Below are 126,336 nucleotides of genomic sequence, written 5' to 3'. Positions count from 1 at the left end.
CTTCTATCAGCCTCTAAAGTCAGAGGTGGCCTATATGTGACACAGCATTTCCTCCACAGTACTATTTACCATGAATGGATGAAGAAATAAATGAAAAGAAAATGAATGTGCAGGAATAATCTACAAGATCTGGCAAGTCTTTGGAGTTCAGATATGTATTTAACCGGTGAAGAAATCTTCAAATCTGTAAATATATATTAAGAGAACTGGCAAGCACACGTGAAGAAGAAATGTGGAGAGAACATGAGTTGGATGAAAGAACACACATTTAAGAGTAAAAAAAGAAGTCTGCTTTCCACTAGTGGCATTGCCACTTAGCCATGTGACTTGAAGAAGCTATTTTCCCCTGAGCCTCAGCTTCACATCTTAAATGAGGATAATGATATGTGTTCATGAAAAATTAAACTGGACTCAATAAAACAATGTGAGTGATTCACTTTTTATCTTTCCCTGATCTACAGTCCTGAATAGATAGTGGCAATTATTGCTGAAGTCCTTTTGGTGGTATTTCAAAAAGTATCTCAGGTAATTTGTTTGCAAGTGCAGACTTAAAGGAAGGAGTTTAGGCTGGAGACAAATTCAAAGTAATTCATTCCTTCATTGGTTGGACTAGATGGGACACTCCATCTAATATGGCCAAGGAGGAGACTATGGGTAGTGAAAAAAAGAATGACTGAAATTTCAGAAGGTAAGAGAGTTTGAGAAAATCAGAGCTGGTGAAGAAAAAAAAACTAGCCAAAGACAAACACAACTATCCTCACTCAGAAGTCCACCAGGTCCTACTGCTAGATGAGCATGGAATGTCATCTACAGCACCACCCTCTAATGTTGGGTCCCTCTAACTGTAGGGGTAAAATGGAAGTCTTGTTGATACATGTGGAGAATTCCTTAGACACTGGTGTTTCTCTTCTGAGAGAAACATTAATCCAGAAAACAGTACTCTGAAGAGAGGTGGATTTGTCATTTCCTGTTAACCTAAATCCTGAAGCCAACGAGGGTGCATGTCTTTCCTGACAGAATGGAGATTCAAAGACAAAATATCTTGAAGTGACTCAACATGACATTCCCCCCCTTTTTTTTGCATATAAAAATAAAATAATGTATGTAACAATAATCATTAGTAAGAAAAATTCATGAAGAAGGAGAAACCTGAATTTTTAACAAAACCTAAGGTTTCTTTCTTTTTCTTTTTGCAGGGGAAGAAAACTGGGAGTTCAACCAGAAGCAGCACTCAAAGAATGGCAGGAAGTGAAGACTATTTTTTTTCCGCTGAATCATCCACCCAAGACAGTAAAGTCTTTGAGGGTCTCCCATAACAACAGGGGAGAATATTACTTCATCCATTTATTCAGAGATATACTGTGTGCCAGGCACTGTTCTAGAAGCTGGGGCATATAATAATGATCAAAGTAGACTAAAACAGAGAAATTCAGCTCTCAGTTGACTTACATTCTGGTGAAGAGGACGGTATGGTGAAGATAATAAGCAAAAAATAAGTAAAGTATAGATGGGGAAACAGTGGAAACAATGGCTGACTTATTTTTCTGAGCTCCAAAATTACTGCAGATGGAGATTGCAGCCATGAAATTAAAAGATGCTTACTCCTTGGAAGGAAAGTTATAACCAATCTAGACAGAATATTAAAAAGCAGAGATATCACTTTGCCAACAAAGGTCCGTCTAGTCAAGGCTATGGTTTTTCCAGTGGTCATGTATGGACATGAGAGTTGGACTATAAAGAAAGCTGAGTGCGGAAGAATTGATGCTTTTGAACTGTAGTGTTGGAGAAGACTCTTGAGAGTCCCTTGAACTGCAAGGAGATCCAACCAGTCCATCCTAAAGGAGATGAGTCCTGGGTGTTCATTGGAAGGACTGATGTTGAAGCTGAAACTCCAATACTTCGGCCACCTGATGCAAAGAGCTGACTCATTGGAAAAGACCCTGATTCTGGGAAAGATTGAGGGCAGGAGGAGAAGGGGACGACAGAGGATGAGATGGTTGGATGGCATCACCGACTCGATGGACATGGGTTTGGGTAGACTCCGGGAGTTGATAATGGACAGGGAAGCCATGTGGTTCATGGGGTCGCAAAAAGTCGGACACGACTGAGCGACTGAACTGAACTGAACTGTCAGCATGTCAGATCTTGATACATATTATGAAGAATGGTGAGTAGGAATTGGAAATTTGCTTGGGGTGGCTCAGATAGAAAGATGACATTCAAAGAATGCCTCATCAACAGGACAAATACCTGTGTTAAGACTTCAATATCCCTTCCTTACAAAGCACAGTGGTCCCATTCCAGGAAGGGAACACGAATTCAGCTACTCCACAACTCTCCTGACCAGGTTCAGCTCCTGAGCAGCTTGTCACGAGACCCATGCTTCCTCTCAAATGAGCATCAGGCTTATTTTCAGGGAAGGTGCAGCCAGTGTAATAACTGCTTTGGCCTCTGATTACCCTTTCAGGTCACTGGTTCAAGTGCACCTGCTGAGAAGTCCTAGCTACTCTACTTACTAATAGGAAAGAATTCCAAGCTAGATAATGAGAAAAGCAAGGGGTAGAACTTGAGAGGGATATAGCCATTGGCCATGAGTTAAAGGGGACACAGAGAATCCACATTTATATATTTGTGTTTGTATAAAGAAATTCCAGACACATAAGAAACTAATAACGTGGTTCTTTGTTATTGATGAGAGAACTTGATCAGATGAGAATTGTGTTTGAAGTAATATTGTTTCTTGTATTTTTACATATATAGTTATTAAAGTCTAGCAATGGATTGCCTAACAGAAACCTCAGAACAAAATATTAACTGTATTATCTTAAAGGGCCACAAGATGGCGAAAGCGTTTCTTGATTGTCGAGCCTGTGCGCTGGAAGAAGGGGGCCACCGCTGCTATGAATTCCCCTGTGCAAATCGCCTCTCTCCTGGTTTCCTTAGTTCAATCCCCAGAATTTCTCTTCGTCAACAATTGATTCCTCTCATTATCACCCCTTATTGACTGGAAGAGAATTATGTTCGCTAATTGGTCCAGCTTTTTAAAGAAAACTCTTTTCGGGGAAAGGGGAAGGGAGGCAGGGAAGGGACACATTAAAATATACACAAAAGTACACAAAAGAGAATAAGGTACTTCCAAGTGCCCATCAGGCAAAGTTTCAACAGTTAACCAGCATCTCTTGTGCTGTTTCTTTATCCACCCACCGGGTACACTGTGGGGGAGGGTTACAGTGTAAAGAAATCATAAACATGTTTCAATCATGAATATTCCAAACATTCCAACAGATACAGAATTAAACAAAATACAAGATTTTCTCACCTAAGAAAAATTTTAAATCATCCAATAACTAGTACTAGAAAAAAAAAAAACTTCAGTTGCCTCAAATATTTTATTTTTTTACAATGATTTTTCTGATTTGCATTCTTTTAGATGCTGAAGTAAAGAGATAAGATGATCACTTGGAGGTTAAGGAGACCTCCCTGCACATAAACACACCTTGGGGGTGGGGGTGGGGTCAAAAGGGAGGGAGTGCCATCCCATAACAGCTGATGCCAAACTTCCCGCAGGCCTCAGTGGTGGAATTCATCTTGAAGAAAAGATGAAGAAAATACTCTCATGTTGAGGCGTGTCCTAGAACAGGTCAGATGTGGGATTAGAATCAAGATAATTGGTCAAAGGTAAACACAGACCTGAAAGAACTGCCCTGTATAAATTAACTGCCTCTTTACTATACTCCTCATTAGAAAGGATACCCACACCCTTTCTCTCTGGGTGGGTGTTTCTATCTTGTTTTTGTCTTAAAAAAAAAAAAAAAGACAAACTTTCTCATGTGCTCTCCCACTTATGTCTCTAAATGATAAATTTTGTACCGGTTTTTTTTAAATAGAGGAAGAGCCAGAGGAACTTTGCTTCTAGCCTCTAGCCCCTGGTGGGTTCCTGGTTTTCATCCAAGCTACCTAGGTCTGGATTAAAGATTTACTGAGCATGGCCCCACCCATCAGAACAAGACCCAGTTTCCCTCACAGTCAGTCTCTCCCATTAGGAAGCTTCCATAAGCCTCTTATCCTTATCCCTCACAGGGCAGACAGAATGAAAACCACAATCACAGAAAACTAATCAAACTGATCACACGGACCACAGCCTTGTCTAACTCAATGAAACTATGAGCCATGCCATGTAGGGTCACCCAAGACAGACAGGTCATGGAGAGTTCTGGAGTGGACGTGGTCCACTGTTGAAGGGAATGGCAAACCACTTCAGTATTCTTGCCTTGAGAACCCCACGAACAGTATGAAAAGGCAAAAAGATATACTGAAAGATGAATTCCCCAGGTTGGTAAATGCCCAATACGCTACTGGAGAAGAGTAGAGAATTAACTCCAGAAAGAATGAAGAGACGGAGCCAAAGTAAAAACAGCACCCAGTTGTGGATATGACTGGTGATGGAAGTAAAGCCTGATGCTGTAAATAACAATATTGTATAGGGACCTGGAATGTTAGGTCCATGAATCAAGATAAATTGGAAGTGGTCAAACAGGAGATGGCGAGTGAACATCAACATTTTAGGAATCAGTGAAATAAAATGGACTGGAATGAGCAAATTTAACTCAGATGACCATTATATCGACTACTGTGGGCAAGAATCCCTTAGAAGAAATGGAGTAACCCTCATAGTCAACAAGAGTCTGTAATGCAGTTTTTGGGTGCAATCTCAAAAATGACAAAATTATCTCTGCTCGTTTCCAAGGCAAACCATTCAATATCACAGTAATCCAAGTCTATGCCCCAACCACTAATGCAGAAGAAGCTGAAGCTGAATGGTTCTGTGAAGACCTACAAGACCTTCTAGAACTAACTTCCAAAAAAGATGTCCTTTTCATCATAGTGGACTGGAATACAAAAGTAGGAAGTCAAGAGATACCTGGGGTAACAGGCAAATTTGGCCTTGGAGTACAAAGTGAAGCAGGGCAAAGTCTAACAGTTTTGCCAAGAGAATGCCCTGATTTTAGCAAACACTCTCTCCCAACAACACAAGATATGACTCTACACATGGACATCACCAGATGGTCAATACCGATATCAGATTGATTATATTCTTTGCAGCCAAAGAAGGAAACGCTCCATAGTCAGCAAAAACAAGATTGGGAGCTGACTGTGGCTCATATCATGAACTCCTTGTTGCAAAATTCAGACTTAAATTGAAGAAAGTAGGGAAAACCACTAGACCATTCAGGTATGACCTAAATCAAATCCCTTATGATTATACAGTGAAAGTGAGAAATAGATTCAAGGGATTACATCTAATAGACAGAGTGCCTGAAGAACTATGGACAAAGGTTTGTGACATTGGACAGGAGGCAGTGATCAAGATCATCCCCAAGAAAAATAAATGGCTGTCTGAGGAGGCCTTACAAATAGCTGAGAAAAGAAGAGAAGCAAAAGGCAAAGGAGAAAAGGAAAGATATAAGCATCTGAATGCAGAGTTCCAAAGAATAGCAAGGAGAGATAAGAAAGCCTTCCTCAGTGATCAATGCAAAGAAATAGAAGAAAACAATAGAATGGGAAAGACTAGATATCTCTTCAAGAAAATGAGAGATACCAAGGGAACATTTCATGCAAAGATGGGCACAATAAAAGATAGAAATGGTATGGACCTAACAGAAGCAGAAGATATTAAGAAGAGATGGCAAGAATACACACAACTATACAAAAAAGATCTTCATGATCTAGATAACCATGATGGTGTGATCACTGAACTAGAGCTAGACATCCTGGAATGCGAAGTCAAGTGGGCATTAGGAAGCATCACTATGAACAAAGCTAGTGGAGGTGATGGAGTCCCAGTTGAGCTATTTCAAATCCTAAAAGATGATGCTGTGAAAGTGCTGCACTCAGTGTACCAGCAAATTTGGAAATCTCAGCAGTGGCCACAGGACTGGAAAAGTCAGTTTTCATTCCAATCCCAAAGAAAGGCAATGCCAAAGAATGCTCCAATTATGGCACAGTTGCACTCATCTCACATGCTATTGAGACAAACGGCCTCAAGTTTCTCTGCGTTCATGTTTCGTCTCTTGTTTCCTATTTTATGAATATAAGGCAAAAAGAAAGCAGTATCCTAATTAGAAACAAGGGCTTCCCTCGTGGCTGAGGTTAAAAGCTTCTGCTTCCAATGCGGGAGACCTGGATTCGATCCCTGGGTCGGGAAGACCCCCTGGAGAAGGAAATGGCAACCCACTCCAGTATTCTTGCCTGGAGAACCCCATGGACGGAGGAGCCTGGTAGACCCCAGTCCATGGGTCGCAAAGAGTCGGACACGACTGAGCGACTTCACTATCTATATATCTAATTAGAAACAAAGCGATAGTATTTCTCAGTGTGAAAATATTCATCTGGTTCCTTACTCTCCAACGAACTAGCCGAAAATGTTTATTCAAGGAGCTTGTGAGTGCTGGGCTGGGCGGCAGTTAGCCGGCTTGCCCCGCGCACGGAAACTAGCGGTTCCTTCCCCGATGCCGGCAACCAATCAGGACCTGGCAGGAAGGGCTGGCGCTCACCCGCCAAATTTAAACTTCCCGCCTAACCTCTGCACGCAGGCAGGACTCAAAACTCCTTCTCCCAGACCGGCGACTAGGAAGTATTTGTGTTACGAAAGTTCTCTTACTTAATCCTAATGGCTATCAGAACGAGTAGCAGAGCTCTTTTTACATGCACGAAATTCCTGAGTAACAGCAAAGATCAGAACCAAAATTACACAAGGAACTTCAGAGCTTTGCCAGTCAGGTAACGTTGTATTTGTCATTAGTGGATCGCGAGCTTACTGTGCCAAAAACAAGATTGTTCAGGAACTGCTCTACCTCCCAAGACCCAGGGCAGAAAGAAAATAAGCATCAGCTCTTTCTCTGAGAACATGGGTGGCTCTTAAAAGAGCCGTTAAAATCGTTTGCAACCGACTCAGTTTACTTGGCACTAGTATACTTGGTGACGGCCTTGGTGCCCTCGGACACCGCGTGTTTGGCCAGCTCCCCGGGCAGCAGCAGGCGCACGGCCGTCTGGATCTCCCTGGATGTGATGGTCGAGCGCTTGTTGTAATGCGCCAGGCGCGATGCCTCGCCCGCGATGCGCTCGAAAATGTCGTTCACAAACGAGTTCATGATGCCCATGGCCTTGGACGAGATGCCGGTGTCCGGGTGGACCTGCTTCAGCACCTTGTACACGTAGATAGAGTAGCTCTCCTTGCGGCTGCGCTTGCGCTTCTTGCCGTCCTTCTTCTGCGCCTTGGTCACTGCCTTCTTGGAGCCCTTTTTCGGGGCCGGAGCGGACTTAGCCGGTTCGGGCATGACGAAATACAAGCTAAAGATCAGGGGAAGAACACAGAAGATACGTTGGGTCCTTTTTATATAGAACCTCTTATGCAAATAAGGTGATACGTTAACATCTCACTCTTATTGATGGCTGTTCCAGAAGACGTCAGAAATTAGTTCTGCCCAATTAGATCGCAAGAATACCAATTCGCATTCCCATTGGCTAAAATGAAGCCACAATCCCAGCCAATGATATGTCTTTTTTTTCGCGCCTAATAAGGGTTATAAAGAAAGGCCACCCGTAAGATTTTATTACTTCGGTAGCCGTTTGGGGTGAAGTTTAGCTTACTATGTCTGGGCGAGGCAAACAAGGCGGCAAGGCTCGTGCCAAAGCCAAGACCCGCTCCTCGCGAGCCGGGCTCCAGTTTCCCGTGGGCCGTGTTCACCGGCTGCTCCGCAAGGGTAACTATGCGGAACGGGTCGGTGCCGGGGCCCCGGTGTACCTGGCGGCGGTGCTGGAGTACCTGACGGCCGAGATCCTGGAGCTGGCGGGCAACGCGGCCCGGGACAACAAGAAGACGCGCATCATCCCGCGCCACCTGCAGCTGGCCATCCGCAACGACGAGGAGCTCAACAAGCTGCTGGGCAAAGTCACCATCGCTCAGGGCGGCGTCCTGCCCAACATCCAGGCGGTGCTGCTGCCCAAGAAGACTGAGAGCCATCACAAGGCCAAGGGCAAGTAAGCTGCCTGAATTATAGCAACTCCGATGAATCCAAACCAAAGGCTCTTTTCAGGGCCACCCATATTTTCTGTAAAAGAGCTTGACATTTGTTAATAATGTTGGATGGCAGAAAAATGCAAAACTTGGTAGGAAAATTTTTAGCTTCATATAGTGGCATCTATGGATTCCAGGTCAAAAGCCCACATTTGGTCAATTTAGCTCATTCTTTTTCAACTAATTTTTTTCACTGAAATTGCTTATGTGGGATTTTTTAGCATTTAGTCTACTAATATCTGACTCATCCGATTGTATGTTTAAAATTCTGGCATTGGTATAAGTAAGACTTGTTGGAATAAATGTTGACAATATCTAGCAATCCAAGACACTGAAATGGCCTATCAAAAATAAAATATTTGACTTAGACTGTTTAGAAGGTATGTAACCCAAGTGATTTTATTCATTATTCAATTGTGCTTAAATATGTCTTCCAATTATAGGGGGGAGGGAGTTACTTTTTCCCACTAGTGAGTTTTTGACTGAGCCTGTAAGCAGATGGGCTAGGGGTTCCCCAGAAAGAACCAGGAATGGCTCTGTCTCTTTTTTTTGGCGGTGTCCTACAGTTTGTGGGATCTTAATTCTCTGATCAGAAATTGAACTCTGGACCACTGGATCACCAGACCTCCCCAGGAATGGTTTTGTGACATAAGCCATTTTGGCCAAAATCTTTCTATATAAGCCTAGTGGCAATAGTTGTCCTTTAACAGTCTCAGTAGTCAATGATCTGAAGAGAAGTAAGAATGCAGGAATAAAGGAAAAGCAGTCAAAAGATAACAGTTCAGCCATAAAACAAAGTTCTAGTTCCTCAAGGCGTATAGATAATCTGACACAATCTTTGAGTTCTGCAGGAAGGACCCCACCTAGGTGGAGGATGGAATAATTTTGCCCCTGGTGACTTGAATCAACTAAAGCTTGGACTCTGTCAACCTTTGCCCCAATTCTATGCTGTTTTCTCCTCTACTCCAGACCCTACATGAATATGCATATCCCTTCGCTTAAAACCCCCAATTTTGCTGTTCAGGGAGAAACTGCTTTGGGAATATCCCCGGTGTTCTCTTTAGTTGCTGCTTGTAATAACAAATCCTTTCTTCCTTCTGATCTTTTGCTTGGTTGTACCTTTTGGTTTGATACCCACCAAGGGGCAAAACCCAGTTTTCAGATAACAAGTCTTGTAATAAAAGACAAATTCTAAAGAGAAAAACAAATTTCTTAACATGTGTACATCATGTACACATGGAAGAAACCCAGAGGAAAAAACCCACCACCCAAGGTGCCTTTGAAGACCAGGAGTTCTCTGGAGGCTTTCACTGCTGAGACTGAGAATTCATTTCCTATTGGGGGAACTAAGATCCCTCAAACTGAGGTATAGACAAAAAAAAAAAAAAAAAAAAAAAAGAACTTGCTGGGTCCAGCCTCGGCAGGATCCAGGGGGTACCCTCAGGATGAACGGCGTCGGCGAGAGAGAGAGAGAGAGACACGTGAGACTAGCCTTGATAGGGCCAAGTCTGTGTTTTACTTTTTGACAACCGGTTTTATACCCTTTCACAGAACGTTTTCAAGGTACAAGATGCTTACTTATGATTACACAGGATTAGCATTACATCATTTTGATTTTTAGGAAGAGCAGGATTTTTTTGCTTTCTAATTCTATAGTAATTTTTAGCACATGATCTTCTGGCCTTGAGGCTATTAACATTTCATGCAGGTCAGGTGACTGTAAACCTATTTTCCGTTTTTATGGTGACCTTAACTGAAAGGTAACAGGGTCATAGGGAAATAGTACAGAGTAGAATTATATTCTTGTTAATACAAAAATTAACCTTTCTGCAAAAGTTGTCAGTTGCGTTTATCTAAGAAGTTTACCCCATACAGACTCTGCGGCTTCAGTGAGGCAGCCTCTGCCTAGCACTCCTGGCTGACAATTAACAACCATCTCATTGTTACCACACTAGGGCTAAGTCCTTATTTCTCTAGATCTTAAACTATATTAACAATGGTTTCTATAACACAACCTTAGCACATTAAAAGCAAAAACACAGCAAGAAAAACACAGCAAGCAAATCACAACCCAATAACCACCTATAGAATAATTTTTCTTATGTTTTCTAATAGGACTCCTTTACCCCTTAAAAGGGCTCTATATCTATTAGGGCTTTTATATAATCAGGTTCTTTATGCTATTTTATGATTAGGATATTATAAGCAATCATGCATATTAGTACCAAGGGCATAAATGCATTTGGCTAACAAACTGCTAGCAAAGGAGTTTAAATTAAAACACTCCTATCACCCTGGATAATCTCATAAAATACCACCACCTGGGAAACTTATTGATTAAAGTTCTAAATTGATTCTTATTTGGGAAGAGATCGGGGAAGGCCTTCCTGCCTGTGTCAGAGAAATTAGGGAGTAGTCCATTGAGGCAGGCATCAGAAAGACAGATATCGTCTTTAAGGTGAGAGCCGGGGGCAGCTTTTTGAAATCCCTGAAAACCTGATCTGCCTTGCCTGTCAGGCTTTCTCCTCGTGACCTTGTCATGGGTGGGATCTCGTGAGCTGGCCTTTCCGAAAACCCCTGAAAACCTGATTCGCCTTGCCCGTCAGGTTTTCTCCCTTACGGCCTTGTTAGGGGTAGGGTTTTGTGAGCTGACTTTTTCGAAACCCCTGAAAACCTGATTCGCCTTGCCCATCAGGTTTTCTCCCCTATGGCCTTTTTAGGGGTAGGGTCTCTGTGTTGGCTCCTGGCAAGAACTCCACCATAAATACTGTCTTCTGTTGAAGATGTGAGGAGGTCAGTTATGAAGAGATTACCAGGGAAACAAGAGTAGATTCTTTTAGGCATATTTAAATTGATACCTTCTCCATTGTCTATTGGGATTAAAATTGTCCTTCCTGGTAGAGAGGAGGGACGTCTCTGTCAATTTGTGTCCAACTTTTAGGAAAATCGAAGACAAGAAGACTTTCTTGTATCTGCTTCATCTCAAATGCTTCAATTGGGCAAATCAATCCTTGTGCTAAATGGAGTATCTTGGGGTGGCCTATTCTATCCTTCAATACCAACTACTAATATTTTGTTGATTTATACTGTTGTAAAAATAAAAAATCTATATTAATAAAAAATCTGAACTCAGCCTTATAAATGATGCACAGAGAATATTTCTAAACAAAAGTTTTAAAGCAAATTAAAGTTCTTTCATTACAATACAGGCTGCACCAATGGCTCAGGGGTAAAGAATCTGCCTGCAGGGTAGGACACGCAGGAGACTCAGGTTTGATCCCTGGGTGGGTCCGGAAGATCCCCTGAAGAGGAGCCTGGCAGACCACGGTCCATGAGGACCTCCACCATTGCAGTAACTTTAAAGTTGTGTTTTTTTTTTTTTTCATTTCACATCCAAAGTTCTGGGTTAATAATGTAGTTAAACATTTTTTTCTTATATTTTAAAGTATTTATGCTCCATTACAGACAGTTTGGGCATCTATTCATTTGGAGATAAGAAGATAAAGATCAAGTTTAAGATCAAGAATATTTAAGGAAGATCAAGAGCAGAGAAAACAAGGGTAGAAAGAGAGTTCACAGAGACAGGAAGAGATCAGATCATGTAGGGCTTTATGATCATGTAGGTTTTATATGCTATGTTATGTTTTTGCAAATCATTCTAAGGGTTTCAAATGAAGGGATGGCATAACCTAATTTACATTTCTTTGAAAGTTCACTAAGGCAACTATATGGTGAATACAAAGTTTAGAAGTAATGATATAAATTAGGAAGCTATTGCAATGGTCTTTTTGAGAGATAATGGTGGTTTGGCCTAAACTGGGGGCAATAGATGATGGTTTGGTATAGATATATTTCACAAGTGTAACCGATAGTTTGCTGCGGGATTTGATTCATACTGTGTAGGAGAGGGGAAAAAATATTTTTCCCTTTGAATTCTTGGCTGAGACTTCCTATAAGACAAGTTCAAAATCACCAAATTTTTATTAACATGTATACCTCATGTGTATATGAGAGACACTTGGGAAAAATGAATAAGCTCCTCAAGATGACCCAAGCCACCACCTTACATATGATCTTTGTTGCTGTTCAACCGCTAAGTCAAATGTGAATCTTTGCCACCCCATGGACTGCAGCACACCAGGTTCCTCTGACCTCTGCTATCTCCCTCAGTTTTCTCAAATTCATATCCATTGAGTCGGTGATACTGTCTAACCATCTTATTCTTGGTCTCCGCCTTCTCCTTTTGCCTTCAGTCTTTCCCAACGTCAGGATTTTTTTCCAATGAGTCAGCTCTTCACATCAGGTGGCCAAAGTATTGGAGCTTCAGCTTCCGCATCAGCCTTCCAATGAATGTTCAGGGTTAATTTCCTTTAGGATTGACTGATTTGATCTCCTTGCAGTCCAAGGGACTCTCAAGGATCTCCAGGATGACAGTTTTAAAAGCATCAATTCTTTGGTACTAAGTGTTCTTTATGGTCCAACTCTCACATCCATACATGACTACTGGAAAAACCACAGCTTGACTATGCAGACTTTAGTTGGCAAAGTGATGTCTCTGCTTTTTAATATACTGTCTAGGTTTATCATAGCTCTTTTTCCAAGGAGTAAGTGTCTTTTAATTTCATGGCTCCAGTTACCATCCTCGGTGATTTTGGAGCCCAAGAGAATAAAATCTGTCAATGATGGTACCAGATGCTTAGTGTTTTGAATGTTGAGTTTTAAGCCATCTTTTTCACTATACTCTTTCACCCTCTTCACAAGGTTCTTTAGTTCTCCACTTTCTGTTAGAGTTGTATAATCTTCGTATCTGAGGTTGTTGATATTTCTCCTGGCAATCTTGATTCCAGTTTGTCATTCATCCAGCCTGGTATTTCACATCATGTACTCTGCACAGAAGTTAAATAAGCAGGGTGACAATATACAGCCTTGTCATATTTCTTTCCCAGTTTTGAACCAGTCTGTTGTTTCATGTTTAGTTCCAACTGTTGCCTCTTGACCTGCATACAGGTTTCTTGGAGACAGGTAAGGTGGTCTGGTTTTCCCCTCTCCTGAAGAATTCTCCACAGTTTGTTGTGATCCACACAAAGACTTTAGTGTAGTCAATGAAACAAAAGTAGATGTTTTTCTGGAACTCTCTTGCTTTCTCCATGATCCAACGAATGTTTGCAATTTGATTTCTGGTTCCTCTGCCTCTTTGAAAGCCAGTGTGTACATCTGGAAGTTCTTGGTTCACGTACTGCTGAAGCCTAGCTTGAAGGATTTTGAGCATAACCTTTCTAACATGAAATGAGCTCAATTGTACAGTAGATTGAACACATTTGGGGACTGAAATGAAAGACAAAACAAAGTTGTATGAGGGAAGGGGTTTGGGGCATGGTTGCCATTAGAAGTTTCCCCCCAAAATGCATAGTAAACAAAGGTAAGGGACCTCCCCAGTGGCTCACAGGTAAAGAATCCACCTGCAATGCAGGAGATGCAGGTTTGATGCCTGCGGTCTGGAGGATCCCCTGGAGAAGGGCATAGCAACCCACTCCAGTATTCTTGTGGGGAAAATCTCATGGACAGAGGCTGGTGGGCTATGGTCCATGGGGTCACAAAGAGTCAGGCATGACTGAAACCACTGAACACAATGCAGATTAAAGTAGGTGCTTTGTCTCACGGTTTTTTTTTTTACAATTTAGAATCGTCCTCCTCTGCTTAGTATGGAAAGGGAGACATAAATGGAGCTTTCCTCTATAAGTGTCTCTTACAAAAGTATAATTTTTGTTTTCAGAAATTCTCCTGTCTGCTATTTCTCAAAAATAATTAGTTCAAAATAATCCTTAGGACAAGAGAGGTGGCATAGTTTGGGTTGGCATGTTCAGCTACACTTCAACTGTGAAAGAACATAAAGATATAAAGAAAATACTTGATTTAAACTAAAGTTTATCTTGACCTATTAAGTCAGTTACTATGTATTTTTAAACATAGTATTGTATAAAATACTATACAAAAGGAAGAGCATTGTATTTTTATAATACATTGCATCTTAATAGAAAAATAAACCTTTGCCTCTCAATTTCAGAAATGATAAAGAATCTGACAAACTTTTCACATATACATACATTACTAGTCTCACAATCACTAGCTGTTATGCAAAAACTCATGAAATCAGATAGGGAGGGAGGCTAGTAGTTGGTGGGAATTTTACTGATTTTTTTTTTAAAGTAGAGAAGGGTTTGTAAAATATATTCCAGTTAACTAATGTTGGGAAAATATAATTTAAAACAAGAGAAAACTTATTATCGACTAAGCTTCATGCTTATTCAAACCATTGTGCCCAACACAGGCAATGTTTTATTAAAGAGATTTCAAAAAGAGAGGAAAAAACCTGTTACGTAGGTAAGAGGATACATTCATTACATTAGTAGGCTTTGCAATCTGGAGTCGGAAAACTGGGAAACAGAGCACTTTCCCTTGAACACATTTCAAAAAGAGGACTCTCAGGTCCTTGAGGAAACATTCTTGAGATAGGAAGCTAGCCAAAGGGTGTTTTTAGCCATTAAGAAAATTTACATACCTTTGAAAAGGACCAAGAAAAAATTTTTGAAAGAGAAAAAGAAAAGGGAAGGGACCCTCAGGGTAAATTAAGTTGAATTAACCTATACTAGCTATCTACCCCCTCTATAAAATATACTGAATTTTGTTCTTGTTATTTGAATCAGTTTTTTTTTCCAAAACTTTTTATTAATTTCATAAAATTGATAGTTTATAGGAGTCCTTTGAAAATTCTATAATGCAAGCTTGCTAAAAGTAACTCACTGAAATAAAAGCATTGAATAACAATAGGATTACATTCTAATGCTGAAAGGGATTAAAATTTCTCAGAATTTAAGCAATAGTTAAATTATAAATACATTTTAAATTAAGCATGTATAAACAGGAATGTTTAAAATACATCATCTTTTTTTATAAAGACTTTCTTAGAAAGACAAAGGTAGATTTTTTCTCTATATTTGAATTTTGTACTATTCACTAATGAAAAATTAACTGATCTTCTAATTAATGAAAGTAAATTTTTAAAAAATTATATGTTACCTAGGAAAACATCTACAAGACAAAGACTCAGATTCAGTATTTTTCAGATTAGGAGGACAAACTATTTCAAAAATAACAAATTTACCCTAATAAATGTATAGATTTAATACAGTTAAGAGTACTAAAAGAATTTCGCTCTTGCAGCTAGATAGAATGATTTTTTGAAGAATAGTATAATAGTAAAAATTAATTTGAAATAAACAATTGTGAGACATGAGTTCACTGGCAAATACTTATATTTCAACATTACCAAAATCTAAAACTCTAGAGCACTAAAATAGATCAGAACAAGAAAAACTCTAGAAACAATTTAAAGTGAAATAATAAATGATCAATTAAGTTCCTCCAATCAGTGGAGAAAGCATTTATTACGTTATACTTATTAGCCAGCTAGTTAATTTTTAAAAAGTTAATTATGTACACAGAAACCAAATCTAGATCATTATAGAGTTCGCTTTTTTAACGGTTCCACACAATATCAGCAAAATAATAGGAACTTATTAAAAATGAAAATTGACACAATACAAGAGAATTTAGCAATATACCTGGAAGGTCTTAAAATTCTCTATTTTATTAGAACATCTTGTTCTATTTCTGGAAGTTAGTATATTTCCTTCATATATTAGGAGAAAATCAGGATATAACATTATGCAAATACTATTAGAGAAAGTAAAGATAAAAGCACAATTTTTATTCTGTGCTGTTTTATGTGTCATCTACAAGGTTAAGATTTTGGTACTTAACGAGGATGAGGAGAGAAACACATTAAATGAGAAAAAGGGGAGATATACAGCCTAGGCCTTGAGGAATCAAAATTCACTCAAAGAACAGACAGGGAGTAATGGCTGACTTGCTTCTTTAAGAACCCTCCCCCAACCCAGAGGGCTTCCCGCCAAAGCACTTTGGGTTTTCATTCTGGTCCGCAGACTCTGCGCATTAAAGGGGCTGCGACAAACTGAAGGTACTTTATGAGGAGACCCGCGGGGTGCTGAAGGTGTTCCTGGACAATGTGATCCGGGATGCAGTCACCTACACCGAGCACGCCAAGCGCAAAACTGTCACTGCCATGGACGTGGTCTAAGCGCTGAAGCGCCAGGGACGCACCCTCTGGCTTCGGCGGCTGAAAGAAAAAGCTTGATCTTACTTGCTTACTCAAAGGCCCGCAAGTTTTCGTTCAAAGGGCTGAAAAACAGTTCACAGAACACACATTTAGCAAGAGCGGCCAATATTTTCCCCCAGAACGCTGCGGGGTTATACTGAGGCATTGTTTTGCTAATAATACATCAAATCAAAGATGAGCTACGCAGGTCCCTAACGAAGTTGGAATACGTGTTTACAGTTCTTTTATATTGACAACTTAGTGGCTCTTAAAAGAGCCTTTGTGGTGGGTCTAAGAGCGACTGATGGACAACTTTACTTTGCGCTGGTGTACTTGGTGACGGCCTTGGTGCCCTCGGACACCGCGTGTTTGGCCAGCTCCCCGGGCAGCAGCAGGCGCACGGCCGTCTGGATCTCCCTGGATGTGATGGTCGAGCGCTTGTTGTAATGCGCCAGGCGCGATGCCTCGCCCGCGATACGCTCGAAAATGTCGTTCACAAACGAGTTCATGATGCCCATGGCCTTGGACGAGATGCCGGTGTCCGGGTGGACCTGCTTCAGCACCTTGTACACGTACACGGAGTAGCTCTCCTTGCGGCTGCGCTTGCGCTTCTTGCCGTCCTTCTTCTGCGCCTTGGTCACCGCCTTCTTGGAGCCCTTCTTCGGGGCTGGAGCGGACTTCGCTGGTTCAGGCATAGTTGGAAAGACTTACACTGTAGTCTAAAACACAAACCAAAAAAGAGTGACAGAATCGCAAAATGCCTCTTTTATATAGAACCACCTATGCAAATAAGGTCATAGGTTAAAGTCTTAGTCGATTGGTGGCGGTTGAAGAAGACGTCAGAAATTAGTTATGCCCAATCACAACGGAAGAATTCTAATTTCTCGTTCCCATTGGTTAAAATGAAGCCCACTAACCTAACCAATCACACGTCTTCTTTTTCGCGCCCAATTAGGCTTACAAAAGTCGCTGCACTTGTAGTTACATTGCTAAATTTAGCTGCGCTGAACTTGTGGAATACGAAATGTCTGGACGTGGTAAGCAAGGTGGCAAGGCTCGTGCTAAAGCCAAGACCCGTTCCTCGCGGGCTGGGCTCCAGTTCCCCGTAGGTAGGGTACATCGGTTGCTCCGCAAAGGCAACTATGCTGAGCGAGTAGGTGCCGGGGCCCCGGTGTATCTGGCGGCGGTGCTGGAGTACCTGACGGCTGAGATCTTGGAGCTGGCGGGCAATGCGGCCCGCGACAACAAGAAAACGCGAATCATCCCGCGTCACTTGCAGCTGGCTATCCGCAATGATGAAGAACTGAACAAACTGCTGGGAAAGGTCACCATTGCTCAGGGTGGTGTCTTACCCAACATCCAGGCCGTGCTACTACCTAAGAAAACCGAGAGCCACCACAAGGCCAAATAAAGAGTTTAGGAAAAGTGAAGAAAACAAAGGCTCTTTTCAGAGCCAACCTACACTGTCAAAGAAAAAGCTGTGATTACCGTCTATTTTGAGTGGTAAGGTTACAAGATGCTTACACTGAGTGTGAAGTAGTTTTGGCCGATCAAAATACGGTCTGAATTGACGTTAACGTGGACTAGTGTGTTCATGAGAGGCTTACTTAGAAGCCGGGAGATGAATCGACAGGTAATTTCTTGAAGCCAGATAACCCTAATGTTGCCTAGTAGTGTCTTAAATAGGCAACACGGGAGGCACTGGTTACTTTTAGGAAACATTTAGCAGTGTTGAGTATAGTTGAAAAATCCTTTGGGGAACATTTTGAGTAAGTGACCTGACGAAAGGATAGTTTTTATCACGTAAAATAATTGAGTTCTGCTTGCTTTCATTTTCTTGAGGATTTATCCTAATGGGAAATTAGCTTGTCGATTAAAATTAAACAGTAATTTCCTAATCTCATGTAAATCCTTGAACCTATTTCTTTAGGCTACACATATTCATTGAATGCACTCCTGTGTAGACAGTCAATGTAACTCAAAATCTGCCTCCCTGGAAGTTATCTGTTTAGTGCGTGCGTGCTATCGCTTCAGTCGTCTAGGACTGCGACCCCATGAATTTAGCCTGCAAGTCTCTGTCCATGAGATTCGCCAGGCAAGAATACTGGAGTGGGTTGCCATGCCGTCCTCCAGGGCGTCTTTCCCACCCAGTGATCGAACCCAGTGATTTTTCTTAGGTCCCCTGCATTGGCAGGCAAGTTCTTTACCACTGGTCGACCACTAGGTGAGGGAGCCATAAATAAACACATAAATATGTAATACAATATTCCTGTGAAGAACATAGGAGTTAAGTAATAGAGCATAATGGGGACTCATTTTATAAGATAACCTCTTTTAAAGGAGTTACTTGATCAGAGACCTACATAAATTGAAAAAGAAACAAGACAGATATTAGAAAAAGAAAATTTCAAGTAGAAGTAATAAAGTGCAAAAGTCTTAAGACAGAAAATATGTTTTTCTTGGGAATAGCCAGAAGGCCCATGAAGTTGTGAACTTGAAGGGGGAGGGCCACTATAATATAGGACTTTGGCTGTGCAACTTAATGTGTATAAGTAATCAAAAACAATAGCAACCCTGATCTCTTGAGATAATAAATTTGATAATACAGATTAGCTAAACAGAAAAAGTATGAAATCCAACCCACTTAAAAAAAAAAGATACCATAGAATAGTATTGTCCTCACCTTATTATGTGGTTCAAAAACTGAAAGATTTTGGAGAACATTCTTTATAATTCAGTACAGGATTTATTTGCTATTCCTAGTCTTTGTTTGTAGAAGTCTTTTTGAATGAAATGACAGTAAAATGCAAGAGGCCAAGGAAAAAAACTATGATGATATAGTGGTGCAGGTTGGGTTCTCTAGAAGCAGATGCTTGAGATAGATTGGTGCCGGGAGCCGTACGGGGGGGTCCCGCCCGTGACGAGGTCATGAAGAAAATACCGGGCAGGCAAGGCCGTCCGGGACCCCATCCATGACGAGGTCACGAGGAAAATACCTGACAGGCAAGGCCGTCTAGGATAAGGGACCCTCCAGGTTGGCCTCGGCCTCTACCCTACCCTTTATCCTCCCCCCTTTTCTGCTGTTCTTATTTGCCCTGCTGCGGATTCTTGTGTTGCCTGCCGAGAGCTCTCCTGCTCCTCTTTCACTGAATGAAGACCAACTTAAAACCCTAATTAATAAATCTCCTGGACGCTGGTACCCTATGAAGGGGCCAGGGATGAAGGAAATGCTTCAGTTCAAACCCTTTAGCTGGCATTCTGGCTTGTTTGATAAATGTGTGCTCTCATTGCACAAAATGCTCATGATTGTTCTAAACATCCCAAACATAGTACGCTAACAAAACAATTAAGCATAGGCCCCTTCGCGGGGTGAGAAAAGCTCCACAAATATTATAGCCACAAATGTGCCTAATAGAAAATAGTTTAGATAGAGATTAGCTGGCGACTTCTTGCAGGTAATTAACTTTTAGACTAAGAGACTGTTTTGTGCCATATCTGTTGTTTTTGCAATCCTTTGCATTTCTGTTCTGTAAAAATGTAATCCTATCTAGTTCCCTTGGAGATGACACCTAATGGAAAGAAAATAGATTGACCACAAAAAAGACAGGGTCGGCTACTGAAGTTGCTTAAAGTTGCACCAGGTGCAAACCATAAATTGTCAACAGGCCTGAAAGCCAAAAGATATTATACATAGAGATTAACCATAAAAAAGGCCCTAATAGGCACTCCTTGCGGGGTGAGGAAGCCCTATTAGAGAATACAAAAAATATTGTTTTAAAAGTGGTTATTAGATCAACGTTTGATTGATGTTAATGTGCTGAGGTTGTGCAGTGAAAACTATTGTTAATATAGTTAAAGATATAGTAAAATAAGAGTTTAGCCCTAGTGTAAAAACAATAAGATAATTGTTAATTTTAACCAAGAGTGCTAAACAGGGGCTGCCTCTCCGGAGCCACAGTCTTTGTGTGTTAAACTTTTTAGATAAATTTAGCTGAGAATTTCTGCAAAAAGACTGACTTTTATGTTAACAAGATTTTATGTCTATTATGTTACAACTTGCTGTACCATGAGACTGCCAATTATCTATTTTCTGCTAACCTCAAGGCCAGAAGATAATGTACAAAAAAATCTATGGGAAAAGACTCTCGTAAACAAAAAATATACAGAGCACACTTGGTTTCGTGAAGGACAAGCTGATATAATGTTAAACTAAGTCTGTATGCTTATCTGCCCCTTGGAAATGTACCAACTTAGGGTATAAAGGCTATGGTGAAAAATAAAGCAACGGCCAGACTCTGCTGCATATTCCTGGTCTGGTCTCTTTCTTTCTTTCTCTCTCCCTAGCAGACTTGGCCCTATCAAGGCCGGTCCTACGTGTCTCTCTCTCGCCGACGCCGTTCATCCTGAGGGTTCCCCTGGATCCTGCTGGGGCTGGACCCCGGCAGTTTGGGGTGCAAGATGTTTATTAGGGACCAACATTGGTAGAGGAAGAAATAGGATTGGACAGAGGATGTCAAACTGTAATACAGGCCAGACAAACGTGGGGAGCAATGGAGCCTATATTACCTTTCAGAGTTGCCCCACGTTGCGTGAAAATGTCCCCGGATCAGGTTTTACTTCCCCACCTTGCTTTGCCACTGATGTGGACTGTACTAGGAAAGGGCATGACTTGAGTTGGGTGGAACTTTGAAACTCTAGGAACACTGGAGACGAGAACTGGTGCCTACCTACTAAGTGCGCTCTGCAGTTGGGCCGCAAGTCTTTCCTTGGTGGCGATCAGGCTACTGCATTTGCTTGTCTATGACATACATTAACATGAATATAAATATCAATGTTCAGTTCAGTCGCTCAGTCATGTCCTACTCTTTGCGACCCCATGAACCACAGCACACCAGGCCTCCCTGTCCATTACCAACTTCCGGAGTCCACTCAAACCCATGTCCATTGAGTCAGTGATGCCATCCAACCAGCTCATCCTCTGTTGTCCCCTTCTCCTCCTGCCCTCAATCTTTCCCAGCATCAGGGTCTTTTCAAATGAGTCAGCTCTTCGAATCAGGTGGCCAAAGTATTGGAGTTTCAGCTTCAACATCAATCCTTCCAATGAACACCAAGGACTGATCTCCTTTAGGGTGGACTGGTTGGATCTCCTTGCAGTCCAAGGGACTCTCAAGGGTCTTCTCCAAAAACTGAACTGAACTAAACTGAAATATCAATGTTGAGTCATGTCTATGATAGTATTTGTAAAACTGACTTTAGCATGCATAGCTAGTATTGTTTCTTTTTTATTGGGGGAACTTAAAAGAGATGTTTTCTTTTGAGAAAAGTGAGAAAACTTTCTATAAATCTTTACTAATTCCAGGTACTCCAATAAGATTTTAGATGCCTTAATCATTGCAAATGGAAGGTGATATAAAACAATTATAAGAAATATGAGAGGGTCATTGGAATGGACCCTAATGCTGGGAAAGATTAAAAGCAGAAGGGGATGACAGAGGATGAGATGGTTGGATGGCATCACCGACTTGATGGACGTGAGTTCAAGCAGGCTCCAGGAGTTGGGGATGGACAGGGAAGCCTAACGTGCTGCAGTTCATGGGGTTGCAAAGAAAGAGACTGAGCGACTGAACTGAACTGATGAGAGGATCTTCCACTGGGCTTCTCTCCCTTCTCCAGGTCCTTGGAAGGAAGAGCATAGGGCACAGCCTTTAAAAGAATGATATAGCCATAGGACATGACAAAGACTGGTTAGAACCAACGGGATCCAAGGATGGCAGATGATTCAACTTCCAGTAGACTCTGAGCCTCATATGCTCATTGTAATATTTTAACAGTTAAATGACACACCCACTAGCGCCATGACAGTTCTGAAGTGAAAGTCACTCAGTCGTGCCCGACTCTTTGTGACCCTATGGACTACACAGTCTGTGAAATTCTCCAGGCTAGAATACTGGAGTGGATAGCCTTTCCCTTCCCCTGGGGATCTTCCCAACCCAGGGACTGAACCAGGGTCTCCTGCACTACAGGAAGATTCTTTACTAACTGAGCCACAAGGACAGTTCTGAGACTAACTGAAAAAGGTCAAAAAGTGGGTGGTGGCCCAATTCCTGGAAATCTCTGCTCCTTTCCCAAAATAATTGGAATAATCCACTCATTAGCCTATGAAATTACCCTGCCCATAAACTAACCATGCCATATTTATGGGCTCACTGTCCCTCTCTCCCTTTCCCCTCAAGGCCTCCTAAGTTGGAGGTAAAGTTGCAGTACACAGCCATCCAGTTCTACTAGTGCAAAATGCTCTACAAAGTCAATCAAAACAGGCCCAGGATTGGTAACCCTTTGTTAACTGGTCATAGGGACTTTATCAAGACGTTATAAAAAAGAACTGGTTGAAGGAGAGGCAGCAACACAGAGTTCTCATTGAGTAATACATGACTGTGATCCATGTGATCATTTTGGTTAGTTTTCTCTCATTGTGGTTTTCACTCTACCTTCCCTCTGATGGGTGAGGATAAGAAGTTCGTATAATCTTCCTGATGGGAGAGGCTGGCTGTGGGGAAAACTGGGTCTTGCTCTGGTAGGCAGGGCCATGCTCAGTAAATCTTCAATCCAATTTTCCCCTGATGGCTGGGACTGCTGCCTCCCTGTAGTTTGGCCTGAGGCGGCCCAGTCCTAGACTTTGCAGTCACTCTAGTAGACTACACGCTCTATGGTACAGGTAATGGCAACCGCCTCCCAGGACTGCTGCTGCCAGAGCCCCTGGCCCGCGACAAGCCACTGTCAACCCACACCTCCGGAGACTCCCAAACACTCACAGGCAAGTCTGGCTCAGTCTCTTGTGGGGTGACTGTTCCTTTCTCCTGGGTCTTGCTGCGCACAGGGTTTTGCTTGTGCCTTCCTGGAGTCTCTGTTTCCCAATCCTGTGAAAGTTCTGTAATCAAATCCCACTCAAAATCCTTCAAGCTAGGCTTCAATAGTACGAGAACCGAGAACTTCCAGATGTACAAGCTAGATTTAGAAAGGGCAGAGGAACCTAACTACTGGACCACCAGGAAACGCCCCCTACAGAGATTTTTTTTTTAATAATATAGGAAAGGGAGATGGTAGGGTTCCTGGAGCTATGCCCCTGAGTAAGAGAGAAAGTTTTTAGTTTACTTTTTTTATAGAAAACTTATGAAAATCAGAAGTAGAAAAGTTTATGGCATTGATAAGCATAGAGCTAGGTAGTTGCATAGGCAACCTTCTTTATCCTATTCAGAATCACTGTTGTAAATGTGTCAGACAGAACCCTCAGAAAGGCTTTCAGAAATAAAAAGCACAAGAAAAGAGGCCATTTTCTAGGTTTTGTGCCACACCACGGACTAGCAACAGGATTAGCTTTTCTCTCTCTGTATAGGGAACCACATGCAAACCAATCCCATTGCTAAAAACACCACAGCGGAAAATATGGAAAAGCACTTGTGTCCGTAAATAGGGTGCTTTCTAATAGGGTGAAAGTCCCTGAGGAAAGGAAGGAAGGAGAGGTCCAACTCACACAAGCCTGAGGCAGAAGCAGCCTGCATTCCCTGGAGAGCAGCATTTTCTTTCCTTCAGCTTAACTGAACTCATTGCCTTGAGACTGAGAAAATCCCTAGCTCTCTTCCCAGATCAAATTAATACTGGGAATTCTTCAGCAAACCTGCCAGTAATTAGGATGGCTTTGTGTGATCTAGAAGGGAGGAGACAAAGAAAATCTCAGAAAATTAAGGACATCATTTTGGCTCTGCTGAGAAGCATTTTATGGACAGCTGCTGTTATATGAACTTTTTGCTTTCATTTTCTGTTAATTCCTCCCTCCCCACAGCCCTACCTGATAACGTCCTCCACACACAATAAAGTCATGTGCTTGGCCACATGCTGTTGGGAGACTGCTCTCATAAAGCACTGGATTGAAATCTCTGCATATTCATGCATTCATTGTGGGGCCAAACAACATTCATAAAGAACTTAACATGGAGCCCTGTGATAAACTATTGAACAAGACAGTTATATCTTCTTGGAACACAGTGGGGGAGGGGAGGGAAGAAGGGAGGAGATTGACATTAATTTAGAATAACTCTGGTAACTAATTAATCATAAGAAACTGATATAGGGACATTGATGGAAGAGAAAAAAAAAAAAAAAAAGGATCATGGAACAGAGAAAATAAAATTTGACTTAGACCGAGAAGAATATATAGTATGGAGACAACAGGTCAGGAAAGGCTTCCCCAATGAATTCAGTGAAAAGCTGAATGAAACAGGAATGAAATTTAACCAGGTATAGAGAAGAAGGGAACTCATTTCCTACCAAGGAAGGAGCACTGCAGGACTCTGACTCTAGGGTAAATGTTCGCAGAGCCATCTGTGAGGGGGTGGGGGTGGACCATAGATCTTCCAGGCCACACAAGAAGCACTTTCCCCTCTGGCAACCTAAACCTAGGTAAATGGAGAAAATAGTTTCAGTGAGATGTGAGCACCCTAGACACCACATTTTCTGACAGTTTCAATTGGGCGGGATGAGTCCTGGTGGGCTGAACTCACAGATGTATGGGCAGGATCGATCCATATTTATTGCCTTGAACTGACTTCTGGCACCTGATATGAGGCCAGATTACACAGCAAGCACCCGAAGATTCTGACCAGTTTGGCCAAAAATGGGAATCAGTAAGATTCACTTCGAAGCCACCACCCTCCCTGTTCCATAGCTGGAGGTCTGAGGACCACGCTTTGTAAAACTAAGCAAGAAACGTGCATGGATTAGAAGTGGAAGTGAGAGTAGTGATTCCACAAGTGTTAGCAACCTAGAGAGGAGCCATCATGTTTGAAAAATTGCACAGAGTGAAACAATTTTTGTTCCTTTTGGTTTGTTTGCCAGGAGCAAGATGTTGGAAAGTGAAGGAGAGGATAAGGCAATTAACTGGGATGGCATTTCTAAATAAAGACAGGAAACAAAGTGCCTGTTTCTATGGATGACGGGAATGGATGTTCCTGAGAAAAGAGCAGAGGTACAGCTCAGATGCAGGTGTTTCTTCATGGCTTGCCGTGATCGTATAGTGGTTAGTACTCTGCGTTGTGGCCGCAGCAACCTCGGTTCGAATCCGAGTCACGGCAGGAGCTGCATTGCTCATAAGCACTTCACTGTTTTTGCAACATTGCCATGGAGACAGCCTCGGAAATGCCTTTGTGAGATAGAAGACACATGTTCTGCATCCTGCCCTCACTGGCCAATAATGACTGTCTTTTACACTCATACTTTATGGATTCTTAGGTTTCATATAGGATTCTACGGTGGATTTCATTTTCTTCCAGATTTATCTCTAGTCATTATAAAAGTCAAGGAGAAATAGGGACAACCTGATGCTCCACACTGCCTCACAGAGCTACGCAGTATATGAAAGTTGAGCTTTCAAAGAGAGGTCAGAGGAAAATCAGATATTCTGTTTCATAAATATCTATTAGAAGCCTAAGCTACAGGACACGGAAACTTCATTGTTTGCTTTGGAGGTGGAGAGGAGAAAAAAAAGACACCTTCTCAGCTGGTTCCACTGGGGATCGAACCCAGGACCTTCTGCGTGTAAAGCAGATGTGCTAACCACTACACTATGGAACCATGAGCTGGTAGGCCTTCTGTCCCCAGATACAAAAGTTTCTGGCAAAATATATCAGTAAATATAATTATTGATTCAAAGATAGGTAGCTTTGAACACAGAAACTTTTGGTGCTTAATTACATTTCTAGTACATTTCGCTCTCACACATAAAATATCTTCAAGTTGCATCATTTGTAAACACACCATTCTTGATTTGTGCCCCTTTGAACACTTCTAATCTATCTGTGAACACATGATTCTTGATTTGTGCCCCTTTGAACTTCTAGACAAATCTATATTTATCCATTCACTCAAAGAGTATGTATGTTGAACATGTGGGCCAAGCACTTGTCAAAGTGCTGAGGATAGAGCAGTGCAACAATCAAAACCCCTGTGTATACACACCTCATCACCTTATCTGACCACGCTGTAGTTCCTAGCAAATAACAGGTGCTGAATAAATGTATCTATTTCAAACGAATTATAAACAAAATTAGCAGCACTCTCATGACCTCTCTTTTTTGCAGCTGAGTTACAGCTAGACAATTAGGGGACTGCTCACTAAGTTAAACTTAGGATATCTGTGCATTAATGCAGATGGAAGGCAAAAAAAAAAGTTTTCAATTGTAGGGGTTCAGAGCATGCCGTTTCAAAATATTCTCCTCTGATATGTTGATTTTTCAATAGTTAACCACACTTGAAAAACAGCAAATGCAAAAAGAGCACTCTTACCTTCCTTTTGATTCTGAAAGCAGGAGATGAAACACAATATGCCCTCCCTGTACCAGGAAGAAGGAAGCATTCTTATTACCAGAGACTGGGGAGTCCAAGCAGAGAGAAATCTTCCCCAAAAAGAAAAACTTCCTTAAACTAACCCTTATCTTCCAAGTCACTTTTCCACAACTAACTGCCCTAGTCCAAACCCTTTAGTTTTGTCACATTTTCATGTTTGTCCAACCTAATACATAAGTGTTGGACTCTAATTGCTTCTTTAAGTCTTCATTTTTCTTGTGAGGGCTCCCATGTACAACTTGTTTAATAAAATTTGTATGGGTTTCTCCTATCAATCTGTTTTATGCTAGTTTAATTCTTAGGCCCAATCAGAAGCCCTAAGAGTAGAGGAGAAATTTTACCTCTCCTACACAATCTCTCTCTCCTCTCCCTCCTTTCTTGTAATATATTAGTGGTCTAACAAATCTTCAAATTCTGGGCCCTAATTTCCAGAGCCTTAGTGAAGAGTTGGGAGCCTTTTAGAAGTCAAGTCACTGGTGAGAAGGTTGTTTGAGGGTCACATAATCTTAGTTGTTCAAGGTCTTCTCAGTTTTCATTTCTATTTACAATTAATTTACAGTGGGCATAAAAATTGATGGACTTGGGCTGGTTATACCAAATTAGTGGTGGGCAAGGACCATGGTGGAAAGATGTACCTAGTAAACACTGCTTGCTAGGATTTTTTTTTCCTAGGCTTTGCAGGTAAGATATAGAATTATAGGAGAGCAAAAAATAACCAAAGAGCCTAAGCACAAGACAGAAACTCATAGGGTTTCTGGAACAAACATAAGGAGTTTCCAGTTCTTAATGAAAAGGATCAATCAAAAAAAAAGCTCATGCACCAGAGCAAGGATTAAACCCAAGTAGATACACAGCTTACAAACTTTAATTTAAAAACCTTCCCACTCACCAATGACAGCAATAGGATTTTGTTCTCATATCTTTTCTGATAAGAAACCAAAAAGTATTTGTTTACAGTTTGGAAAGTCTAGGATTGACTTCATAGGCTCATGAAACATTGGCCCAAGCTTACAAGAATATAAACAAAAAACAAAACTTTGGAAGGCTCTTTGATGGGAAATTCATAAAATATAATTCAAAAAAGTATTTTCATAAAGTTTACTATTTATGTGCTATGACTTGTGATGGGTTGTTAGAACTCTCCCTGACCTTTCAGATATATATTCTAACAAAAAAAACACATAATTTTACTAAATACCTAATTTCATGAAAATACAAAGAGGCTAAGTTAAAGGAAGTATAGGATGCTACATGACCATCAATACATTCTGAAGACCCTTACTAAACCAAAACTTTAAGCACTAGAAGACACACCTCCACAGACTGTCATATAAAAAACCAGTAGACTTCCCTATATGGCTAGACAGATCATGTCTCAAATTTAAAAGAAGAAAATCTATACTTTTTTAGGAGAGAATGTTTTTTAACCTAGTAGTGAGAAAAATCCTTTAAGCATAACCTCAAAAGTACAAACCATTTGGGGGAAAAAGGACAAAAGTAGGAAATACGATACACATTATGGAATTTTACACAGAAATTAGAAGCAATGATTTAAGTGTACACAGGGCAACTTTGATGGATCTTAAAGTCAAAATGTTTTTTAAAGGCATAAGTATATAATATATGATGCATATAAATTTATATGTGCAAAAAACAAAAATGTCAATTTTGATATATGTGTATATATACGTATGATCAAAATAATACACAAAATGAGCAAATTAGAAAACTTGTTTCTGTAAGGACAGGAATGGCAGCAGGACATAAGGACAAAGGGAATGAATAAATCTTGTTGCAAGAAAGGCTGAGAAGGCTACAGTGGCAGAGAAGAGCTGGTGGGTGCCCAGAGGAAATCAGGTAGATTTGTCACAGGATCTCAGTGATTTCTCTGTTCTCCAGGGTCTTTCATTTTGTGGGTGCTCAGTGAATGCATAAGCCTTCAATGCTTCTCCATAAAGCACAAAACACAAGGAAGTTATTTAAACATTTCCAAAAGATAGTCTCATCTGTTCCTTCCCCACCTTAAGCTGTATTTGGCCAACATGCCACAGATGCTTCTGCAATCATCAACCTGACACCGAAAATGGGAAGAGAGGTCATGCAACTCTGCTAAGACACCCTGCACCTTGCCTCCTGCCTCCCGTGGGAAGTATCTACCACATTGCACCCTAATTTTTCTTACTTCTCTGAATCCTTCACCCACTTTTACAGTCAATGAAGACAGAGATCAAGTCAGTTTTAACTCACTGGTGCCATGACAGAATCTCCTCTGCATCAGTGTGTCCTTATCTTTGCTCGCTTTCTTGTGCCAGGTCAGATAAAATAGAAGGAAGCATGGTAGTCTTGCTCTTGTGCAGTGAATTAGCTCAGAAAGTAGCATCATAGAGTCTGTAACCTGGAGATTGGGGAACTGGTGCTTATGTCTCATTTGTCTGGAGGGGGAAGTTTTTAAAACTTGCTTTATTTATTTGTTCCTAGAATATAAATCTTAAAGATGAAGAAGTTTTTGTTTTGTTCATTGTTCTATCTTCAGTACGTAGTAAATTACCAGAAGTACAATAGTGACCACATTTGTGAACAAAATAGATAAAATTTTTTAATATGTGGCAATATCCAATATTTCCTCTAGAGGGCGAAAGTCACCATGAAATAGGAATTTCACTCCAATGTAAAATAATTTTTAAAACCTCGCACTGAAGAATGCATTCTTTTTTAGGTTGAAGTTTCTGTTTTCGTTTAGAAACATGGCTTAGAAATATAGATTCGTTCTCTTTGTCACCAAATCATGTACATTTCTGTCAAAATGCTGCATTTCACAGAAAATATTACAAATACAATATAACTGAAACATAGAAAAGTGGCCCTGTGGCTTAGCTGGTCAAAGCGCCTGTCTAGTAAACAGGAGATCCTGGGTTCGAATCCCAGCGGGGCCTTTCTCATTTGGCTTTTATATTTCAACAGAGTTGTTGCCACCAAACAACTTGCAGATGCATTGAACAATTTATATTACTGGTAAATCCTGTATTAAATTCTTATTCCGATGCAGACAGTCTTTTTCCAGCATCACAATATGAAGAGCTGTGGTGAAGGGAAAAGTGAGTAAGTTTCCTGAGTGTGTAAGTTTTCCTCCAAGGATAGAAAGTGATGGATGTGCTAATGATTGGTGTGTGGATTGAGCACAAATTATCTTGCAGTACCTGATAGAGAGCAAAATTTCAAATTCTGTCTTGGAAGTTCAGTTTCAGCTCTCTTAACCTGTGACATCCAATATTTTCAGCTAAATGATGGAGTTTGTTTATCGGCATCAGGTAAAGAATTAAGACATTTTTAGAATCAGACTCACTTTTATTTCTGAGAACAAGTAAGAGAGGAATGTCAAATTTAGACTCTCATCATTTTGGTTTTGTACAGCCCTCAAAACTGTATTTGTTTGTGCATTAGTAGAACCTTCTGGGAGTGGAAATTGGGAGCTTAATGATATTTTTAGGAAATAAATCATAAATAGATTATCAGTTTCTTGAATGTTAAATGATGTCAGAGTTTATTAGCTAAAATGTCACTGCATGGCACTGGCCTACACATTGGGTATTAAAAAGAAAATTTCAAACATTATAATTGGAGTTTTACCAGAGTCATTGTCTTTTCACTTTCATAGAAGTAGTTCTGCATTATGCCTGAAACCCTGTTTATACTTCATTGGAAACCCGGTTTCATTTTCACTAGTTTATCCGTAGCAGTTCTTACCCACGTACTTCCCAAGGAATGTGAGCAAAAATGGTAGTCACTAGGAGTAGCAGATTATGCCATCCCAGTAAGTCTGGAGTAGGTCCTACACATTTATATATTCATAAGGCTTCATATGTAAGTAATGTAAATCCTCAGTTGAAAGCCAATTGCCTAGAAGATGTTAGATTCAAAGTGCAACCAAGTTAACATTTCGAAAAGTAACTGAAATTATGTCTCACTGTACTCTGCTGCTGTTGTCCAATATCAGGCAAAACGACACTAGAACTCAAACATATTATGAACAGAGAGGGCACTAATACATCTCTAGGAATTTCTCATTCCCTGAAGGCTGTCAGCTAAGTTATTCTGTTTCTAGTGAATGTCCACATTTCATGGCCTGTGGCCTCCTTCATCTTCAAAGATAGCAATGACCTGTTGAGTCTTTCTTGTACTTCAAATCTATATTATTTAATATGCATGCAATGGAGTAATAGATGTCCTTTATTAATTAAAAAAAAAAAGTTTTTCAGGTGCTGGCTTTGATACCAAGGATGCAGTACTGAGCAAAACAGAGGAAGGCCTTGCCATCTTGGGCTTGTTAAGCACCCACTATGTCCCTGGAACTGTGCTTGAGACATTACTTCGGTTATTACTTAATCAGTATCATACATGTTTTCATAGTAACCCCGGACTTTTAAACAAGAGAAAAAGTAAAAATATGCTGGGAGTCTGAAGGACAGTGCAAGGGTCGAGGGGAGAAAAAGGAGGAGGCTCGTGCTGGGCGCACAGAAAGCCAGGAGCCAGGCTTCAAGAAAAGGGACCGACAGGGAGAGTGAGGAGCCTCCACTGAGAGCGGCCCAGGGGCTCTTGCTCGCCTATCCCCCACTGCACACCCCGTTTTCGTCGTTCACATCTGAAGTCCAGAGATTTTGTGATAAACGTTCACAACAAAAAATTTTAGACGAGTTTTAAATGACTTGGTAAGTGGCAGCACAGAAGTAACGGTCAGATACAACCCAAAGGCTGACCAGTGCACCATTCTACCCCAGAGCATTCGCGGTTGCTGGTCTGAGGCTACGCGAACAAGCCTGAGATATTCCCACAGTGAGAAAAAGGAAACCGAAATACCACCAGGCATATATCCCCGAGGGGATCGAATCAGCGATCTTAACATCATAAAAACAATACCCTAAGCAACTGAGCAGCTCACCATGCAGAGGAATGGTGTTTTTACATTTCAGAATTATAAACCATATCAAAACATTATTGCCTTAAGTTTTTTCCAGGATGATGCAAAAAATTCTCTAACTCTCCCTATCTCCTCTTCCCTAAATACAGCCACCTTACCTCGTTCAAGCCTCTTTGAAAGCTCTTCATCCTGACTCTGGTACGTTATTTCTTATAAAGAAAAAATACAGACACACAACCAAATCGTTCAGTGCTGGTGATATTAGGACTATCTGTAACTGGATACATTAAAGCACTTTCCACCTGAGATGTGGTTTAAAAAGGAGGGGGAGAAAAAACTCCAACTGTGGCCCGTACGGGGATCGAACCCGCGACCTTGGCGTTATTAGCACCACGCTCTAACCAACTGAGCTAACCGGCCACCCTTGCGCAAATACTTTACTTACCTCTTTTAAAGTCTGATCTAATTAAAGTAGGCCGTCTTTCCGAAAGGTTTAAAAATGCTCTTTTTTTCTACCATAAAAGGAAAAGATAAATCCCAGCTGCCGGCACAGACAAACCTTGCTTCTCCCCAGGAAAACAAATTATTTCTCAAATCGACCAAGAAGACGCAGATCAATGTCCGGAAACAATTACTTCCTTGCAACTATTCCCAGAAGGCCTATGGTAAACGCAAAGCTCCTGCAAGCCTGAGATGGCGGCGGGCGGATCACGGAAGTCATCACAGAGCCCCAGCAGGGCAGGGCTCAGAGAACCTGGCTTCCGCGCGCGGGGTACGGATTCTGTGCTCCGGGAGACCTTTCCCGGCGGGTCTCCTCTTCCCAGAGACCTCTAGCCGCTTAGCCTCAGGGTGGGTTGCTTGGTTGCCCTAAAGTTAAGTCTGTAGTTAGCGGTTCGTCCCGAGCGGAGTGAGACCGTGACCTGACGCTGCAGTACCGAACATCGGACACTTGGTGGCGACAGAGGGCGGGGTTGAGGTCTCCGGAGGCAAAAGGACTGACTTCTCCATCCTAAAACCTGCAATTCTTTGACGAGAGAAATCGAGACCAGGGCGAGGCCGGGCCAGGGTCCGCGATCCGGACCAGGAAGAAACAACGGAATCTGAAAGGGGCAAGGGAACTAAAGCCAAGATCAGGCAACACACAGGAAGGAGTTAGGAAATCTTTGCCCTTCTGAGTCTGGCCTGATCACCTGCAAGCCGTGTCAACTCTGGCAGGGACCACCGGTGCAGCAAATTTCTACTTGCTTTCTTTTCTCTGTTGGACCCTACAACCCTCTCTCTCTCTCTCTCTTTTTTTTCCCCCTGCTTTTTTGCATTTGAAGTTAATTGACTCATTTTATGTATGTATATAGTATATCGAGTAAGATCTGAAAGACTATTTCTAAAGAGAGCTATTTCTTTTGAGGCAAGTTAACTATTCATTTACTTGTTTTATATTATGCAATTTATACATTTTCTTTTTAATTGTTTAAAAAGCTGTAAGATGATATTTCTAATCTTTAGTATTGATACACTGATAAAAAAGTATATATCTTTAACTTTGTATCAGCATCCAGCTTATGAATGAGTAGCTGTCTTCATTTTCTTTGTCCTCTAGTAAAAATTTGGTGAGAGGTGAGCAGGGAAAACCAATTTTTTAATTTTAATTGTATGTGTTTATTTATTTTCATTAAAAAAATTTACTACAGTTCTTGATCTGTAGTCTTTTCTCCTCTCTTTGAGCTTTACTGCCACTGTCCCAGATTTCCAAACCCTGAGAAACCTCCCTCTGCTTAAAGGCCAGAAGGTCAGTTGTTTAGGTGACTGGGTCATCTCTTGCTCTGCTTCCCTCTCCCAGGCTGTTTTTGGCTGGGAGCTCTCTCCACTCATTAAGTCTTGGAGAGGTTTCTTTCAGCTCTCTAGTCTTGGCTGTTGGCAGCTAAAATACAAAGTACCTTGTACTGGTTGCTCTTTGTTTTTCTGCCCTGCTCCCCAACTTCAGAAGGTTTTGAACTAGAGAGCTGCCTCAGTGGGTATTTCCACTTTCTGGCCTTTTCCCTCACCCACTTTTGACCTACTCACCCCTAGCAGAAATAACCAGAACTGGTTTGGCTACTTGGAATTCTGTTTGGGTCAAGCAAGCCCACAGCTTGCCTTTAAAATTTCTTAGTTTCTTCTGGTTTCTCTTAATCTGGTCTTCACAGGCTTTTTCTTCTTTGTGACTGCCCATCTGCCAGAGATAAAGACAGCCAGAGACTTCTTTTCTTCAGTGAGGGCCTCTTTCTAGAATTTAGTTTACTTTGATTCTTTTGTATCCTCAACTCCTGATGGGTTCAGAAAATCTACTCCTCTTAAGCTTATCATTAGTTATTTATTAGGTTGAGAGGACAACCTGGTTAGTAGGTTGAGAGGACAACACTCTTGCAACTTCCTACAACTTAACCAAAAATGGAACTCAGTGCTTTATATTTTTAAAATATTTCCAGATTTCTGTGCCAAAACTGCTGTGTCATTCCTCAAAACTATTTCCTTTAGAATATATAGAACAGAGTAGTTAGCCTCTCTCAGTAAGGAAATTAACCATTCAAGGGCCTAATGTTGCCAAGTGCTTTGCATATTGTTTCAGGTTATCCTTATATCACATATCATTTATTCAACTGATATTTTAAAATAGCCAGCTTTGTTCTTATACTCAATTAGAAGTGAGATGTAATATCCACATGACACCATGAAAACTTCAAGAAGGAAAATGGCTGACCACGTGAAGATGCGTTGCCAGATTTTACTTAGACTTCCAGGTGAGATTGCTGGGCATTTGCCTGGCAAAAGAATGTCACATGAAATTTGGATACATTTCAGAAAGTTACCTCTAATATTGTCCCCTGATTTGACAAATGTTTATTGAGAATCTACCATGATCAAGTCTAGTTTTCGTTACCAACATGATGGTCCCAAAGCCACACATGGTCCTTCCCACACCCTTCCAGAGCTTAAAATCCAACACCACCATGACTTCTGATCAGCTGGAAAACAATGGAGATGGTTTTCTCCACATAGGCATTATTTTCATTTTACCTTTAAAAAGATCTTCTTCAGTCTTTTGTGTCTGATACTGGTGTATTTCCTGCACAAATGATCAGGACAGATGAGCAACATTATCCAATGAAAGCACTTGTACTATGTGCCATGGAAAACTTCTGTATATGGGTACATAGCTTCCATTATCTTGGCATATCTACTTAAACATAATATCCGTTTGGAATCCTTATCTCTTGCTTTTTGCAATTTGGGGGAATAACATCACCAAAAATTCTTAGAAGTTAACTAGTGAAGGAAATTCTGAACCTTGTTGTCACCTAGGAAATGAGAATTTTGAGGTCAGGAGATGACAGTGTGTTATTTTGTATAGAAATGCTGAAGTGGAAAACTTCATTTATACCAAAGACTGCATGAAAAATCACTCCCATTGGGGCCTCAAAAGAGTAACTTAAATTCTGTCTTGGAAACTGTAGCTTGCAGAATTCTCATTCCACAACACCAGCAAATTATGGAGACCAGTGGAATCTGAATCCAAGCATCAGAGCTTTAAAAAACAAACAGCAACAACAAAACTAATATCCTTCAGTTCAGTTAAGTTCAGCCGCTCAGTCGTGTCGGCTCTTTGCGACCCCATGGACTGCAGCATAGCAGGCTTCCCTGTCCATCACCAAGTCCTGGAGCTTACTCAAACTCATGTGCTTTGAGTCAGGGATGCCATCCAACCATCTCATCCTCTGTCATCCCCTTCTCCTCCTGCCTTCAATCTTGCCCAGCATCAGGGTCTTTTCCAGTGAGTCAGTTCTTCACATCAGGTGGCCAAAGTATTGGAGTTTCAGCTTCAGCATCAGTTCTTCCAATGAATATTCAGGATGGATTTCCTTTAGGAATGACTGGTTGGATCTCCTTGCAGTCCAAGGGACTCGCAAGAGTCTTCTCCAACACCACAGTTAGAAAGCATAAATTCTTCCACATCCAGCTTTCTTTATAGTTCAACTCTCACATCCATACATGACTACTAGAAAAACCATAGCTTTGACTAGATGGACCTTTGTTGGCAAAGTAATGTCTCTGCTTTTTAATATGCTGTCTTGGTTGGTCATAGCTTTTCTTCCAAGGAGCAAGAATCTTATAATTTCATGGCTGCAGTCACCAACCCATCTGCAGTGATTTGGGGGCCCCAAAAAATAAAGTCTGTCACTGTTTCCCCTGTTCCCCATCTATTTGCCATGAAGTGATGGGAGCAGATGCCATGATCTTCATATTTTGAATGTTGAGTTTTGAGCCAATTTTTCCACTCTCCTCTTTCATTTTCATCAAGAGGCTTTTTGGTTCTTCTTCACTTTCTGCCATAAGGGTGGTGTCATCTGCATATCTGAGGTTATTGATAGTTCTCCTGGCAATCTTGATTTCAGCTTGTGCTTCATCCAGCCTGGCATTTCAAATGATGTACTCTGCATATAAGCTAAATAAGCAGGGTGACAATATTCAGCCTTGACATATTCCTTTCCTGATTTGGAACCAGTTTATTGTTCCATGCCAGTTCTAACTGTTGCCTCCTGACCTGCATACAGATTTCTCAAAAGGCAGGTCAGCTGGTCTGGTATTTCCATCTCTTGAAGAATTTTCTACAGTTTGTTGTGATCCACACAGTCAAAGGCTTTGGCGTAGTCCGTAAAGCAGAAGTAGATGTTTTTCTGGAACTCTCTTGCTTTCTCGATGATCCAGTGGATGTTTGCAATTTGATCTCTGGTTCCTCCGCCTTTTCTAAAGCCAGCTTGAACATCTGGAAGTTCTCTTCACGTACTGTTGAAGCCTGGCTTGGAGTATTTTTAGCATTACTTTGCTAGAGTATGAGATGACTGCAGTTGTGTGGTAGTTTGAACGGATATCCTCAATACACAAAAAAAGAAGAAAGAAAAATCTGCAGGATGTTGCCTTAGCTTTCGACTCCTGGAATTTATTTAAGAACTGGGGATATGAGAGGAGTTGGGTTTTGTTTGTTTGTTTTCATAATCAGAGAAAAAAGGAAAGAAATGCCCTGTAACCGTAAACATCACTTCACAGGCATAAACAAACCTGGACTCTACAGGCAGCCAACTCAGTTATGTAAGGGCTGGAGAAGCAGCTATCGGCTGTTTCCGTAGTGTAGTGGTTATCACGTTCGCCTCACAGGCGGAAGGTCCCCGGTTCGAAACCGGGCGGAAACACGTCTTTCTTCCTTAAACTGTTAGACGTCGCTACTTGATTTAAGAGATTTCAATTTCCCTAATGTGCAAAAAATAACACAGCCCGCAAGTATTCGCACTTGCTGTTTGATTGAAAGAAATTATCCTGAGAGTCCCGCGGTGATGCCTGGTTTCTCTCTGCACACGCTGCAGCGTTCCCCCTTCTCTCTTGGGCTGGACTCCCACCCGGCCTGCGAGCTCGCGTCCCCGAGACAAAATCAGCGCGGAAATGAGCCCGCGCCACGGCGACAGTTGCTCTTTTTGCAGCTGGGATTTCTACGAAAAGAGGCTTCACCAGGAACTGACTCTGAAGGCACCTTGATCTTAGACCTGATCTGTAGCAGCAAAGTCTCCCAACTTAAACCAGTTCTAACGGAAGAGAAATCCAGTTTCCCTTGACAAAGACCATTGGCACGCTGCCAAATGTTTATATTGTTATTCATCCTCCCAGCCTTTCCCAAAGGGATCTGTGCTCGTGTACCAAAGCGACTGTGCATTAGAGAAGGGGAAATAGACTTTTCGGGAGTTACTAGACATTGACTCTGAACTTGCATCAACTGCTAGAGATATCATTGCTGTCCATCGCCCAAAGTACATATTCATGAAGATCAGACAACCTATGAAGGGTTGTTGTTGTTGTTGTTGTTGTTTGCCTCCGATCCATTTCACTGTGAGCATAGTGGGTCTCTGAGTCCACCCTGTGATTACTTTCCCAATTCCAAGCAGAACCTCTATGTCATTTCCATGACTGATGGAGTGAAGGCTATTATGGCATAAAAGGCCAAGACGCCACCAGAATTTTCTCTATGAAAATAATTAAACCAAACACAAAACTGATATTCCTGGAGGGATAGCTGAGATTAGTGCCAACATCAAGAGCCTGAAAGGTACAGGGTCACAGATTCACCAAATTTCTATTCAATCACTCAAGTATAGAAGGTAAATCTGTTGTAGGGAATGACAGTTATTGTAAATCTGGTTAAGTGATTATGTCGGTTGCATCTGTTAGCCCAGACGTCCTTTCACTAGCGGAGAGAATGAACACATACCCTGGCACCTGGTATGCAGCCACTAACGTGTTTAGTGCCATTTTCTCTATATTCAGTCAGAAAGACCATCAGAAGCAACTGAGCTTTCAGCTGGCTGAGTTAACTGTACAGCTTACCTGCCCTACCTCAGGGGTATATCAACTCTTCAATCATATGCTATAAATTAGTCTACAGAGACCGTCACCACCTTACCATGTGTTCTAAAGTTGATAGCTGATTATTGTTGTTTTACATGAATATTCTAGGCAAATTTATGTTGTGCAAACTGATCATGAGTGAATGGGTTTACCTTTCTAGAACTGGCTCAGTCTTGTGAGCCTCACTTGTGTCTTTCTCCCAGTTTTAGTCCATACGGATTATGTAACAAAAATACCATAGACCAAATGGCTTAAAAGACAAGCATTTATTTCTCACAGTTATGGAGGGCAGTGTTGATTCTCACTCGTGAAACTTTGCTTCCTGGCTGCCTGTCTCACAGACAGCTGTCTTCTCACCATATCCTCAGATGCAGGAAAGGTTGAAGAAGTTCTCTACTATCTCTTTTAGAAGGACCTAATTCTACTCATGAATGACTTAAGGACCTAAAGCACCTGCCTCCAAAAACCATCACATTGGGGATTAGGTCTCAACATATCAGGGGCAGTGGGGGGAAGCACATTCAGACTACAGCAATCCCCAAAGCATCCTTTTCTACCCTCAACTATGTTTAGTTAAGGATAATATTGACCATCTGTGTGGGGAGGCCAGTGGCCAATAGGTGATGCTGAAACCACTTGTTAAGACATTTTCAATGAAAATTATCCTGAACTGATTTTTCACATCTAGAAGTGCTGCCCCGTCATACAATCCTGTCAGTTGAGTCTGAGTCTTCAGAGCCATCAAAGGAATCATTTTCTAAGATTTTTTACCTCCCACTTCTTCCTGAAATTGAGAGAGTTGAATGAGAAAGAAGATTGGACATATTTTAAAATCAAAGAAGCTTTAAAACATGATAATAAGTTACCAGCATTTTCTCCATCAACTTTTTTTCCCCACTGGATAGTACCCATCCACACTCATTAGGCCTTTTACAGCTCCAAACCCACAGGTGTCCATCCAGGAGGAAAGAAAAAGAACATCTCCTAGGGGAATGTTTATGTATAGGAGAGTGTGGAAGCCTCACAGTGGTACAGAGAGTCTGAGAAACCATTTAGAACTCTGATGAAAGTTAAACTCCCAAGGAGGAGACAGGGAGGAAGGGATGAACAGTGATTGCTTTTGTTGTTGTTAGGTCGCTCAGTCATGTCCAGCTCTTTGCGACCCCATGGACTGCAGCATGCCAGGCTTCCCTGTCCTTCCCTATCTCCCAGAGTTTGCTCAAACTCATGCCCATTGAATTGGTGATGCCATGCAACCATCTCATCCTCTGAATGTTGGAACCCACCAAAAAATGTTACTCCACATCCAAGAGCAAAGGAGAAGCTGCAGCAAGATGGTAGGAGGGGCACGGTCATGTTTAAAATCAAACCTCATACTCGCCAGTGATGCACAAGCCAAACCTTGTGTGCCCCAGGACCCAGGGAAGGGAGCAGTGACCCCCAACAAGAGACAACCAGACCTGCCTGGGTGACTGCTTTGGGATGGGGTTATTTCAAACAGCTTCCTTTTCCTGTTCTCCCTCCCTCTTTGGGTCTCCCAAATTGGTTATAGTAGAGTAGAAGTACTAGGAAGAAGATCAAAATCTAGGTGAGGAAAAAAAAACCAAACACATTTCAAAAGAACTTCTTAACTTGTGAGTGGATTTTACATCTTCATCCCAAGGTTATTCAATTCTCCAAAGTGCTCTGTTGGAAGTTCTATGAAACCACCACAACTGTGAACTGGCTAGGTGGCTAAACTGGGGACAGGAAACTGGAAAGGATTTCTCATGAAAACAACTGCTGGGAAACTGTCCACTGTAAACAGAACTACACTCTGGCCAAGACAGATAATAAAAAGAAAGATATGCTACTTTCTCTGCAAAAACAAAGCAAAAAACAAAACAAAGACAACCATTAAAAATTGTATTCCTAGACCCAAAGGAGGAAGTTTTAGCTATTTAAATTCTGCAATTTTGGACAAAATAGTCCACTGAGATTACACTGTGGAAAGAACATCCTAGAACAAATCAAGGACTTTGAAGTCAGGGTGAATCTGACCTACTGAACTGGTCCTAGTTGCTCACAAACAGAAGATTCAATTCAGTGTCCGAAGAATATTCCAGAACCATCTGTTCTTGGATCAGGTGATTCTTCCAGAGACTCCCATGTCTCCTGTGGCCTGTGTGTCAAGGTCTAAGCTTGGACAGCATTCCAAAACCTTTTTGCCTTTCTGCCTCAGGCTTCCTGAGTGATTTCAAATCTCATCTGTGTGATTTGCTTCTTCTGAGGCTCCAAGGGAGGCCTCCTTCAGAGTGCTGACTATTGCTGAGTTCCAGAAAGGAAGCTCCATTCATCATTCCAGAGGAGAATTCTGGTTAGAAAATTTTTTCTCCCCTACTTCCTCATTTATAATGTTTTCTTGAACCTTTATTTGATTTTTTAATAGATAACATCTAAAGTCTAAAGGGATATGCAGTAAATTTCTCCCTCCTGCTTTCAAAGTTTCACTTCCTTAGTCTCCAGCCCCTCAACTGGGAACTGTTGCCACGAGTTTACTGATTATCCTTAAGAGTTTTGTTTTGTTTTTTTTTTTTGTAAAATATGTATTTAACCTAACATCAATATATCTCCAATAGTAGAATTCTACAGAGATTGCTCCGAACCTTTCTTTTATTTTATAATATATGTATGTATATAGTAGTCTTTATCAGTCTGTCTTAAATATGCATTGCATTCCACTGTGTAGTTGTGCCATTATTTATCTAATTAAATAATTCTGACTAATTAGGTTTTTTTTCAATCCTACTCTTTCAATGAATGCTTCAGAGAGTAAGTTTGAGCACAATATAATTCTCATGTGTTTAAGTCTATCTCTTACATTTGTGGAAATGCTATATCAAAGAGTATATGTGTTTGAATTATTGGTAGATCCTGCCCAATTGTCCTTGCAGCCTCAAAGTATAGTGTATTTGTTTGTGGAATACAGAAATGAATAGGATCGTAGGTACCCTTAATACGACTTACTTCATTTAGTGCCAAGTATGAAGCAAAACCAGGCAATCCATGAAAACTGTAGAAAATTTTAGAAAATCAAGGATTCTTGTGATGCTGGAATATTGACTTCTCTCAGAGGTGAGACTTCGCAGCATGGAGCCTGGCAGGATGGGGACAAGTTGGACGACGCTGAGCAGACCGATCTGATGAATACTTAAAGTAAACATACCAAATAAGCAAGAGCAGCCAAAATTGGTAGGCAGGATTGTAAATCAGGGCCCTAACAATGTGTATTTTAATGTCCAAATAAACGATTAAAGGAGAGCTGTGATGGCCGAGTGGTTAAGGCGTTGGACTCGAAATCCAATGGGGTCTCCCCGCGCAGGTTCAAATCCTGCTCACAGCGCTACCCAAAAGCTTCCTGCTCAAGTCGCGAGGCGATTTGTTTCTCGCTGTGAGTCTCTGCTTCAAACTTTGTTTTTAAAAACCTGTAATAAAATTCCACGCTCTGATAACAGAAATGCAGGTAGCTTCGTTAAAGAGTTCTCTGGTATTTAAAAGCAACCAGCCAACCATGGAACGGGCTGGCAGGAACTTTAAGATCATAAATATATCCGTATGGTGTGTGTATGTGCGCGCGCGCTCTTTAAAACTATTGAAATGAGGAAGCTGAGGCAAAGAGAAGATACACAGCTTGGGCCAAGGCAATAATCTAACGAAGGAAGAGTATGGATAAAAGCTGTGGGCACCGTGGCTGCACTCAGACCCAAACTATTGCACTTCTGCTCAAAGGACTGCCTCTCGCTTCTGTATTTCCACGTGCCTGTTTCGCCTACTTTGAGCCCTTAAACATTGCTAGCCAATTTATGTAATGATGACTGGCATTTTTTAATTTTAGAATTGTATTAACTTTGAATGTCCAAGTTCCTATGTGAACTTAGTTCTTAAAGAGTTTACCTTTATTGAGTTATTACCTTCATTTCGCCTAATTTGAGAAGGTGGGTATTTCAGAATGTCTTCTCTGATGCAGTGTCTGAAATTACTTCCTCTGGAAAGAGTCTTGGCTATTTGGAGAGTGAGATTGAAAACATATGATTAATACCTCAAGAATGTGTTTTATTCCACTTTCACTATATCAAAATTGAAAATTCAACGGGTCATTAATAATTGATCCGTACACAGCATCAGTATCTAAGTGCTAAAGAAAAATGAAATGATTTGACGAATGAACAGATGAACGACTGCAGAAATTAATGAAGCGTTCACAAGTAGAAACAATAGAAACAAGCATGCACGTAAATGGGGGGGTGGGGGGGGAGATGCTAACCACAGTCGTTCTGTCACGTACATGATGCTCCAAAGCCGATAATTCTTTCATAATTATAAATATTTTAAGTGAATGTAACATGCAAAATGACCCCTAAGATAACCCATCAGCTTTACCAGAATCCACAGCTCCTTCCTGTCTAACTGATTTCAGTCTTCATCGTCAAACAACTATTTTCTCAGCCATTCCAGTGAGCAAAGACTAATATAAAACCCTGAAACAAGGGGGGCCAGTGGCGCAATGGATAACGCGTCTGACTACGGATCAGAAGATTCTAGGTTCGACTCCTGGCTGGCTCGACACCCCCTTTTTTTTCAGGAGGAAGGAAAAAAACTTTCTTTGTACATTTTTTCAAATTGATAACAAAAAAATTATTAAAAAAAATTCATAAAATTCTTCGAAGTAAATCATCTGATCTGGTTTTTAACCATCCGTGGTACCTGCCACACAGAGCAATTTCGCTTTTCTTTAAGTCAATGGATGCTGAAAGTCTGGATGGATGCTTTAAGTATCTGTCTTCTAAAATGTCCCCTTTATCTCGTTTCTTTCAATGATACTGAGAAGGGGAGTTGACAGAAAGGTCTTTGGAAAGAACTTCAAAAATTAAATGTGGAATGTTATTTGACCATAAAAAGAAATGAACTTCTGATACATGCTACACATGAACGAACCTTGAAGATACATGTTAAGTGAAGAAGCCAGACACAAAAAGCCATATGCTGTATGATTCCATTTATATGAGATGTCCAGAATAGGCAAATCCAGAGACAGTAGTTGCCAAGAACTGGGGAAAGCGTACAGAGTTGATTTTCGTGTGATGGAAATGTTTTGAAACTCGATAATGGTGAAGGTTTCTCACCTCTGGGAATATACTCAAAAACACTGAATTGTGCACTTTTGTGTGAATCTCACAGTATATATATATATATATACATATATATGTATATATATATATGAAGTATATCTTAATTTTTTTAAATCAAAGAAGCAAGAAAGAAAAGAAAAATATGACCAACATTTTCTTCATTAATTGTCCCCCTTTGGGCAGGGTTCTCCCTCTTTAAGCTCTTCCCTGCACAATTTCTGTCTGGGAGCATGGGTCGTAGAGGGAAAACGAAGGACATCGACTGGAGAAATTGAATCTGGAAAGATGCTTCTGTGGACAGATGAAATCATAGCGTCCCCCTCAATTCAGCGATCTTGGCAAAGATCCGCCCTGACACCTGAGAAAGCTGTCATTCAGACTCATCTCCCCGCCCAGCCCCGGATCTCAAAGAGAAGAGCGCCGCAGCCTCACCACCAAACTAAGAGACTATTCAGAGTTGTAAGGAATCCGAGGCAGAAATTAAACCGACAGGAAGAGAGCAAGGGTGTCAAACGAGTCAAGGAAAGTAGCAGTTTGGGGATAGTGTCTCTTTCAACAGCTTGATCTTTCCAGGTGTTCCTGGGCGTGACTTCAGACGCTTGGGGCAAGGTGGAGGTGTCTGGGCAGGAAATCGAGGCGAAGATGGGAAAGAACAAAAACATGCAAAGGAGACTTTCATTTGGTAGTATTTATATCTTTTGGTTCAGACGGTAAAGAATCTGCCTGCAATGTGAGAGATCCACGTTCAATTCCTGGGTCAAGAAGATTCCTTGGATGAAGGGGAAGGCTGCCCACTCCAGTATTCTTGCCTGGGAAATCCCATGGAGAGAGGAGCCTGGCTGGATACAGTCCATGGGGCCTCAAAGGATCGGATACAACTGAGCTACTAACACTTTTCTTCACATATTTGTTTTAGGGAAGTTGATTGGCTCAGTACGATGTGCGTTCTAAGCGATGCTGGCAATTAAAAGAATGAACCTGCCACGCGTCTAGTCCTCGTTTGATATATGATCTGTTGGGCTGTTACCCAATTAAAAGGCTGGAGTGGGGGCAGAGTGGGGAGGATAGAATGGCCCAGAGGATCCGGAACTTCCTGATGTAAACGCGTCTCAAAACTTGGCGCTGAGGAGACTCGCTAGGAAGGAGTATTAAGCCCAGTTTTCTAGATTTCAACCCTCGGAGATTCTATAGTGATTCTAGGATGCAGCTCATGAGTATTTAGCAAACTGATATTGTATTTTATTACCCTCTTTTTCCAACTAGTAACGACAGGGAACTTCCACGGTAGAAGGGAAAAATAGAGCGTCTATTTGGAGACACTTCCAATTTTAATATTATTCCACGAGGCTTTAACCAACCAAGGTAACCAACTTTTCTATTCTCAAGATTTTTGGACTTTTTTTTTCTCGTTGTGGTGGAAGCTTGTTTTAAAAGGAAGTCCGTTTCAACTTTCCTTTCAAATAAACAAAAACACATTTGATATATTCATCAAGTCACTTTTGGACCTAAAGGAGATAGCAGGTTTTTTCAAAAATTGCTGGGAAGTTCTTCCCTTCCTCAAAACAAACAAACAAACAAACAAAAAACTACAGAGATAATACTGTGAAGTATTATTTCCTTTTCCCCAGAATGTTGGGTTAGGGTTAAGATGCCCTGTCCAAAACAATAGACATTAACACATGCTTCTAAATTCAGGTGTTTTTTTTTTTAAAGAAACATCATGCAATATCTCACTAATTTTTATTGATTGCATGTCAAAATGATAATATTTGGAGTTAAAATATTAAAATTAATTCCATTTATTTCTGCTTCTTAAAATATGACTACTAGAAAAATTAACCTTATTATGTGATATTATTTGTTACCTCTCACATCTTCCTGTGGTTACTGATGTAGTAACATCAGTAAAGTGTGATCAATTTGCCAGGGAAGTGGTTCTTTTGAGCAGGCTCCACAGCAGTGTCATATTTGAAAGAATTTCCATTTGATTTTCACTTCAAAAAAATGTGTATTTTTCTCTAAAAGCAATTCCTAGTGTGTGAAAATGAAAACTCTCTCACAATATATTTCTTTATCTGTTTTTCTTTTTCTCTATTGAAGAGGGCTCTGTGGGTTGGCTAGTTAAAGAGCTTGTTTCATAAATAAAAGATCCTGAATTGAAATCTGGCAGAGCTCTCTCCATAGGCTTTACCCTTCTGAAAAGTGTTAGCCTTCATTTTGTTGAACACAGTTTGGGGAATTAACCTTGATCAAACCTATGTTGTCCAATTGTTGAATGATATGGGAAACTAAGAGTCTAATGTTTACTTCATCGATGTGGTTTCTGAAGATGGCAGGCACTGGAAGTTTTATAAGAAGAGAAGTAAAGACTGAGTGAACTATGTAAAAAGTTGCATGAAAAATCGTTCCACACAAGGTATGACTGAAGCACTATAAATTACTATTTGGACACCAAACAATTCAGATTCTCATTGGATGACAATGCCCCTCTCATATGCAATGAGATTATCAGTGATTTGCTTTGCAATCTTCAGATATTTTGGCTTTCATCTATGAGGTTACCATGTGAGACTTTACAATGAGAACTCCAGCAGTCACTAGAAACCACTGCTTTTTCTTTTTCTTTCTTTCTTTTTTTGTGTGTGTATAATCCCCACAACCAGTCTTAATTCTTTCTGGCATCCTAGGATATTTACTACACATGATGGTCAATTAATATTTGTGAATGGATCAGTGAATACCTAATTTGTTTTCTCTACAACTGCGGAGGTCAGTAGAATGGAGCTGTACACTGAAGATACTGATGGCTGCAGGAATTCCTAGAACCAGAAAGCTAAACTCTTTCCTCCTATTGTGTCTCTCCTGACCCTCTACTGATAAAATTTCAGTGCCACCTGGCACAAGAAAATAAATGTTTAAAAGGCCCAGATCCCTTTGCAAAAAAAAAAAAAAAAAATCTAAAAGGGTGAATTTGGAGCTGACAAGTGCATTAGAAAAACAAAAACACAAAAAAACAAATAGCATTGTTTTTCTTCCTGTGTGTCTTCTTCACTACTCACTTCAGACACTTCTAGCCAGTAAATATGTGGAAGTTCCTCCCCAGCCAAGCAATTTTGCAACACTGAGTGTCTTACAGTTTAACTCAATGCTGACATTATTTTTCTGGAAATAGCATCAGATCCCAAAGCTTATGAGATGAGTCCCTTGAGACCGCTCCTATTTCAGATGCCAAAGGAACACAGTAGGTTCCCACATTATCCCAACACATAAACAGGTGGCATATTTCAGTAGATTTTTGGAAACTAAGAGTCAAATAAATATGCTAAATTCAAGCACATACACACACACAGACCAAGAGACATAGGATGTCTTTAATAGACTAACTAGTAGACTCTATAGGGATGAGAAAAGAAATGATCAACCTGAAGGCCTAAAAACTACCCAAGCTGAAACATCAAGGAAAAAAAATAAAAATAAGAAGCACTTAAGAGTTACTGATTAATACATTTGTGATGAGAATCCCAGAAGGTGAGAAGAGAGGAAAGAGTAGAAAAAATGTTGGGAAAGTTAATGATCAAGTATTTTCCCAAGATAATGAAATACAGGTATCTCTCAGTTTTCAAAAGTTCACTCTGCTGCCACTTCATTTTTAGGAAAGACCTGCTTTAGTACTTGTTTTGCTAGACAGCTTATTAAAAAACAGAGACACTACTTTGCCCACAAAAGTCCTTATAGTCAAAGCTATGGTTTTTCCAGTAGTCATGTATAGATGTGAGAGTTGGACCATAAAGAAACCTGAGTGCGGAAGAATTGATGCTTCTGAACTGTGGTGTTAGAAAAGACTCGAGAGTCCCTTGGACTGCAAGGAGATCCAACCAGTCCATCTAAAAGAAATCAGTCCTGAATATTCATTGGAAGGACTGATGCTGAGGCTGAAGCTCCAATACTTTGGTCATCTGATGAGAAGAGTTGACTCATTAGAAAAAACCCTGATGCTGGAAAAGATTGAAGGCGGGAGGTGAAGGGGACGACAGAAGATGAGATGGTTGGATGGCCTCACCGACTCAATGGACATGAGTTTGAGCAAGCTCCTGGAGATGGTAAAGGACCGGGAAGCCTGGTGTGCTGCAGTTCATGGGGTCGCAAAGAGTCGGACACGACTGAGCTAGGAACAGCAGCTAGTTTTGCAGAGAGCCATTGTAGAGGCTGAGCGCAACCGGAGCAGCAAGGGTGGGGCCGCCAAGCTCCTCCCCCAGGAATTAGACTCTGCATCTCAACCTCAGGCCGCCACAGCTTTGGACTGTGTCTGTGAGCATCTGTGCTTTATCTCCACTAACTTTGTGCATTCATATGTATGAAGTGTCCTAAGATAATTGTTTCTTCACTTCACGCCAATTCAGCTTGTGAAATGTTTTATAGAAATGTTCTGCTTTCTGATAGTGGCGGAAACCTGTACATCAAACCTCAGCTCCAAGGTCAGAGAATTCCAAGCTATCTAATTCTCTATCTCTGAAACGGTAGACTTTTCATCAGAAATTAGGTATGCCACAAGATAATGAAATAGCTTTTGAAAGTGATGAGAGGCTACTTTTAAAAAAAATCTGTAAACCCAGAATTCTCTACCAAGCAAAAAATATTTTCCAAAGCTGAATAGGAAATAAAAGTCCTTCCTGACAAACAAAAACTGAAGTGCATTAATCAGACCTGCAAAACAGGAGATGTTATAAGCTGGTCTCAGGAAGAAAGACTACAAAGCAATGAATATACACAGAAATGAATACAATAGAGGTACATATAAGGAATATTTTCCCCAATTTTAAACACTCTAAAAATGACTGACTGCATTAAGCAAAAATAGTAGTGGAATATTGTACAATTATAGCATACCTGAAAACAAAATCTGTGGCAGCAATGATGCAATATAGGAGGAAGTATATTATTGCAAGCTTCTTACATTGTAAAGGAAACAGCATAGTACAATTTGAAGGTAGATTTGGAATGATTGTAGCTGTATATAGAAAACCCTAGGTTTATTTTTTTTAAGACATACAAATGATAAGGCAACACTCTAGATATAATCAAATCATATAAGATATTCATATATTTTAAAGACAGGAAGAAAGAGATAAAAGAAAGGACAACATAGAAAGCGACTAATAAGACAGTGTATTTTAAAATACAAGTATATCATTTACATTATATCTAAATTCCCTAAATTCCCCAATTATAGGCAGAGCCTGTCAGATTGGATAAAAAGAGTTCAGAGTCAACTATATGCTGGACTATTACCCAACTTTGCACAAGAAACTATCATTTCCAGATAAGATAGTTGCTAAAGTAACTGGATCCCTGAGTCAGGAAGATCCCCTACAGAAGGAATGGCTACTCACACCAGAACTCTCGATTGGAAAAATCCCATAGACAGAGGAGCCTGGCAGGCAACAGTCCCCGGAGTCGCAAAAGAGTTGGACATGACTTGGCATCAACAAAACCAATTCTACCGGGAGTGGGGTTCGAACCCACGCAGACAAATGTCTATTGGATCTTAAGTCCAACGCCTTAACCACTCGGCCATCCCGATCATGAGCACTGACATCTACAAGTCAAATATTACTGGGTTAAAATTAATTAGGCTTTCTAAATTCCATATATATGCGTTAATATACTGTACTGGTGTTTTTCTTTATGACTTACTTCACTCTATATAATAGGCTCCAGTTTCATCCACATCATTAGAACTGATTCAAACTCCTTCTTTTCCATTGTGTATATGTACCCCAGCTTTCTTATCCATTCATCTGCCAATGGTCATCTAGGTTGCTTCCATGTCCTGGCTATTGTAAACAGTGCTGTGATGAACATTGGGGTACATGTGTCTCTTTCAGATCTAGTTTCCTCAGTGTGTATGCCCAGCAGTATATATGGAATTTAGAAAGATAGTAATGATGGCCCTATATGTGAGACAGCAAAAGAGACACAGATAAAAAGAACAGACTTTTGGACTCTGTGGGAGAAGCAAGGGTGGGATGATTTGAGAGAATAGCATTGAAGCATGTATATTACCATATGTGAAGTAGATCATCAGTCCAAGTTTAAAACATGAAACAGGGCACTGGGACAACCCTGAGGGATGGGATGGGGAGGGAGGTGGGAGGGGAGTTCAGGATGGGGGACACATGTACACCCAAGGCTGATTCATGTCAATGTATGGCAAAACCACTACAATACTGTAAAGTAATTAGCCTCCAATTAAAATAAATGAATTAATTTAAAAAATTGATTAGGCTTCCCTGGTGGCTCAGATGGTAAAGAATCCTCCTGCACCACTCTGACCACTCTGACCACCACTCCTGCACCATATTGCTGACCTGAGTGGTTGGCATCAGTCCTTTCTGGCAGCAGGAGAAATATGACTGGTCACTAATGAAAGATGAAGCTTTGAAGCCAAGCCTCAAGTGGTGAAACAACTTTCTATGAAATGGAAAATGCATTTCTTTGCTGCTTTGTGAACAGATTTTACAGTCATTAAATTTACCTAAAGTAGTTAAAAAAAAAAAAAAAAAAAGAATCCTCTTGAAATGTAGGAGACCTGGAAATTAATTAGACTTGCTAGTCCCTGGAACATTATGAATAATTTTACACCCTTGAGATCGGAGACAAAGCTTTAAAGAGAAAAAGCAAATTCTTATAATGCTTCTTGGAAAAAACTAATGAAACACAGTAGGTCTAGTTAACATCCATTTTATATACATCTTATATATTTTTTTTCTTGCGATGAAAACTTTTAGGGTCTACTCTCCTAACGACTTCCAAATATTCAATATAGTATTATTATTAATAACTATACTACCATGGTGTACCTTACATCTCCATAACATTTCTTTTATAACTGGAAATTTGTACGTTCTGACCCCTTTCATTCTTTTAACCCATCCTCCATTCCCCTCTCAATCATCAATCTGCTCTCTGTGTCTAAGAACTCGATTTTGATTTATTTTGTTTTTTGGATTCCAAATGTAAGTAAGAGCATACAGGATTTGTCTTTTTCTGTCTCATTATTTCACTTAGTATAATTCCCTCAAGGCCTAAATCAATGAAAGGTCATCAATAATAAAATCAGTATTTTTATTATACATTACTTGGATGTTTAAACAAACAAATAATGTTTGCCTTATGCCAAAGTAAAATGTTGAGAACACATACTAATCACAAACTTAGGAAAAGACTGTTCTGTAGCAGTGGTAACAAGTAGCCACCAGACCTGAATTTAAACCAATTGATCTATCCATGATAATCATTTTGTGAACATTTGCACAACCAATCACTGTCAAACCCTGCTTTCTGAAATGAGCCAGCCAGGGATGCACCCACTTCAGTAAACATCCCTTTGGGTGCCATCCAAACAAGAGTCTCTCCAGAAGAACCATGCTTCCACAGAATATGTCAACCCACTGACCCTCTGAAAGTCTACCCTAAGCCCCCTCTCAGAAAATACCAGTCATCAGCTCTTTCAAAGGCATGGTGCCTTACCAGCACTACCCACTCCTTAAATGAATGTAGGCTTTGGATTTCAAGCAGTGAGTGGTGAAAATGCCCCTTTGCCAAATCTGAAATGCTGAAATTTCATTTTTTGCTGGGACTGTGTTTGCTGGGGGCAGGGGTGGAGGGGAAGGAAGGTAATGTCACTGCTGAAGAACAAATGAAGTCAACATTCATTCCCAATTTGATGTCTGTGAGGCTATCTCCAATTTGTTAGGTGACTGCAGCAAAATTATTCTGCACTTATTCTTCCAAACACATTTTACAAGACAAGCATTGCCCTGATACCTAACAAGGAAAAGGATGTCACCTCACATACTGAGGAATGGTATGCTGACTTATACATGACTTTGTGTGAACTTTATGTTAACTAGAACAGCCTGTCTTGTGGCTGATCAAAAATATCTGGTATACTTTGCTTTAATCACTAAAGAAAAGAGTGAATTGTCCAGAAGTAAAATATGTCTGCTTTGAAAATAGAAGTAAAGCTAAGTGACTTCTGTGATAGTCCAAGTCAGAGATGCTGGTGGCTAGAAGAAGGTGATAGCACTGGAGGTGGAGAGAAGTAGTTGGATTGTAGATAATTTTTTAGAGCAGAACCCCATCAACATTGGTTGATGGATTTTTCATTCACTTAACAAACATTTATTGATTGCCCACTGTGTACACTCTTGTAAGAACCAGGCATTGAGCAATGGACAAAGGAGATGAAAAATCCCTGGCCCTGTGGAGCTTACTATTCTCATCTGGGAGACAGATGAAGAACTATATAAAGAAAATATTTATACTTCTGATAATGATCCATTGCTATGAAGAAGAGTAAAGAATAGAGGAGATTTAGTGGTTTGACCTTTTTTTTCCCCCCATTTGAACCATTTTATTAACACCTTCTTAACATTTTAAGATATTCCAACTCATGAACACAGGATAACTTTCCATTTACTTAAATCTTCTTTAATTTCAATGTTCTGTTGTTTTCAGGGCACATGTCCTAAACGTCCTTGGTTGATTTATTCTTGAGGTTTTTTTTTTTTTTTTTTTTTTTTCTTTTCCATACTCATGTACATGGAAGTGTTTTCTTCATTTCAGCTTTGGATTAGGGCAGTGCTTTGAGCCAAAGACATGAGTAGGAAAAAGCAGAGAATGGCGGTTGGCACCATGTAGAAACAGCCTTTAAAAGGTGACAAAACCTCCTCAGGGTCACTGAACTAGAAAGTGGCAGGTCCAGGATACTTCCCCAGGGCCTTCCACTGACTTCGGAGCTCGAAGCTGTCCTGCCTCCCTGCTATAGCCTCTGTGGATGTAGATGCTTCAACTAAGCGCCTCCCACTTCTTTGTTTTTCTGTCTCTCTTTGGCCAAGATGTTCAGAGGAGGATTTTTAAACCTGCTTCCTCGTTATTGCCAAAGACGGCTGTTTCATCTTCACCTCTATTTTCTTATGGGGACCCTACTGTTGCCCTGGGCTTCCTGCCCGATTCCTGATCCTGTTTGCCAGAAAATTACTACAAGCAAACTTTGTAGGCATGCAGCATCCTCAGCTCCTACCCAGGCGCACTGGATCAGAATCTCTGGAGTAGGGCCAGGAAGCTGCATGTGTAACAGGCTCCCTAGGTAACTGTGATGTTCCTTGGGGCTGGCGAGCTCAGGTTTGACAATTTTTAAAGAGATGACCATGGAAGATCCTTTCTGGACTCTGAATAGCAGTCTGACTGAGGTGAGGGAGGAAGCCATGAAGATTTATGGAGAAATAGGAATCCAGAGAGTGAGAGGAGCAGGGGCAAGCATTCTGAGGCAGGAGTAATATTCTGCTGCTGCAGAAATATTCAAAGTGCTATAAGGGATCTAAGGAAAATGGTGAGATTGTGGGTCAGAGGGTGGGGGTGAGATTGATGGGGAGCAGGAAAAAAAGGGGAGACTGGAAAATAGACATGCCGAGACTGAAAGAGAGAGAGAGAGGAAAGAGAGAGACTGAAGTAGAGAGAAGATGGAAAGAGAATTGAGGAACAAAGAGAAGAATAGACTGAGTATTGGGGCAAATGAGGGGGACTGAAAGTATGCTGGAGGGCAGAGAGAGGGGAGGGGAAAGACGGGCTCCTGAGGTAGAAAGAGATGGCCCCTGAAGGAGAGGGGAGAGTGAGACACAGGCATGGAGACTGAGGGCCAGAGGGAAGGGAGATCAAGGGACAAGAGAGGAGAAAATCAAGAGCAGAGAGAGAATTGGATATCCAGGGGCCACAGCTGCAGGTCTCTATATACAGACTCTGGCGTTGCTGCCTTGCTTGAATGGTTCCAACAGAAGCTTGACCTGTTCCAGGACAAGAGTCTGTAAACATACCTGAGCTCCTGATCAAAGACTATAAATTGAAAGGCCAGCCCTGGGGACAACAGAGGAAGTCTTGCGTGAGTGGAGGGAACACAGCCCCTAGAGCCCTCCCGCAAAGGACTGGACAGCATGGCCATCGGGCCTGTGCCATGGCTGGGCCCTCTGCTCCTGGTTTCCCTCTGGGCATCCTCAGCTCCAGGTAGGAGGATCCTGAGAGTCAGGCAGGGCCTCCCCAAGGGGCCCTGGCCTGACTCTTTCCCCTCCACGTCCCACAGCTTCCCTCCTTCGGCGCCTTGGTGAGCACATCCTGAGGTTTCAGGAGAGCTCAGCCCTGGGCCTGGGGCTGGGCCCAGATTCTGTGACCCTCCCAAAAGAGGGGTGGTTGGAGCAGCCACTGGACCCTTTCAATGCCTCTGACAGACGCTCCTTCCTGCAGGTAAGGCCAGGAGAGTGGAGATCCGCTGTCCACCCTACTCCCTTCTCAGTCCCTACTGAGCCCACCCTACTCCACCCCTCACTCTCTGCTTTCTATTCCTATCTCTACACCTCTGTCACCTCATCCCTCTCCCCATCAGCCTCACCTGATATCTGCTGTCAGTATCCCTATGGCCCTTTAGTCTAGCTCCTCTGTTTCTTAAATTTGCCCTCTATCCCCTAGTCTCCCCTTCCTTTCTTTAGCCTCCCACTTTTTTTGTTCCTCGGATCCTATCCTTCAGTCTTTCCTTTTCCCTGTCATTCACTCTCACTCCCTCATTGCTCCTCAACTACCACCCCCCTTCTCCCTGTCCTTCAGATTAATCACCAAACCCACCACCAAGTCTCAGTAGGGAGCAAAAATCTGGACCAGCTTTGGAACCAGAACTGGCTCACAATAGGCACTTGAAGATATATATTGAATGAACAGATTTACCACTTTTATATCTACTCTTTTACACTTCCTCTCCCCACAGTCTCCAAAGGTCATCCCACATAGACCTTATTCCTAATCCACCTGCATTCATCAATTATTCTACAATAGTTATCTCAATATAGAGCAAGTGCCTACCACTTGCTAGCCACTATTCTTGACCCTGGAGTTATCAGAGTGAAAGAGCTGACAAAAATATCTGCCCTTGTAGATATTACATTCTAGATGAGGAGACAAACAGGAGAGAAATGAACATGTAAATAAACAAGTCAATGTCAGATTAAAAAGATCCGTTAGGGAAAGAGACCAGAATGAACAGGGAATAAAGAGTAGGTCAGAACTCTCACAATTCCATTTCTTCTTCCCCATCCCACCTCTTAGCGGTACTGGGTAAATGACCAACACTGGACCAGCCAGAATGGACCTGTATTCCTGCATCTGGGGGGTGAAGGCAGCCTTGGACCTGGCTCAGTGATGAGAGGTAAGAAGCAAGGGTGAGTAAAGACAGGGGGAAGTTGGTGGAGGCAAGGAAGGGGAGTTGCATACCGTGAAGTGCTGTGAAGCCTGAGGTTTGCAAGAGTTGACACCCGACTCACATACATCCCCTTTGGACTCTTCACAGGGCACCCTGCAAATCTGGCCCCAATCTGGGGGGCCCTGGTGATAAGTCTGGAACATCGATTTTATGGCCTAAGTATACCTGCTGAGGGACTGGACATGGCCCAGCTCCGCTTCTTGTCCAGCCGCCATGCGTGAGTGGGGGTAGGGAATGTTTGGGGTCATGGGACTGAGGATGCCTGTATTTTGGCTTCTCTGCATCTTTGTCTCTTCTTCCACTGCCCAAAGTTGACCTCTGAGTCCCTGGTCTCATGTTTTCTTCTCTGTCTTTCAGTGTTTTACTCTTTCTTTTTCTGTCTCTGCATCTCTCTCCTTCCCTATCCTTTATTTCCCCACCTCTTCCACTGTACTCTTAGCTTTTGCTATCACCCTATGACCTGCTGGTCCAGACTACCAGAATCCCTTACGTGGATGACACAGCTTCCTCACTGGTCTCCTTGTTTCTGTCCTTGATCCCATCAGTCTATTCTTCAGATGAAGCCAGAGTGATCATTAGACAATAAACCAAATCACCTCTCTCCTGGTTCAAATCCCTCACATGTCTCTCATCGCACTCAGAGCAAAGACAAAACCTTTCCAACATCTCCTCCACCAGCCCCTGGATCTGCTTTGGAAGCTCCTATGCTGGCTTTGGAGGATCCCCAGTTAGCTGTCTGGCCTCTCTCTCTCCCTCTTACTGGACTCCAGGTACACTGAAGTTCTTGCTCTTCTCCAGACTTGCAGGCACATCGCTTCCTTGAGCCTTTGAACTCTGCCTTCTTCAAAGAGTGGGCTTCCCCCAGATATGTGTCTAGCTCCCTCTCTCACTTCCTTCAGTGCACCCTACTCCTATTACCAAATCCCTTCTCTTTCTTCCCCCCTTCACCTACTTTATTGTTCCCCCCCCTCCCCGGACATATCTCTCCCTTCTCTGCTTGCTATCTTTCTGTGTCTGTCTGTAATCAGTCTGACTTTCTCTGCCTCACTCTTGTCTCCATCTCTGTGTGTCTCCATCTGTATCACGCTGTCTGTATATCCCTCTTTGTCTCTTAATCTTTTCACAAGCTAAACTAGTTTCCAACTGCAGTAGGATGACACTAACTGCAAACTGTTTCAGAAAGGTTAGGGAGGGGAGAAAGCATTTGGGATTAAAAAAAAAAAGATGTTAGGGTATTCCCTGGTGGTTAGGTGATTAGGGCTTCACGATTCCACTGAAAGGGTCATGGGTTTGATCACTGCTAATTGGGGAACTAAAATCCCTGAAGCCTTGTGGTACTGCCAAAGGGAAAGGAAAAAAAAAAAAGAAAGAAAGGATGTTAGATATATTCCAATATCTCTGTCTCTTTTTCTATCGTGTCTCCCTCTCCACCAATAACTCCTAACCTATCCAGCCTAGGCCCCCTCCTCTTCCGGAGTAGCTCTCTTTGACAGTCTCCAATCCCTCCTATAATTTAGATTATCACCTAAACTGTCTTGAAGATTTTTCTTCTCCCACCTAGTCTGGAAGAGAAGAGTGAAAGCTTTCCAAATGAGTCTCCTCTGATCTAGGCACTTGTGCAGAAATGAGTGTGTAGGTATGGGGAATCCTCAGAAATACCTCATGAGAAAAAACCCTAGCTTCTGGCCAGCCTCCCTCCATTCTTGTCTCTGGATCCCCGCCGTAAATCGGTGAATCTTCAGGGATTCCTAACCATGGAAACGGACTCAGCCTCTCCTCTCACCCTAGGCTGGCGGATGTGGCCTCTGCCCGCCTCACACTCTCCCGCCTCTTCAACGTCTCCTCCACCAGCCCCTGGATCTGCTTCGGAGGCTCCTATGCTGGCTCCCTGGCTGCCTGGGCCCGGCTGAAGGTCCTGGGACCCCTCTGGGTGGACTGGGGGAAAGGAACTTGGACTGCGAGGTCCCTAACTCAGATAATAGGAAAACCTCCTTCCACACCCTCCTCCCCCCACCCCCCCCCATCCCAATCTGCCTTCACAAGAGTTCGGGGTGTAGAAGGTAGAGACTTGCCTGAGATCACACAACGAGTGACACAGGGGCGGGCAAATAGGGGGTCCCAGTCCTTCAGCTCTCAGGCTGATAACTTGTCCTTCCTCAGTTTCCCCATCTCTTTTTTGCCTCCATCGCCTCTTCCGCTCCGGTGCGGGCCATACTGGATTTCTCCAAGTATAATGACGTAAGGATGGCGGGCGGTGGGCCTGAGGGGAGGAGGGTCTCGTTGGTGCAGATCACCTGATATTCTCCCGCGGCCGGACTTTAGGTGGTGTCTAGAAGCCTAATGAACACTGCGATTGGCGGATCCCTGGAGGTATGAGTTGGGGCCCAGTCAGAGGGGCATAGGGGAAGAGAAAAGGCCTTTAGGATGGGGGCTTGAGAAAACGGGTGAAGTTTGCAAGGTGTTGGGGTCTCAGAGACTTGGGAGCCCCGAGAGGTGGGTGAATTTGGGAAGAACGCGAGAGCTGAAGATGGGTCTGAGTACCACGAAGGGAGGACCCAACTGGGGCGGGCTGATACGGGGGCGGGGCCTGAGGACGGACGACCCTATCAGGAGGTTGTATTAGTGTGGGCGGGGCCTGGGGTGGGACGGCCCGGAGGAGGAGCCGGAAGAGGGAGAGGCCTCGAGCAAAAGCTACTTTGAACTGCCTCCTGGATGAATTTGAATGTGGGAAAGTGGGGAGCCCAGGGAGGATGAGGGTCACGGAAAGGGAAAGGCCGAACCCCGGACCCAAGTCTTCACCAACACTGTCTCTCGCTCTCCGCAGTGCCGGGCGGCGGCGTCCGCAGCCTTTGCGGAGGTGGAGCGGCGGCTGCGCGCGAGCGGGGCGGCTCGGGCAGCGCTGCGCGCGGACCTGGGAGCGTGCGGGTCCCTGGAGCGCGCTGAGGACCAGGCAGAGCTTTTGGGGGCGCTGCAGGCACTCGTGGGAGGTGCGGTGCAGTACGATGGGCAAGCTGGAGCGCCGCTGAGTGTGCGACCGCTCTGCAGGCTCCTCCTCGGGGATCGGGGCAACTGCAGCGGCTCTGCACCCTACCGCGGGCTTCGTCGGGCAGTGCAGGTGAGAACCCCGAACGCCGCCGAGAGTGAGCAGAGCGAGGATTCCTGTTCCACCTCCGCTGTGTGAACTTGGGCAAGCGTAAACCCTTCTGCACCTTAGTTTCCTCATCTGTAAAATGGGTATTACATCTCAAAAGGACCTCGGAGGTGAAATGAGGTAGGAGAGTATGCCCTGGGGAACAGGGAGCCTGGAGCACAGTAGGCAAATGTTAGCGACTGTGCTTACTATTTTGCCTACATTGTTCTGTCTTCTTTCTGGGGCCTTCAAGAGCGTCTGGCACACAGCAAACTCTCAACTAGTATTTGTAGAATGAAGGAAAAACATTCGTCCAGGGAACACAGTTGTCCTCGGGACACAGTTCTCCTAGAGACCGGGGCTCCTAGCCTCGGACTCCCTCGGACTCCCAAACTCTACAATCCCGCTGTCACTTTTCCATCGATGTCTGCACCAAATGCTGTGTGGTATGCTTCACATATATTATCTCACTGAATTCTTAAAATAGTTCTAAGAAGTAAACACTACTATTGTCTCCACACACAACTGAGGAAACTGAGATCTCACTTGCCCAAGATCAACTTTACAAGTGAGAAGTTCCTAGTCATCTAGCAGCTTAATTTCTAACCCACAGGGACCTATGTCCCCAGCAACTCTGACCAGTGACCCCAGGAAAACTCAGAAACTCACTCTTCTGACTTCTGACCTTTGACCTGTAGGACCGATGGCTCCAGGCCCTGCCCTGGCTTGATGGCGAGGTGGTTGGGGAGGGTTGATGGAAAGGAATGTATGTCTGCATATATGTATGTGTATTGTCCTTTAGGTTGTCACACAGAGCCTGGGTCAGAAGTGTTTAAGCATTTCTCGAGCAGAGACAGTGGCACAGCTGAGGGTCACAGAACTCCAAGTGTCCAGTGTGGGTGACCGGCAGTGGTTGTACCAAACTTGTACCGAGTTCGGCTACTGTGAGTGACTGGCCCAACTCTCACCTCCAAAACATACAATCTCTGCTGTGCCCAGACTAGCCATCTTAAGCTGGTCCAGGCTCATTATGCTCCCTCTGAGACACCCCCAACCTCACTCCAGATATTACTCCATCACAGCCCTGATCATTCTGGGCCATAAGTGTCTTGGGCTGAATGCCTCTCTGACAGGACCATGAACTCACAGAAGAGAGGGTCTGGAACTGTCTCCGTTGTCACTGAGGAGAGCTCTGTACATGATTATTATAGAGGTAGGGGGCTGGCTATATACTCCACACTGATGAATCCCTCTCTCCACAGACGTCACCTGTGAGGTCCCTGGGTGCCCTTTCTCCCAGCTCCCAGCTCTGCCTTCCCAGCTTGAGTTATGTGAACAGGTGTTTGGACTTTCAACCTCATCTGTAGCCCAGGCTGTGACCCAGACCAACTCCTATTATGGTGGCCAGACCCCAGGGGCCACCCGAGTGTTGTTTGTTAATGGTGAGTGTGCCGTCAGAACTTGACTCCTTAGTGGCTCTCTGGCTGTGGCTCAACAAAACATCCTCTCCTTTCTTTCCAGGGGATGCAGACCCTTGGCATGTGCTAAGTGTAACACAGCCTTTGGGACCCTCTGAGCCAGTCGTTCTCATACCGAGTGCCTCTCATTGCTTGGACATGGCACCTGAGAGACCCTCAGACTCCCCTAGCCTCCGCCTTGCACGACAGGTAAGACAGAAAAAGCTCGGAGTGATTTGCATTATAATTTGCGTGCTAATTTGCATGTTCCTGCTCTATACTAGTGCTGGAGTCTGAACTTTCCAAATTCTCCCCACATCTCTACAGAAAATCTCCCAGCAGCTGCAGACCTGGCTTGGGCTGGCAAAGGAGAGCCAGGGTAGGGGTGCTCTCTGAACCCTACACCCACACCAACTCCAGTACGGCCACTTCAGTCCTGGAAGAGAAGGCAGCTTGTTCTGAAAGAGGAACTCCCAGGAATTCACATTTAGCACCTGTCCTGCATAAAACCATCCTGAGTCTGGAAACATCCTACTCCTGATTAAAAGTGCCTTGATACAAAGAGTTATATAAATAGTGATTACTCTCAACGTTCTGGCATTTTTGTTCAGTCACAAAGCCGTGTCCGACTTTTTGGGACCCTGTGGACTGTAGCCTGCCAGGCTCCTCTGTCCATGGAATTCTCCAGACAAAAATACTGGAGTGGGGAGCTGTTCCCTTCTCCACAACTCAATGTGAATATCATTATTTTAAATGTCAAATGTGATATAAACATGGCTCTTCATGCTCATCTCCTCCCCTTGCAAATCAGCTTTAGGCTCAAATATTGTTCAACTAGTGGGCTGGGTGCCTTGCTGCATGTCTGTCTCTGGACTTCAGACCCTGACCTGTCTCTGCTTCTCACTGTTGCTCTCACTGGACCCTCCTCCCTCAGTCTCTTCCTGCCTAAGCTGTCTCTGTCTCTACTGTCTCTCAATCTGCTCCTGTTTCTCTGAATATCTTCATTTCTGTCCTGTTTCTCTGAATATCTTCATTTCTGTCTCTCCCTGTGCCTTAGTCTGGTTCTCTTTCTTTCTCTGCGTCTCTGTCTCCGCCCTTGTCTCTCATTCAGTATCTTTCTACTTTCCTCCCCTCTTGCTTGCTCTGTCCTTACTTACCTCCATTGCTCTGTTTCTGTCTCTCATTTTTGGTCTCTGCGTCCGTTTAGTCACTTTCTTTCTCACTCTCTCTCTGCCTCTATTTCTCTCCCTTCAGACTTTCCCTGTCCTTTGCTATCTTCTCAATCTTGCTCTCTCCCTCAGGCTCAGTTTCTGCTCTTAGGCTCTTCCTCATGGTCTCTACAGCTCTTCTTGTCACCTCATCCTTGTCTTTCTCTGTCTGTCTTTTAGTTTTCCCTCTTTTTCACTCACCAATCTTTTCCCATCGTCAAATGTCACTCTTGGGCAATTCCAGCTTCCAATCCAAGGGATTTAGGGTTCTGATCAAGCGTTCCTGCTGAGGACACCTCCAAGTTCTGAGAGATTGGACCCGGTCTCGTGGGGGCCCACTTAGCCTGCCTTAGCACTGCCAACAGTACCATGGTCACCGGTTGGTTCAACCCTCACCAGGACCAGGAGTTAGCAAGTCAAGTGGCCTGAGTGCCTCTGGGAAGCTGGGAAGTGGAGGGGAAGTGAAGACAAGTGGGGTGAGGGGAGGGATGGGCAGGAGTGTGGAAACAGAGGCATAAAGCCCATTCTGTGAGGGGTCACTCCCTGCCTTTCTTGACTCCAAACCCTGGGAAATAACACTGTTATCTCTTCTGTGAGGTCAGTCCTAGCCCATACCACAGGTGCCAGCCTGTAACACACGCTGCTATTGCACCAGAGCCGCACATGTTGAGGTCTAGCCTCAGTGTCTCCCATCATTTTGTAACGTGTGCACCGTGGTCTGACAGTCATGGGTGCTCGATTCCTGAGGAGAGATGAAAGAGTGAGGTCTACCCTCCAGTCTTCACTTACTCTTGATTTTCCTCCTGCTTTGTTGGATACACCTTCTCTTATTTGCAAACTTCTCCATTTATTATTTAATGGCTTTGGGTTTGGTCCTGGGCTACCTCGTCTCCTCAAGTATTCTCAGAGCCTCCCTATCAATGTGGCCGTGGTGCCAGGCCTAGCTCTCAGGTAGGTATTCCAGAATATCGATTACCTCAGTCCTCAGGAAATAGAGCTCATTCACGCCAAATACTAAGAATTCCTCTTTGTTTCCCCCTAATTCCACGATGGGGGAGAGGAAGAATGTGATTTCTTCTGTCTTTGAATATTAGCTTGTGGTCATTTGGGTTCATTGTGTTCCTTTTCCAGCTCCAGGAGAGGCCGTATCCGTATTTAACTGGATACACACGACTTTGTGTCACTGTCTCTGGCTGGTTAGCTCAGTTGGTTAGAGCGTGGTGCTAATAACGCCAAGGTTGCAGGTTTGATCCCTGTATGGGCAAGCCCTTGTGGAGGCTACTATTTTCTACACTTCCGCACAGAATGTGCCGCTTCATCCTTTTTAGGTTCACCGCTATATCCCAATTCATAAAACTCTCGCTGAGAACTTTTAACTGGAATCATACATCTTTCGTCATGTTTGACTCGCACTTGCAGGATGAAAGGAGAGCAGTTGGAGACCCACAAGACATACAGCATCACTTTGGCACATTTTGACCCACAGGGTAACTGATTCCAGCAAAAAAACCGACCTTACTGGATTATTTTCCTCCAAAAATAGACTATGAAACCATCTACACTTTCTGCATTTCCACACTTGGGTCTTAACTAGATCAGCAAAAGATGAAACAAGATTTTTCAAATGCTATGTGAAAAAACTCTATTAATACAAACACAGCAGGGAAGAAACAGTTTTGTCAGCTGTCTCTTTATGAGATGGAACGAGCCATCAATGGCCAAACCTGAAACACTTTGAACAACAAAAACTATAGTTTGAGATAATGATCCAAACTAAGTATAAAATATGTATTCATGAGCCCATACTGTTATAAATTAGTGATTAAATAAGTAAATCAATGAATACAGGAGAAGGGATGTATTTTTCTTACTGATGCATTCCAACTAAGGATGGACACAATTCCCCACCCACCAGGAGACGGAGCTTTAACCTCTCCCTTCTGGAATATGGGCCATCCTACCTGACTAGCTACTAAATATCCAGGAAGAAGTAGGAAAACATAGGAAGAAACTTCACAAGGGAGAAAAACGGCACACACTACCTTAAAAATGATCAAGGTTGGCATCACTAACGGTAATCTATCCTCCTATCAAGTAACATTTGACAGGAAGTGATGGGACAAATACTTCATCTCTGTGGTCTCATTGAGAAACCTGTAGCCACAGGCCTTCACATGAAAACTATCAGACAAACCTATACCAGAAGATAGTCATAAAAATACTGGATAAAAATAATTAATCTACACCAAGAAACAATCACAGACCAGAGGAGGCTGAATGCAATGTGGGATCCCATAGGTCGGGGGGAAGACATTAGTGTAAGAACAGATGTGACACACACAAATACATGAGTTTTGTTATAATTAAAGTATCAATGTCGGTTTTTTGGCTTTAATAAAGGTACCGTGGTAACCTGAGAAGCGAATTAAAGGAAACTCTGAAATGGGTATAAAGAAACTCTATTGTTTTTGCAACTTTTCTAAATATACTCCAAAATGAAAATCTATGTTTCAAAATTCGCATAGGAAGCGTGTCTGTTTCCCACCACTTAAATCAGAGTTGAGACAAATGCCCGTGGGCAGTAGGTCCATGACAGGCAGTTCTTAAAAGCTGAAGGAATGTGATTGTTGTCTTTTTTGGTGAAGGACATGCAGAGACATTTACATGGTGATCTATGCAAGATGGTACATGCACAGATTATTCTCCTAGAGTCCCATTCCCATACTGAAATGCAAATCAGAAAATGACATTCTTCTTCAGCCTGTAAAAGACATCTGAAATGGAGCTATATGGTGTATGTTGAACTGGAAGTTCGGTGTGTTTCTCTCACAAAGTTTCAAATAACACCTGAAATGCTTTCTTTCCTAGCTTGGCCCTAAAATATTTCCATTTGTGTCAATAAACATCTTAACCACTGCTCTTTGTGACATCTTGCCCATTATAAAGGGCAAGACCATCTTGCCCTGTGTTCCCATGGTAAAATCCAAGATTTTCAGACAGAACAATGGCCAGTTCACTGTTGTTTTGTGGGGTCCTCACAGAGATCATACTTTGCCCAGGCTATATTACTCATCCCTTCTCTTTCGAAGTCACAGATCAAAGGTTACTTTAATGTTGGGTGGGTTTGTTTTCCTTTTTATTCTTATTTGTGTGTGTGCACTCAAGTGCTTAACAGCAGGTGGTTCCTAACTAACTTAGTTTTCCCATTAATTCACAAAATACTTGATAAAATACAATAGGAGAGGTGAATCACATTGGACAGAAAAATTTAAATCCTATAGCAGTATGTGATTGCAATGAAGGAGTTCTTCAAATAGAAATAAATGGAAAATGTGACCTACCTTTACAGAAGTACTTGAGAAGTTACAGTTGTTGGGAAAAAAACAAAAAAGAGATAGGGCAGCTTTCTGACACTATTCACTAGCACCTGTGGAAGCAATATTGTCTATGCAGCCTAGATATAGAAGGCTTGTAGCAGTCTTATGGATTGAGGCTAGAAATCATCTACACTACCTGCCAGCACTCTTCACAGGATTTGAGTAAATAAAAATAATAAATAGAGGTTTTACATTTTCTCAAAGTCACAAGTATAATGACAGATTTGGAACAAAGAATCAATGGAGTCTGACATCAGAGTCTGAGCTCTAAAGTATCATTGCATACTGCTTCATGCTCAGAGGAGAGGACTATTCTCTGATATGTATGCATTAAGTGTCTATTTTAGGAACTCAGACAAGTCAAGAACTTTATGACATTTTTAATGTCAGACATGTCTACCAGAGTTTTCATTGTCTGTATTTCTGTGTCAATCATCATTGTTGCATGTTTACATTTGCTGAATTCTTACCTTCCTTTTCCCTTTTGCATGCCTTTACCGTCCACATTGCTCTAAAATAAATATGAACAGGCATACTCCTCTCTTGTAACATACTACTGTTTGACAGTGAGCGTAGCAAAAGATGTGGTGAAACCCTTTCAAGCGCTCCATTTCATGTTATGTTTCAAGACTGATGAGCACCACCGTCTTCCTTTTACAGATTCGAAAGGGAGAAGTATTAGTATCTCCCATAGGAAGGGGCAAAAGTCAAACAATTTGGCTATAGATTTCAAGAGTTCAGAGGTTCAGAAGGTTTTTCCTGTCTTGGCTCAGCATGTAAACTTCTGTGCATATTTCAGACAAGAGAAGGTAAAAGAGTTGGTAGAAATCTTGAGAAATAGGAAATAGTCCTGAGATTGTCGTGTTGATCTCAAGTTCTTGAGAAATGCATTGGTGAGCCAGGAAAGTGAGACCTCCTTCAAATAATATTAGGAACCAGCAGTCTACTGTAGCTGGCTCTGTGGCTTAGTTGGTGAAAGCGCCTGTCTAGTAAACAGGAGATCCTGGGTTCAAATCCCAGCGGGGCCTCAGACAACACTGTTTTAAATGCAGCAAAACAAGTTAAACAGTGGAATTTGTTTACCTCCCATCAAGCCCCTGAGTACTTCGGAGTACTATGAATTCTCTCCTGGTAGCCATAAAAAGGTGGTTCTTAGACATCTTGAGATGAGAATTAGAAATGCCTCTTGGTCTTTCCTTCGCGTTTTAGATCAGAAGTTGCCAGCTTGGTTTTGTGGGATCTCTTTGATTATGTTTGCCTCTGAGAACTTTTACCACAATGGAGACATTTGTTTTTCTTCGTGGAATCATTGAATTGTCCTGTCCCCCTCCACAGCCACCCCCCTCCCCTGCCAACTCCCACCACCCAGATTTGGCACCGACTTTACTAGTGCCTGACAGTCGCGCTTCTCAAAATTTTATGAGCATATGAATGACCTGGTGAGATCCATTATAATGAGGGTTTGAAATGACTGCATCTGCAACAGGGGCCTGAAAGGCAGCATTTCTGCAACCTCAGACTCTACACTACTGTTCCATGGATGATACTTCATGAAGCAAGGCTAGGGACTGACTGGTCTAATTCAGTGGCTGTGTTTTCAAGTTCTGCACTTTCATATGTTGCAGCTGTCTTCCCGAATCACTAATGAATCCAGCATTGTTTTTACTCACTTGTCCTTATTGAATGAAATGAAATCAAAAGAAATAAAAGAAGAGGAAAGACGTTCTGATATAAATTACGGTAGTGTAACTCAAGTTGTGTTATAACTGTTTCCTCTTTTCGATGTGAAATGGACTCTTGACGATACTGGAAATTTTGGAAGGAGAAGATCTAAGGTTATATCTATAAGAGGATATAAAATAGTCAATGACAAAATACACAAAATAATATTCTTTTTTTATTTTTTTAAGGTGTGGGCAAACTGACTTTTTAAAGCATTCTTTCTTTATGAACTTCAGCTGTTTAAAAAGTACATTTTGATCTGAAAAGCCTTTGTGCCTTCACTGGTCACATAACTCAAAGGGCCCTTTGCCACCAGTTGCTTGCATAAGTTTTCAGGACATCTGGTAGGGTCAGGACTGGGTACATTGTGGGGCTACTCCTTACTGGCTTTATAATAAACTTCTGATCAAATTATGGGAAACTAAATCCCAAACTCGCTGAGTGGGAAATATTGTCTCTCTACTCCGTTTCCTGCAACGCTGTGACCAATCCTAGTTTCCGTTTTGCTGAGAGCAGGAGCTTTCAACGCTGCGATTTGTGAAAGATGCCAATGCAGAGCTGATGCAGAGAAACCAGGAATTTCTCACATGGAATTTAGTGAAAGACTGCAGTTTCTCTGCTGAGCCCCTTCCTGGTCCTCGAGGGAAGTGATGGGAAGAAGGAAAATACAGTGAGGAACGTCAAATGAAATGAAGAGAAAAACAAAGGCGAGGCAAGGTGGACATCTGTTGAACAGATTCAGACCGCTCAAAGCACAGTCGTTCCAGGACAGTGTGAGTGACGCTGGGTAATAAGTTGACTGATGACTCCCACCTCGACATATTCGGGCGCAAAGTCCAGTCCCTTGAATTCCCAAACACTACTCCTTCTGGCGCTCCTTTCTGAGAGTCAAGTGAGCACAGGCCATCCCATCCCGGTTCAGCAGTCTGCTCCAGACGAGCTAGGCCCTCGGAAGTTCGGTGGTCTTCAGGACCCTGTGCGATGTGTTCTGGCTCCAACGATGAGGAAGAGAGGTGGAAATCAAAGGCACAGGACAGTATCGGCTTGTTGCTCGCAATCAAATGCCCTTGGAACCCGAGGACACCCTGCCTGATGTTTGGGAAAGTGGTTGGACTCTGCTCCTCCTAGCTCAGGCGGTAAAGAATCTGCCTGCAATGCGGGAGACCCGGCTTTGATCTCTGGGTCGGGAATATCCCCACTCCAGTGGGCTGTCACCAGATGTCCAGCCTGGAGAATCCCACGGACAGAGGAGCCTGGCAGGCTACAGTCCATGGGGTAAGAGTCGGACACGACTTAGCGACTAAACCACCCCCACCACTGAGTTCGGTTTGGTTATGAGCCGTAGAGTTTCGGTATTATTCTTTTAGCAGAAGTTTTTGAAACGATGGAAAGCAAGGCACCGCGAGTGAAAACACTCTGCAAGAGAAAGATTCAAAATTGCTAGATTGGGGGCGTGGCGGGCTGGGAAGTGGGGAGCAACCAAGGGACCGACTGTTCTGTTTTATGGGATTTGTAATGCCTCCCATGGGCGTGGCGTTTCCGTGGTGTAGTGGTTAGCACGTTCGCCTTACACGCGAAAGATCCCCGGTTCGAAACCGGGCGGAAACAGCGCGACCCTCCGGCTTTTGCTCTCTCCTAGATAGCCTTTGGATTTTGTTGCCCTGTCCAAGGTTCCCCATTCCAACGTATCCTCAGAGCACCCGTGCTCTCACCGACGGCCTTTTAAAATACTTACTCTATTTCAACATTTCTTGACGTTTCTCTCACTCCAACAGCTTTGCAATGTGTCGATTATAATGTTCCCTCCTAGTGCAATTTTGAGGAAAAAGGGGTTCCGTTTTTGTGAGGTACGGGGATAGCTTAGTGCTTATTATGTCCTGAACTCTTAGTGCTCCTTCTGGTCTAACAAAGGGTCGCTCATCTCAAATACGTGGAAGTATTTCGCTACATTTTCTTCACCAAGCTTTATTGTTTTCGCTTTCACTGGTAGCCTATGGGCAAATGATTTGAAATGCAAGCAACTGGACCCAAGCAACTGAGGTAGGCCTACAGCAGTACAAGTGAATCAGTGAAAGAATGCAATCAGTCAAACAAGAAGCTAAAACCAACAGACCAAAAAATGGGGCAGGTTTCCAAATGTCTTCCATCTCTGGCAATTCCCACCCCCCGCCCCCCTCCCCTTACCAGAAATATTTTCAAAAACCTTCGACATAAAATCTGTGTGTGCAGAAGGTGGAAAGGAATGGAGGAGGGGGTGGAAGCAGTGAATCGGAAGTTTCCTGTCCCCAGAAACTACACGGAGATCTTGTGTCGGGTGGAGACCGTCGCTTAATCTCACTGTCCTTTCCTTTTCCTCCCAATTCCCCGGCTCCGCCTGCGGATCCCCACCAGTGCCCTCAGGGAAGTATTCCGTAGTCCGCCTGGATCCGAATCTCTGCTCAAAACCTTCCACCACGCGGTCGAAGCCGACTTTTCCGGGAGCCCAGGCAGCGCGCGGTCGTCTGCAGCCGGACCCAACTACCCACCCACCGAGGCTTGCCTGGGAGGACCGGTCACATCCTGCCGCGGGTTGTCCTTCCGTCGCGCAGACCCGTCGCTTCCCCGGGTTGAAAGGACGGTTCCATTTAGGCACAGACGGTCCCGGCTGCGATCGGAATGGAGTGGAGGGGCGTTTGTCTGCGTGTGTGTTTCGAGACAAGGCTGTGGGACAGACAGACACGGAAGGGGGCCTGGGGGCCCTCGCAGGCAGGGTATGTGGGCCAGCAGCGGCTCTTCTCGGACGGTTCGGGGACTCGGCATCGAGATCGACAGGAAGCGCGCGACGGGCAGGCGGAGAAGGTCCGCGTCGCCCCCGGGAAACCAGAACGATTCCCGGAGTCAGGACCATGAGCAGCGCTCTCTGGATTGGCCCGGCTGTGTGAGGGATTTCTCAGAAGTGAGACAGGATGGGGAAAATGCTTTAATGGTATACTGAGTCGGTGCCGCGTGTGTTTTAGGTACAGACTTTTTAAATTTAAAAACCACAGAAAATACCGCACACGGTATTTCCGTTGTGGCTGCTGTTCAGTCGCTAAGTCGTGTCCCACTCTTTGGGACCCCACGGATTGCAGCAGCACGCCAGGTTTCCCTGTCCTTCACCATCTGCCAGAGTTTGCTCAAATTCATGTCCGCTGTGTCGATGATGCCGTCCAACCATCTCATCTTCTGTCGCCCCATTCTGTCGGCCCTTTCTCCTCCTGCCCTCAATCTTTCCCAGCATCAGGGTCTTTTCCAGTGCGTCGGCTCTTCACGTCAGGTGACCAAAACATTCGAGCTTCAGCTTCAGCATCAGTCCTTCCAATGAATACTCAAGGTTGATTTCCTTTAGGATTGACTGGTTTGCTCTGCTTGCAGTCCAAGGGACCCTCAAGAAGCTTCTCCAGCACCACAGTTCCAAAGCTCAGCCCTCTTTATGGTGCAAATCTCTCATCCCTAAAAGACTACTGGAAAAACCATAGCTTTCACCAGAGGGATCTTCGTTGGCAAAATGCTGTCTCTGCCTTTTAATGCGTTGTCTAGGTATCTCATAGCTTTTCTTCCAAGGAGCAAGCGTCTTTTAATTTTGTGTCTGCAGTCATCATCCACAGTGATTTTGGAGCCCAAGAAAATAAAATCTGTATTTCTACTTGATGGTTCTGAAAGAAATGGTCACATGTTGAGGTATGGGGAAGTCATTCTAGCTTACATATGTTCATGTCTAATGAAAGGTAAAAAATAGTCTGTTTTAAAGGTAAAGCTTAAATGCTTTTCTCCCTGAGAGGTGAACACTAGCAGTATTTCCCAGGTACCTGGGCCAGACTGATCTGATGTGTACTGGCTGATCTGCCTTTTTTTGAAACCTTTAAGGAATGTGCCATTTCACTTTTGATGCTTTTTCTTCTAACAAGGAATCAGTTCAGTTCACTTGCTCAGTCGAGTCCAACTCTTTGCCACCCCATGAACTGCAGCACGCCAGGCTTCCCTGTGCATCACCAACTCCCGGAGCTTGCCCAAAGTCATGTCCATCGAGTCGGTTATGCCATCCAACCACCTCATCCTCTGTCATCCCCTTTGCCTCCTGCCTTCAAATGTACCCAGCATCAGGTTCTTTGCCAATAAGTCAGTTTTGCACATCAAGTGGCCATAATATTGGAGCTTCAGCATCAGTCCTTCCAATGAATGTTCAGGATTGATTTCCTTTAGGATAGACTGGTTGGAACTTCTTGGAGTCCAAAGGACTCTCTCTCAAGAGTCTTCTCCAACACCACAGTTCCAAAGCATCAATTCATTGGTGCCCAACTTTCTTAATAGTCCACCTCTCACATCCATACATGACTACTGGAAAAATCATAGCTTTGACTAGACGGACCTTTGTCAGCAAAGTAATGTCTCTGCTTTTAAATATGCTGTTTATGCTGGTCATAGCTTTTCTTCCAAGGAGCAAGCATCTTTTTATTACATGGCTGCAGTCACCAACTCATCTGCAGTGATTTTGGAGACCCCCCAAAACAGTGAGAGTGAGTCCCCTCTCACTGTTTTCATTGTTACCCAACTATTTGCCAAGAAGAGATGGGACCAGATGCCCTGATCTTAGTTTTTTGAATGTTGAGGTTTAAGCCAAATTTTTCACTCTCCTCTTCACTTTCATCAAGAGGCTCTTTAGTTCTTCTTCACTTTCTGCCATAAGGGTGGTGTCACCTGCATATCTGAGGTTATTGATGTTTCCCCCGGGAGTCCTGATTCCAGCTTGTGCTTCATACAGCTCAGCATTTCGCATGATGTACTCTGCATAGACCATAAATAAGCAAGGTGACAATACACAGCCTTGATGTATTCTTTTCCCGATTTGGAACCACTCTGTTGTTCCATGTCCAGTTTTAACTGTTGCCTCTTGACCTGCATACAGTTTCTCAGGAGGCAGGTCCAGTGGTCTGGTATTCCCATCTCTTGAAGAATTTTCCACAGTTTCTTGTGATCCACACAGTCCAAGGCTTTGGCGTAGTCAATAAAGCAGAAGTAGATGTTTTCCTCGAATTCTCTTGCTTTTTCGATGACCCAACAGATATTGACAATTTGACCTCTGGTTCCTCTGCCTTTTCTAAATCCAGCTTGAACATCTGGAAGTTCAAAGTTCACATCCTGTTGAAGCCTAGCTTGGAGAATATTGAGCATTATGTTGCTAGCGTGTGAGATGAATGCAACTGTGCGGTAGTTTGAATGTTCTTTGGCATTGCCTTTCTTTGGGACTGGAATGAAAACTACCTTGTCCAGTCCTGGGGCCTCAGCTGAGATTTCCACAATTGCTGGCCTATTGGGTGCAGCACTTTCACATCATCATCTTTTAGGATTTGAAATAGCTCAGTTGGAATTCCATCACCTCCGCTAGCTTTGTTCATAGTGATGCTTCCTCAGCCCCACCTGACTTCCCATTCCAGGATGTCTGGTTCTAGGTGAGTGATCACACCATTGTGGTTATCTGGCTCATGAAGATGTCTTTTGTATAGTTCTTCTGTGCATTCTTGCCACCTCTTCTTAATATCTTCTGTTTATGTTAGGTCCATACCATTTCTGTCCTTTATTGTGCCCATCTTTGCATGAAATGTTCTCTTGGTATCTCTAATTTTCTTGATGCGATCTCTAGTCTTTCCCATTCTATTGTTTTCTTCTATTTCTTTGCATTGATCACTGAGGAAGGGTTTCTTATCTCTCCTTGCTATTCTTTGGAGCTCTGGATTCAAGTCGGTATATCTTTCCTTTTCTCCTTTGTCTTTCAGTTCTCTTCTTTCTTCAACTATTTGTAAAGCCTCCTCAGACAACCATTCTGCCTTTGTGCATTTCTTTTTCTTGGGGATGGTCTCGATCACTGCCTCCCGTCCAATGTCACGAACCTCCATTCTTGACATTGAACCTTGTCAAGAACCTCTAGTTCTTCAGGCACTCTGTCGATCAGATTCTAATCCCTTGAATCTATTTGTCACTTCCATTGTATAATCATAAGGGATATGATTGAGGTCATACCTGAATGGCCTAATGAGTTTCCTTACTTTCTTCAATTTAAGTCTGAATAGTGCAATAAGGAGTTCATGATCTGAGCCACAGTCAGCTCCCAATCTTGTGTTTGCCGACTGTATAGAGCTTCTCCACCTTCGGCTGCAAAAACTATAGTCAACCTAAATAAATACATATAATCAATCTATACAAGTAGACAAGGTATAAAACTGCTGAACACCGTGTTTCTCCGGAGCTGGTCTTCAGAATTAGCGAGAGACACTCACACAGGGCTATCGTCCTTGGTTTGACTTGATTCACACTTTTTCTTCTGTTCCCGGTATAGACTGCTTGTTGATTATTTCCCTTGACACCTGAGTACAGACTGCAAAACGGGGGCTCCCGCGTTCAGGGAAGTGATACCTCCATGTCTGAACTCCCATTGCCTCTGCGCCGGTGCAGCTCAGTACTTGGGGGTGGCAGATCCCTGAAATTCCAACTGAGGGAGTCGGGCAGGTTGGCCGGGCTGTCAACGGGGACCACGGCTGTTGCCCACTGTGGGCTAAAGGGGGCTGCATGGTTTGAATGCCTGGGAGTTTTCTCCGCTATTTGGGGGAACTTTAGCTGAGTTTTACTCAGATTAGATGAGACTAGATCTCAGATTCTGTGAACATTGAGAGGACAAATGGATGAAAGGCAGAAAGCGGTGTTTCTGAAAGGGTCGCCTACCACCTGAACATCTGAGACCTGTTTCATGACATGACCCTAAAGCTTATGCCCTGAAATCCTCTCCATGGCCTCTCCTATGTCTCCAGCTTCATTTCACACTTCACTGCCCCCCTCTCTGCCCACCACCCTGTCCTCTTATTTCCCAGAGATTTGTGAATATGCTATTTGTTTCACCTCTGTCCCTTGTTACTATCTCCTCAACCTCGAAACTTGCCCTCCATCATCACTCCTTCAGATCAAACTTTCCCAAAGCTTTCTGCATAAATCTTCACATTTCTGTCAGCTTCTGTACACCTGTCTTTTATTGCAAAGGCCAGTTAGGCAAAAGATGGCAATGCTGGGCTGAGAGAGCGTTGCACTCTGGATTCCAAGTGTGTGCCATCAAGAGCATTACTGTGCCCTGTCTCTCTCAACGCCCCAAATCCTTCTCTCAAGGCCCTTGTATATTTAGAGGTGTTCCTTATGCCCAACTTGAAAACGAAAAGCAGCATATAACCACGGGGTCTAAAGAGAGCATGTCTGTCTGTTTCAATTTTATGTGGTGTTCAAACATGTCTGAATCCCAGCAGTCTCTGCCTAATGTGATTTCTGCACCTTTGAGTATACCTTTCCTGCCTTCTTGCCTCTTTTTGCCTTTACCATTGACTTCTGCATGCTTTTATCCGATGCATGATTTATCATGGAATTTGGCCATGATTCTCCCTCCTAGGGAGTATTAATTACTCTTTTAACGCTAAGAGAAGAATGTGATTCTTATGGCCAAATGCACTTCCAAACCAAAAAGATGTACTTTATTGTCTAACACTTAGTTAAAGAGAATACTGGGCAGTCAGTAACCATCCGCAGACACATCATCAGGGCCCCAAAGAAGTGTAGAATAGATGAGGGAGGTGGAAGCACGGCAGATTAACAGAGAGCAGAAATTAACCAGGAGCACTCACGGCAGAAAACTTGCTTTCAAGGAGTGACTTCTTTCTATCATGTATGGAATGTTCTAAGGGTTAGATTTGCTTGTAATGCACAGTGTAGACCTGGAAGACAACGTTGTAGTACATACACTAACCCTAAATGAAGTGAATGGGTGCGAGTCATCAGTTTCAGGGTTATTTCCATCTTCATAGTAGAACCAGCGACTTCGGAGGCCTCGCTGAAAGAGATATGCATAAGCCCTCCTGTCACAAGGGGCCAGTGGCGCAATGGATAACGCGTCTGACTACGGATCAGAAGATTCTAGGTTCGACTCCTGGCTGGCTCGAAACCTTTTTGACAACTCATCTTCCTACACTTGAACCACACCCAAACTCTTCAGGCTTTGGCGGCTCACAAGCGCTACGAAAAGCTCACTCAACCTTGCTTCTTGTTACCCCGTGGGGCTATCCTACATCTTGTGGGAGTCCGAAGGACCCTTCAAAGGCGATCACTGGAACATCCACAATCAAGCATTTTCTGGTTTCCGTCTCCCACAGCACTTGCGGAGAAAGGACCACATAGGGACACCTGTACTGAGTTTGCATATCAAAGAGGCTTTAAGAAAAAAGAAGAGGAGGACGAGGAACAAGAAAGAGAAAGAAAGTAAGAAGGGCTCAGTCAATCTAACTCTTGGCGACCCCATGGACTGTAAGCCTACCAGGCTCCTCCATCCATGAGATTTTCCAGGCAGGAACCCTGAAGTGAGTTTCCATTTCCTTCTCCAGGAGATCTTCCTGACCCAGGGATGAACCTGTGTCTGCCACATCGTAGGCAGACGCTTTACTGTCTGAGTCGCCAGGGAACCTCAAAGATAATGGTGACCTCCTTCAAAAGGTCCCATGCATGTACTGCTACACCCAGTGCCCCCAACCCTGCAGCAGGCCACCACCGACCCACGCCTCTGCTGGAGACTCCCGGACACTCCCAGGCAAGCCTGGGGCAAGATGTTCGCCCGCGGGCTGAAGAGGAAGTGCTCGGAGGAGGAGGAGGAGGAGGAGGCGCCCGCCGACCCCCTGCAGCGCCAGTCGCTCCTGGACAAGTCACTGGTCAAGCTGCAGCTGTGCCACATGCTGGCGGAGCCCAACCTGTGCCGCTCGGTCCTCATCGCCGACACGCTCAGGCAGATCCAGGAGGAAGATGACCCAGGACGGGAGCTGGCGCCTGCCCCGGGCCGCGTGACCGCCTGGTGTCCACGGAGATTCTGTGCCGCTCGGCTCGGGCGGGGCCGCCCCCGGCCCCCGACCCCGCAGACCTGGCCTCTGCGCTTCATGCGGTCCCTGGCAGCACAGGCTCCCGGAGTTGTGCCAGGAGGCCCCTGGGACAGGGCCGGCCCCGGAGAGAGCCGCGGGGGCTTCCCCAGGTCTCTCGATCAGGTGTTTGAGACGCTGGAGAACCACGGCCCTGGCGCCGTGGAGGAGCTGTTTTCCGACGTGGACGCCTCCTCCTGCGACCTGGACGAGGTGCTGACGGGCATGGTGGGCGGCGCCAAGTCGGGCCCGGAGGGGCTGGAGTCCTTCGCCTCCGCGGCCGCCCCACCCCCTGGCGCTGGCTGCAAGGCGGACCTGGGCGAGCTGGACCGCGTGGTGGAGACGATCCTGGTGGAGACCTGAGCGGCGGCGGCGCGGTGCGTCTGTGAGACTCACGGAAACAGCCGACGTGCGAGGTTGTGGGTGCCGGGGGCCCACCTCTCTGATCGGGAGAGCCCCCGGAGCAGCGTCCGGCGGCCCGGCCCTCCCAGGGCCGGCGGCTTTCCCGCGGGCGGTCGTGCCGCCCTGGGCCCTGACCGGTGCCCTGAGACAGCCCCACCAGAGGATGCCAGCCGCATCCTGCCTCATAACAATTAAGTTTTATATGTTTGAGGCAATATTTTGTCTTAAGATGCATTTTTTTAACTTTTTATTCTTTGATCACTAGATTTTTTTAGCTGTTTTCTTAACAGTATATTTTTTCTATAAACATGGTCTGCTGCTACATTAGAAACTTACAGCCTAAACAGTTGCAGTCGGTGTGTTTCATTTTTTTAAGGTTTAAAGAACACGGTTCTTTTCACAACGAGCCATCACTGCCTTGAGTCTGCAGTGTCCCCGCGTGGTGATTTCCACTCTGGCCTTGGGTGTGAGGCTTGCCCGTAGGCCCTGCTGCGGTCCGAGCGAGGTCAGGGTCAGAGGCCTTGCACGTGATGCCTTTACCAGATCTGCTGCATAACCATGTGTCTGTTGGACTGCCGTGTGGGTTCTGAGGGCTTATTCACCAGATCTGCCGCGTGACCACGAGTCTGTTGGACTGCGGTGTGGGTTCTGAAGGGATTTATTTATGCCTGTTTATGTGTAAGTGTCTTCGGGGCTGAAAGTCAGGTGCGCTCTGCCTGGAGACCACTTGTACCCGAGGTCTCGGGTGGTGCCTCCGAGGGTCTGCGTCTAGGGACCCCTCCTGCACAGGTTTCCCAGCACAGCCAAGCTTCCTCCCACAGTTGCTGCCCTCCAGCACCGCTGCCTGGCCGGCTGCTGGACCCCCACGCACTGGGCCCACGCACGCAGAGGCTTCTGCGAGCCGCCGTGTTTGGGGAGGGCGTCTGTGCACCACTGCGTTGGAGGGTGTTCGCATATGCTCCTTTAAACCGGTGCTGGGACAGAATCTTAAGTTTGAACTTAAGTCTAGAACTGAAGGAGTCTGGACACGTCATTACCGTGGCTCCTCCGTCTTGAGGGTCGTTGACGGTGGGCTGGGCTGTGTGTCCTGTGCCCCGGGCACCCAGACCGCCCACAGCGTTTAGATCTTTATCACTGGTTTACAAGTGAGTCTTCTCACTCCCCACTCCACCCCACGTTTCCCACTTCTCGTGCTTTTTCTTCCTCCTCCAGCCCTTACCCAAGAAGACTTGTTTGCTTAGTATCAGCGATTACACCTCATTTTATTAAAAAGTTACCTAACGGGGGGGAAAAAAAAAAGGAAAGAAAGTAAGAAGGGAAAAGGCTCGGAGGGTTTCTCCACACCTTATTCCCACTGGGTTACCCTTCACCACCCCCCTCCCCCCTTGCGAATAGAAAGAAGAGTGGCTTTGACTGAGGAAATGTTAAATCCAAGAAAGCCCAGAGTGGTGCGCACCGGATATCGGAGCTGGCCCTGCACCCTGACTTCCAGAAGAGTGCTGGTAGGACAGTTCCAAAAGGGAGGAGAAACACGCTGGTGTTATGGTTTTTGTTTTCTTAATAAGTTACATGCAAGTCCAGGGTTCAAACAGGTAACACGTTGATTGGTAAGGAGCAAAAGTCCCCGTGGCCCGTACGGGGATCGAACCCGCGACCTTGGCGTTATTAGCACCACGCTCTAACCAGCTGAGCTAACCGGCCACAGCAATCCCCCTACTACAACTTAAGACCTCTACTTGCCGTGGTGACGCGTCTTTTTCGTGGTCCTCAGAGAGCTGTTCCGCGCGGAACCCAACAAACACCTGCTGTGACCCCTGCATACAAAGCCAAACTCGGACAGCAGCCCTTTGGACCAAAGGGCGCCAAGCGAGGGAGCGGGAGACGAGCCTCACGTCCCCTCCTTCTTGGTCTGTCAGTTAGCGGTGTTTGCTGTTGTTTGTCTGTTTGTCTCTCTGTTTGTTTTAAGCGGAAGACCAACGAATCTGGGACTGATCACCGATTCTTGACATTTCAGGATTCAAGATGTTTCCGGTTTGCCATTCTCTGCCCAGGTAGTCCATGGCTCGGAGATTCGTTAGCTCAGCTTGCCCCGGAGAAACAAACTGACTCTGGATGTTCCTGATGATATCTACCACAGCGGTGTTAGTGCCTTGAGGATGTTACCGACCACAGCAATTCTAGTCTGACTCTGGTTGATTTGTGCTCAACCGGCGCAGAATTGAGGTCAGAGGGGACAAGTAAGGACTGCCTGGCAGACCAGTGGGCATTTGCCCCTCTCGGCCCCTCGGTTTCCATCAGCCAAACGCTGCCCGTCACAGAATGGGCAGCTGCTAGAGTTCGAGGGCACCGAATCTCGCTTACTTTTCTACCAGGTTCATTGAATCAACTTCAATCATTGCAATCCTTTTCTGGCACTCGAGAGATGGCGGTCACAGAACTTCCTAAGGTCACACAAGACAAAATCGAGCAGTTTCCCGACGTCTACTGTACTCGGACGCTGCCTAAAACGTCTGCTCTGCCTCTGGCAAGGAATTCTTCGCTTAGAGGTAGTATATTTGCTTAGTGTGACTCATTGACTGTAGCATTGTTGGTCGTGATAGGAGGGCGCACTCACGTCGATCATTTCCTGAAAGAGAAAACCGATTCGGTGTGGCCGGCTTGGGCTAGCCGGGAGTCTCCTTTGTGACCCCGTGGACTGCAGCCTACCAGGCTCCTCCCTCCACGCGTTTCTCCAGGCAGGAATACTGCAGTGGGTTCCGTTTCCTTCTCCATTGGACACCATTGGAGGGCGGCAGAAAATGACTAGGAGGGGAGAAAGCAAGTTTCCGTAGTGTAGTGGTTATCACGTTCGCCTCACACGCGAAAGGTCCCCGGTTCGAAACCGGGCGGAAACAGGAAAAAAGCTTTGGGGTTTGTATTTTGAACCGTTCTCAGCAAACTTCCAGGAGAAGGCAATGGCACCGCACTCCAGTACTCTTGCCTGGACAATCCATGGACGGAGGAGTCTGGTAGGCTGCAGTCCATGAGGTCGCTAAGCGTCGGACACGACTGAGCGACTTCACTTTCACTTTTCACTTTCGTGCGCTGGAGAGGGAAATGGTAACCCACTCCAGTGTTCTTGCCTGGAGGATCCCAGGGACCGGGGAGCCTGGTGGGCTGCCGTCTATGGGGTCGCACAGAGTCGGACACGACTGAAGCGACTTAGCAGCAGCAGCAGCAGCAGCAGCAGGAAACTTCCGAGAAACTCGGTAGAGGAGGAGGCTTCCGAACTCCCACCGAGCCTCACCCGTAAACCTGGGGCAACTACCGACGATCCGACCCATCGGACTCGTCTTCAGGCACCGTATTCCATCTCGTACGGCAGAGCCGGCACTCAGCCCACCTTAAGGCGCTTTCTGCGAACCTTTTACACAGACAGCAAATTCTTCCATGGATTCCCCGGGCCGTAGGCCGCAGCTGCCTCCGAAAACCTTCAGTTTCCTCGTTCACGTCAAGGAATACGACCGAAAACCAATTGTGCCTTCTTTTCCTTTGGTTTTCTTCTCCGAGAAAGCGTCTCAGCGTCTCATTCTTTTGACTAAGGACGGAAGGCAACGACAATGACGAAACTCTCTTAAGAGAAGCAACAGTAAGGGTCAGTTGGAACTTGACATTTTGGAGGGGGAGGCGGGGCGGAAGAGGCGTTAAGAGGAAACGAAGGAGAGAGGGGGATTTGCACGGACAGAGGCCGGTTAGCTCAGTTGGTTAGAGCGTGGTGCTAATAACGCCAAGGTCGCGGGTTCGATCCCCGTACGGGCCACTGTTCTCTTTGGTCACCTCCTCCGGGAGGCTGCCAACTGTTTTCCGAGGCAACGTACCTCTTGACCTACACGGTCCCGAGGGTAACCGCGTAGAGTCCCCTTGTGGTTGTGGCTGTTCCGTCGGGACGCCAGGCTCATCAGTCCTCCACTGTCTCCTGGAGGATGCTGGCTAACCACGTCGTCGTCCTCTGCCGACGCCTTCTCCTTTTGCCTTCAGTCTTTTCCAGTGAGGTGGCTTTTCGCATCGGGTGGCCAAAGTGTTGAGGCTTCAGCTTCAGCGACAGTCCTTCCAATGAATACTCGGGGCGGGGGGTGGGGGGGTTTCCTTTAGGATTGAGTGCTTTGATCTCCTTGCAGTCCAAAGAACTCTCAAGTCTTCTCCAGCGTGAATTCTTTCGCGCTCAGCCTTCTTTATGGTCCAGCTCTCACATCCGTCCATGACTACGGGAGAACCCAGAGCTTTGACTTTGTCTACAAAGTTACGTCTCCGCTTTGTAATACGCCGTCTAGGTTGGTCATAGCTTTTCTTCCAAGGAGCAAGCGTCTTTTAATCTCGTGGCTGCGGTCACCGTCCGCATTGATTTTGGAGTTTTCCCCTTCCGTTTGCCATGAAATGATGGGACCGGATGCCATGATCTTAGTTTTCTGAATGTTGAGGTTTAAGCCCGCTTTTTCACTCTCCTCTTTCACCCTCATCAAGAGGCTCTTCAGTTCCTCTTCACCTTCTGCCATCAGAGTGCTATCATCTGCCTATCTGAGGTTGTTGACAGCTCCCCTGGCAATCTTGATTCCAGCTTGTGATTCATCCAGCCCGGCATTTCACATGACGTACCCTGCATAGAAGTTTAATAAGCATACAATGTACATATTGTATACCATATTGTATGCCAATATACATACAGCTTTGCCCTATGCCTTTCCCAATTTTGAACCAGTCCCTTGTTCCACATCCAGTTCTAAGTGTTGCTTTTTGACCCACAGACGGGTTTCCCAGGAGACAGGTAAGGAGACAGTTAGAGTCCTCCAACGTGTTCCAAATCCACCACCCTCACATACCTTTTACCCACTCGTTATCCAGTTTAGCTCTCCACTTACCACAAGCCCAACATTTTTCCAGGCAGGCAGGGTTCTCTTTCCTCTGGGACCAATGGATGAGGACAGAGAGCCGGGCAGGGTCAGATGGTGGCCTAACCCGAACAATTTGGTGGGAGGTGGGGGCGGGGGCAGTGGAAAAGATTCCTGGCAACCTTTTGTCAAAAGCTACTGGATTTTAAATTGTCTTTCCAAAGTAGTTGCTCAATCAACACCCTTTCTCAAATCCTCAAGAGATACAAAGTAAGGAGGCATTCTGAAAAGGTTGTTCTTTCCATGTCTCTGAAGACCCTTTAAGATGAACTGACAGTCAAGATTGTTGTCAGTTTATCTTAAAGGGTCTTCAGAGACATGGAAAGAGACTGCCCAAGGTGGTGGATTGATTCAGAATACTTCCTCTCCCTACATGTCTGGCAGCACTTTGTCCTCTTCGAACAAGAAACACAAGACCACAAGACTGACTTTTTTTTTTTTTTTTTTTTTTTTTTTTGAGGCCAGGAATGAAATCTGGACTCCTGTCATCAGTTGACAGCCGTGCATCTCCCATGATTGCTTCTGACTTCAAAGGACAATTCAGTATCATGGTCACTTCTCTGATCACTGTGGGGATTCTTTCCCCAGCCTTGTGTAGTTTCCCTACCTGTGTGCGCTGACCAGTGTTAAGGTCCATGTGGAGAGCTTCCTGGAGTTTCCTCTTCTCCCGGCTCTCCCCTTTCCGGTGCTCTGTCCTGCCGTCTCCAGCTGTCTTGGTCTCCTGGACTTTATCCGCCCCGACACTTCAACTCAGAGAATTCACCAGCCTCTGCCTGCACTGGGGCCTGGAAACTCTCTCAAGGCAGTAAAAACGGGTGCAATCCGAGATCTCACGTCAGTTCCCAGCAAAATCGCTCATTCATTTCTTTTCTGTCCGGGATTTACCATCCTTCTTTGCCTGATGTTTGGTGTCTGGAAGAGTGTTTCCGATCTGTTTTGCCAGGTTCTGGTTCTTTGAGGCAGGAGGATGCGTCCGATCCTTGTGATTTTGTCTTGGCTGGAAACAGGCCTTTCCACTCTTTGGAGGAGGAAGAGGGGGAAGCTGAGGCCTCTTTGGTTTGTGGGTTTGTGCTCTGGGGTTGCAGGCTGCAGGGGAGCAGAGAGGGGCAGGTTGGTTCGTGCAGCGGCCTGTCCCAGGGGCAGTTGGCATCGCCCTTCTGAGAAACATGGGGCCTCCTGCTACTTGTGGCAAGCAGCGTGTGCAGCTCCAGGGTGCAGCTGGGTCAACCTATGTGAAGGGTTCAGGCTACAGGCCCCAGCGCCGGTCACATGGTCTTCTCCGGTGTACCAGTGTGAGTGTGTCAGTGTGTGTGTGTGTGTGTGTGTGTGTGTGTGTGCCAGGGCTGGTTGTGGGAGAGGAGGGCTCTGCAGGGAGAGCAGGACCTGAGTCCAGGAGTGCCGAGGGGCTGACGTCACCAAAACGGGCATTCTGATCTCTGGCAGGCCCGCAAGCTGAAGGTGGGAGCCTTCTGATGAGGGAGCCTTCTGATGCCCTTGGAAGATGGGCGATCTGCACACTCTTTCCTCGTCACCGCCTGGCTGTCACCCGCCGGGCATCGGAACACATACCTGCTGCACCGGTGCCTCCCCCCGAGTCAATTCTGGTCGTCCTCCTTGGTGGCCGGGTGATGATTGCCACTTGGCAGAGCCTCACCTCAGAGGCTGGGACTGGATGAACCAACCAGTGGGACCCGCCCAGCACCTGAGTCCACCGGAGCCACCGCTCTCAGTCCCTTGGTGCCTCTAGTCCCCGCCCCCCACCCCCAAGTTCTCCTTTCCTTTAGGTTATTACATCTCCGTGGGACCCTTCCCCCAACACTTTATTAAAGGATATTTTAAAATGTAAAGAGCTTACGTGTAAATTGAGCTGGATGAACTTAACCGAGGTATACTACTCCCACGTGACCACCGCCCAGCTCCAGGCTCAGGACATGCCAATTAGTCCAGAAAATCGCCTTATGCCCCCTCGCCAGTCAATATTGCCTCCTGCAAGCTCATAGCTGTCTGATTTCTAGCGCCAGGTAAAGTGCCTGCTCTTGAATTTCGCGGAAGGTGAGTCATATAGCATATCCTATGGTAAGACTTTTTTTTCTTTTTTTGTTTCTTTCTTGCCTAGGACAATAGTTCTGAAAGTGATTTGAGTCTTTACACGTACAATAAGTCGTAGAAGTTTGATCTTCTTATTGCTGGGAGGTTTATTCTTCCGATTTTATAAGCAAACCAAAATTTATCTGTACAAGGAAATGGTACGTTGCTCACGGTACTCGTGGTAGGGAAAGAGCAGCCTAGCTAGGCCGCCTGTCAGCAGAGTGGCGCAGCGGGAGCGTGCTGGGCCCATAACCCAGAGGTCGATGGATCGAAACCATCCTCTGCTAGGCTTTCTTTTCGTGACTTCCATCCAGTTCGTTTCTCGAGCATCACAGGCACAACACAGTTCATCAGCTTACAGATGCACCTTTCTCCCTTCACCACTTCCGGAACCTTCCTAGTTCCTAATCATTATAAAGCAGCAAGCGTTTTCCTTTCTCGTCCTTTTTCTTCTCTTTTCTTTTTCTTTTGTCCTGGGCGGGGGCCCTGGGGCCGGGGTGGGGGGAGGGGGTGAGGGTGTAGTAGCAAAACCGGCCCTGCTCACTCATTTCCAAGAGAGGCAAACCTCTGGTCCTTCTTACTTCGGAATAGTTGACAAGTTTACCGTCCATTTCCAATGGATCAGCACTACTTCTTCCAGGGAATAAAGTACACACTTGACTCCAGTTAAGGTTAGGTTTCATATCTTCTTTACACTCGAAAGGAAAAACTTTTGTTTGTTTGTTTTCTTGATTTCTGCCTGAGGACTGGTCCGCGAGTCTCCTACGGTCTGTCCCTTGTCTTTTTATGACTATACACGCGCTGTGCGACGAGGTGGCCGAGTGGTTAAGGCGATGGACTGCTAATCCATTGTGCTCTGCACGCGTGGGTTCGAATCCCATCCTCGTCGTCCGGTTGGGTTTATGGCCTTCTGTCGTGGCTCAGCTGGTAAAGAAACCACCACCCGCGATGTGGGAGACTTGGATTCGTTCCTTGTGTGAGGGAGATATTCATGCCTTACTTTTCACTCCTATAGTTCTAGTTAACGCGAATGTTTTGTACATCCTTCTTGAAGGCAATACACATTGCTATTACTTATGAAGATTCCAATCGCATGGACTTTGTGGGAAAAGCAGAAGGAAAGGAGTTAAGTTCAAAAACGCAGGAGAATCAGATTACAGAAAATAGAGAAAAACTTCACCGTGACTGTGAGGCAATGTGAATACTGAAGAAGAATGAGAATTAAAGCTGGAAACACAGCAGGTTAAAAGACTATCAAAGCGTTCCCAAGGAAGGACGAAAGAACCCGTTCTTTGTGTAAATTCTCTGAAAAAGCCTGCAGTTTGAAGAATGGTACTGGGCACAAACGTGGAACTATAAGGCTTTCCAAACAGTAATATTTTTTTAAAGTTTTCAGAAGTTACGTTTCCTGTGAGACGAGGTGGCCGAGTGGTTAAGGCGATGGACTGCTAATCCATTGTGCTCTGCACGCGTGGGTTCGAATCCCATCCTCGTCGTCCGGTTGGGTTTATGTCCTTCTGTTGTGGCTCAGCTGGTGAAGAAACCACCACCCGCATTGTGGGAGACTTGGATTCCCTTCCTGTATGGGGAAGATATCCACTCCAGTATTTTGGCCTGGAGAATTCCATGAATTATAGTCCACCGGGTCACAAAGAGTGGGACATATCTGAGCAACTTTCACTTCTACATGAGTTACTAAATTTAGATCAAGTTAGCTTGAATGTTTTGTAAATCCATGTTGAAAGCAATGCATGTTGCTATTATAAAGACACCAGTCACATGCACTTTATGGGAAAAACAAGCAAAGGAATTAAGTTTGAAAGGCAGGAGAAAATGAAATGAATATGGTAAAATAAAAAGGTTTCTGAATCAGAATTCAGATGGCAAATTCAGGGAGGAAAACACACAAAAATCTTAGGAAAGTTTTTCTTTCTTTTTTTTTGTACAGTACTGTTTAATGAGTCCTTACATTGTGACAAGAAAATAAAAATCCTCAAAACAGCAAGCACCATAAATAATGAGAAAACTTTAAAAAAAACCAAATGGGGGGAAAAATGTGATACAGTTGGGACTGGGAGGATGGTGAGGGAAGTGGGGGGAGTGGGAGGGTGAGGTGAGGTGTAGAGGGACCTGCTCTCCTGTACTTATTGCTTTGAAGATGTTCTTATTTGGAAGCCCACTAAACTAACATACTTCAACTTATTTTGCCTGGTTACCCTGTGTGGATCACAACAAACTGTGGGAAATTCTTCAAGAGGTGAGAATACCAGACCACCTGACCTGCCTCTTGAGAAATTTGTTTGCAGGTCAAGAAGCAACAGTTAGAACTGGACAAAGAAAAACAGAGTGGTTCCAAATCGGGAAAGGAGTAAGGCAAGGCTGTATATTGTCGCTCTGCTTATTTAACTTATATGCAGAGTACATCATGAGAAATCCCGGGCTGGATGAAGCACAAGCTTGAATCAAGATTGCCGGGGGAAATATCAATAACCTCAGACATGCAGATGACACCACCCTTATGGCAGAAAGCAAAGAATAACTAAAGAACCTCTTGATGGAGGTGAAAGAAGAGAGTGAAAAAGTTGGCTTAAACCTCAACATGCAGAAAACTAAGATCATGGCACGTGGTCCCATCACTTAATGGAAATAGATGGGAAAACAGTAGAAACAGTGAGACCTTTATTGGGGGTGGGGGTGGGGTTCAAAATCACTGCAGATGGTGACTGCAGCCATGAAATTAAAAGAAGTTTGCTCCTTGGAAGAAAAGGTATGACCAACCTAGACAGCGTATTAAAAAACAGAGACATTAGTTTGCCAAAAAGGTCTGTGTAGTCAAAGCTGTGTTTTTTCCAGTAGTCATGTATGGATGTGAGAGTTGGACTATAAAGAAAGCTGAGTGTGGAAGAATTGATGCTTTTGAACTGTGGTGTCAGAGAAGACTCTTGAGTGTCCCTTGGACTGCAAGGAGATCCAACCAGTCCATCCTAAAGGAAATCAATCCTGAATAGTCATTGGAAGGACTTATGCTGAAGCTGAAACTCCAATACTTTGCCCACTTGATGTGAATAACTGACTCATTGGAAAAGACCCTGATGCTGGGAAAGATTGAAGGCGGAAGGAGAAGCGGATGACAGAAGATGAGATGGTTAGATGGTATCACTGACTCAGTGGACATCACTGACTCTGGGAGTTGGTGATGGACAGGGAGGACTGGCATGCTGCAGTCCATGGGGTCCCAAACAATCAGACTGGACTGAGCAACTGAACTGTGCTGAACTGACCCTTTAAATTGTTCAGAGGAGGGACTAGCTGGGTTCTGACCAAAACTTTGGATCCCTTGACTCTGCAATTTGTGCCACAACATGATAGATATAAACCATATATCATGCCCTAAGAATAGAGAGCAATAGCACTCAGTCAGGCATGGAAGAGAACTAAGCTAAGATCTAGAATGAATGGAGAATGAAAAGATGTGAAACGAGGGCAGAGGTTAGAAACTAGAGTGTCACCAGTGAGGAATGAGATTACAGAAAATAGAGAAAATCAACACAGAGTGAATACTGGAGTATCCGGGTTGAAAATGAAACTGCAAGAACAAAGAAAGTCAGAGGCAGAATGAGGTGAGGTAGAAAAGTTGTATACAGTTCTTTTGTGAAGATACGGAGCAAAATTTGCACTTCCCCTCCACCAGAGGACCGACGAGGATGGGATTCGAACCCACGCGTGCAGAGCACAATGGATTAGCAGTCCATCGCCTTAACCACTCGGCCACCTCGTCTCACAGGAAACGTAACTTCTGAAAACTTTAAAAAAATATTACTGTTTGGAAAGCCTTATAGTTCCACGTTTGTGCCCAGTACCATTCTTCAAACTGCAGGCTTTTTCAGAGAATTTACACAAAGAACGGGTTCTTTCGTCCTTCCTTGGGAACGCTTTGATAGTCTTTTAACCTGCTGTGTTTCCAGCTTTAATTCTCATTCTTCTTCAGTATTCACATTGCCTCACAGTCACGGTGAAGTTTTTCTCTATTTTCTGTAATCTGATTCTCCTGCGTTTTTGAACTTAACTCCTTTCCTTCTGCTTTTCCCACAAAGTCCATGCGATTGGAATCTTCATAAGTAATAGCAATGTGTATTGCCTTCAAGAAGGATGTACAAAACATTCGCGTTAACTAGAACTATAGGAGTGAAAAGTAAGGCATGAATATCTCCCTCACACAAGGAACGAATCCAAGTCTCCCACATCGCGGGTGGTGGTTTCTTTACCAGCTGAGCCACGACAGAAGGCCATAAACCCAACCGGACGACGAGGATGGGATTCGAACCCACGCGTGCAGAGCACAATGGATTAGCAGTCCATCGCCTTAACCACTCGGCCACCTCGTCGCACAGCGCGTGTATAGTCATAAAAAGACAAGGGACAGACCGTAGGAGACTCGCGGACCAGTCCTCAGGCAGAAATCAAGAAAACAAACAAACAAAAGTTTTTCCTTTCGAGTGTAAAGAAGATATGAAACCTAACCTTAACTGGAGTCAAGTGTGTACTTTATTCCCTGGAAGAAGTAGTGCTGATCCATTGGAAATGGACGGTAAACTTGTCAACTATTCCGAAGTAAGAAGGACCAGAGGTTTGCCTCTCTTGGAAATGAGTGAGCAGGGCCGGTTTTGCTACTACACCCTCACCCCCTCCCCCCACCCCGGCCCCAGGGCCCCCGCCCAGGACAAAAGAAAAAGAAAAGAGAAGAAAAAGGACGAGAAAGGAAAACGCTTGCTGCTTTATAATGATTAGGAACTAGGAAGGTTCCGGAAGTGGTGAAGGGAGAAAGGTGCATCTGTAAGCTGATGAACTGTGTTGTGCCTGTGATGCTCGAGAAACGAACTGGATGGAAGTCACGAAAAGAAAGCCTAGCAGAGGATGGTTTCGATCCATCGACCTCTGGGTTATGGGCCCAGCACGCTCCCGCTGCGCCACTCTGCTGACAGGCGGCCTAGCTAGGCTGCTCTTTCCCTACCACGAGTACCGTGAGCAACGTACCATTTCCTTGTACAGATAAATTTTGGTTTGCTTATAAAATCGGAAGAATAAACCTCCCAGCAATAAGAAGATCAAACTTCTACGACTTATTGTACGTGTAAAGACTCAAATCACTTTCAGAACTATTGTCCTAGGCAAGAAAGAAACAAAAAAAGAAAAAAAAGTCTTACCATAGGATATGCTATATGACTCACCTTCCGCGAAATTCAAGAGCAGGCACTTTACCTGGCGCTAGAAATCAGACAGCTATGAGCTTGCAGGAGGCAATATTGACTGGCGAGGGGGCATAAGGCGATTTTCTGGACTAATTGGCATGTCCTGAGCCTGGAGCTGGGCGGTGGTCACGTGGGAGTAGTATACCTCGGTTAAGTTCATCCAGCTCAATTTACACGTAAGCTCTTTACATTTTAAAATATCCTTTAATAAAGTGTTGGGGGAAGGGTCCCACGGAGATGTAATAACCTAAAGGAAAGGAGAACTTGGGGGTGGGGGGCGGGGACTAGAGGCACCAAGGGACTGAGAGCGGTGGCTCCGGTGGACTCAGGTGCTGGGCGGGTCCCACTGGTTGGTTCATCCAGTCCCAGCCTCTGAGGTGAGGCTCTGCCAAGTGGCAATCATCACCCGGCCACCAAGGAGGACGACCAGAATTGACTCGGGGGGAGGCACCGGTGCAGCAGGTATGTGTTCCGATGCCCGGCGGGTGACAGCCAGGCGGTGACGAGGAAAGAGTGTGCAGATCGCCCATCTTCCAAGGGCATCAGAAGGCTCCCTCATCAGAAGGCTCCCACCTTCAGCTTGCGGGCCTGCCAGAGATCAGAATGCCCGTTTTGGTGACGTCAGCCCCTCGGCACTCCTGGACTCAGGTCCTGCTCTCCCTGCAGAGCCCTCCTCTCCCACAACCAGCCCTGGCACACACACACACACACACACACACACACACACTGACACACTCACACTGGTACACCGGAGAAGACCATGTGACCGGCGCTGGGGCCTGTAGCCTGAACCCTTCACATAGGTTGACCCAGCTGCACCCTGGAGCTGCACACGCTGCTTGCCACAAGTAGCAGGAGGCCCCATGTTTCTCAGAAGGGCGATGCCAACTGCCCCTGGGACAGGCCGCTGCACGAACCAACCTGCCCCTCTCTGCTCCCCTGCAGCCTGCAACCCCAGAGCACAAACCCACAAACCAAAGAGGCCTCAGCTTCCCCCTCTTCCTCCTCCAAAGAGTGGAAAGGCCTGTTTCCAGCCAAGACAAAATCACAAGGATCGGACGCATCCTCCTGCCTCAAAGAACCAGAACCTGGCAAAACAGATCGGAAACACTCTTCCAGACACCAAACATCAGGCAAAGAAGGATGGTAAATCCCGGACAGAAAAGAAATGAATGAGCGATTTTGCTGGGAACTGACGTGAGATCTCGGATTGCACCCGTTTTTACTGCCTTGAGAGAGTTTCCAGGCCCCAGTGCAGGCAGAGGCTGGTGAATTCTCTGAGTTGAAGTGTCGGGGCGGATAAAGTCCAGGAGACCAAGACAGCTGGAGACGGCAGGACAGAGCACCGGAAAGGGGAGAGCCGGGAGAAGAGGAAACTCCAGGAAGCTCTCCACATGGACCTTAACACTGGTCAGCGCACACAGGTAGGGAAACTACACAAGGCTGGGGAAAGAATCCCCACAGTGATCAGAGAAGTGACCATGATACTGAATTGTCCTTTGAAGTCAGAAGCAATCATGGGAGATGCACGGCTGTCAACTGATGACAGGAGTCCAGATTTCATTCCTGGCCTCAAAAAAAAAAAAAAAAAGGTCAGTCTTGTGGTCTTGTGTTTCTTGTTCGAAGAGGACAAAGTGCTGCAGACATGTAGGGAGAGGAAGTATTCTGAATCAATCCACCACCTTGGGCAGTCTCTTTCCATGTCTCTGAAGACCCTTTAAGATAAACTGACAACAATCTTGACTGTCAGTTCATCTTAAAGGGTCTTCAGAGACATGGAAAGAACAACCTTTTCAGAATGCCTCCTTACTTTGTATCTCTTGAGGATTTGAGAAAGGGTGTTGATTGAGCAACTACTTTGGAAAGACAATTTAAAATCCAGTAGCTTTTGACAAAAGGTTGCCAGGAATCTTTTCCACTGCCCCCGCCCCCACCTCCCACCAAAGTGTTCGGGTTAGGCCACCATCTGACCCTGCCCGGCTCTCTGTCCTCATCCATTGGTCCCAGAGGAAAGAGAACCTTGCCTGCCTGGAAAAATGTTGGGCTTGTGGTAAGTGGAGAGCTAAACTGGATAACGAGTGGGTAAAAGGTATGTGAGGGTGGTGGATTTGGAACACGTTGGAGGACTCTAACTGTCTCCTTACCTGTCTCCTGGGAAACCCGTCTGTGGGTCAAAAAGCAACAGTTAGAACTGGATGTGGAACAAGGGACTGGTTCAAAATTGGGAAAGGCATAGGGCAAAGCTGTATGTATATTGGCATACAATATGGTATACAATATGTATATTGTATGCTTATTAAACTTCTATGCAGGGTACGTCATGTGAAATGCCGGGCTGGATGAATCACAAGCTGGAATCAAGATTGCCAGGGGAGCTGTCAACAACCTCAGATAGGCAGATGATAGCACTCTGATGGCAGAAGGTGAAGAGGAACTGAAGAGCCTCTTGATGAGGGTGAAAGAGGAGAGTGAAAAAGCGGGCTTAAACCTCAACATTCAGAAAACTAAGATCATGGCATCCGGTCCCATCATTTCATGGCAAACGGAAGGGGAAAACTCCAAAATCAATGCGGACGGTGACCGCAGCCACGAGATTAAAAGACGCTTGCTCCTTGGAAGAAAAGCTATGACCAACCTAGACGGCGTATTACAAAGCGGAGACGTAACTTTGTAGACAAAGTCAAAGCTCTGGGTTCTCCCGTAGTCATGGACGGATGTGAGAGCTGGACCATAAAGAAGGCTGAGCGCGAAAGAATTCACGCTGGAGAAGACTTGAGAGTTCTTTGGACTGCAAGGAGATCAAAGCACTCAATCCTAAAGGAAACCCCCCCAACCCCCGCCCCGAGTATTCATTGGAAGGACTGTGGCTGAAGCTGAAGCTCCAACACTTTGGCCACCCGATGCGAAAAGCCACCTCACTGGAAAAGACTGAAGGCAAAAGGAGAAGGCGTCGGCAGAGGACGACGACGTGGTTAGCCAGCATCCTCCAGGAGACGGTGGAGGACTGATGAGCCTGGCGTCCCGACGGAACAGCCACAACCACAAGGGGACTCTACGCAGTTACCCTCGGGACCGTGTAGGTCAAGAGGTACGTTGCCTCGGAAAACAGTTGGCAGCCTCCCGGAGGAGGTGACCAAAGAGAACAGTGGCCCGTACGGGGATCGAACCCGCGACCTTGGCGTTATTAGCACCACGCTCTAACCAACTGAGCTAACCGGCCTCTGTCCGTGCAAATTCCCCTCTCTCCTTCCTTTCCTCTTAACGCCCCTTCCGCCCCGCCTCCCCCTCCAAAACGTCAAGTTCCAACTGACCCTTACTGTTGCTTCTCTTAAGAGAGTTTCGTCATTGTCGTTGCCTTCCGTCCTTAGTCAAAAGAATGAGACGCTGAGACGCTTTCTCGGAGAAGAAAACCAAAGGAAAAGAAGGCACAATTGGTTTTCGGTCGTATTCCTTGACGTGAACGAGGAAACTGAAGGTTTTCGGAGGCAGCTGCGGCCTACGGCCCGGGGAATCCATGGAAGAATTTGCTGTTTGTGTAAAAGGCTCGCAGAAAGCGCCTTAAGGTGGGCTGAGTGCCGGCTCTGCCGTACGAGATGGAATACGGTGCCTGAAGACGAGTCCGATGGGTCGGATCGTCGGTAGTTGCCCCAGGTTTACGGGTGAGGCTCGGTGGGAGTTCGGAAGCCTCCTCCTCTACCGAGTTTCTCGGAAGTTTCCTGCTGCTGCTGCTGCTGCTGCTGCTAAGTCGCTTCAGTCGTGTCCGACTCTGTGCGACCCCATAGACGGCAGCCCACCAGGCTCCCCCGTCCCTGGGATCCTCCAGGCAAGAACACTGGAGTGGGTTACCATTTCCCTCTCCAGCGCACGAAAGTGAAAAGTGAAAGTGAAGTCGCTCAGTCGTGTCCGACTCTTAGCGACCTCACGGACTGCAGCCTACCAGACTCCTCCGTCCATGGATTGTCCAGGCAAGAGTACTGGAGTGCGGTGCCGTTGCCTTCTCCTGGAAGTTTGCTGAGAACGGTTCAAAATACAAACCCCAAAGCTTTTTTCCTGTTTCCGCCCGGTTTCGAACCGGGGACCTTTCGCGTGTGAGGCGAACGTGATAACCACTACACTACGGAAACTTGCTTTCTCCCCTCCTCGTCATTTTCTGCCGCCCTCCAATGGTGTCCAATGGAGAAGGAAACGGCAACCCACTGCAGTATTCCTGCCTGGAGAAACGCGTGGAGGGAGGAGCCTGGTAGGCTGCAGTCCACGGGGTCACAAAGGAGACTCCCGGCTAGCCCAAGCCGGCCACACCGAATCGGTTTTCTCTTTCAGGAAATGATCGACGTGAGTGCGCCCTCCTATCACGACCAACAATGCTACAGTCAATGAGTCACACTAAGCAAATATACTACCTCTAAGCGAAGAATTCCTTGCCAGAGGCAGAGCAGACGTTTTAGGCAGCGTCCGAGTACAGTAGACGTCGGGAAACTGCTCGATTTTGTCTCGTGTGACCTTGGGAAGTTCTGTGACCGCCATCTCTCGAGTGCCATCAAAGGATTGCAATGATTGAAGTTGATTCAATGAACCTGGTGGAAAAGTAAGCGAGATTCGGCGCCCTCGAACTCTAGCAGCTGCCCATTCTGTGACGGGCAGCGTTTGGCTGATGGAAACCGAGGGGCCGAGAGGGGCAAATGCCCACTGGTCTGCCAGGCAGTCCTTACTTGTCCCCTCTGACCTCAATTCTGCGCCGGTTGAGCACTAATCAACCAGAGTCAGACTAGAATTGCTGTGGTCGTTAACATCCTCAAGGCACTAACACCGCTGTGGTAGATATCATCAGGAACATCCAGAGTCAGTTTGTTTCTCCGGGGCAAGCTGAGCTAACGAATCTCCGAGCCATGGACTACCTGGGCAGAGAATGGCAAACCGGAAACATCTTGAATCCTGAAATGTCAAGAATCGGTGATCAGTCCCAGATTCGCTGGTCTTCCGCTTAAAACAAACAGAGAGACAAACAGACAAACAACAGCAAACACCGCTAACTGACAGACCAAGAAGGAGTGGACGTGAGGCTCGTCTCCCGCTCCCTCGCTTGGCGCCCTTTGGTCCAAAGGGCTGCTGTCCGAGTTTGGCTTTGTATGCAGGGGTCACAGCAGGTGTTTGTTGGGTTCCGCGCGGAACAGCTCTCTGAGGACCACGAAAAAGACGCGTCACCACGGCAAGTAGAGGTCTTAAGTTGTAGTAGGGGAATTGCTGTGGCCGGTTAGCTCAGCTGGTTAGAGCGTGGTGCTAATAACGCCAAGGTCGCGGGTTCGATCCCCGTACGGGCCAAGGGGACTTTTGCTCCTTACCCATCAACGTGTTACCTCTTTGAACCCTGGACTTGCATGTAACTTATTAAGAAAACAAAAACCATAACACCACCGTGTTTCTCCTCCCTTTTGGAACTGTCCTACTGTCCAGCACTCTTCTGGAAGTCAGGGTGCAGGGCCAGCTCCGATATCCGGTGCGCACCACCCTTGTCTTTGTATCTTAAGACAAAATATTGCCTCAAACATATAAAACTTAATTGTTATGAGGCAGGATGCGGCTGGCATCCTCTGGTGGGGCTGTCTCAGGGCACCGGTCAGGGCCCAGGGCGGCACGACCGCCCGCGGGAAAGCCGCCGGCCCTGGGAGGGCCGGGCCGCCGGACGCTGCTCCGGGGGCTCTCCGGAGCAGAGAGGTGGGCCCCCGGCACCCACAACCTCGCACGTCGGCTGTTTCCGTGAGTCTCACAGACGCACCGCGCCGCCGCCGCTCAGGTCTCCACCAGGATCGTGTCCACCACGCGGTCCAGCTCGCCCAGGTCCGCCTTGCAGCCAGCGCCAGGGGGTGGGGCGGCCGCGGAGGCGAAGGACTCCAGCCCCTCCGGGCCCGACTTGGCGCCGCCCATCATGCCCGTCAGCACCTCGTCCGGGTCGCAGGAGGAGGCGTCCACGTCGGAAAACAGCTCCTCCACGGCGCCAGGGCCGTGGTTCTCCAGCGTCTCAAACACCTGATCGAGAGACCTGGGGAAGCCCCCGCGGCTCTCTCCGGGGCCGGCCCTGTCCCAGGGGCCTCCTGGCACAACTCCGGGAGCCTGTGCTGCCAGGGACCGCATGAAGCGCAGAGGCCAGGTCTGCGGGGTCGGGGGCCGGGGGCGGCCCCGCCCGAGCCGAGCGGCACAGAATCTCCGTGGACACCAGGCGGTCACGCGGCCCGGGGCAGGCGCCAGCTCCCGTCCTGGGTCATCTTCCTCCTGGATCTGCCTGAGCGTGTCGGCGATGAGGACCGAGCGGCACAGGTTGGGCTCCGCCAGCATGTGGCACAGCTGCAACTTGACCAGTGACTTGTCCAGGAGCGACTGGCGCTGCAGGGGGTCGGCGGGCGCCTCCTCCTCCTCCTCCTCCTCCTCCGAGCACTTCCTCTTCAGCCCGCGGGCGAACATCTTGCCCCAGGCTTGCCTGGGAGTGTCCGGGAGTCTCCAGCAGAGGCGTGGGTCGGTGGTGGCCTGCTGCAGGGTTGGGGGCACTGGGTGTAGCAGTACATGCATGGGACCTTTTGAAGGAGGTCACCATTATCTTTGAGGTTCCCTGGCGACTCAGACAGTAAAGCGTCTGCCTACGATGTGGCAGACACAGGTTCATCCCTGGGTCAGGAAGATCTCCTGGAGAAGGAAATGGAAACCCACTTCAGGGTTCCTGCCTGGAAAATCTCATGGATGGAGGAGCCTGGTAGGCTTACAGTCCATGGGGTCGCCAAGAGTTAGATTGACTGAGCCCTTCTTACTTTCTTTCTCTTTCTTGTTCCTCGTCCTCCTCTTCTTTTTTCTTAAAGCCTCTTTGATATGCAAACTCAGTACAGGTGTCCCTATGTGGTCCTTTCTCCGCATTTGCTGTGGGAGACGGAAATCAGAAAATACTTGATTGTGGATGTTCCAGTGATCGCCTTTGAAGGGTCCTTCGGACACCCACAAGAGGCAGGATGGCCCCACGGGGTAACAAGAAGCAAGGTTGAGCGAGGTTCTCGTAGCGCTTGTGAGCCGCCAATGTTTGAAGAGTTTGGGTGTGGTTCAAGTGTAGGAAGATGAGTTGTCAAAAAGGTTTCGAGCCAGCCAGGAGTCGAACCTAGAATCTTCTGATCCGTAGTCAGACGCGTTATCCATTGCGCCACTGGCCCCGTGCGACAGGAGAGCTTAAGCATGTCCCTTTCAGCGAGGCCTCCGAAGTCGCTGACTTTGCTATGAAGATAGAAATAGCCCTGAAACTGACGACTGGCACCCATTCACTTCATTTAGGGTTAGTGTATGTACTGCAACATTGTCTTCCAGGTCTACGTTGTGCATTACAAGCAAATCTAACCCTTAGAACATTCCATACATGATAGAAAGAAGTCACTCCTTGAAAGCAAGTTTTCTGCCCTGAGTGCTCCTGGTTAATTTCTGCTCTCTGTTAATCTGCCATGCTTCCACCTCCCTCATCTATTCTACACTTCTTTGGGGCCCTGATGATGTGTCTGCGGATGGTTACTGACTGCCCAGTATTCTCTTTAACTAAGTGTTAGACAATAAAGTACATCTTTTTGGTCTGGAAGTGCATTTGGCCATAAGAATCACATTCTTCTCTTAGCGTTAAAAGAGTAATTAATACTCCCTAAGAGGGAGAATCATGGCCAAATTCCATGATAAATCATGCATCCGATAAAAGCATGCAGAAGTCAATGGTAAAGGCAAAAAGAGGCAAGAAGGCAGGAAAGGTATACTCAAAGGTGCAGAAATCACATTAGGCAGAGACTGCTGGGATTCAAGAAATGATTGAATACCACATAAAATTGAAACAGACAGACATGCTCTCTTTAGACCCTGTGGTTATATGCTGCTTTTCGTTTTCAAGCTGGGCATAAGGAACACCTCTAAATATACAAGGGCCTTGAGAGAAGGATTTGGGGTGTTGAGAGAGACAGGGCACAGTAATGCTCTTGATGGCACACACTTGGAATCCAGAGTGCAACGCTCTCTCAGCCCAGCATTGCCATTTTTGCCTAACTGGCCTTTGCAATAAAAGACAGGTGTACAGAAGCTGACAGAAATGTGAAGATTCATGCAGAAAGCTTTGGGGAAGTTTGATCTGAAGGAGTGATGATGGAGGGCAAGTTTCGAGGTTGAGGAGATAGTAACCAGGAACAGAGGTGAAACAAATAGCATATTCACAAATCTCTGGGAAATAAGAGGACAGGGTGGTGGGCAGAGAGGGGGGCAGTGAAGTGTGAAATGAAGCTGGAGACATAGGAGAGGCCATGGAGAGGATTTCAGGGCATAAGCTTTAGGGTCATGTCATGAAACAGGTCTCAGATGTTCAGGTGGTAGGCGACCCTTTCAGAAACACCGCTTTCTGCCTTTCATCCATTTGTCCTCTCAACGTTCACAGAATCTGAGATCTAGTCTCATCTAATCTGAGTAAAACTCAGCTAAAGTTCCCCCAAATAGCGGAGAAAACTCCCAGGCATTCAAACCATGCAGCCCCCTTTAGCCCACAGCGGGCAACAGCCTTGGTCCCCGTGGACAGCCCGGCCAACCTGCCCGACTCCCTCACTTGGAATTTCAGGGATCTGCCACCCCCAAGTACTGAGCTGCACCGGCGCAGAGGCAATGGGAGTTCAGACATGGAGGTATCACTTCCCTGAACGCGGGAGCCCCCGTTTTGCAGTCTGTACTCAGGTGTCAAGGGAAATAATCAACAAGCAGTCTATACCGGGAAGAGAGGAAAAAGTGTGAATCAAGTCAAACCAAGGACGATAGCCCCGTGTGAGTGTCTCTCGCTAATTCTGAAGACCAGCTCCGGAGAAACACGGTGTTCAGCAGTTTCATACCTTGTCTACTTGTATAGATTGATTATATGTATTTATTTAGGTTGACTATAGTCTTTGCAGCCGAAGGTGGAGAAGCTCTATACAGTCGGCAAACACAAGATTGGGAGCTGACTGTGGCTCAGATCATGAACTCCTTATTGCACTATTCAGACTTAAATTGAAGAAAGTAAGGAAACTCGTTAGGCCATTCAGGTATGACCTCAATCATATCCCTTATGATTATACAATGGAAGTGACAAATAGATTCAAGGGATTAGAATCTGATCAACAGAGTGCCTGAAGAACTAGAGGTTCTTGACAAGGTTCAATGTCAAGAATGGAGGTTCGTGACATTGGGCGGGAGGCAGTGATCGAGACCATCCCCAAGAAAAAGAAATGCACAAAGGCAGAATGGTTATCTGAGGAGCCCTTACAAATAGCTGAGGAAAGAAGAGAACTGAAAGGCAAAGGAGAAAAGGAAAGATATACCCACTTGAATGCAGAGCTCCAAAGAATAGCAAGGAGAGATAAGAAACCCTTCCTCAGTGATCAATGCAAAGAAATAGAAGAAAACAATAGAATGGGAAAGACTAGAGATCGCATCAAGAAAATTAGAGATACCAAGAGAACATTTCATGCAAAGATGGGCACAATACAGGACAGAAATGGTATGGACCTAACATAAACAGAAGATATTAAGAAGAGGTGGCAAGAATGCACAGAAGAACTATACAAAAGATATCTTCATGAGCCAGATAACCACAATGGTGTGATCACTCACCTAGAACCAGACATCCTGGAATGGGAAGTCAGGTGGGGCTGAGGAAGCATCACTATGAACAAAGCTAGCGGAGGTGATGGAATTCCAACTGAGCGATTTCAAATCCTAAAAGATGATGCTGTGAAAGTGCTGCACCCAATAGGCCAGCAAATGTGGAAATCTCAGCTGAGGCCCCAGGACTGGAAAAGGTAGTTTTCATTCCAGTCCCAAAGAAAGGCAATGCCAAAGAACATTCAAACTACCGCACAGTTGCATTCATCTCACACGCTAGCAACATAATGCTCAAAATTCTCCAAGCTAGGCTTCAACAGGATGTGAACTTTGAACTTCCAGATGTTCAAGCTGGATTTAGAAAAGGCAGAGGAACCAGAGGTCAAATTGTCAATATCTGTTGGGTCATCGAAAAAGAAACAGAATTCGAGAAAAACATCTACTTCTGCTTTATTGATTACGTCAAAGCCTTGGACTGTGTGGATCACAAGAAACTGTGGAAAATTCTTCAAGAGATGGGAATACCAGACCACTGGACCTGCCTCCTGAGAAACTGTATGCAGGTCACGAAGCAACAGTTAAAACTGGACATGGAACAACAGAGTGGTTCCAAATCGGGAAAAGAATACATCAAGGTTGTGTATTGTCACCTTGCTTATTTATGGTCTACGCAGAGTACATCATAAGAAATGCTGAGCTGGATGAAGCACAAGCTGGAATCAGGACTGCCGGCGGAAACGTCAATAACATCAGATATGCAGGTGACACCACCCTTATGGTAGAAAGTGAAGAAGAACTAAAGAGTCTCTTGATGAGAGTGAAAGAGGAGAGTGAAAAATTTGGCTTAAACCTCAACATTCAAAAAACTAAGATCAGGGCATCCAGTCCCATCTCTTCTTGGCAAATAGTTGGGTAACAATGGAAACAGTGAGAGGGGACTCACTCTCACTGTTTTGGGGAGTCTCCAAAATCACTGCAGATGGGTTGCTGACTGCAGCCATGTAATAAAAAGATGCTTGCTCCTTGGAAGAAAAGCTATGACCAGCATAAACAGCATATTTAAAAGCAGAGACATTAATTTGCTGACAAAGGTCCGTCTAGTCAAAGCTGTGATTTTTCCAGTAGTCATGTATGGATGTGAGAGGTGGACTATTAAGAAAGTTGGGCACCAATGAATTGATGCTTTGGAACTGTGGTGTTGGAGAAGACTCTTGAGAGAGAGTCCTTTGGACTCCAAGAAGTTCCAACCAGTCTATCCTAAAGGAAATCAATCCTGAACATTCATTGGAAGGACTGATGCTGAAGCTCCAATATTATGGCCACTTGATGTGCAAAGCTGACTTATTGGAAAAGAACCTGATGCTGGGTACATTTGAAGGCAGGAGGCAAAGGGGATGACAGAGGATGAGGTGGTTGGATGGCATAACCGACTCGATGGACATGACTTTGGGCAAGCTCCGGGAGTTGGTGATGCACAGGGAAGCCTGACGTGCTGCAGTTCACGGGGTGGCAAAGAGTTGGACTCGACGGAGCAAGTGAACTGAACTGATTCCTTGTTAGAAGAAAAAGCATCAAAAGTGAAATGGCACATTCCTTAAAGGTTTCAAAAAAAGGCAGATCAGCCAGTACACATCAGATCAGTCTGGCCCAGGTACCTGGGAAATACTACTAGTGTTCACCTCTCAGGGAGAAAAGCATTTAAGCTTTACCTTTAAAACAGACTATTTTTTACCTTTCATTAGGCATGAGCATATGTAAGCTAGAATGACTTCCCCATACCTCAACATGTGACCATTTCTTTCAGAACCATCAAGTAGAAATACAGATTTTATTTTCTTGGGCTCCAAAATCACTGTGGATGATGACTGCAGACACAAAATTAAAAGACGCTTGCTCCTTGGAAGAAAAGCTATGAGATACCTAGACAATGCATTAAAAGGCAGAGACAGCATTTTGCCAACGAAGATCCCTCTGGTGAAAGCTATGGTTTTTCCAGTAGTCTTTTAGGGATGAGAGATTTGCACCATAAAGAGGGCTGAGCTTTGGAACTGTGGTGCTGGAGAAGCTTCTTGAGGGTCCCTTGGACTGCAAGGAGAGCAAACCAGTCAATCCTAAAGGAAATCAACCTTGAGTATTCATTGGAAGGACTGATGCTGAAGCTGAAGCTCGAATGTTTTGGCCACCTGACGTGAAGAGCCGACGCACTGGAAAAGACCCTGATGCTGGGAAAGATTGAGGGCAGGAGGAGAAAGGGGCGACAGAACCGGGCGACAGAAGATGAGATGGTTGGACGGCATCATCGACACAGCGGACATGAATTTGAGCAAACTCTGGCAGATGGTGAAGGACAGGGAAACCTGGCATGCTGCTGCAATCCGTGGGGTCCCAAAGAGTGGGACACGACTTAGCGACTGAACAGCAGCCACAACGGAAATACCGTGTGCGGTATTTTCTGTGGTTTTTAAATTTAAAAAGTCTGTGCCTAAAACACACGCGGCTCCGACTCAGTATACCATTAAAGCATTTGCCCCATCCTGTCTCACTTCTGAGAAATCCCTCACACAGCCGGGCCAATCCAGAGAGCGCTGTTCATGGTCCTGACTCCGGGAATCGTTCTGGTTTCCCGGGGGCGACGCGGACCTTCTCCGCCTGCCCGTCGCGCGCTTCCTGTCGATCTCGTTGCCGAGTCCCCGAACCGTCCGAGAAGAGCCGCTGCTGGCCCAGATACCCTGCCTGCGAGGGCCCCCAAGCCCCGTTCCGTGTCTGTCTGTCCCACAGCCTTGTCTCGAAACACACACGCAGACAAACGCCCCTCCACTCCATTCCGATCGCAGCCGGGACCGTCTGTGCCTAAATGGAACCGTCCTTTGAACCCGGGGAAGCGACGGGTCTGCGCGACGGAAGGACAACCCGCGGCGGGATGTGACCGGTCCTCCCAGGCAAGCCTCGGTGGGTGGGTAGTTGGGTCCGGCTGCAGACGACCGCGCGCTGCCTGGGCTCCCGGAAAAGTCGGCTTCGACCGCGTGGTGGAAGGTTTTGAGCAGAGATTCGGATCCAGGCGGACTACGGAATACTTCCCTGAGGGCACTGGTGGGGATCCGCAGGCGGAGCCGGGGAATTGGGAGGAAAAGGAAAGGACAGTGAGATTAAGCGACGGTCTCCACCCGACACAAGATCTCCGTGTAGTTTCTGGGGACAGGAAACTTCCGATTCACTGCTTCCAACCCCTCCTCCATTCCTTTCCACCTTCTGCACACACAGATTTTATGTCGAAGGTTTTTGAAAATATTTCTGGTAAGGGAACGGGGGCGGGGGGTGGGAATTGCCAGAGATGGAAGACATTTGGAAACCTGCCCCATTTTTTGGTCTGTTGGTTTTAGCTTCTTGTTTGACTGATTGCATTCTTTCATTGATTTACTTGTACTGCTGTAGGCCTACCTCAGTTGCTTGGGTCCAGTTGCTTGCATTTCAAATCATTTGCCCATAGGCTACCAGTGAAAGCGAAAACAATAAAGCTTGGTGAAGAAAATGTAGCGAAATACTTCCACGTATTTGAGATGAGCCACCCTTTGTTAGACCAGAAGGAGCACTAAGAGTTCAGGACATAATAAGCACTAAGCTATCCCCGTACCTCACAAAAACTGAACCCCTTTTTCCTCAAAATTGCACTAGGAGGGAACATTATAATCGACACATTGTAAAGCTGTTGGAGTGAGAGAAACGTCAAGAAATGTTGAAATAGAGTAAGTATTTTAAAAGGCCGTCGGTGAGAGCACGGGTGCTCTGAGGATACGTTGGAATGGGGAACCTTGGACAGGGCAACAAAATCCAAAGGCTATCTAGGAGAGAGCAAAAGCCGGAGGGTCGCGCTGTTTCCGCCCGGTTTCGAACCGGGGATCTTTCGCGTGTAAGGCGAACGTGCTAACCACTACACCACGGAAACGCCACGCCCACGAGAGCCATTACAAATCCCATAAAACAGAACAGTCGGTCCCTTGGTTGCTCCCCACTTCCCAGCCCGCCACGCCCCCAATCTAGCAATTTTGAATCTTTCTCTTGCAGAGTGTTTTCACTCGCGGTGCCTTGCTTTCCATCGTTTCAAAAACTTCTGCTAAAAGAATAATATCGAAACTCTACGGCTCATAACCAAACCTAACTCAGTGGTGGGGGTGGTTTAGTCGCTAAGTCGTGTCCGACTCTTACCCCATGGACTGTAGCCTGCCAGGCTCCTCTGTCCATGGGATTCTCCAGGCTGGACATCTGGTGACAGCCCACTGGAGTGGGGATATTCCCGACCCAGAGATCAAAGCCGGGTCTCCCGCATTGCAGGCAGATTCTTTACCGCCTGAGCTAGGAGGAGCAGAGTCCAACCACTTTCCCAAACATCAGGCAGGGTGTCCTCGGGTTCCAAGGGCATTTGATTGCGAGCAACTACCTGATACTGTCCTGTGCCTTTGATTTCCACCTCTCTTCCTCATCGTTGGAGCCAGAACACATCGCACAGGGTCCTGAAGACCACCGAACTTCCGAGGGCCTAGCTCGTCTGGAGCAGACTGCTGAACCGGGATGGGATGGCCTGTGCTCACTTGACTCTCAGAAAGGAGCGCCAGGAGTAGTGTTTGGGAATTCAAGGGACTGGACTTTGCGCCCGAATATGTCGAGGTGGGAGTCATCAGTCAACTTATTACCCAGCGTCACTCACACTGTCCTGGAACGACTGTGCTTTGAGCGGTCTGAATCTGTTCAACAGATGTCCACCTTGCCTCGCCTTTGTTTTTCTCTTCATTTCATTTGACGTTCCTCATTGTATTTTCCTTCTTCCCATCACTTCCCTCGAGGACCAGGAAGGGGCTCAGCAGAGAAACTGCAGTCTTTCACTAAATTCCATGTGAGAAATTCCTGGTTTCTCTGCATCAGCTCTGCATTGGCATCTTTCACAAATCGCAGCGTTGAAAGCTCCTGCTCTCAGCAAAACGGAAACTAGGATTGGTCACAGCGTTGCAGGAAACGGAGTAGAGAGACAATATTTCCCAAACAGCAAGTTTGGGATTTAGTTTCCCATAATTTGATCAGAAGTTTATTATAAAGCCAGTAAGGAGTAGCCCCACAATGTACCCAATCCTGACCCTACCAGATGTCCTGAAAACTTATGTAAGCAACTGGTGGCAAAGGGCCCTTTGAGTTATGTGACCAGTGAATGCACAAAGGCTTTTCAGATCAAAATGTACTTTTTAAACTGCTGAAGTTCATAAAGAAAGAATGCTTTAAAAAGTCAGTTTGCCCACACCTTAAAAAAATAAAAAAAGAATATTATTTTGTGTATTTTGTCATTGACTATTTTATATCCTCTTATAGATATAACCTTAGATCTTCTCCTTCCAAATATTCCAGTATCGTCAAGAGTCCATTTCACATCGAAAAGAGGAAACAGTTATAACACAACTTGATTTAAACTACCGTAATTTATATCAGAACGTCTTTCCTCTTCTTTTATTTCTTTTGATTTCATTTCATTCAATAAGGACAAGTGAGTAAAAACAATGCTGGATTCATTAGTGATTCGGGAAGACAGCTGCAACATATGAAAGTGCAGAACTTGAAAACACAGCCACTGAATTAGACCAGTCAGTCCCTAGCCTTGCTTCATGAAGTATCATCCATGGAACAGTAGTGTAGAGTCTGAGGTTGCAGAAATGCTGCCTTTCAGGCCCCTGTTGCAGATGCAGTCATTTAAAACCCTCATTATAATGGATCTCACCAGGTCATTCATATGCTCATAAAATTTTGAGAAGTGCGACTGTCAGGCACTAGTAAAGTCGGTGCCAAATTGGGGTGGTGGGAGTTGGCAGGGGAGGGGGATGGCTGTGGAGGGGGACAGGACAATTCAATGATTCCATGAAGAAAAACAAATGTCTCCATTGTGGTAAAAGTTCTCAGAGGCAAACATAATCAAAGAGATCCCACAAAACCAAGCTGGCAACTTCTGAGACCTGATCTAAAACGCGAAGGAAAGACCAAGAGGCATTTCTAATTCTCATCTCAAGATGTCTGAGAACCACCTTTTTATGGCTACCAGGAGAGAATTCATAGTACTCCAAAGTACTCAGGGGCTTGATGGGAGGTAAACAAATTCCACTGTTTAACTGTTTTGCTGTATTTAAAACAGTGTTGTCTGAGGCCCCGCTGGGATTTGAACCCAGGATCTCCTGTTTACTAGACAGGCGCTTTCACCAACTAAGCCACAGAGCCAGCTACAGTAGACTGTTGGTTCCTAATATTATTTGAAGGAGGTCTCACTTTCCTGGCTCACCAATGCATTTCTCAAGAACTTGAGATCAACATGACAATCTCAGGACTATTTCCTATTTCTCAAGATTTCTACCAACTCTTTTACCTTCTCTTGTCTGAAATATGCACAGAAGTTTACATGCTGAGCCAAGACAAGAAAAACCTTCTGAACCTCTGAACCCTTGAAATCAGTAGCCAAATTGTTTGACTTTTGCACCTTCCTATGGGAGATACTAATACTTCTCCCGTTCGAATCTGTAAAAGGAAGATGATGGTGCTCATCAGTCTTGAAACATAACATGAAATGGAGCGCTTGAAAGGGTTTCACCACATCTTTTGCTACGCTCACTGTCAAACAGTAGTATGTTACAAGAGAGGAGTATGCCTGTTCATATTTATTTTAGAGCAATGTGGACGGTAAAGGCATGCAAAAGGGAAAAGGAAAGTAAGAATTCAGCAAATGTAAACATGCAAGAATGATTGACACAGAAATACAGACAATGAAAACTTTGGTAAACATGTCTGACATTAAAAATGTCATAAAGTTCTTGACATGTCTGAGTTCCTAAAATAGACAGTTCCTAAAATAGACACTTAATGCATAAATATCAGAAAATAGTCCTCTCCTCTGAGCATGAGGCAGTATGCAATGATACTTTAGAGCTCAAACTCTGATGTCAGACTCCATTGATTCTTTGTTCCAAATCTGTCATTATACTTGTGACTTTGAGAAAATGTAAAACCTCTATTTGTTATTTTTATTTACTCAAATTCTGTGAACAGTGCTGGCAGGTAGTGTAGATGATTTCTAGCCTCAATCCATAAGGCTGCTACAAGCGTTCTATATCTAGGCGCATAGACAATATTGCTTCCACAGGTGCTAGTGAATAGTGTCAGGAAGCTGCCCATATCTCTTATAATAAGAGACTTTTGTGTTTCTTTCCCAACAACTGTAGCATCTCGAGTACTTCTGTAAAGGTAGGTCACATTTTCCATTTATTTCTATTTGAAGAACTCCTTCATTGCAATCACATACTGCTATAGGATTTAAATTTTTCTGTCCAATGTGATTCACCTCTCCTATTGTACTTTATCAAGTATTTTGTGAATTAATGGGAAAACTAAGTTAAGTTAGGAACCACCTGCTGTTAAGCACTTGAGTGCACACACACAAATAAGAATAAAAAGAAAAACACACACAAGAAAACAAACCCACCCAACATTAAAGTAACCTTCAATCTGTGACTTCAAAAGAGAAGGGGTGAGTAATATAGCCTGGGCAAAGTGCGATCTCTGTGAGGACCCCACGAAGAACAGTGAACTGGTCATTGTTCCTTCTGAAAATCTTGGATTTTGTCATGGGAACACAGGGCAAGATGGTCTTGCCCTTTATAATGGGCAAGATGTCACAAAGAGCGGTGGTTAAGATGTTTATTGACACAAATGGAAATATCTTAGGGCCAAGCTAGGGAAGAAAACACTTCAGGTGTTATTTGAAACTTTGTGAGAGAACTCACCAAACTTCAATTTCAACACACACCATATTACTCCATTTCGGATGTCTTTTACAGGCTGAAGACGAATGTCATTGGTCTGATTTGCATTTCAGTGTGGGAATGGGACTCTAGGAGAATAATCTGGGCATGTACCATCTTGCATAGATCACCATGTAAATGTCTCTGCATGTCCTTCACCAAAGAAGACATCAATCACATTCCTTCAGCTTTTAAGAACTGCCTGTCATGGACCTACTGCCCACCGGGAATTTGTCTCAACTCTGATTTAAGTGGTGGGAAACAGACACGTTTCCTTTGCGAATTTTGAAACATAGATTTTCATTGTGGAGTATATTTAGAAAAGTTGCAAAAATAATAGAGTTTCTTTATACCCATTTCAGAGTTTCCTTTAATTCGCTTCTCAGGTTACCACGGTACCTTTATTAAAGCCAAGAAACCGACATTGATACTTTAATTATAACAAAACTCATGTATTTGTGTGTGTCACATCTGTTCTTACACTAATGTCTTCCCCCCGACCTATGGGATCCTACATTGCATTCAGCCTCCTCTGGTCTGTGATTGTTTCTTGGTGTTGATTAATTATTTTTATCCAGTATTTTTATGACTATCTTCTGGTCTAGGTTTGTCTGATAGTTTTCATGTCAAGGCCTGTGGCTACAGGTTTCTGGATGAGACCATAGAGATGAAGTACTTGTCCCATCACTTCCTATCAGATGTTACTTGATAGGAGGATAGCTTATCATTAGTGATGCCAACCTTGATCATTTTTTTTTCATTTATTTTTATTAGTTGGAGGCTAATTACTTTACAATATTGTAGTGGTTTTTGTCGTATATTGACATGAATCAGCCATGGATTTACATGTATTCCCCATCCCGATCCCCCCTCCCACCTCCCTCTCTACCCGATCCCTCTGGGTCTTCCCAGTGCACCAGCACTTGTCTCATGCACCCAACCTGGGCTGGTGATCTGTTTCACCCTAGATAATATACATGTTTCGATGCTGTTCTCTCAAAACATCCCACCCTCGCCTTCTCCCACAGAGTCCAAAAATCTGTTCTGTACATCTGTGTCTCTTTTTCTGTTTTGCATATAGGGTTATCATTACCATCTTTCTAAATTCCATATATATGTGTTAGTATACTGTCATGGTCTTTATCTTTCTGGCTTACTTCACTCTGTATAATGGGCTCCAGTTTCATCCATCTCATTAGAACTGATTCAAATAAATTCTTTTTAATGGCTGAGTAATATTCCATGGTATATATGTACCACAGCTTCCTTATCCATTCATCTGCTGATGGGCATCTAAGTTGCTTCCATGTCCTGCCAATTATAAACAGGGCTGCGATGAACAATAGGGTGCATGTGTCTCTTTCAGATCTGGTTTCCTCGATGTGTATGCCTAGCAGTGGTATTGCTGGGTCATATGGCAGTTCATTTCCAGTTTTTTAAGATATCTCCACACTGTTCAACCTTGATCATTTTTAAAGTAGTGTGTGCCGTTTTTCTCCCTTGTGAAGTTTCTTCCTATGTTTTCCTACTTCTTCCTGGATATTTAGAAGCTAGTCAGTCAGGATGGCCCATATTCCAGAAGGGAGAGGTTAAAGCTCCATCTCCTGGTGGGTGGGTGGAGTGTCTTACCTTAGTTGGAATGCATCAGTAAGAAAAATACATCCCTTCTCCTGTATTCATTGATTTACTTCTTTAATCACTAATTTATAACAGTATGGGCTCATGAATACATATTTTATACCTAGTTCAGATCATTATCTCAAACTATAGTTTTTGTTGTTCAAAGTGTTTCAGGTTTGGCCATTGATGGCTCTTTCCATCTCATAAATAGACAGCTGACAAAACTGTTTCTTTCCGGTTGTGTTTGTATTGGTAGAGTTTTTTCACATAGGATTTGAAAAATCTTGTTTCATCTTTTGCTGATCTAGTTAAGACCCAAGTGTGGAAATGCAGAAAGTGTAGATGGTTTCATATCTATTTTTGGAGGAAAATAATCCAGTAAGGTCGGTTTCTTTGCTGGAATCAGTTACCCTGTGGATCAAAATGTGTCAAAGCGACTCTCTATGTCTTGTGGGTCACCGATTGCTCTCCTTTCGTCCTGCAAGTGCGAGTCAAACATGACGAAAGATGTACTATTCCAGTTAAAAGTTCTCAGCGAGAGTTTTATGAATTGGGATATAGCGGTGAACCTAAAAGGAATGAAGTGGTACATTCTGTGTGGAAGTATAGAAAGTACTAGCCTCTATAAAGACTGGCCCGTACGGGGATCGAACCCGCGACCTTGGCGTTATTAGCACCACGCTCTAACCAACTGAGCTAACCGGCCAGAGACAAAGAGACAGAGTCCTGTGTATCCTATTAAAAGGAAAGGAATCAATATGGCCTCTCCGGGAGCTGGAAAAGGAACACAGTGAACCTGAATGACCACAAGCTAATATTCAAAGACATAAGAAATCGCATTCTTCCTCTCCCCCATCGTGGAATTAGGGGGAAACAAAGAGGAATTCTTAGTATTTGGCGTGAATGAGCTCTATCTCCAGAGGACTGAGGTAATCGATATTCTAGAAATACCTACCTGAGAGCTAGGCCAGGCACCACGGCCACATTGATAGGGAGGCTCTGAGAGGAGACGAGGTAGCCCAGGACCAAACCCAAAGCCATTAAATAATAAATGGAGAAGTTTGCAAATAAGAGAAGGTGTATCCAGCAAAGCAGGAGGAAAATCAAGAGTAAGTGAAGATTGGAGGGTAGACCTCATTCTTTCATCTCTCCTCAGGAATCGAGCACCCATGACTGTCAGACCACGGTGCACACGTTACAAAATGATGGGAGACACTGAGGCTAGACCTCAACATGTGCGGCTCTGGTGCAATAGCAGCGTGTGTTACAGGCTGGCACCTGTGATATGGGCTAGGACTGACCTCACAGAAGAGATAACAGTGTTATTTCCCAGGGTTTGGAGTCAAGAAAGGCAGGGAGTGACCCCTCACAGAGTGGGCTTTATGCCTCTGTTTCCACACTCCTGCCCATCCCTCCCCTCACCCCGCTCGTCTTCACTTCCCCTCCACTTCCCAGCTTCCCAGAGGCACTCAGGCCACTTGACTTGCTAACTCCTGGTCCTGGTGAGGGTTGAACCATGGTACTGTTGGCAGTGCTAAGGCAGGCTAAGTGGGCCCCCACGAGACCGGGTCCAGTCTCTCAGAACTTGGAGGTGTCCTCAGCAGGAACGCTTGATCAGAACCCTAAATCCCTTGGATTGGAAGCTGGAATTGCCCAAGAGTGACATTTGACGATGGGAAAAGATTGGTGAGTGAAAAAGAGGGAAAACTAAAAGACAGACAGAGAAAGACAAGGATGAGGTGACAAGAAGAGCTGTAGAGACCATGAGGAAGAGCCTAAGAGACACAAACTGAGCCTCAGGGAGAGAGCAAGATTGAGAAGATAGCAAAGGACAGGGAAAGTCTGAAGGGAGAGAAATAGAGGCAGAGAGAGAGTGAGAAAGAAAGTGACTAAACGGACGCAGAGACCAAAAATGAGAGACAGAAACAGAGCAATGGAGGTAAGTAAGGACAGAGCAAGCAAGAGGGGAGGAAAGTAGAAAGATACTGAATGAGAGACAAGGGCGGAGACAGAGACGCAGAGAAAGAAAGAGAACCAGACTAAGACACAGGGAGAGACAGAAATGAAGATATTCAGAGAAACAGGACAGAAATGAAGATATTCAGAGAAACAGGAGCAGGTTGAGAGACAGTAGAGACAGAGACAGTTTAGGCAGGAAGAGACTGAGGGAGGAGGGTCCAGTGAGAGCAACAGTGAGAAGCAGAGACAGGTCAGGGTCTGAAGTCCAGAGACAGACATGCAGCAAGGCACCCAGTCCACTAGTTGAACAAAATTTGAGCCTGAAGCTGATTTGCAAGGGGAGGAGATGAGCATGAAGAGCCATGTTTATATCACATTTGACATTTAAAATAATGATATTCACATTGAGTTGTGGAGAAGGGAACAGCTCCCCACTCCAGTATTTTTGTCTGGAGAATTCCATGGACAGAGGAGCCTGGCAGGCTACAGTCCACAGGGTCCCAAAGAGTCGGACACGGCTTTGTGACTGAACAAAAATGACAGAACGTTGAGAGTAATCACTATTTATATAACTCTTTGTAACAAGGCACTTTTAATCAGGAGTAGGATGTTTGCAGACACAGGATGGTTTTATGCAGGATAGGTGCTAAATGTGAATTCCTGGGAGTGTCTTCTTTCAGAACAAGCTGCCTTCTCATCCAGGACTGAGGTGGCCGTACTGGTGTTGGTGAGGGTGTAGGGTTCAGACAGCACCCCTACCCTGGCTCTCCTTTGCCAGCCCAAGCCAGGTCTGCAGCTGCTGGGAGATTTTCTGTAGAGAGGTGGGGAGAATTTGGAAAGTTCAGGCTCCAGCACTAGTAGAGAGCAGGAACATGCAAATTAGCATGCAAATGATAATGCAAATCACTCCGAGCTTTTTCTGTCTTACCTGTTGTGCAAGGCGGAGGCTAGGGGAGTCTGAGGGTCTCTCAGATGCCATGTCCAAGCAATGTGAGGCACTAGGGATAAGAAGGGGTGGCTCAGAGGGTCCCAAAGGCTGTGTTACACTTAGCACATGCCAGGGGTCTGCATCCCCTGGAAAGAAAGGAGAGGATGTTTTGTTGAGCCACAGCCAGAGAGCCACTAAGGAGTCAAGTTCTGACGGCACACTCACCATTAACAAACAGCACTCGGGTGGCTCCTGGGGTCTGGCCACCATAATAGGAGTTGGTCTGGGCCATAGCCTGGGCTACAGATGAGGTTGAAAGATGAGCTTTTTGTTTTTTATCTGAATTCCCCATCCCTCAATGTGTGAAGTGACATCGTTTTCTTTGTTAGGTATCAGGACAATGTTTGCCTGGTAAAATATGTTTGGAAGAATTCTCTCCCTTCGACTTTTTGGATGAGTCTGAGAAGGATGGGTCTTAATTCTCCTTTAAATGTTTGGTGGAATTCACTAGTGGAGCCATCTGGTCCTACACATTTGCTAGTTGAGGGGTTTCTGATTACTGATCAATCTCCTCCTAGTAATAGGGCTCTTCAGATTTTCTCTTTCATCAATAGTCAGTCCTGGTAGACTGTATGTTTCTGAGAATCTATTTTCTCTGTTGTCTAATTTGTTGATGTATTATTTAGTTTTAAGCAGGTACAGAAATCTGAATCTTTGTATTACCTTTGTGTGAATACGTTTCTTTGCCAGTTGGCTAGTCAGCTTAGTTGATTAGAGCATGGTGGTTATAACACCAAGGATGTGGGTTCAGTCCCCATATGGGGCAGTGCAAGCCTTTTGTTACTTACTCACTGAATAATTTTGTTGCAGTCATCTAAGAAATTGGAGATAACCTCGCAGGCATCAAATTGGAAATAAATGTTGACTTCATTTATTCTTCAGCAGTGACACTACCTTTCTTCCCCTCCACCCCTGCCCCCAGCAAACACAGTCCCAGCAAAAAGTGAAATTTCAGCATTTCAGATTTGACAGAGGGGCATTTTCACCGCTCACTGCTTGAAATCGAAATCCTACATTCATTTAAGGAAAGAGCAGTGCTGGTAAGCACCATGCCTTTGAAAGAGCTGATGACTGATATTTTCTGCGAAGGGGCTTAGGGTAGACTTTCAGAGGGTCAGTGGGTTGACATATTCTGTGGAAGCATGGTTCTTCTGGAGAGACTCTTGTTGTTTGGATGGCACCCAAAGGGATGTTTACTGAAGTGGGTGCATCCCTGGCTGGTTCATTTCAGAAAGCAGGGTTTGACAGTGGTTGGTTATGCAAATGTTCACAAAACAATTATCATGGATAGATTAATTGGTTTAAATTCAGGTCTGGTGGCTACTTGTTACCACTGCTACAGAACAGTCTTTTCCTAAGTTTGTGATTAGTATGTGTTCTCAACATTTTACTTTGGCATAAAGCAAACATTATTTGTTTGTTTAAATATACAAGTAACGTATAACAAAAATGTTTGCCAGAGTTAGGAAATAGGTGATAGTGAAAGTTGCTCAGTCATGTCTGACTCTTTGTGATTCTATGAAATTATCCAGACCAGCATACTGGAGTGGTTAGCCTTTCCCTTCTCCAGGGGATCTTCCCAACTAGGGATCAAACCCAGGTCTCCCACATTACGGGCAGATTCCTCACCAACTGAGCTATCAGGGAAGTTACAGGTATTAAAGAAATGAAAGGGGTCAAAAGGTACAAATTTCCAGTAATAAAAAAAAAATAAGTTATAGATCTAAGGTACACTGTGGTAGTATAGTTATTAATAACAATATTGTATTGAATATTTGGAAGTCCTTAAAAGAATAGATCCTAAAAGTTTTCATCACAAGAAGAAAATTTGTAACATATGTGGTGATGGATATTAACTAGACTTAGTGTGTTTCATTGGTTTTTTCCAAGAAACATTAAAAGGATTTTTCTTTTTTAAACTTGGTCTCTAATCTCCTATAAAATTATTCATAGTCTTCCAGGGACTAGCAAGTCTAATTAATTATAAGCCTGTAATATAGGATATGCAGATGGTGGGGCCCACCACCGGGATGGCCGAGTGGTTAAGGCGTTGGACTTAAGATCCAATGGACATGTGTCTGCGTGGGTTCGAACCCCACTCCCGGTAGAACTGCTTTTGTTGCTGAGTCATGTCCCACACTTTTGCAACCACATGGACTGTAGCCCGCCAGGTTCCTCTGTCCATTGGACTTTCCCAGGCAAGAATTCCGGGGTGGGTTGCCATTTCCTTTTCCAGGGTATCTTTCTCACCCAGGGATCAAGTTACTTTAGTATGTATCTTACCTGGAAATGACAGTTTTTGTGCAAAATTGGACAATAGTCCAGCATATAGTTGACTCTGAACTCTTTTTATCCAATTTGACGGGCTCTGCCTATAATGGGTGAATTTAGCTAATTTAGATATGATGTAAATGATACACTTGTATTTTAAAAATCCACTATCTTTTTAGTTGTTTTCTATGTGTTTTTTCCCCTTTGTTCCTTTCTTTTATCTCTTTCTTCCTGTCTTTGAAATATGTGAGCATTTTACATGATGTGATTATATCTAGAGCGTTGCCTTATCATTTGTATGCCTTAACAAATCATTAGTGATTTCCCTAGGGTTTTCTATATACAGTTACACCTAATCAAAATCTACCTTCAAATTATATTATGCTACTTACTGTACCATGTAAGAAGCTTGCAATAATATACTTCCTCCTATAGTGCATGTCATTGCTGCCACAGGTTTTGCATTCATGTATGCTATAGTTGTACACTATGTCACTACTATTTCTGCTTAATGCAGTCAGTCATTTTTAGAGTGATTAAAATTGGGAAAAATATTCCTTATATGTACCTCTATTTATCCATTTCTGTGGATATTCATTACTTTGTATTTCCTTTTCCTGAGCCCAGCTTATAACATTATCTATTTTGCAGGTCTGATAGAAACTCGCTCCAGTTTTTGTTTGTCAGGAAAGACTTCTATTTCTTATTCAGTTCTGGAACATGTTTTTTGCTTGGTAGAGAATTCCGAGTTTACAGATTTTACAAAATTAGCCTCTCATCACTTTCAAATGTTATCCCACTATCTTCTGGCAAACCCAGTCTGATGAAAAGTCTGCTGTTTTGGATACATAACTAGCTGGCTAGATATAGCTTGGAATTCTCTGACCTTGGAGCTGAAGTTTGACGTACAGGTTTCCTCCACTATCAGAAAGTTGTTCAGTTCAGTTCAGCTGCTCAATCGTGTCCGACTCTTTGCAACCCCATGGACTGCAGCACGCCAGGCTTCCCTGTCCTTCACCAACTCCTGGAGGTTGCTCAAACTCATGTCCATCGAGTTGGTGATACCATCCAAAAACAAGTGGAAATGATCTTATGAAATATTTCACAAGTTGAACTGGTGTGAAGAAGTGATTACCTTAGCACCCTTCTTGCATACAGATGCACGAAATAAGTGAAAATAAAGCACAGATGCTTATAGACACAGTTTAAAGCTGTGGTGCCTTGACATTGAGATGTTGAGTTGTAATTCCTAAGGGAGGAACTTGGCAGTTCCATCTTCACTGTTCCTGATGAGCTCAGCCTCTACAATGGCTCCCTGCAAAACAGATACTAATGCAAGTCTTTCCTTAAAATGAAGTAGCAGCAAAGTGAACTTTTGAAAAGCGAAAAATACCTGTATTTCATTATCTTGGGAAAATACTTAGTCATTAACTCTCCCAATTTTTTTTCTGCTCTTTTCTCTATTTCTTTTCACCTTCTGAGATTCTGATTACAAATATATTAATTAATAACTCTTAAGTGCTCTTTTTTTTCCCCTTGATGTTTCAACTTGGGTAGTTTCTAGACCTACCTTCAAGTTTATCATTTCTTTTTTCAGTTTCTGTCAGTTCAGTTCAGTTCAGTCGCTCAGTAATGTCCGACTCTTTGCAACCCCATGAACTGCAGCATGCCAGGCCTCCCTGTCCATTACCAACTCCCAGAGTCCATCCAAACCCATGTCCATTGAGTCGGTGATGCCATCCAACCATCTCATCCTCTGTCGTCCCCTTCTCCTCCTGCCCTCAATCTTTCCCAGCATCAGGGTCTTTTCCAGTGAGTCAGCTCTTTGCATCAGTTGGCCAAAGTATTGGAGTTTCAGCTTCAACATCAGTCCTTCCAATGAACACCCAGGACTCATCTCCTTTAGGATGGACTGGTTGGACCTCCTTGCAGCCCAAGGGACTCTCAAGAGTCTTCTCCAATACCACAGTTCAATAGCATGAATTCTTCTGTGCTCAGCTTTCTTTATAGTCCAACTCTCATGTCTATACATGACCACTGGAAAAACTATAGGCTTGACTAGACAGACCTTTGTTGACAAAGTAATGTCTCTGCTTTATAATATGCTGTCTAGGTTGGTCATAACTTTCCTTCCAAGGAGTAAGCATCTTTTAATTTCATGGCTGCAATCACCATCTGCAGTGATTTTGGAGCCCAGAAAAATAAAGCCAGCCACTGTTTCCACTGTTTCCCCATCTATTTCCCATGAAGTGATGGGACAAGATGCCATGATCTTAGTTTTCTGAATGTTGAGCTTTAAGCCAACTTTTTCACTCTCCTCTTTCACTTTCATCAAGAGGCTCTTTAGTTCTTCACTTTCTGCCATAAGGGTGGTGTCATCTGCATATCTGAGGTTATTGATATTTCTCCCTGCAATCTTGATTCCAGCTTGTGCTTCTTCCAGCCCAGCGTTTCTCGTGATTACTCTGCATATAAGCTAAATAAGTAAGGTGACAATATACAGCCTTGACGCACTCCTTTTCCTATTCGGAACCATTCTGTTGTTCCATGTCCAGTTCTAAATGTTGCTTCCTGACCTGCATACAGATTTCTCAAGAGGCAGGTCAGGTGGTCTGGTATTCCCATCTCTTTAAGAATTTTCCACAATTTATTGTGATCCACACAGTCAAAGGCTTTGGCATAGTCAATAAAGCAGAAATAGATGTTTTTCTGGAACTCTTTTGCTTTTTCAATGATCCAGCGGATGTTGGCAATTCGATCTCAGTTTGTATAGAGTCTATTAGTCTATTGAAGACACCCTATGTTTCTTACTGTGTGTCTGTGTTTGAATTTAGCATATTTATTTGACTTTTGTTTACAACAATCTATTGAAATGTACCATCTATTTATGTGTTGGATGACAAAAGGACCTACTATGTTCCATTGGCATCTGAAATGGGAGTGGTCTAAAGGGACTAATCTTGTAACGCGTGGGATCTGATGCTATCTCCAGAAAAATAATGTCCACATTGAGTTAAACTGTAGGATACTCAGCTAGTGTTGCAGAATTACTTGGTGCTGGTGGTGGTGGGATACTCCCACATATTAACTGGCCAGACGTGTCTGAAGTAAAGTGTTCTGCGTGAGTAGTGAAGAAGACACACAGGAGGAAAAACAGTTTTGTTTTTTTCTAATGCACTTCTCAGCTCCAAATTCAGCCTTTTAGACTGCTTTTTGAAAAGGGACCCAGGTCTTTTAAATATTTATTTTCTTGTCGGCAGAGAGTGCAGGGGAGACACAGTAGGAATAAAAGTTTTGCTTTCTGGTTCTAGGAGTTCCTGCAGCCATCAGCATCTTTAGTGTCCAACTCCATTCTATTGACTTTCACAATAGTAGAAAAAAGATATTGAGTGTCATTGACCTATTCACAAATATTTATTGACCATCTTGTGTGGTAAATATTCCAGGATGCAAAAAAGAATTAAGACTGGTTGTGTGGATTATACAAACAACAATAGTGGTTTCCAGTAACTGCTGGAGCATTCATTGCAAACTCTCAAATGGTAACATCATAGATTAAGGCCAAAATATCCAAAGATTGCAAACCAGATAGACTTTGATCCAGGCAGACTGCAGAATAATTCCCTGAGAGTACTGATGGGGGTACAAACTCCAACAAGGGGGAACTAGGAGAAAAAGGAAAGGTCTGTGAGGTTAAACAATGATCTCCACCAGACACAAGATCTCCATGTAGTTTCTGGGAACAGGAAACTTCTGATTCATTGCTTCCATCTCCTCCTCCATTCCTTTCCACCTTCTCCACACACAAATTTTATATTGAAGGTTTTTGAAAATATTTCTGGGTAGGAAAAGAAATGCCAGAGATGGAAGACATGTGGAAACATCCCCTTTTGCTTTTCATTTGTTGATTTTAGCTTCTTGTTTGATTGCATTCATACAATAGTTCAATTGAAATTGTGGTAGGGATACCTCAATTGCTTACAGGCCAGTTGCTTGCATTTCAAGTCATTGCCAGTAGGCCAAGAGTGAAAGTGAAAACAATAAAGCCTATTGAAGAAAATGTAGCAAAATACTTCCATGCCTTTGAGATGAGCAACTATATGTTAGACAGGACTAAGCTACACTGTACCTTACAAAAACTGAACCCCTTTTACCTCAGAAGTCCACTAGGAGAGAAAAACACTAGCCACAGACTGGAAGGAGATACTCCAGATAAAATTCACACATGTGAATTTGTTGGAGTTGGAGTCAGAGGAAGTTAAAGAAATATTAAAATGAAGTAAGTACTTTAAAAGTCTGTAGTTGTGAGCATACATTGGAAAATCTTTGTTTTGAAGTCGTGAACGTTCATGAGGGCAGTAGACTACAAAGGAAAGTTTTATGCTTGTCAGTAAGGTGACAAAAACCAGAAGAGTGAGCTATTTCCACTCAGTTTTGAACCATGGTCCTTTCATGTGTAAAGTGTATATGCTGACCACTACACCACTCCCAGCTTAGGCATTCAAGTGTAATAAAATGGCACTCTAGTTTCCTTGGTTGCAACCCCACCCCAAACTAAAAATTTGAATATTTCTCTTGTAGAATATTTTCACTCACAGTGTTTTGCTTTCTATCCTTTTAAAAGCTTTGTTAAAATAGTAAAAATAAAAGGGAAAAACATACCCAGCATTAATGTAATCTGAATTATTCAAGTTCAAAAAAGAAGCAGTGATTAATATTGCCTGAAAAAGGTATGAGCTCTGTGAAGGCTCCACAAGAAAACATTGCACTGGCCATTGTTCTGTCTGAAAAACTTGGATTTTATAGAGGGACCACTGTGTGATAGATAACCTCAGTTTTGCCAGGCAAGATGTAACAAAGAGTAGTGGTTAAGATGTTTATTGACACAAATGGAAATATTTTAGGGTCAAGCCGGGAAAGAAAACATTTCAGGTGTGGTTTGAAACTTTGTGAGAGAAGCCCACTGAGCTTCGAGTTCAACATAAACCATATAGCTCCTTTTCAGATGTCTTTTATAGGTTGAATGTTATTGGTCTGGTTTGCATTTCAGTATGGGAGTGGGACTCTGGGAGAATATTCTGCAGGACAAGAATATACCATCTTGCACATATCACCATGTTAACATCTCTGCATGTCCCTCACCAAAAGAAGACATCATTCCTTCAGCTTTTAACAACTATCTATCATAGACCTACTCTCAACCAGGCATTTGTGTTGATGCTGATTTAAGTGGTGGCAAAAAGACATGGTTTCTGTGAGAATTTTGAAAATTAAATCTTTATTTTGAAGTGATTTTCAAAAAGTTCCGAAGACAACAGAATTTCCTTATACCCGTTACCCAGTTTCCTTTAATATTAGCTTCTTACATTACCATGGTACCTTTGTTAAAACTAAGAAACCAGTGTTGATATTTTGCTAATAACTAAACTCTTGACTTTGTCTGTATCACACCTGTTCTTTGTTGGGGTCCTTTAATGGACCGGAACCTGGTGGTACGGAGTCGACGATAAGAAAGTGAAAGAGAGAAGGAGAGAGAGAGAGAGAGACAAAAAAGACCCGGGGACCTAAGCTCTGATGGAGCAAAGGTGCTTTAATGATTTTTCTATGAGTATATATAGGCTGCAGTACAAGAAACTTCTTTCGGGAATGATAGAGATCGGAAAACCAAATGTACAGCAACCGTTACCAAGGGAACAAGGGGTAATGTTAGTCACAAGGTCAGGAGACAATCCATATCTCAAGAAAGGGGAAGGAGATTAAGCTGTTTTGTCCTAAGGAGAATGTTTACTAAAAGAGACTCATGCTTGCCTCACACAATGACCTCAGTCCCTGGGAGCAGCGTGCCGTTCCGCTTGAAGAGGGACAAAGGACTCATGAGAGACAGCATGTAGGAATCCTCCCATCAAACATTCCCTGACAGTTCTTACATAATGTCCTTTCTACTCCACTCCCTACTCCCCCACCCCCCCACTCCTCCCCACTCCCTACCCCCACCAAGATCCTACATTGTATTCAGCCTCCCGTGGTCTGTGACTGTTTCTTGGTGTGGATGAAGTATTTTTATAGAATACTTGACTATCTTCCAATCTAGGTTTGTCTGATATTTTTCATGTGACAGCTTGAGCTTATAGGTTCTTTTGGGAGAGAACAAAGAGATAAAGCACTTGTCCCATCACTTTATATCAGATGTTACATGATAGGAGCATGGCTTACCATTGGTGATGTCAACTTTGATCATTTTTAAGGTAGTATTTGCCATTTTTCTCCCTTTTGAAGTGCCTACATTTTCCTACTTCGTACTGCACTATTGGAGAAGGAAACGGCAACCCACTCCAGTATTCTTGCCTGGAGGATCTCTTGGGCAGAGGAGCCTGGCGAGCTACACTCCGTGGGGTCGCAAACAGTTGGACACGACTGAGCAACTAACATTGACACTGGATTATTTAGAAGCTAGTCACTGAGCATGGCCCATATTCCAGAAGGGAGGGAATTAAGCTCCATGGATGTGTCTTGGGTGGGTCGGGGGATTATTTACTTACTTAGGTTGGAATTCTTTCTTAAAGGAAAAGTATCCCTTCTGCTATATTCACTGACTTATTTTTCAATCATTTATTTATATCAGTATGGATTTATGAATATGTACTTTATACTGCAGTTTGGATTATAATCCCAAACCATATTATTTGTAGTTCTAAGTGTTCCAGGTTTGGCCATTGACAGCTGTTTCCCTCTTATAAAGAGACAATTCAGTTCAGGTCAGTCGCTCAATCGTGCCCAACTCTTTGCAACCCCATTGACTGCAGCACGCCAGGCTTCCCTGTCCTTCAACAACTCCCAAAGCTTGCTCAAACTCATGTCCATCGAATCGGTGATGCCATCCAACCATCTTATCCTCTCATCCACTTCTCCTCCTGCCTTCAATCTTTCCCAGCATCAGGGTCAGTTCCAATGAGTCAATTCTTCACATCAGGTGGCTGAAGTATTGGAGTTTCAGCTTCAGTATCAGTCCTTCCAATGAATATTCAGGCTTGATCTCCTTTGGGATTGACTGGTTGCATCTCCTTGCAGTCCAAGGGACTCTCAAGAGTCTTCTCCAACACCACAGTTCAAAAGCATCAGTTCGTCGGTGCTCAGCTTTCTTTGTAGTCCAACTCTCATACCCAAACATGACTACTGGAAAAACCATAGCTTTGACTAGACGGACCTTTGACTCTTTGCTAAAGAGAAGATTAAAGAAGCTGTTTTTACCTGGTGGTTCAGATGGTAAAGATCTGACTGCAATGCAATTGTGGGAAGTCACGGTTCAGTCTCTGGGTGGGGAAGACACCCTGGAGAAGGGAATGGCTTCCCACTCTACCTGGATAATTTGATAGAGAGAGGAGCCTGGCGGGCTACTGTCCAACTTTCACTTTTCTTTACTGCTGTATTGATATTACTACATTTTTTTCACCTGTCATTTTTAAAACCTTGTTTCATCCTTTGCTGAACTAGTTAAAACCTAAGTGTGGAAGTGTAGAAAGTGTCAATGGTTTCATAGTTTATTTATAGATGAATATAGTACAAGAAGTTCAGTTTCTTTGCAGAATCAGTTATCCAGTGGAAAAACATGCCCAAAGCCACTCTACTTTCCTTGCTGGTCACTCACTGCTATCCTTTCGCCCTGTAGATGGGGTTCAATGTGCTGCGCTTAGTAGCCCAATCATGTCTGACTCTTCACAACCCACGGACTGTAGCCCGCCAGGCTCCTCTGTCCTTGGCACTGTCCAGGAAAAAACACTGGAGTGGGTTGCCATTCCCTTCTTCAGGGAATCTTCCCAATCCAGGGGTGGAACCCGGGTCTTCTGCATTGCAGGCGGATTCTTTACAGGACTTCTACCTTCGGGGAAATGAAGGATTTCAACCAGCTTTATCTCTCAGACAGTAATTGTGACACCCCAGTGGATATGAGACCATAATTTTCATCTGTGTGTAAAGGTAGCAAAAATACCACTTCATGCCAGTTGGCCCATAGAGGAATCAAACCCACAACGTTGGCATTATTAGCACCACACTCTAATCAAATGAGCTAACCGGCCACATGATGTTTGTCCTGTTCCTCTTCATCCAATTAAATAAAACTGAAATGAAATGGTTTCTTCAAATTCTTGGGGACAGGAGGCTGGGAATGCCAGGAGAATAACGAACACAAAAACCCAAACAACCAAAAACTACCATTAATTTTTTAAATCTTCACATTGTTCCTATTTCACTCTTCCCCCATCTCGGAGTTACGAAAGGAAAAGAGAAAAAAATTTGGCCTCAGTGAACTGTACTTCTTTGGGGCCTGGCTCAAACTATTCTGATTGTGGTTGTTAATCAGGCAATTACCTCGATAGAAGGTGTACCTGTCTTGTTTGTTGGTGTCTCCACAGTCTACCACACATTTCCAGCCTTCAGTCTGTCCCCATTTGATTCCTTCCTCACAAGGCAACTAGAGCAATATAAACCCAAACTTGTGTTTTTCCTAACTTAAAATCTTTCCAGGATTCTCCACTGTATTTGGAACCCTATCCATACCGCTGGACATGGTTTATAGCATATTATGATCTGCCCCTGTTTCTCCCAAAGTTTGTCAAACTCCTTGAACAGTTATCCCAACAGACCTGCTCTGTTTTCTGGATGATCCTGTGCAGGTATTTTGTCTTTGGTCTGTGATACCCTTCCCCAGTTTATTCCCAGAATACACACCTTAAAACAGAAATCAAGTTCAAAGACTTCTTTGGTAAGATGAACTTCTGTCTTCTGCTTACATTCCCCTAGCCTTTGTCACTTGTTTTGAAATCACTGGCTCACTGACCAATCAACCTGCTAAACTATTATCTCCAAAGCAGGAGTTTCCATCTCTTCTGAATATCTGGTGCAAAGCAAAGTACAGGACATATAGCCATCACTATATAAATGCTAAATTATCATGTAAAGAGTAGTAGGAAAGGTCTCATACTTCTCTTCTTATTCCTCCCTGCTCTATAAGACAGAAATCTTGGATTGTGGAATGTCTTTAAAAGGTGAAATGGCATGAATATTTAGAGTCATTTATACCTGGGTTAGAGTTCTAACATTGGTGATTTGCTGTAGAGAGGGATAAGTGAGCACAGACTTTGGAGCCAAGAGGGTTTAAATCCCAAATCTAACCTTTACTAACTGGTTGAGATTGGGCAAGTTTCTTAGTATCTCTCTGCCTCAGAATAGACATGAGTTGGATAGCAATTCCTATACCATAAACTCATTTCAGCAATTTACTTTTATTGTATCAACCAATTTAAAATTATTTTTCCAATTATGTCTCTTTCAAGGTATCCATAAAGCAGGAGATATATGTATTCAGGGAATCATCCTTGCCTTTTTTTCATTAGGATGATAAGTGCTAAGGAATATGTTGAGGCTTACTCATAGACCTCCCATTGGTTATGTACTTTTTCTCTTTTTTTCTCCAGTCCAAGAGTTTTACTGCCCTACCTACCCCAGCTAGGAGAGATGTGAATGTTAAGGGTGACTATATAAGGTATTATACAAATTAAAACAAAAAATGAAGTGTAAGCGTTGGTTCCCTAACTGAGCATTTCTGGCTTATACTGGAGGAATTATGACCTATGGTGTAAAGAGCAGAAGCAGGATTGCACCACTGTGTCCTTTTCTCTCCAACCCTCCTGTGGGTACTCTCATGGGTTAACCACTGATCCTCAAGGAAAAGTTGGATTCAAGGTCAAACTGCATTAAAAGCTTCTCCAAAAATATATAAAAATTAAAAAAATAAAAACTTCTCCAAAAACCAATTGAGGAACAAAGGTGAGAGAAATGAGGACTTGGTGACCCTGGGGAATCAGATAAAGGAACCAGTTCTTTGGGCCAAATAAAAGAAGGCTAAGATTTAGAAAGAATCTATTCTTCCTCCCAGAGTTGCAAGAGGGCTGCACTTGTTGCCTCCCTGTCATGTCTGTTCCCAGAAAAAAAGCAGGAGGCAGTGTCCTGATTGAGCTCATCCTTGACACAGAAAGGAAAGGGCAGGGAGGGGAAGGCAAGGCTCTGTTCAGTTCCAAAGATTTAGTTCCACTCAGTTCCATTCTGCTATTATCGGTGATACTTTAGTCTTTCATCATCTTCTAGAATGTAGATTAGGACCACAAGGTGAATGTGCAAAACTCTCACCTTAGATCTCAGGTATTTTTGCTGTAGAGACTTAGAAGATGCTGAGGCAATTCACTACGCTGAGGTCCACATCACAGTATGAATGGCAAGGAACACAGGTTATTTCTTATGGGAATGATGCCTTCGAGAATGCCCTTGCTCCCTATTCCTTGAGGTTTTTGATTTTGTGCCAATGGAAGATGATGGGGCTGGCGATCTGAAAGATCCTTTTCCAACAGAGCCCTGGGGAGGTGAAGAATGCATCCCAAAGCCAAAACTGCTGCCTGCCTTAACTGGTCCAAGGACAGGAGCGCTCTGAGCAAAGGGATCCATGGAAGGGCCCCTAAACATAGCTTTTCTTGCAGAAATGTTGGCCCTCCCCAAAGAAAAAGGTGTGCCCTGGTTGGCCAGACCCTGGTTTTTTGGGCCCCAGACTTTACTCAAGGGTGTGATGGTGCTAGTTGTCCCACTTGGCACTGCTCCAGTGCTGAAAGCTCTGGAGTTGGAACTCATGTCTGGAGCAGTCACATTGACCCCAGTCTCCCCACAGTCCATAGGGGTTACTAATCCCCCAAAGTCAAAAGGTCTTGGGGCTGTGCTGCCAAACACTGAGCCACAAGCCCCAGTCCAGTGGGTTGGGGTAACAACTCCAAGACCATTTGTATTAGCCTGACCAAAGGGAATAGCTATTGGAGTGTTGTTAACATCTGGCCGGAGGTTGGGAGGGATGCGAGAGGTGGAGGCTGATGGTGCCAAACCTCCAAAGGCTGACTGAGTGGGACTGTTGAAGGATGGTTGAGTCAGAGTTTGTGCTGGGGTTGAGGATGCCACTGTTGAGTTTCCAAAAACGAGAGAGCTCCTGAAGCTTGGGCCAAGGGCTGGTTGGGGGGCTCCTTGCTTCTGCCCATATGCAATCCCAAATGCAGGCTGGGGAGTTGCTCCCAGGGATAGGGGGAAGGGTGACCTTGGGCCTGACCCCAAGGGAATTGTGAATGCTGAGGTTGAACTGGAGATCCTGGATGACAATGCAGGCTGATTGGGGTTTCCTAGGGCTGAAGTGGACAGAGAACTAGCCCTAAAATTGGCAGTGCTCCTGGTAGGGGATATTTGGACAGCACTGGGAAGAACCTGGCTAAAGATAGTGACTGTGTGTACAGTAGGAATGGTAGGACGTTGGCTTGGTGGCAAAATGAAGCCTGCAGCTGGGGAGAAACTGGCCTTGAAGGCACAGGCAGCCCCAAGAAGGAAAGTGTAGCAAGTGGAAGGGATGGAGTAAGTATTGCCCATGGTACTGGTAACATTCACTACACCAAAATCCAAAGGTGACTTAAAAGAGTCTTTGGATGTGCTGGCTGGTGTGGTGGACATGACTACAGAGGTGGCCTTGACCAGGCCATGGAAGAGATGGGTAGAAGCAGGGGTAGGTGGAGGAGAAGCCTGCTTGAAAGAAAAAGGAGCTATCATGGGCATAGTTTTAAGTGGTCTTACACTGCCAAAGATAGGCCTGAAAGTGGGAGTTAAGGTACCTGGAGCTGAAGATGGAGCAGCTGTGACTGAAATTCTAGAGTATAAGGAGGTCCCAGTCCCACTATTGGGTGGGACCCCCAAAATGGGTTTTGACATGTGGTCAGCAGAAGCTGCAACAGGAGGCACATCTTCTGGATGGGGAGCTGGGCTGCTCATCAGTCTAAACGAAGGACTTTGCGTAGCGGGGGCTGTAGGGATAACAGCAGATGAGTCTAGATGTGCGGCAGCCTGAGAAATCGAAGGTAGCCGTGTGGTGCCAGTGACTGATGATGTGGGAGAAACAGGGGTCAGATGAATGAAAGTAGCTGGGGGGTTTGAGTCCGAAGAGATGCCTGAAAGGGGCTCTGACTGTGAGCACCCAAGTGGGGCTTGCAGGCTTGCTGTTGTCAGAGGTGAGCGGGCTGCACTGATTACCTCTCCAGTGGGTTGTGGGAAGGCCGGTGGACCTGGAGACTTCTGTAAGTTATTTAAACTTTCCAACTGAGGATCAGTGCCCTGGGTTGGAGCTGTGCCTGCAGAAGGCAGGGTGAGAGACAGGGAAGGCTGAATAGCAGGCCTAGTCTCAGGGACAGAGTCTGTGGTGATCTCAGTTGTATTCTCTCTGGCTTTGTTGCTCGATTGGAGTCCAGCTTTCTTCCCTAAGGCCAGGTCTTCAGGGACTGGATGACCAAGCTGGGGAGGTGGAATGAGAGACAGCAGGTTTTCAGGGCTAGATGGAGGCAGTGGAATCTGATTTTGCTGTCCAGAGCTGCCAGATGTTTCTGGGGACTCATCTGATACCAGTGGGAATGGAGAGTGAGACTGATGACCTTTTTCTTTCTTTTTTACTGGCCACTCTGGTATCTGGAGTGATGCCCTGGGAATACTTTTCTTCCAAGATTCCGAGAAATCTCGAGAAGAGCTGTAAGAGCTTGAGATAGCATTTCTTTTGGAGTTAAGGGAGTCGCCTGTGTGTGTGCTGGTCAAGGAGTCCATGGAGGAACAACTGGGCCTCTTATTCAAGCTGTGATCTGAGCTCCAAGGGTTGAGGCTTCTCTTCAGAGGCCCAGGCCTGGGCACAAAAGAAGTGAGGACTCCCTCTTTCACCAGAGGTTTAAATGCAGAGGGTCTGGTCTCTGGAATACTTCTCTTACAGTCAAAGATCTCATGCAACAGTGGTTCTTCCAACCTCACTTTCCCCTTCTTGCACTCTTTGAGGGCCCTCAGCACCGTTTCCTTTGCACAAGGGTCTGGGAGCCTCTCAGAGGGCGAGGACCCTGCAGAGTTGATTACCTCAGCTGGGGAAGCGGAGGAGGGCGCTGTCCGCTCAGGAGGAACGATCTTGATGGTCACCGGGCTCCATATTGCCCTGGGGTGCCGCAGAGACCAGATACTCCGCTGGAAGTAACCTTCCCACCAGTCTGAGGGAAGAGGCCCCATGATGGAATTCTGGCATCTCTTCATGGGAAAACGCCTCCAAGCCTCATTGACCATCCACACAGTGGGGTTGGAAGGAACCCAGTCCGGCGGCCTCCTCGCAGGTCTGTGTCGAGGGGCAGGGTGGGCACGATGGACGTGCTGAATCCGGTAGACTTGATGAAGGGACTGAGTTGGCCGGCGGTTCACTGGCCTCTCCGACAAATCTGTGCGCCCTTCTGCTGGGGATGATGGCGAAAGTCCCAGCTTGCCCAGGTAACTGCCCATGCGGATCAATGAAGCGGAGTCGGTGACTTGGATTTAGGGTTTCCGCTCCCGAGGTTTCCGACGACCCAGCCGCGGTCGAAGTGCGCAGTGTTCGGATGACAGTTGGCATCGCGGCTCGAGGAAAGAGCAGGGGTCTCGGGGCGCTCCACATCCTCCAGGTCCGGTATCCGAAAGTCAGCAGCCTGTGAAAACAGGACACGCGGGATGTCGGCGGTCGGGGTGGCCTGCTCGGCTATTTTGAGGCAGAGGCTGGACGCTCGGGCCTCTGTTCTCTCCTCTCCAGGTTGCAGCGCGCGGCAGGCGGAGAGGGATTGGAGAGGAAGCGCGCTGCCGGAGTTCACCCAGGCACGCAGAGCTAGAGGTGTGCCGGCGCGGAGTCTCCAGATTCCCGCAGCGGCCGGCGGGAAGGGTCCTGGCTGCGGGCGGCGGGCGGGATTCATGCGCCCTCCTGTTCCCTGGAGTCGGAGTAATGAGTGCAGTCCGAGCCCCGCAGGGTGAGTCGGGGTGGGGGAGCTCGCGGGAGCGCAGGACTGGAGACTCGGACGCGAGGACCTGTGCAGCCCAGACTGCATCCTTGGCGCCAGCGGCCGGAAGCAACTCAAGTGGGATTTGCTGGGTGAGGATTCCCGCACTTCTTTCCTTTGCCTTTTCGTTCCTGCAGCCAGTAGGGGTCAGTCATTGCCTCCTGGATGACAAACTCCAGACGCAGCCTCCCGGAGACTGAATCCGGCTTACCCTCCGATTGTTCGTACTGCTTCTACAGGCGCTGCAGCAGTCCGGAGGGGTCTCGAGGCTTCGGACTGAGCCAAAGGGATTACCTGTCTGCCAACCGCGAACCTGAGCGCCTCCGCAGGCACCCGGTTTAGTCGCTAGCTCAGCCACCCAGATTATCTCTTCATTCGCGATCATCACCTAGCCCAGTGCGGTCGAGGCTTTAGGAGGGGAGCAAAGGAGTGGGAGATTTAATTTGAGGCTAAATATTCAGACTAAGTCAGGGTGAACTAGGGGACTAACATTCTGAGAAATTAAAAAACAACGTTTTAAGATTTCTAGAACAACTCCTAATAATGTAATTGGCATGGATTGAAGACAACTCTTTGAAGAAAGATTATTTCAAGGTTAAGTTAAGGAACTCGGAGAGAGGGCTCCCTTCAAAACCCACACCGTCCAAAAATGGGTCTTGACATTTCCCGTTTCATCGATCTCTTTCTCCTTGAACTTGCATTTTTATAGAATCTTATGCCAATATAATGTATGTTTACGCTTAAAGTCTTTATTCGATCATCCTACTACACTAGTCTGTACCAAACAAGTATGAACACTGAAATCTGAAATTTTAATATTTAGTGATACCACAAATCTGTTATAAGTAAATTTGGGGTTTAATTTATATTTGCATTTACTAATAGAATGCAATCAATCAAAACATCTTAAATAGATAATAAGTTGAAAAATCTCTTTACTGGAAGATGTAACAGAAGCAAATATGGAATTTATCACTTCTTTCTCCATGAGGTCGCATACAACATATAAGACCACCTCGACAGAAAGAATATTTCCAATTGCTTTTCTGCTGGACACCAGGGATGGAAAGAATTTTACAATTCGGAGTAGTGTGCCACTTCAGATAAGAAGAGTTTTGGAATTGTCTAGTAGGAGAATCGTGGGATTTTAAAGTAAGGCGAGAAATAACCCAA

General features: G+C 44.5%; 6 protein-coding genes, 29 non-coding genes and 2 pseudogenes across 35 annotated transcripts; 20 read left to right on the top strand and 17 right to left on the bottom strand.

Moving 5' to 3' along the window:
* Positions 1–6,956: 6,956 nt before the first annotated feature.
* LOC136151138 (histone H2B type 1-J) lies at positions 6,957–7,337 on the bottom strand. The gene has a single exon (XM_065912069.1). It carries the CDS (start codon positions 7,335–7,337, stop codon positions 6,957–6,959), a length of 381 nt encoding a protein of 126 aa, XP_065768141.1.
* A 314-nt stretch (positions 7,338–7,651) lies between these two features.
* On the top strand, positions 7,652–8,044 carry H2AC11 (H2A clustered histone 11). Its single transcript, XM_065912056.1, has one exon. It carries the CDS (start codon positions 7,652–7,654, stop codon positions 8,042–8,044), a length of 393 nt encoding a protein of 130 aa, XP_065768128.1.
* Positions 8,045–15,756: 7,712 nt separating this feature from the next.
* On the bottom strand, positions 15,757–32,171 carry LOC136151133 (histone H2B type 1-K). The gene is made up of 2 exons (XM_065912064.1): positions 32,012–32,171; positions 15,757–16,972 (listed from the first exon to the last, which is right to left on the bottom strand). The coding sequence occupies exon 2, from the start codon at positions 16,946–16,948 to the stop codon at positions 16,568–16,570; it is 381 nt and encodes a 126-aa protein (XP_065768136.1). The 5' UTR covers positions 16,949–16,972; positions 32,012–32,171; the 3' UTR covers positions 15,757–16,567.
* On the top strand, positions 17,278–17,664 carry LOC136151131 (histone H2A type 1-H). Its single transcript, XM_065912062.1, has one exon. It carries the CDS (start codon positions 17,278–17,280, stop codon positions 17,662–17,664), a length of 387 nt encoding a protein of 128 aa, XP_065768134.1.
* TRNAH-GUG (transfer RNA histidin (anticodon GUG)) lies at positions 25,310–25,381 on the top strand. The gene has a single exon. It is a non-coding gene; the product is annotated as a tRNA-His (tRNA).
* TRNAV-UAC (transfer RNA valine (anticodon UAC)) lies at positions 25,808–25,880 on the bottom strand. Its single transcript has one exon. It is a non-coding gene; the product is annotated as a tRNA-Val (tRNA).
* Positions 29,511–29,584, top strand: TRNAT-AGU (transfer RNA threonine (anticodon AGU)). The gene has a single exon. It is a non-coding gene; the product is annotated as a tRNA-Thr (tRNA).
* On the bottom strand, positions 31,913–31,986 carry TRNAI-AAU (transfer RNA isoleucine (anticodon AAU)). The gene has a single exon. It is a non-coding gene; the product is annotated as a tRNA-Ile (tRNA).
* Positions 32,172–36,718: 4,547 nt separating the features above from the next.
* TRNAV-CAC (transfer RNA valine (anticodon CAC)) lies at positions 36,719–36,791 on the top strand. The gene has a single exon. It is a non-coding gene; the product is annotated as a tRNA-Val (tRNA).
* Positions 36,792–41,295: 4,504 nt separating this feature from the next.
* Positions 41,296–41,377, top strand: TRNAS-CGA (transfer RNA serine (anticodon CGA)). The gene has a single exon. It is a non-coding gene; the product is annotated as a tRNA-Ser (tRNA).
* A 1,147-nt stretch (positions 41,378–42,524) lies between these two features.
* On the top strand, positions 42,525–42,597 carry TRNAR-ACG (transfer RNA arginine (anticodon ACG)). Its single transcript has one exon. It is a non-coding gene; the product is annotated as a tRNA-Arg (tRNA).
* A 6,064-nt stretch (positions 42,598–48,661) lies between these two features.
* Positions 48,662–48,744, bottom strand: TRNAL-UAA (transfer RNA leucine (anticodon UAA)). The gene has a single exon. It is a non-coding gene; the product is annotated as a tRNA-Leu (tRNA).
* A 4,411-nt stretch (positions 48,745–53,155) lies between these two features.
* Positions 53,156–59,451, top strand: PRSS16 (serine protease 16). Its single transcript, XM_065912023.1, has 12 exons — positions 53,156–53,225; positions 53,302–53,462; positions 54,315–54,414; positions 54,556–54,685; positions 56,257–56,380; positions 56,629–56,706; positions 56,791–56,838; positions 57,293–57,583; positions 58,401–58,542; positions 58,861–59,040; positions 59,120–59,265; positions 59,383–59,451. Exons 1-12 carry the CDS (start codon positions 53,156–53,158, stop codon positions 59,449–59,451), a joined length of 1,539 nt encoding a protein of 512 aa, XP_065768095.1.
* A 2,003-nt stretch (positions 59,452–61,454) lies between these two features.
* Positions 61,455–61,528, top strand: TRNAI-AAU (transfer RNA isoleucine (anticodon AAU)). The gene has a single exon. It is a non-coding gene; the product is annotated as a tRNA-Ile (tRNA).
* A 3,066-nt stretch (positions 61,529–64,594) lies between these two features.
* TRNAT-AGU (transfer RNA threonine (anticodon AGU)) lies at positions 64,595–64,668 on the top strand. Its single transcript has one exon. It is a non-coding gene; the product is annotated as a tRNA-Thr (tRNA).
* A 2,229-nt stretch (positions 64,669–66,897) lies between these two features.
* TRNAV-UAC (transfer RNA valine (anticodon UAC)) lies at positions 66,898–66,970 on the top strand. The gene has a single exon. It is a non-coding gene; the product is annotated as a tRNA-Val (tRNA).
* Positions 66,971–73,279: 6,309 nt separating this feature from the next.
* On the top strand, positions 73,280–73,352 carry TRNAR-ACG (transfer RNA arginine (anticodon ACG)). The gene has a single exon. It is a non-coding gene; the product is annotated as a tRNA-Arg (tRNA).
* Positions 73,353–74,010: 658 nt separating this feature from the next.
* LOC136151116 (cell division cycle-associated protein 4-like) lies at positions 74,011–74,712 on the top strand (annotated as a pseudogene).
* A 1,630-nt stretch (positions 74,713–76,342) lies between these two features.
* On the bottom strand, positions 76,343–76,416 carry TRNAI-AAU (transfer RNA isoleucine (anticodon AAU)). Its single transcript has one exon. It is a non-coding gene; the product is annotated as a tRNA-Ile (tRNA).
* A 1,120-nt stretch (positions 76,417–77,536) lies between these two features.
* On the top strand, positions 77,537–77,609 carry TRNAV-CAC (transfer RNA valine (anticodon CAC)). The gene has a single exon. It is a non-coding gene; the product is annotated as a tRNA-Val (tRNA).
* An 831-nt stretch (positions 77,610–78,440) lies between these two features.
* Positions 78,441–78,514, top strand: TRNAI-AAU (transfer RNA isoleucine (anticodon AAU)). Its single transcript has one exon. It is a non-coding gene; the product is annotated as a tRNA-Ile (tRNA).
* Positions 78,515–81,943: 3,429 nt separating this feature from the next.
* On the top strand, positions 81,944–82,015 carry TRNAM-CAU (transfer RNA methionine (anticodon CAU)). The gene has a single exon. It is a non-coding gene; the product is annotated as a tRNA-Met (tRNA).
* A 520-nt stretch (positions 82,016–82,535) lies between these two features.
* On the top strand, positions 82,536–82,617 carry TRNAS-GCU (transfer RNA serine (anticodon GCU)). The gene has a single exon. It is a non-coding gene; the product is annotated as a tRNA-Ser (tRNA).
* Positions 82,618–83,142: 525 nt separating this feature from the next.
* Positions 83,143–83,224, top strand: TRNAS-GCU (transfer RNA serine (anticodon GCU)). The gene has a single exon. It is a non-coding gene; the product is annotated as a tRNA-Ser (tRNA).
* A 2,200-nt stretch (positions 83,225–85,424) lies between these two features.
* On the bottom strand, positions 85,425–85,506 carry TRNAS-GCU (transfer RNA serine (anticodon GCU)). The gene has a single exon. It is a non-coding gene; the product is annotated as a tRNA-Ser (tRNA).
* A 525-nt stretch (positions 85,507–86,031) lies between these two features.
* On the bottom strand, positions 86,032–86,113 carry TRNAS-GCU (transfer RNA serine (anticodon GCU)). The gene has a single exon. It is a non-coding gene; the product is annotated as a tRNA-Ser (tRNA).
* A 520-nt stretch (positions 86,114–86,633) lies between these two features.
* TRNAM-CAU (transfer RNA methionine (anticodon CAU)) lies at positions 86,634–86,705 on the bottom strand. Its single transcript has one exon. It is a non-coding gene; the product is annotated as a tRNA-Met (tRNA).
* Positions 86,706–90,123: 3,418 nt separating this feature from the next.
* On the bottom strand, positions 90,124–90,197 carry TRNAI-AAU (transfer RNA isoleucine (anticodon AAU)). The gene has a single exon. It is a non-coding gene; the product is annotated as a tRNA-Ile (tRNA).
* An 831-nt stretch (positions 90,198–91,028) lies between these two features.
* Positions 91,029–91,101, bottom strand: TRNAV-CAC (transfer RNA valine (anticodon CAC)). Its single transcript has one exon. It is a non-coding gene; the product is annotated as a tRNA-Val (tRNA).
* A 1,121-nt stretch (positions 91,102–92,222) lies between these two features.
* On the top strand, positions 92,223–92,296 carry TRNAI-AAU (transfer RNA isoleucine (anticodon AAU)). Its single transcript has one exon. It is a non-coding gene; the product is annotated as a tRNA-Ile (tRNA).
* Positions 92,297–92,728: 432 nt separating this feature from the next.
* LOC136151117 (cell division cycle-associated protein 4-like) lies at positions 92,729–93,433 on the bottom strand (annotated as a pseudogene).
* Positions 93,434–94,091: 658 nt separating this feature from the next.
* Positions 94,092–94,164, bottom strand: TRNAR-ACG (transfer RNA arginine (anticodon ACG)). The gene has a single exon. It is a non-coding gene; the product is annotated as a tRNA-Arg (tRNA).
* A 6,310-nt stretch (positions 94,165–100,474) lies between these two features.
* Positions 100,475–100,547, bottom strand: TRNAV-UAC (transfer RNA valine (anticodon UAC)). The gene has a single exon. It is a non-coding gene; the product is annotated as a tRNA-Val (tRNA).
* Positions 100,548–102,779: 2,232 nt separating this feature from the next.
* On the bottom strand, positions 102,780–102,853 carry TRNAT-AGU (transfer RNA threonine (anticodon AGU)). The gene has a single exon. It is a non-coding gene; the product is annotated as a tRNA-Thr (tRNA).
* A 3,826-nt stretch (positions 102,854–106,679) lies between these two features.
* TRNAI-AAU (transfer RNA isoleucine (anticodon AAU)) lies at positions 106,680–106,753 on the bottom strand. The gene has a single exon. It is a non-coding gene; the product is annotated as a tRNA-Ile (tRNA).
* Positions 106,754–111,018: 4,265 nt separating this feature from the next.
* On the top strand, positions 111,019–111,101 carry TRNAL-UAA (transfer RNA leucine (anticodon UAA)). The gene has a single exon. It is a non-coding gene; the product is annotated as a tRNA-Leu (tRNA).
* Positions 111,102–121,549: 10,448 nt separating this feature from the next.
* On the bottom strand, positions 121,550–124,639 carry POM121L2 (POM121 transmembrane nucleoporin like 2). Its single transcript, XM_065911989.1, has one exon. It carries the CDS (start codon positions 124,637–124,639, stop codon positions 121,550–121,552), a length of 3,090 nt encoding a protein of 1,029 aa, XP_065768061.1.
* Positions 124,640–126,336: the final 1,697 nt, after the last annotated feature.

Source organism: Muntiacus reevesi, chromosome 20 (genome assembly GCF_963930625.1).
Source record: "Muntiacus reevesi chromosome 20, mMunRee1.1, whole genome shotgun sequence".
Taxonomy (NCBI): Eukaryota; Metazoa; Chordata; class Mammalia; order Artiodactyla; family Cervidae; genus Muntiacus; species Muntiacus reevesi.
The sequence above is the reverse complement of the archived record's forward strand: the minus strand, read 5'-3'. Positions and strand labels throughout refer to the sequence as shown.

What these genes read in the sequence shown, in the direction of transcription:
- LOC136151138 (XM_065912069.1), bottom strand. Translation starts at nt 7,337, where the DNA reads ATGCCCGAACCGGCTAAGTCCGCTCCGGCCCCGAAAAAGGGCTCCAAG.
- H2AC11 (XM_065912056.1), top strand. Translation starts at nt 7,652, where the DNA reads ATGTCTGGGCGAGGCAAACAAGGCGGCAAGGCTCGTGCCAAAGCCAAG.
- LOC136151133 (XM_065912064.1), bottom strand. Translation starts at nt 16,948, where the DNA reads ATGCCTGAACCAGCGAAGTCCGCTCCAGCCCCGAAGAAGGGCTCCAAG.
- LOC136151131 (XM_065912062.1), top strand. Translation starts at nt 17,278, where the DNA reads ATGTCTGGACGTGGTAAGCAAGGTGGCAAGGCTCGTGCTAAAGCCAAG.
- PRSS16 (XM_065912023.1), top strand. Translation starts at nt 53,156, where the DNA reads ATGGCCATCGGGCCTGTGCCATGGCTGGGCCCTCTGCTCCTGGTTTCC. An exon ending in ACCTGGCTCAGTGATGAGAG is followed by an intron (nt 54,415 to 54,555) that starts GTAAGAAGCAAG and finishes GACTCTTCACAG; the next exon opens with GGCACCCTGCAAATCTGGCC. An exon ending in CGATTGGCGGATCCCTGGAG is followed by an intron (nt 56,839 to 57,292) that starts GTATGAGTTGGG and finishes CGCTCTCCGCAG; the next exon opens with TGCCGGGCGGCGGCGTCCGC.
- POM121L2 (XM_065911989.1), bottom strand. Translation starts at nt 124,639, where the DNA reads ATGGGCAGTTACCTGGGCAAGCTGGGACTTTCGCCATCATCCCCAGCA.